At 40.1% G+C, this 143,561-nt stretch overlaps 4 protein-coding genes across 19 annotated transcripts; 2 read left to right on the top strand and 2 right to left on the bottom strand.

Annotated features, from left to right (window-relative positions):
- Positions 1–38,255: 38,255 nt before the first annotated feature.
- KIAA0319 (KIAA0319 ortholog) lies at positions 38,256–95,789 on the top strand. Of its 9 annotated transcripts, none has more exons than XM_064665921.1 (23): positions 38,423–38,578; positions 50,692–50,849; positions 56,991–57,763; positions 65,705–65,888; positions 68,070–68,174; positions 68,841–68,938; positions 69,319–69,406; positions 69,954–70,046; positions 70,640–70,772; positions 72,553–72,781; positions 75,076–75,199; positions 77,820–77,952; positions 78,815–78,963; positions 80,879–81,030; positions 82,156–82,294; positions 83,461–83,620; positions 84,916–85,058; positions 85,653–85,775; positions 87,165–87,255; positions 88,775–88,866; positions 89,712–89,900; positions 91,590–92,597; positions 92,640–95,789. In XM_064665921.1, exons 2-21 carry the CDS (start codon positions 50,765–50,767, stop codon positions 89,888–89,890), a joined length of 3,273 nt encoding a protein of 1,090 aa, XP_064521991.1. In that variant the 5' UTR covers positions 38,423–38,578; positions 50,692–50,764; the 3' UTR covers positions 89,891–89,900; positions 91,590–92,597; positions 92,640–95,789. The 9 variants fall into 9 exon arrangements, with proteins under 9 accessions (XP_064521982.1, XP_064521991.1, XP_064522003.1 ...); XM_064665904.1 differs by adding an exon at positions 43,120–43,202 and having other exon boundaries at positions 38,476–38,578; positions 89,712–92,597; XM_064665912.1 differs by lacking the exon at positions 38,423–38,578 and adding an exon at positions 38,256–38,270 and having other exon boundaries at positions 89,712–92,597.
- Positions 95,101–105,347, bottom strand: ALDH5A1 (aldehyde dehydrogenase 5 family member A1). Its single transcript, XM_064666043.1, has 10 exons — positions 105,033–105,347; positions 104,813–104,896; positions 103,695–103,865; positions 103,308–103,424; positions 102,734–102,877; positions 101,740–101,883; positions 100,320–100,478; positions 98,843–99,012; positions 98,033–98,091; positions 95,101–97,881 (listed from the first exon to the last, which is right to left on the bottom strand). Exons 1-10 carry the CDS (start codon positions 105,330–105,332, stop codon positions 97,676–97,678), a joined length of 1,554 nt encoding a protein of 517 aa, XP_064522113.1. The 5' UTR covers positions 105,333–105,347; the 3' UTR covers positions 95,101–97,675.
- A 211-nt stretch (positions 105,348–105,558) lies between these two features.
- GPLD1 (glycosylphosphatidylinositol specific phospholipase D1) lies at positions 105,559–138,003 on the top strand. 6 transcript variants are annotated; one of them, XM_064665978.1, is made up of 25 exons: positions 105,559–106,670; positions 109,500–109,555; positions 110,059–110,137; positions 111,207–111,304; positions 112,112–112,222; positions 112,488–112,536; positions 113,037–113,091; positions 114,033–114,140; positions 114,861–114,888; positions 114,976–115,115; positions 116,054–116,119; positions 116,365–116,485; positions 117,005–117,144; positions 118,164–118,350; positions 119,351–119,461; positions 120,423–120,497; positions 120,943–121,099; positions 122,778–122,919; positions 123,486–123,585; positions 123,671–123,764; positions 124,351–124,527; positions 124,841–125,001; positions 125,245–125,271; positions 125,365–125,415; positions 126,587–138,003. In XM_064665978.1, exons 1-25 carry the CDS (start codon positions 106,574–106,576, stop codon positions 126,662–126,664), a joined length of 2,508 nt encoding a protein of 835 aa, XP_064522048.1. In that variant the 5' UTR covers positions 105,559–106,573; the 3' UTR covers positions 126,665–138,003. The 6 variants fall into 6 exon arrangements, 5 of the variants coding, with proteins under 5 accessions (XP_064522048.1, XP_064522065.1, XP_064522056.1 ...); XM_064665995.1 differs by lacking the exon at positions 126,587–138,003 and adding an exon at positions 126,374–126,580 and having other exon boundaries at positions 105,560–106,670; positions 116,362–116,485; XM_064665986.1 differs by having other exon boundaries at positions 105,562–106,670; positions 116,362–116,485.
- MRS2 (magnesium transporter MRS2) lies at positions 127,967–139,999 on the bottom strand. Of its 3 annotated transcripts, XM_064666058.1 has the most exons (11): positions 139,786–139,999; positions 139,471–139,544; positions 138,620–138,656; positions 137,890–138,002; positions 137,291–137,464; positions 136,491–136,621; positions 135,679–135,795; positions 132,853–133,005; positions 131,703–131,820; positions 130,852–130,965; positions 127,967–129,822 (listed from the first exon to the last, which is right to left on the bottom strand). In XM_064666058.1, the coding sequence occupies exons 1-11, from the start codon at positions 139,982–139,984 to the stop codon at positions 129,715–129,717; spliced, it is 1,338 nt and encodes a 445-aa protein (XP_064522128.1). In that variant the 5' UTR covers positions 139,985–139,999; the 3' UTR covers positions 127,967–129,714. The 3 variants fall into 3 exon arrangements, with proteins under 3 accessions (XP_064522128.1, XP_064522138.1, XP_064522148.1); XM_064666068.1 differs by lacking the exon at positions 135,679–135,795; XM_064666078.1 differs by lacking the exons at positions 127,967–129,822; positions 130,852–130,965 and adding an exon at positions 131,502–131,613.
- Positions 140,000–143,561: the final 3,562 nt, after the last annotated feature.

The following is a 143,561-nucleotide window of genomic DNA, read 5'->3' as shown; positions in this document are numbered from 1 at the left end:
AAGAGCAAACCCTGCAAGTCACATCCCGAGCTGGGGCCGTCAGGCGCTGAGAGGACTGAGGAGGAGGAGGAGGAGGAGGGCGAGGTGCAGGGGAGGAAGGGCTCTGAATGTCCCCACCGTGCACTGCGGGGCTTTCGGGGTCAGGCTCTGTCCTCACCTTTGGTGCCGGAGCTTTGGGGGGAGCGGAAGAGCTGCACGAGCCGGGTCAGGGCTGATCTCCAGCTCACAGAGCGGCGCCACAGAGCTGACAGGGCCATCGTCAGTCACGCTCGGTGGCCGGTCGCTTCTGTTGACTGGACACAGGTCTGGATGCTCCTCTTGGAGCGTCTCCAGGGATGGAATGTCGGGCCTGCCATTGTGTCATAGAGACAGCAGTAATGCTGGGGCTTCCCTGAGGTGCTGGTCAAGGCACGAACCCCACTCTGACACCAACAAGTGCCAGAGCAGAATTACCGTTTATTCAAACTGCCTCGGTTTAAATACCACGCCTGAACATGTCACGTGACCCTCTAACCAGTGACAATCAAATATTGTCTGAGAACCCGGGAGACCACAACTCCCATGGTTCATTGCTACATTCTTCCTGCCACATCTCCCCCCTCTTTTTATTAACAAGTTGAGAAACAATACATTTTTAACATTCTCATTATAACCAATCTTATTTCAACTAATTATAAAAAACAGGGCCTATCGTCACAAGGCCTTTATTGAACTGTTGACAACTTTATTGGTTCGTGCAATATTCAAGCAATCTCAAATTACCCAGGGTTTGTAGGTGTGCATAACCTTTTATCTGAGGGTGACTTTGTGTAATGGCATCATCTTTATTTAAAAGGGAAATGTGTTGGGTTGTAGATGTTGTGTCTGAGGTGGTGTTGTCTGAAGTAGTGTTTAAGATGTCTTGCTATAAAGTGTACTTGCTTTCACACACACATACATGCGTCCACTCAACTTTCTCATTCATACTCCGGTGGCCACCGTTTCATTCTCTCCTTACACATGCACTCTTAAACCCTTTATTGTGTTTGACTCCTGGAGTTTTGGTTCTGTATTGGTTACTGTTTATGTGTTTCTTTTGGTTCTGCATTGGTTACTGTTTATACGTTTCTTTTGGTTCTGTTGTATCATTTACTGCTTCTTTGTGATTATCCCTGTTTTAAGGAAATGTTAATGTAGATTTACACACATAGGGAACAGACCCATATCTCTTTTCCCCTTTTTTTTTTTTTTTTTTTTTTTTTCTCCCCACTGTGTGATGTGTTTACTATTGTTGGTCGTGTTTCTTCTAATCCAAATCCTTCACTTATTTCTTCTGGTGGTTGTTCCTGTTGTGGTGGAGGGCTAATATAAGGCCTGACACATCTAGAAGGGACCCATTGTAATTTGGCACCCTTGGATACACAGGCATATCCCCTTCCCCACGTTATGAGATCTACTGGTCCTGACCATTGCCCAGATATTAGATCTTTGATCATAACTGGTGGTTTGGAAGATGAAAGCATTTGAGTTTTATGTTGGCGTTCATACCTGCTATGGTCTGTATCATCACAGTTTAAGAAATTTAGAACATATGACGCTTTCCGTAAGCGTTCCTGGGGGCTATATACCGACTCCCCTCTTTTTTGTCTTTGAAGCATTTCTTTTAGTGTACGGTGAGCTCTTTCTACAATCGCTTGTCCTGTGGGTGAATGCGGTATACCTATGGAATGGAGTATTCCCCAATCTGTGAGAAATGTTTTGATTTTTTCAGAACAATAAGCAGGGCCATTGTCGGTTTTTATGGCTTTTGGAATTCCTAGGATTGCGAAACAACTGAGCCAGTGTCTGATAACGTCTTTGGCTTTTTCTCCCGTGTGTGCTGTTGCATTAATGTATCTGGAATACATGTCTACTGTAACATGGACATATTTTAGTTTCCCGAATTCAGCTATATGTGTAACGTCTGTCTGCCAGATTTCATTGGCTGTTATGCCCCTGGGATTAACCCCTTCCTTAGCTGGCATTGGGGTAATTCGCTGGCAGTCAGAGCATGACATAATTATGTCTCTGGTCTGGTTTATTGTAATTTGGAATTGTCTCTTTAATGAACGTGCCTTTTGGTGGAAGAACTGGTGTGAGACTTTAGCCTGTTCCAGAATTTTGGGAACTGTAGTTACCATAGCAGTTGCATCAGCTTTTTGATTGCCCTCTGCTATGGGTCCTGGAAGTTCTGTGTGTGACCGAGTGTGCATTATGTAAAAATCAAATTTTCTGTGGTTGATAAGAAACCATATGGTACGAATTTCTGTGGGAACCCAAACCCAGCTTTCAGCAAAGGAAAACAAGGGCTGACAAAAACCTCGTAATCTGAAGGAGCTGGACCCTTCTCACAAGACCTGTTAAAGTTCTACCTCATGGATCAAGCTTGGCTCCAGCAGAAATCAGAAAGGACTTTTGAGATGATTGTATCAAACCATGTCTAAACCCCTGTAATCCCTCTGTCCCCCATGTAATCCTACTAGAAGAAAAATTAACTGTTTGGAAACTGCAGTAAAAATTTGTGTAACTCCCCAATTAACATAGGTTGTCCCCTTCATTAACATACAGCCCCAGATGCCTTTAAAATAGTGTTCTCGTGTTCAATAAACTATTCCAGTTCCCCATACTGGGATCGTGTCTAGCTTTTATTTTTCAGACCGCCACTCAAAGGGGCTAAAAGGGGGCTGCGACCTCCACTGAGCTGAGCCACCTCACTGCGGTTTGTCCAGTGAAGTCTCCCTTTTATTGCAATCAAAGTTTATTTTTTTTCGTCGGCTCCTCCATCTCCTGGCTATTTCTGTGTTTCCCACTGGCTGGAATTTCAGACGACCACAATCCCATGGTCTCTACAGCCCCGGCTGTCCCGGACCTTCCCATCTCCAACAAGGTCTTTGCGGTGTGTTAGTAAGAGGTGGAGCAGCACAGCATTCCTTTTGCTTGTCAGAGGCTCCAGCCCCCTGGGCCAGGAAGTTGTCGTCACCGCTTTCCGGGAACCTGCTGGACTGTTGGTGCTTGGCTGTGTTGCTTCTCCAGCTGCCGCCAGGGCAGTTGAAGTCTCCACGAGAAGCAGGGACTGTGACCTGGAGGCTGCTTCAAGCTGCCTGGAGAGGTCTCCTCCACATCTTGCTCCTGCTCAGGAGGCCTGGAGCAAACCCCCACAGCAGTGTGCCCATTCCCAGCCTGCCCGCCCTTTGATCCTGACCCATCAACTCCTGAGTGGCTCGCCATCCACCCCAAGACAGAGGTCGAGACCTTCCGAGTGTCACCTGCCCGAGATCTACGGATGTCGTCTCCCTGGGCTCCTGTGAGGCCCCGGATGTGGTTGCCAGCACATTCTTCCCTCTCCCTTATGGGCCCTGTCCAATGCAGCCCCAGGGCAGCCCGGAGGAGCCTTATTTATGGAAGAAAAAAACTTTTATTTCATTATCAAAAAGGTTGCAGAAGTGCAATTGGTTTTGTTAAGAAGGAAGGACTCATTAACATTCCAAAGACTGGAATTCTGTTCTTTCTTTTGGACTCCCTAGATAACAGAAAAATAAAATTTAACCCAGCAATTCCTCCACCAGCGAAATTACTTTTAACTAAAGTAGATCATCCTTTAGAAAGACTTCAATCTAAGTTAAAGTGCTTACCCAATGAAGACTTTTCTGTAGCTCTTGGAAACCTTCCCCATTACTTAGTTATTCTCAGTTTTAAAAGAACCATTTTATTTTAGATTGAGTAATATCTGCACTTTTTTTAAATAGGGTTAGATATAATTACCTTATTAAGTGTTTGTTTGTATTTTTCAAATAAGAAATGGGAAATTAATATATCATCAAAATTTCATAAGCAACATGGAAAAATGAAGCAATAAAACCCTCTGAAACTTAGTATATCAGTTCTCTATATTGGAATACAGAGCATGATTTTAGTAGCATTAACAATCCAGCTATTCCCACATTACTCCCTCCATTATGGGAATGTGGAGTGGCCACGTTTTTTTGGTGGGGTTTTTTTGTTGTTTTGTTTTTCAATTTACCAATGATTGTACTTGAAATGGCAGGAATTATTTTAATATTTTTTGCTAAGGTGACTGCGCACTGAAACAGATTACCCAGAGAGGTTGTGGAGTCTCCCTCGCTGGAGATGTCCAAGAACCACCTTGATGCAACCCTGTGCCATGAATGACCCTGCTTGAGCAGGTAGGACCAGATGACCCACTGTGGCCCCTTCCAACCTTGCCCATTTTGTGATTCTGTGATTCTCTATTAAGATACAAAATTGTACCTCAAGATATTTGGGCAATAAAGGGAATAAGCATTTCTCTCACAAAACAGTAGACACTTAAAATTGGTTTTGCCTGTGAGTAGAGTATTTCACATTTTTTCTTAAGTGATGTCAAGTGATGTAATAGTCTTTTAAGCAAAACAATTTTTGCTTTGTAACTTATTATTCCCAGCTGTTGTCCACCATTTAAAAATACTGTATTTGAAATTTTAGAACTGCGAACAAGTACTGGACTGTGTCTCTGATCTGTGGAGAAGGGAAGGATAGAAGCAAGGAGGGAAGGAAAGGTGAATGAGCAGAAGGGGGATGCCTCAGTCCTGCAGCATTCAAGCACTCTCCAGCTGTAGCGCTCCCTGCATTACTGGCCAGTGTGGGAATTGCAACCATAGCCTAGAGCTTCTAGATCCATTTTATAGACAGGTGATGTGACACCATACACACTGAAAGCAAAGATGTGTGACCAAATCCAGGGGCATAAAAGGTCAACATAATGAATTGAAATGAGAAACATGATCAGAAAGTATTTGAAATCTTAAAAATTACATGTAGTGCAGTGTTTAATTCCAAGTCTTGTGTTTAATTCCAAGTCTTGTAAGTAAGAATACTCTTCTTACTTACCTTCTTACTCTTCTTATTTACCTTCACTTTATAAATATGCTGTCATATCTAAAGATAAAACTAGTGAAATAAGTCATACAACAACACTAGCAATTGTTGTGATGCATTTTTCAGTGCTACTGTGTTGCTTATTTTCAGTACACTGGTTGTTCAGAGCTATTACATTGCAAACATATTGCATATCACATTTTGTAATACCACTTCATGATCCTGTTAAATATGAACAAGTAGAAGGCTAGAAAAGTAAGTGGTCAATTTAGAATGATTGGTTGGGATGACAAAAGCAGAGCAAAAATCAAAATGAAAACTAACTAAAGTAATTTCCAGTACTTCAACAACAGATGGAGGAAACTTCTTTTAATGTGATTCATATAAATTATAGAAATAGATTTAAGACAGCAAGTGTGGCTGATCATAAAAGTAGATATTAATGGAACTTATTCTAGACATAAGGTGGTCTGCTTTGAGAGCCAAACCCAGAAAACTAACACTGATGGAGCTGAAAAAGGTCTTTCAGGAAACAGCTTAAAATGCTCCTGTCTCTCTGGACCCACGACACTGCAGTTCCAGACAGAAGAAAAGGCAGCTTTGACAATCCCTAGTGACAGCCATGGCAAGACCAGGGTCAGATTCAGAGCCACTATCCCTTGCACCAAAAGATTGCAGCAGATGCCTCCAACTTCTGTAGTATATCTAGAAGAGGAGCCAGTTGTCACTGAAGGGACAATGTGACTCATTGTCAATTATTTTTTCCTGTGCCTTCTGAGATGCATGCCACTGATACTAAAATAATAGAGTAAGATGAAGGTAAGAGACATATTTCATCTCCAACATGGTATTATGGACAGAAAACTGAATTTTTATGTTTTTTCAACTATTTCAAATATTCTTTCACAAAATAGTTTAAGCCTGTGGTTAATGAAAACCAAACCCAAATCCTTCAAATTCTGCACAAAAATCCCCAAATAGCTTATTCTTCTCATCACTTTATGTGAGTTATTTTTCACATTGTGCTTTATGATCATTATAAAACATATGAAATGTAGTTGAAAGTCCTTTAAAGGAAACAATTTTGTTCTAGTAACAAACTTTGTTCTAAAACATAAAAAGCTATCAGAAGGAAACCTTCTCCAATTAAGGAGCACTCAGAGCACTACAGAAGCATCTAAGAACCTTGAAGTTATGGAAAAAGCAGAATTACTAGGGACCACACTAGGACTATGGCAGCTGTGTGATTAATCACTCATAAAGGCTAAAAAGACAGGAGTGGCTGAAGACTACAACTGAGACAGAAGAAGCTAAAATACTCAAACCTAGTAGGGAACCTGATAACATAATTCTCCATGAATTCTCATGCCTCACTGCACTCAGTGCTCAATTCCAGCACTGCTGGGGTTTTTTATTGTTGTAGGTTTTATTCCTCACTCTAATTATAATGAATAAGGTAATGATTAATGCTACAATTGTTCTGACACAATATCAGCATGTGGGTTCCTAAATCTGTCAGTGAGGGGCATGATAAGGTACAAGTGATTGACTAGACTGAAATAATAAGGATAAATTAAAACTTAAAACAATGGAATCGAAACCAAAACCTGTGATACTACACAGATTTATTACACTGTGCTTTTGAACAGCTAACTTGTAAGATCTTCTCATGACTCATCTCAGGTTCATAGGAGGTTCATCAAAATGGTTGGGCAGTTTTTCATGTATGCTGCAGGATCTATGTTTCATTACATGCATTTCACAGAATATTGGAAAGTAACAGTTCAGGAACTAGTACTGTATTTGCAGTAAAAAGACTCATTTTGATAGTTAACGTGAGACCAGGCTTGGTAGGCCATATCTTAATAGCCCCCAAAGATGTGTGTGCCATCACCTAAATACTAATTTCTTTTGCTAAAATTTTTGAGATTCTTCAAATTAATTTTATCTCTCATCCCCAAATTTTTACAGACTTCCTTCCATGCTTTCCTATTCCTTCCAGGGACATTTACCTGGATGCTAATGAGTAACTCTATTCTCTTCTATTCTTGGGTCACTAAAGTGATCCTTGAATAAAAGACTCCTTCAGTTTGGGTAATTCAGTAACAGTTTTATAATAAAAGCAGTGGCTACTTCTTCATGAGATTCCTGAATCACAATTTATGGGTTTTATCTTGCGATGGGTTTATATTGTTTCATTCATTTGTAGGATCTGAGCTATTCCATCTCTTCCAAACATGCCTCAACCTAAAACAAAGTGCAATATTGTTTAAGTACCTGTTGCAGACAGCTATGAGCTATGAAGATGTATGTTAGGAAAATTAATGAAACTACACATAACAGTCTAAAAATCACATCTTAGCAAACACCTGTAAAATCTTACATTTCTATTGGAGTCTCACAGAATTCAGGAACTCACTGAAATCTTAAAAAAAAGAGCCACTACAGATAATCATAAGTCTCTTCTCTAACACAATAAAACCTCTGTACTGTGTTTATTGAAATGAATTGAAATTCTTCAACTCTAAATGACACTGGATCAGGCATAAACTGGAAAAAATCATAGAGCTCACAAAGTTACACACCTTTTCATCCCTCCCTGTGAGATAAAATTCAAGAGAAGGCTCTCATTACAACACTACTTAAAGCAGAACGCAGCAGTCTTCCCTTTATCCAGCTACTGTTAATCTAAGCTGATTCACAAAAAGCCTTTTGACAGCTGACCATCCCTCCAGGCTGATAAAAAATACATATGAATTTTCAGAAAGCAGCAACAACTAGGATATAAGCTCAGCTATGAACTCAGGCCCCAGTATTTCAGACTGAGCTTTGCATATATATCTTTAGATGAAAGAGGTCTTTCTGAGACACAGAGGAAAGAGAAAAGAAATGACCCTTGAAGATCAAGAAGCACTTTGGAAATGGTTCTTCAGTTCAGAATCTTTGCTCGCTTTGTCACCTACCCAACTTACTTTAATGCCTTTAATCATACTGTGAATTGCAGTCTCTCACATGTCACATTAGCTCTTCAAGAAAATCTAACAACCCTGTCTGGCTAGTGCCCCAGAACAACAACCTAGCCCTCAACACCAAGATTACAGAAGTAGCAAAAACCCTTTAAAATATCACTCTTCCCCCCAGGTCCATGATATTCTTCAATTTCTCAAGCTGTAAGTTTCCACAACCAGCACATACTGCAGCTATTACTTTCTTTAAGGTCTTCTTTAATGTTGTCAGCATTTAAAAGCAGTTGCAAGATGCATGTGTCATTTCAATGGTTTGTAAAGAGGGAGTCAGGAACTGCTGAAAGTCCTGGGAAAAACAACACAGATATTTATCCTCCCTTCCTCTACACTGCCTTCCAACACACATCCCTCCCTTCCCTGTCCACACCCTAGCCCTTCCAGCCACCGCCACAGGCACCAAGCAGACTCCTTGGATCTCACCAGGGAAACTGTCCCAGCCACTGTGGCAACAGTAGGCCATGAAGATAGTTCTTCCCTGCTGACTATGGATACTGATCCACTTCTAGTGATAGGAATGACTGTATTTGTACAGCAAACTCTGGGAAAAATAAACCAAAAACCAAGTTTACATAGCACCAAACACCAGGGAAGGCTGCCTGCATTTCCTCAGCAACAAAAAACAGACGGCCCAGTGGCCAAACAACACACAAGCAAGAAATTGCCGTGAAAATTTATGCACCTGTGATCAGAAAGCACCGTACAGCTGGTGCATAAGGTAACCAAAATTACTTGTGAAATATCAGACTTAGATATATTTAAGCACTCTGGGTTTTTTTAATCACCAGCAAGGGGCTAGACCTGCTTCTGCAACGCTTGCTGTGACAGAAAAATCCTCTGCAGCCCCTAAAGGTCCAATATGTGGGCAATAGAACAAATTTCATAACTGCAGAGCTCTTCTGACCTCTCTTGAGGTTGTTTTTCAGGAACAAGTAGTTTGTGACTACATGAGTTTGCCCTGGAAATCTCTTAGTGCTGTACATGATTTTAGGTCTTTTTTAAAGACAGTTTTATCAGTTTGCTAAGGAGAAGAAATTTTGTGGGAGGAGGACATCTAGTGATGTGATATATATTTGCATCCTTAGCTGTTCCCATGCACAGTCGAGCTAGAGAATTAGTGAGTTACAGAGGACTGTAAGAGTTCTAAGTTTGCAGGTGTGTAGCTGTCTATGCTAGAAAACAGTAGACCTGGGGATTTGGCAGGACAGCATTCAAAACAACAAAACATCCAAAACAACGGCAGCAGAAATTCAACCACAGAATTCTGAAATCAACCTTTATGAAATTAAATGCTGCAAAGATTTAGTAATATTGTCACACTTGTCACCTACAACGATGTCACTTCCAAATGAGGATTTATATGGGCACTAATCCCAACCTACTCATACACTACCTATTTGTGACCATTAAAATAATGATACATTTGGCAGTAAAAGCTTCCCATTGAACTTGAAAGATGCTTAGTGTAGCAGCAACTCAAATATAGTGATAGTTCTCTTTTTAAACTCTTTTCTTAAATAGCTTTTTTAATTCTCCTGAAAGCAGTAATTATTACATCTCAATTTGATAAAAATCAGAGCAGTTATTCTGCACTGTAACTCACATCGACTAATTTTCATCAGTGAAGTACCAGAAATTCAAAACTATAGACAGAAAAATACAATAATGTCATAATAGTCATCTCTAGTACCTGCTCTTGAATTAAATATTGCTTGCAGAAAAAAGGAAGCATATCACCAATATAAAACAAATATCAGTATCAAACTCATGTGAAACCATTCGAATCGGCATTTATACCATTTCCAGAGCAATATCAAAATACCCTTTTCACATTTTTCAGACTAAAACAAACTCATTATAGTGAAGTAAAAAAAAAAAAAAAAAGGAAAAGAGTTAATAATTTACAATGAAAAAATACACCATCAAAGACATTAGTTAAATAAGGACCAATATCTTTTTTAAGCCACAGGAAAACTCTAAAAAGACATACATTTGCTTTTATCTATTTCTTTTTTTTCTTGTAATTTCAGGTCTAAAACTATCTGCACCACTCAATCTATAGGTGCATATTGAACATACCGGTTTTTCTACTGTACTAGCAGTATGACTAACATGTCCCATAAAATCGACTTTCATGACTGATACAGAAGGATCTTCAAAGGATATTACCAAAAATGGACTTGCATTTTGAAGGAAACCAGCATTGTTCATCAAGATTGCTCCCTTCAATGAGATGTATAACAAAGAAAACACCCACAGCTGAGACAGCTTCTTATTTCAGCTTTTGTACGTGCATGGATGGGAGAATACCTCCATAATTCATACTACTAACATTACAGAAAGAAATTATGGCCAAAAAAACCTCCCCAAAAAATCAGAAGAACACTGTATTTAAGAAACAGCTCCCGGAAAAGCCATACCACAGCAGAAATACTAGAATGTTTGGGCTATGATGCGCTGCTTGCTGCTACTGGAAAATATCCCTCTAGACTGGACATCACTACCTCATATTCTGTTTTGCAAGGGAGACACATTCTCAGGATCTTTCCCAAATTCACTCAGGAAGCTTGTGGCTGCATAGGAAATAATTATATAACCCTTGAGTCTGACCAGCCCCTTTATAGTAAGCTGGACTCTTCCTGCACACTTTCAGTTTGGAGGGGGAAAAAAAAGCCCTACTAATAACATACAGTTCTTTGTGAAAGTTCCCAGCACTAAGCTGGGAACTGTCTGGGTTGCTATTATGTATGGGTACTACAGTCAAATACCAAGATAAGCAAGTCTCATACCAACATAAGCAAGCCTCAAAGTCACAAGGCACATCCAGAAGGATTAAAATGTTTGTTCAGATCATACTAATTAATCTCACACCTGATTTTGGACTGAAACACAACCATTTGTACTAGAACTCAAAATGGATTTTTTGTAAGAATAGCTTATATTGGCAAGTCCTGTGCAGTATGAACAAGACATTACTAGAATTTATCAGAAGTAATAAAAAGTCATATCAAGGCAAGGATTTACCTGCTATTTACTTTCATAGTTAGCTGATTATTGCTACAGCTACAGACACACATGGAAAACAATTCTCAGTATTTCAATGCCAACTTACTACTGAGAACCAGGACATGTGGGTGCACTGCTTCAGTCTTCTTCATATAACGTGGTGGAATATTCTTCAGGTGTTTTCCAAAACCTCTTAGAAAATTTATGTAGTAGCCACAGTACTTAAACTACAGTGGCTTTTGTGCAAATAATCCTGTATTGCCTGATGCAGCTGTGAAAAGCTTTGTTATCTATCAAACTAGAAAAAAACACACAACCAAACAAACATTCGTTTCAATTGTTTGCTTGCTTCCTCTATTTCAATTATTTACACACTTCAGACTCCTTTCTTTGATGCTCTGAAGGTGCTGACCCAGCACTGGGAACAGAAGATTTGTGGATACGCAAGTCCTAACAGGGTTGAGCTGGTTAGGTTGCACAGGGTAGGACACAGCAGAGCACAAACCTGATGCTGTTATGACAATGTGGTAGTATTCACAACTGAATTTGTGAATCAGTTTGTGTTACATACTTTTACCATGACAAAATATCAGATTAGCTTTTCAATGAGAAGGTAAGAAAAACTGAAAACTTTTGAGCTTTTGGGCAATAGAGTGAAGAAACACTAAGTTGTTTGCTTTTCAACATGTTATTTATCAATTTTTTTACTGTTTTTAATTACTGTCTTCATATTCAGAGTGTTTTCTATTTATACCAATAGCAAAAATTTAACTGGAACAGAAATATTTCTTGTACTTTATTCCAAATAATACACTGAAAGAATAAGAAAATTTGTCTTCAGTAAAAATAAAGTCAGAAAAAAAAATCTTTTATCACATTGCAGATCCCAAATAATGTGTTTTTCTCTATCTATGCTACTGGAATTTATTAACCTGGAGACTGTCTGAAGATATCCTCTAGGAAATCAATTGAATTACCTACTATTGCTTATTGTTGCATTTTCTCAGTAATTAACACTGGAATACAAAAATGACTGTTTTATATAGAGAGAAAATTATTCCAAATTTAGTCTAAACAACTAAAATTCTTTCATTTCAGCTCATATAGTCCACTGAAATTGGCAGCAACAAGAATACTGACAACTTTTTAAGGAAAAGTAATGCTGGGTGCCTTGCAGTCTTATTACCATAAATTACTCTTAAACTCCATTGATTATTGAAACAAAAAATTCATTTCCTTTACACGTTGACAACTCCTTTCACCAAGAGGGGAATTTTCTTTGTCATGCAGAAAATTTTCATTCCAAAGTTTTCCAAACAAAATTGGCATTGACATTGCTGTGATTATTACAGTCAAGCTTCTGATTTTTTAATATTTTCAACCTGACAGATTTATTTCTTCTCAAATAAAAAAAAAAATCCTTCTCAGAGTAAAAATATATAGCTTCCTTATATTTCCTGATTCTGAAAATTACCAGGTGCCAAGCTGCGAACATAAGGAAATTGAAGACCCTTGAGGGTGACCTTAAGAACCACAAAGGTGGAGAATTGTGATATAGTGGTTTAGGCAATTTCATTGCAGCTGCTTGGCTCTAGAAAAATGAGAAATGGGTTTTCTATTACTAAATATAATGAATTCCCTTTCTGTCCTGTCACAAATTGTCAAACTCCATTAATGAGAAGAAAGATGTGGCGCATACATATATAAAAGGTAATATGAATATACATATTTAAAATGGAGAAATTATGCATACTGCTACAGGAGGATTCTTTCTTTGTAAATAAGGTATTTCAAAATTAGCTGACATTGCAATTTAATGTCACTTCTGTACTATTATTTGCAAAAAAATGCTTAGATGTTTTTCAAGTGCATAGATGCAGCTCAGTGGCTGTATTTCAGAATAATATTTAAACCACATTTACTTTCAAGGCTGTGGGTATGCAATGGAAGAAGGCAACTGCTTCTAGTTATAATTTGGTTTAAATATCTTGCTGAATCAGGGTATAAAATACATCATCATTTAATAAAGTGACTTGCACTTTTGTCTTTGCCATTACACTAAATTGTGTTTGATATTGAGTATGGCAATGGCTGTCTTTTATTCTTTTATGCAACAAATGAATGAATGTACTGTCAATAAGAAATGCTCAGATTTCACTTGATAATCACAGGAAGATACTTGTAATTTAATTTGGATTTATAGCAATAACAAAAATGAAGAAATCCACCTCACAGAAATTTCAATTTATCACCAGTGTTAAGCCTAGACTTTTTCTGGTTACATTCTTCTGCAGATGAAGGAGACGACTGGAATCATGTAGGACCATATATCTGCATATTCCATAGAGCTCAGTGAACCCAGCAGATACCCTAAAGGACAATATGAGATTACGCATATTTTACAGGCAGGATGAGTTTCCCTGTAACCCACAACCCTTTCTGGCACAAGACCCAATTTATATTTCTCAACTCTATTGAGAACAAATTATATGTAAACATTCTGGAATGTAGAAGTAGTATTTAGACAATTAGTACTATCAAGACTTCTAGAACTATAGAAATTAAGCTTGTCATACTCTTCTATGGTTCTCGTTGGCAAGTAGAACACAACAGATTTCTTCTGTACAAAACTACAAAAAAAAAAAAAGGGATGCTGGAAGTCATCGAGCAACTCAAACACATCTAATTTCATAGTATAAAAAGTTCTGCACAGTAATTCAAAATATCCTACTGATAGGAAACCTGAAACTGCAAACTCTGAACCAGAGGCAGCAGAGAAGTCTGATCATCTGGAAGAGAGTTTTTCTCTGTTTTTCAGTGGAGTAGGCCATCATAGCTTATTTGCAGTATGTGCTCAAATACCCTGCAGCCCCAGGTCTTGTATCACTGTATTCTGGTCACGTCCTTTACTTCAATAGACCCTGCTCACAAAGCACCAGCTCTTGAGGTTCATTGAAAGTATCTCAAAGTGAGGACTTGTTTCTTTCTTAGCTCTTCTGCAATCACAGGCTCCACAGGAGGTTGTGTCCCTGTATCTAACCTCTTTACTCACTACCCAAATCCTCCACAACATTAATTAGATTGATGCTGTATTAGAAAGGATCTTTTTCTTGCCTTCTCTGCAGTTGCCTCAGAAGTGTCAAATCTACATCAAACCTGATCACTGGATGTGCTCCATGGCCTCCCTCAGGGCTCCCGAGGTCCATCTGTCCTCAGACTACACACCCCACCTTCCTTCCAGTGGAAACCAAGGCAAAACAGACACAGCAGGGGGTTGTTCAAATGCACTGAGCTGTTAGTTGTGTGCAAAGTCAGCACAGCAGCCTTACAATTTAAACATAGCCAAAGGGGTTTTGCAAATTACTTATCCCTCAGAAATTTTGCTCCAGTACCTCTCCCTCTGTTATATGCTTAGAGCATTGCTCTGCCCCATTTATACAGGGCATGCTCATTTCTGCTGCTTACTTAGCAACCCTGAATTTGAGAGACAGTCTAGAAAATCTGGTAAAGTTTTCATTTCTGGAAATTAAAACAGAAACAGGATATTTGCATGTAGTAATATATAGGAAACCTAAATTTCACTTCTGAAGAGAAAGATTATTCCATCTTCCTTAAGTATGCAGCTGTTTGTACCCATACCCCATCTTATAAAGCTGTTTTAAGCAAAGTAAGCTTAATTATCTAAATGAATGTGAATTTTGTTAGTGTGTGTAATGTCAGGCATTTTTTACACACAGCTAGCCATACTGGACATCACACAAACAAATGCAATTACACAGGTCTGAGAAAGGGAAGACCCCCACCAATAAATCCAGTTCAAGTCACCAGTAACCACTAAAAGTAACAGAATTGAAAAGTAGTGAAATCAGGATCTATCAAGAGTAAAGGATCTGTTCTTAGGGTAAATATCCTTAGGAATACAGAGATCTTTCACTATTCATTATTTTTAGTGTCTGTTGTTTGGTCCTTCTGGTGTTCTTGTACTTATAAAACTGGAATAAGTCCTTTTAGCTGGAGACACCAGCTAAGAGCCTCACCTGGTACAATATCACAAAAAGCAATCAGTCAAACATTACTACCTATCAATACTGGAGGAATTGTATCTACTTACATTATGACTATAAAGGAGCAGTCTGCCTTGCACGCAGCTGTGTGCATAGAAACAGTGGCAGCAGCAGCCACTGTCAGCAGCAAAGACATTCTCAGAGGTTTCTCAGTGTTATCTATAGAAATCTCTAGTGGAAAAGAGCAGTAAGGCTTCAATTTCTTCATAGACCACAGAATTAGACTTCATTTTCCTAACTGTCCTGCTAATCCATCAGGACTCTAAACAGATCTCTGCTTTTTAGCATAACGAATCCAAAAGACCAGTGAAGGAGAAGCACCAACCAAGAGCAGAAGCTGGCAGTTTGTCCTCAGCAGGACAGAGGTCAGCTGGTGGTACACAGGTGGATCTCCCTAGCAGCTGGGCTCCCCAGATCCTAGTCTCCCCCAATGCTTGCACCTGGACACAGGAGGCCTCAAGGCTGCATTCCTGCTCCAGTTGCTGGTACAGACCATTTCATCAGCGTGTGTGTGTGTGTGTCTGTGTGTGTGTGTGCGCAGACACCCAGAGCTGGCCAGGACTGCCCTGGTCCTGCAGTAGGCACACACAGGATCTAGACCCAAGGGACCCACAGACCCTACAGTCTCTCCAGAAGCTGGCTGTGACTCTCCCAGTAGCCCACCCCACTGTAGTCTCACCTTTAGAGACACCCACAACTCCCAAGCCATTTCAGCTACTTCCTGGCTGGTCACACTTGAGCTGTGGCAGTGAAGACACATTCATTTGCACACTCATGCTCAGTCCAGCCACTGGCACCAGGGGAGCACATACCCCTGTGGCCCATGGCCCTATTCCAGGGCCTGGCATTGGGTTTCAGGCACTGTGGTCTCTCCAGTGTCTGGCACATAGGCACAAGGGCAATCTTGACCCATGATCTGACTCCAGTCAGTGCCATCCAGACCCCCCCCCCCCCATACCCACCCCTTCATACCAAATGGAGAATCCCCCATCCAGGAAAAGTATGCCATAAAGGCATTTAGTAAGAAGACAGGACAGACTGTACTGATCAGGGCACAGCTAGACAAACATACAAGGAACCAGACGTCTTATTCCCTTATCCTTCTGTTTTCCTCACACTTGTTCCTCCCCAAAACATCTAAATCTCTCCCTTTTCTCACCTTTTCTTTCTCCTCTAAGCATCCCATAATAAGTCACATGCAATCCCAAAATGCTCTTGACTTGTGTCCATAATGTGTCTCATTTTCCTAGGCAACAACCTTTCACAGTTCAAAAGGTACTGCAGATTTGACTTATCACAATGGGTGTCACCCTGGGACACTGGGGCTGAGGCTTTCTGGATCCACCCAAGGAGGGACCTGCCTTTGTGTATCCACGTGGTCTTCTGGGCTTGTGGAGATGGGCTCCTGTGAGGGACCTGGCAGCAACTCATCAGGAGTTATTTTGTATTATTTGGAGTCCCCTCCCGCCCACCTCCCTCTGCTCCTTTGTGGGTGAGCACAGGGAGCTTTTACCACAGAACCTAAAGGACAATACATTTAAACTTTGATTATATTTAGAATTACTTATAAATTGTTATGCACTATACTCCTGTGAACAGCACAAAGGTCATCTCTAAATAATCCTACAGACTCTACGTCTTCCACTTGGAAGCAGAAGCACAGAGGGAAATAACATTGCTTTACTATAAAGAGAAGAGATTATGTTGGAACAGCCTGAAGCAATAAACTCCCCTCTTCTCTGTAAATAACAATGGTGCCAACATATTTATAACTCGTAAAAATATTAACATGAGAATGTATAGAACAGTTTTGCATAAGATTCAAAGGTAATAAGTCAATAAATAAATTACACTACTACACATTTAAATTGTATTTCATGTTTCCTAGGGACACTGGGTAGCACTGATAGGTGACAGGTTGCCTCCATAGAGTTATGAAAACAACTTTCTGCAAAATACTATTTACTACAGCAAACATAGTACTTAAGCTAAAAACTGATGGACATTTCTTCTTTTTTGTCAGAGTTCTCATGTTAAATAATTCCAATCCAACACAGTTAAAAATGCAGCAAGTAGTGTAAATGCCAAATTATAAATATTAAAGAAATTTTGTATCAACTAGTGTGCTAAAAGGACAAGCACAGAAGACTGGCTTTGTTTTCTGTGGATTTTAATAGCAACAAAAAAGAAAGTTATTTTTATCAAAGTATAACATAACCCTGGGAGATCATGAATAACAGTTCTATACTATAGAAATTGCATCACATAACTAATGAACTACCTCACTCTGCTGACCCAACAGGAAGATGTTCTTGGCTGCACCAGGAGTACAAAATCATCTTTTATGAGTTAGAGACAGTGAGTGGGCAGAAGTAAAGTAGTTTCTTATAGGAACAGTCAAGTTCAGGAGCAACAAGATTGATGGCCAGTATTAACAGTAAAGATAAACCCAAGGCAGAGTGCCAAACATTATACAACTTGCATGACATGAACTTGGTAGCCCTGTCCCAAAGGCCACCCCAGTTCTCATATATCTTGCTGTGCTGTGGTTAGACGGATGCAGTTTTTCTCTTACCACACACATAGCGGGAAGAAATTTTGACTAGATAATATTTTGTGTTTGTTTGCTTGTGTTGTCCCATAAAAGAAGCCCAGGAGGCAATCAGAGTTTTTGTTTAGGAAACATCCAACCTGAAGTGTAGAAAGAATGGGAAGAAACTGGTAAAACTGATTAAAACATCCCAGGTTTACCTATCCCACAGGTTAATATGTAGGAGAGCAGGCAGAAGTGTTGTATTCCTTCAATACAAAGTACATTCATTAAACAGTCTATTCTAGTAAGTGCAAGACCTAAAGGTTGGGCAAGGTCTGTAGTTTGTTTTTAAAAGTGAGCTTTATACCCTTCAAGGAGAATTAAGAGTTCTTTTTGTATTTATTTTCTGTGGTCCCAAAATACAACCCGTCCCTGAGAACCCTGGTGCTAGGCAACTTCTTTGTACTTGCCTCCTGATAATGAACTACGCTTACCTGAGGAGACAGCACAAAATTCTTTGTTGTTGTTTGTGACAAAATCAGTCATACTTTTCATGCTGGGTATCAAATTCACATGATCTCTCTTCACAACTGATTTACAGGATAAACAAGCACATGGAACAACAGTAAGTACAAAAGAAAACAAATAAATGAATCAACCTGTCACACTACTTGGAGGCCTTTACAAAGCAGAAAAAAATTACACTTTTCCAGTGCAATTACTCTGAGATACGTCTCAGAAGGAGAACGCAACAAGTACTTACAAACGTCTTCCCTACAGCTTAAATTATAGGAGTACAATTTTGTTGCACTTATAAAATGATGTTAACCTACTTTTTAGATGTCAAATATGAAAATGGTGAGGAATTCGGTTACGGCATTGACAAGAAACCATGGGTGACTGAGCCAGCCCTCAATAATTTCTGATCATTCTATACCTAAAAAGGTAAGCCTCTTCTGCTTTTGCAGCTAGAATTATTTCATTGTGTAGTATTGACATGTCTTTGTTTCACATCCCAGAAGATGGCAGCAGTCCCATAGTATTTTATATGCAGTTGCTCTCAAGCCTGGTTGTGCTTTTTTACAGCTAACTTTCTCTATTTAACCACTAAAGAAGTAAATATTCCTTATCATCACTTTCCTGCTAATATACACTTTGTACCTTTCAATTTACCACATATTCACAGGGGGGTTTTAAATTTATTTTAAATTGAACTGAAATGAAACTAAACTCACTTTATTAACAACCTTCTAAAAGGACATGCAATACTACTTATTTAGTATTTACTGACACTGCAGAAATATTAAAAATACTAAAAGGTCTGTGTTCATCTTAAACATTACATTCTGTTTCTCCAACTCTTCCATAGAGATATAACAGAAACCTGAAAGAACTATGAATAACTAATTTTAAAAAACCCAAATGAAAAAAACCACAACCCATTTTCTCAGATTTGTAGTGAAAGTGCATCACTTCATTTAAAAAAAGCTGGTTGATTATTTTTGTTTAAAGAGGAATAGTTTAGATTAACACAATAGCTATACTAAAGTACTTTTCATTAATTCAATTACACTCATTTTATGAAGGAAGGGATAAAATATTCATACCATATATGACTGCAAAGGTCTTGCTAACAGGCCAGACTAGCAACAGAAACTGATGAAGCCCATATAGGACTACAAATGGATTTAGTGTTAGAGACCAGAACTGCAACTGCTGACTTTGTATTCTTTTCATCAGTTTTAGGACTCTAGTCTAGAATCTCTTCTGAGAATCTGTTTCTTGGTTTCATAAGGAGCCCTCAGAACATTTTGGAATTTTCTGGGCACACAAGCCCAAGACGGAGAAAGACTCCTAGCACACTCTGAAAATGATCCTTAAGAAGTGAATAAAATTTAAAAAGTGAAGAAAATGGTGGAAACAGAAAACTTAAATACCTGAAAACTCAGTCCTTACTAACTACCAACTGTGAAAAAGTCAGGTAGCAATGGTTGTCATTTTTAGTGTGTAAAAATGGTTTCTCACAATGTTTCCTTTATATATACCAAATATTTTAGAACCTAGAATTTCAGTTTACAAATATATTTCAATTATTTATGGGAAGTTCCGGCCTAAATTAGTGTAGAGAAAAGTTTGAAAAATGTGTGTCAAACATAATTTAAAAAAAAATGTTATAAGGTGACTTCTGGTCTGCTCTGGCATCACAGAATTTTTAGGCAATTTTGAAAGCTTCAATTTGGCAATGAAAAAAGCAACCTGAATTCATGTTTGGGACTGAAACCATAACTTTGAATTTTATGGTATTTATGTCATTTTTCCTTGACTTGGCTTCATTTAGAGCACTTTAAGTGACTACAAAACAACTGATCAAAATCTAACACACTTCAGTGTTTGCTTCCAGTTTCTCCCTTAATTTCATAATTTTCTATAGTACTTTCTAGCACATCTTTTAGAGCCTCAATTCCTAAAATCTTACTTTTTAAAACTTATTTCATCATTAATTTAAGAATTCTCCCTTCTCCCTCAATCACTGCTGAGTTACTAAGGAAAGTCCAAAGGACAAGTGGCAAGAAGAAAAAGGAAGTGATCGTCTCCTATTAATTGCTGAGGTGGCTCCAACTTTGTTAATAGAAGTTATTTATGTGTGAAGAAGATACATGTCAGTTATCTTCAGTTTGTCTCATGCACAAAGTATAAATATTTTGGCATTTTGTAGTCAGGAAATTTTCTATACCTCTCCGTGAAATCAGCTAGCACTAGATAAATTTTTGTATGTTATTTTGAACACAGAGAAAAATTTGGCAATTAGATCATAGCAATCTTACTTATCACTTAGAAATATTGACATCTTGATGTATTAAAGTATAACTTCACTATTTGGTATGATTAAAACATCATAGTCAGGGGGCTTAATATGAAATGTTGTTGTGAGTTATATTAACCATGTATTAACTGAAAGTCACACAGAAAGATTTATTCTGTCCTGATTAGTCTGAAATTAATTCTATATTAAAGGTACCTTGCAAGTGATTTATCTACAAGAGAGTAGGATAATTCTTCTACTTGGAATCAGTGGGATATTATAGGGATACAGATCAATTTTAATAATTAAAATGTTAGTTTTAACACACGAAAGTCATTTTACTATTACCAGTCAGAGGTGTCATGAAAGTAACAGGCAAAACATCTTTAAAATTGTTAAAGCACATAGACACTGTGCTTTTATCCTGTTTCCTTTGGTAACAAAGCCAGCTTACTAAGTTCCTTCTCAGTCCTCTCAGCCCTGTCTCTTCTGACTCCTGTAGAAACTTTTTACCTACCAAATGTGCTGGTACAACTTTTATGGAACACTTTGTCCTGCAAAGATCTCCATTAAAATACTCAGTCCTCACAAGCAAAGGTGTTACTTTAAGCTGGTATTTTCACCAGTCTTTTGTATAAAAAACAGGAAGACTGGTACAAATGGAGAGCAAGAGACAGCATACACGCAGGTGCCACAGGAAAATTAGGTGGCTATAAAAATGGCTGTGCTGCAAAACAAAGCATGCATGCCATGTGGCTCTATCTAACAGATCATATTACCTTAGCAGTGAGAAACAGAAACAGTTTTCATAGTCGGTTTTGCCAGGGAATAGCTTCAATGAAGCCAACCTAATTGAAGTGTGAAACTGGAACTATCTAAAAATCATGTAATAATAACTTCTGAAGGAGATCATAATCAAGGTGATTTAGCTTAATTTTCTCAGACTGTATGCTCAGCTGTACAAGACCCTATACAAGGGCAAAATTTGGTCCCCTGAGAGATGTTGTGTAAGCACATTCTGGCCCTGTGTGCCCATGGTTCAGCAAGACAAGTCTCTGCCATATGCTGATGCCAGCTAGGACAGCTACACAGCTGTGAATAGGGGAACAATTGTGATGATTCTGCAAGATGGAGATTTCTAGGCTCTGAAGACTCCTCTATACCTCGTTAGCATCTCATAAAAGACTGGGTTGGAGGGCACTACCACAGCGCCTAATTCCACTCACTGACTGCATGATCCTGACTTTGCTTTCAAGTGCAAGTCAGGTTAGTACTGCATGCATCTATTTCAGCTTTTACTCACACAAGTAAATAAAATAGAGTTATGAAATTATACGTTTCATATTGTGGATACGGTTTTGAGGTACATTTTGGGAGGAGATAGTTAAACAGAAGCTGCTCTGGGTTTCGGTCACCACAGTCCTGCCCTTCCCAGCACCCCTTTTCTCTGCCATGCTTTCACATTGCCTCTTTTTTCTGGCTCCAGCACTCAGCCTGTCATTAAAGATCATAAACTCAGCAGAAAAAAAAATTCATTATTCACTATAGCTAGATTTACAGTGCTTAGAAATGGAAAAAGGATTGAAATAAACTTCAAAACTTCAAGCACAATGCCCATAGTTACATCTTGTCACACCAGAAATCTAATTTTAAACCATCCTTAATAGATGGGCAGAGAACAACCCACTGTCCCATCTTATTTTAGTTGTTGATAGCCTGCATTCCACAGCATATGCAGAAATATAGAACTGTGTTGAATACATGTTCTCTTCATAACCGAAACACCTCAAAGGAAACAGTCAATATTTCAGGTTAACTGCAAAGTTCATCAAATGTATTAGACTGTCTTCCTGAACACTTCCTAATTCTTCCTGAATCATTAAGCAGCAGAAGTCAGAGAACTGATCTTTGCAGGGTATCATTAGAAGCCACAATCACTCAGTAATGATTTCTTATTTATAATTACTACTGGGACTTCTCACTTAATCAGTCCTAAATTCATTAGTGCCATGTTGATTTTGTATCACACTGGATAATCGATGAAGATGCCATGCAACTCTAAGTCAAATGCCTTACAAGAACAAGTCTGCTACATCAAAAAATATTACCTTTATCAGCCAAACTTGCAATCTCATCAAGAAGTGACTCCTCAAGCAGCCATTCTATCACTTTGTCCAGGATCAATGTCACAGCTGATGGATGAATCACTTTTTGTATTATCTTATTCACTCTCGTTGACTCTGGTGTAGTGCTAGCTTTCTGCCAGCTCAGGGAGCTTCTTGGCCAGCTGCTGAAGCCCTTCTGGACTGCTAGCTTAAAATCTCTGTGTTTATTCATCACCCTATTCTGAGTGGCAGTTTAGTTACAACATGTTTACTCACCATTCTTCAGCAGGACCCCATCATCTGTTTGTTTGTTTTTCCTAACTGCAGAACATAAACATAAACAAATGGAAAATCTAAATTTTTTAATTGTTTCTGTGAACACCACAATACCTACCTAACTGTCAGCCAATACTAATGGTACATTACATTCTTCTTAATCCTTAAACATTTCTTTGCATTGTCTTTAATGCTTCTGAAATATATTGTTTTGCTTATCAGTAGGTTTGAAGGCAAGGGGAACTGTTACTTAGCCTGCATTCCAATTTGCCATGAAGGAGGTTTGTGCCACGCAAATGCCAAAGGTTATGGCAATGAACCAGGAGTACAACACGGCTGTATCAGTGCACAGAAGCAGCTGTAATGTCTGTGTTCTGCTCACACTGGGTACCTGATGTGTGTGTAGAGCCAATACACACATGCCTTCGTGCTGAGCTGTTCTGGCTTCTGTGCATGAAATTTCGATTACTTGGTCCTGGAAACTGTACATAGTTACATAACTTAGTGCTGAAATTCTCATTCCAGAGCAGCCTTTGCCTGGGCACCTGTGCCCTGCAGCAGGGAGTGTGAATGGGAACTGTATCTGTGCTGGAGGCACAAGAGGGGCCATGGCTGTTCCATTCCAGGGGTGTGTGGCAGGCTGGGACTATGTCCCCATGTCAGGTGCATGAGCTAGGCTGTGGATGTCCCCACACCACAAATGTGAGGTGTGCCATGACTGTGCCCCTGTGCCAGCGTGTAAGGCAGGCTGGCACTGTCCCTGCACTCAGCTGTTACTAATCTCACCATTTCTGGCTCTGGATTTTATTGTTACATCAATGTTTTTAGTGTTGATTTAATCTTTACTGAATTTTTAAGCAATTGCTTCTTTTTCCCCCTCTGCTTTGTTAAATTAAAGTGCTAGAGAAAGTCATAAAATGCTAAGAAGAAAAGAAATACTTCATTACTGGTAGAACTATTTTTTATGGGATCACAATGAATCTGCTTGCAGAATGTGTTTCAGGCGAGGAAAATTCTCCTCAATGGTGCTGTTCAGAAAATTGGCAAGAGGACTGTGGCAACTGAGAAGCAGGGCTGGGACATAAAGTCTAGAGTTGCAAGGATAAATATTTACTCATGCACATGCGGTGTCCCAGCCAAATTGGGGCACCCCAAGTCTGGTTCGACACAGGTTTCTAAGAAGTCTTGGAGCATTCTGGTACAGCAAGCACACTTTGAGTCATCACCAACACCTGTATTCCAACTTACCAATGGCAGTAAAACTTTGCAAAGCAAGTGTATTTCTGCAGCATTCTTGCTACTTAGTGATCCAGATGTCCCTGGAGTCAGCCTTGTGATATTTATGTTCTTATGATGCCAGACAATGCTAGGAGGGTTTCAGAGATGTCCTAGAGGAGCTAGGATGATGGTGGTGTTTTGATCACTCAGGGAGGCCTTTTCTCCTTTCTGAACAGCTCTAGGAAACCAAGTTCCTCTTTCCAGGCCTGGGCTGTCCTTTAGCTTGTTTTAATTCAGCATAAACAATACCAAAGTCTAATATAAAGTTCCACTACCTCATTTCATTGCAGGGTATAATGTGACCTAAGAGGTATGATTAGTAGCAAACAGGTTTTAAACAAAAAAAAAAAAAAGGCATTTTTTTGTTTAAAAACAAAAAGCAGCCATTTACAATTGCACTTTTCCAAGAATAGTTTGGTTATCTGCTATACTCTTACTTACATTATCTTCAGTAAATATCTCCTCATTGACTTAGCAGCTCAGTTTCAATCTTTTATTGAATTAGTAATTCCATTAGTTATCCATCCTAGCACTATTTTCTCAGTTCCTTCTGCTGACATGAATTGTTTCTCCAGCTAGCAAATCTCATTTTCAAGAGCCATCCTTTCGTATGGCTGTGCTTTGGGAGTTTTCAAATGTCATTGTAAGTTCCTAGTAAGAAAGAGTAGCCAAAAAACAAACCCCTCACCTTTGTCCCAGGAATAATTAAACTGTTATTTCTCTGCTGTTAGACAAACTAACCAGATTTCTCTGTGATGGTACATCACCCACCACCAACCCTCAGGCTACTCTACTGTCTCAGGAATGGTTGTTAGGCCTGAGCCTTGATTAATGCCTCCTGCGAAGTTAAGCTCCCCTTGAGCTAATTGGAAACACTATCTGCTCCCAGGAACTTCTGTATTCTAATGAGCTCCTGTTCTCTAACAAATAGCCTTAAAACCTTCTTTTCGTCTGAATAGCCTGAGTAGAATAATATTATTGCTATTGGGATTTTTGAGGAAAATTCCTGTAAATACAGGCCCAGATTGTGGCCAGGATGGAAATTTACTGATAACTAAAGTCAGTCATCTTGTGGTCCTAAGTGAGGCCCTTTGAGCTCTTCTGGTCTGCAGCAGGCTACAACCAGCATCTCCCTTCATGTGGGACAGCTCTCAGAGCTTTCAAGTATCTGAGGACTGCCACCAACAGCTGGTAATGGGGCCTGGGCTAATATCCTTACTCCTCAAGGCTCAACCCTTTGCCCAATGAGAAATGCAAAGGCATCTCATGTGAGTATTCCAGTGAACTCGAGGGGAATTTTTCCCTGTTACTTTTGTACATACTTCTTTGTGTGCATGCATGTGTGAATTGATTTAAATAACCTACAGCAAATGTACTGTGAATGCTGGCATCTGATATTCATAATTAAGTTAGATTCATAATTGAGCTCCTTTTGTGCTTATAGCAAATCCTATTGAATCATTTTGTAAATGTTAGATTAGTCAATGATTAAATGATGTTAAACTCCTTAGACCCAAACCATTGATCAAGTATGAGGCAAAGTTTGGCAAGGGGATCCACTAAACAGGACTAAACAGGTCACCCTTACCCCTTTTGCACTCTTACCCCTTTTGCATCCCTGCTGTTCATGTAAATGATTCTAGATTGATTCTAATCTGATTTTGCTTTGTATGCTTTATGTATATAGTAATAGAATTAACCTTGACATCAAACTTTATTGTGCTCTTGTAAATTTATATTAAACCTGCTTTTGTTGATACCTTTGTCAGTGTTTCTTTAAGGGACCTAAACAACTCATTCACAGTACTCTCACTTTTTAGACATTTCTTTCAATTAGCTAATGACCTTCACTGCTGCTTTCCCATTGTCACCTAATTCATTAAAACTCCTTTTTAGCAGTTAATTTGACTTTAGATATCTCAGTATCTGACTTTGTGTTGTAAAAGTCCCTGTCTGTAATTACCTTTCTATCCTCTGACTTAAAGCAGCTTTGTACCCTAAATCAGGGCTGGTGACTTTTCCTGCAATAAGCTTGATGACATCACGTATAATTGTCATTTATTCCAAGACCTTCTCCTCTCCTTGCAATCACTTTCCAAGGTTCTCTCACTGAATATCTTCCATCTGCATTCTTTCTTTTTCCCTGATTTAATAAATTTTTCAGATATCCTCTCTGGGCTGCTTCGCAACACCCCGAGGTGAGCCTGGGGCAGTAAGCTGGCATGGGTACACCTCTTATTGCCCTTATACTTCCTTTTTGGATACAATAGGTGGCCACCGTGAGCCAAAAGCAGTTTCATGTATATAAAACTTCAGCTGTAAGTCTAATTATCTCTCTTCAGTACCCTTGGTGCCCTCTGCTTTGACCCTGCCATGTCTCCTACCAGGCTCAGCAGTAAGGACTCCAGATCCATACAAAAGATGCAGCATGAGAATTCAAGAGGAAGAAAGAAAGGATCAAGCCTCCTGCACCGAGCCTTAGATCTCCACTCCTCCATACCAGTTTCTTCTCAAAGAATGCTGTGTTGTTCCCAGATAAAAGTACACTGTAGAAACAAGGTAAATGGCTTACTGACTTGCTTCCCACAGCAGTTCCCCGAGAACAGCTGAAGCCAGTTGCAGTTTTCTACTGCAGCTCTAGAGGGCAGTCGAGACCAGACAGAGCAGAGGATTTTCAGAGTCCTTTCAAACTATCTTTCCCCATTTCTCAGGCAAAAGTCCTCATCTGAGCATCTTACTCTAAACAGGAACGTATACTATTTTTCATTATGCAAGTACTTCACACAATTTGGCTACTCTTAGTCCTTTAGAAACTTATTTCTTGAATGACATGGGAGAATAAATGGTTTATTTTGAAGACAAATGAAGGCTAGATCAGAATTCAGCAATTCCTTGAATGACATCTGTAGCAGAAAATGACTAAACAATATCCTCACAATGCAAGGATATTTTATTCCTTCAGATATATACTCCTGGGGAACATTTGCTATGGTATTTGTATGATGCTAATCTGTGTGGGAGCTATAGAAATGTACATGTTTGGTGCAGTGAGATGGTAATGTCAGCTATTGCACAGGAACACACTGATGCTCTGCTATTAGTGGATATGGATACAGAACAACACAACTTGGGTACTTGATCTAAGTGTGATCAGAAAGGAAAAGGCTACAGAGAGATCTCATTTCTCTTTACCGTATGTTTTGTATGTAGCTTTTTCCTTCATGTTTTATAGTCATAGAATCATAGAATGGCTTGGGTAAGAGGCACCTTAAAGATCATCTAGTTCCAACCCCCAGTGATAATGACTATGATGATAAGACATAAAATGATAATAATTATAATTCTTTTATAATGATAAGACATAACTGATTCCAAATGATTAATTTCAAGCTAGTGTCTCTAGGTATTAAATATCAATTATTTCATATTTCGTGTAGGTTGGTTAGATTAGCCAATTACCCGTAAACATTGTTTTGGTTTCCGTGGTTACTCAGGTGATTCTGGCACTTTTCTTCCTCACCATTGGTTGCCAAGGATACAAGTTGTTATAAAATACAGCAGCTACAAGTCAAGATTGCAGGGGTATAGTCCTTCTCTGTAGTGCAGTTATATGTAATGAATTTTGTTTACCACAGCATTTGAATCCTGAAGACATAATCAGTGGAGTTCTTTGAGTTAACCAATAACTAAAATGTATAACTAATACATTAGTTATAAAAGGAGAGGATGCTCACCAAAGCTATGAAATGTAAAATGGATATGGCATAACTACATTGCCTGAAATAAAGCAGTTGAGTACCTTCTGGCAAATGATAGGAATATCCTTATCTTAACCATATTGTAGAATTCCAACCCAGACCATGGGTTCCAGAGATGGAAAGAGAATAAGAGTAGAGTGCTTTCTACAGTCAAGGTCAATATTACCTTACCAACAGGGAAAATCTCCTGCACTGTACAATAACTACTTGTTAAAAAGAATCAAAAGTACTTGCAAATGTCTGCTGCGATATTTAAGCTGAGAAAATGAGACAAAACTGCCTAGAAATGTAAAAAGGGACAGAATAGGAAGTGCATTTAGCTAGGTTTAATTTTTCTGCCCAGAAAATTGTGAAGAGAGCTTTATGTCGACATTCATATGTTTAAATATCTGAACTGCATGGAAAATACACAGTTGAAAAAATTAAACTGAAACTGAACTCTTAATGATCTACATCAGATTGTATGTAAAAAATAGATGCTATTTGTAATTTTGAAGTTCATATATATTAAAAAATCCCTGTATTTTCATTACAACACAATTCTCTAAGATCTTAGCTTTTAAGTTCTTTCAAACTGAAAAAAATAAAAATACCTACACTTTTCAAACATCACAATCTGCTGCAAATTAATCACTTTTTATCTTGTAAAAACTCAAAAATTGCTACAGTGAGATAAAGCAGATTTTATCATTCTAGTCACAATAATATTTATTTTTTAAAAGACAAAGAAAACCCCTTCTGAGTATTGTTGCTGTCTGAAATGACAGATCACATTCCTCAAGCAGAATGGGACTGAAAAAACCCCACCTTTCCTCCGACAAAAGAGAAAACTTTAATTTTTTTATGGATGTTCATCTTCTGCTGTAAATTCTAGAAATCCTGAGAATTAAGTATCTAAATAAAATCTTGAATTGTTTCTGTTCTGTCTTGAAAGCTGTTCTTGTAAAGGGACAACTCTTTATTTCCTTTTCTATGACACTTTGTTTCAATCACGGATACTTTTTTCATATCCATACAGGATATTTTTAGTAATTTCTACCTATTATTAAGCACATATTCTTGATAATAACTTTTTAAATGTACAAAATGTATGCAATAAATAGAAATGGCTTTCATTTCTGAAACATACACTATCCTTCTAAAGGTGGATAAAGTTAATGGTTAGTCTTACCATCTGCTTAGGAATATAATAAATTCCAGAGACCCAGAGTTTGCTGTTCAAAATATTATACTGCAATTTTAAATGGTTGACCATTCTTATAGTAAGATATTACAAAAGCTATGAGGGGAGTCTGATTAGCTGCAGAAGAAGTAAGCTTGTTTGGGTTTTTTTAGTACAATTAGGTATTTCTTTTGTCAAATTTCCTTCTTTTTTCTTCTTTAAACAGATTTTACCAACTTACCTCAAAGTCTGAGTTTTGAGTTTGTTAGCTGATTAAAAATGCTAGTAGCAGGTGAGTAAACATATCCATGAAGAGATTTGCAAATTTATAATCATCATACATTATTTAGGACCTAATTAAATAATATTAACTGTAGTTGAGGAATGACTTCTTAAGCTACCAGTGTTATAAACCTACGGCATTAAAATTACATCTGGAATTTATTAGAATGTTGCAAGTTTTATGTGAAAGCTAGTCCCCAAAACACTCTGAATCAAGCAGAAAACATTCCAGTAACACTGTCGAAAGTGTTGATAGAAAGCATAGAGCTAAAGCTTTAGGCTTGACCTGAACACAAAAATAAATTCTGGATGTTTAGCTCTAACATTAGGGAATTTTTGAGTCCAGGATTTTCATGTGACTTTCAAGAGCTGGCTGAAATCACCTTTCTAGAAGAGTTACACTCTAGTCTGTGGAACATGCTTCTGTGCATTGGAAAACACCTGCATAGAATATATATGCAGAATTTCAGCAATACTGAAGAAAAGCAAGAATATGCTGCACAGTGCCTGCCTGTTCAGGGTATCAAATGTTTCTGATGCCTCTTCTGAGTCACTGCTTTGAAAATTCAACCTCCCTATGCTTCTACCAAGTTGTGGGGGTTTGAAGCCTTAGAGCTTTGTAACTTTTCCTCAACAGATGATATGGAAACTAAGAGCAAACACAGGTTCAAAGGGAACTTGGGTACTCATAGACTAGAAATACACAGAAATATCACAACAGCTTACAAACAGTGAGACAAAACCAGCTAGATGCTGGGCAAATGTATAAGCTACGTTGTATACTTTCCCTAGTTGCCTGCTTTTGGCAAGAAAAAGGGACAGAGTACTACACTAGATGAACCTTTGGTTTGACTGTGCTTATGTAAGAAATATTTGACATATAATTTTAACAGTCAGCTCACTCACATAAAGGAGAGTACGAGTGAGTGTTACATGAAAGATTCTGCTCAAGATAAAATTATACTGTGAGATCCAAAAATACTGGAACTTCAGTGTGACTAACTGAAAATAACTTGGATTTTCTATTCTGAGCCCCACATCACTCCCTGTAATTATAAACAGTACAGTGATAGGGTTATAAAAATGGACCGTGATGACACCATTTCTTTTTTCAAAAACCTCTATCTGCTTTAATATCTCTATTCCAGTTAGCTATTTTTTTAGGAAAAGTGGCCTTGCAGGACAATTTCTGGTTGAGTACCTTTGCCAACATGGGCCAGAGGTCATGGAGCCAGCTGACAAACCAGAAATGCAGTAGGGACAGTCATTTTATTATAATGAAATGTGCAGAAACCATGACTGTGTTTAATTCCTCTGTTTCCACAGCTGACTTGCTCAAAAGGATTGATTAACACCACCAACTGTTGCAAGCGACAGTGACAAACTTTCAAAACATGAGGGAAAGACTTCAGGGATCAGAAGGGCAAGAGCCCCTGTCCCACCTTCTGTCGGCACCACATACCCTTCCACCCCTCCTGCCACCTTGGGGCCTGAATGCCTGTCCTGGGCTTTTTGGGCAGTGCACTGTGCCCTTGGGGTACAGTCAGCTAGGGCACGGGGATTATCACAGAATCACAGAATATTCTGAGTTGGAAGGGACACATCAAGATCATTGAGTCCAACTCCTGGCCCTATGCAGGACACCCCAAGAATCACACCATGTGCCTGAGAGTGTTGTCCAAATTCTTCTTGAAGTCAGACAGGCTTGGTACTGTGACCACTTCCCCAGAGAGCCTGTTCCAGTGCCCAACCACTCTCTGGGTGAAAAACCATTTCCTCATATCTAACCTAAACCTCCCTTTAGTCAGCTTCATGACATTTCCTGGAATTCTGTCACTGGTCACAAGAGTGAAGAGATTGGTACTTGCCCCTCTGCTTCCCCTTGTGAGGATGTTGAAGACCACAACAAGGTCTCCCCTCAGTCTCCTCTTCTTCAGGCTGAAGAAACCAAGTGATCTCAAGCTGCTGCTCAAAAGGCTTCCCCTCCAGATCCTTCATCATCCTTATGGCCCTCCTTTGGATGTTCTCTAATACCTATATGTCTTTTTTTCTATTGCAGTGCCCAAAACTGCACACAATATTCAAGGTGAGGTTGCATCAGTGCAGATCAGAGTGGGACAATCCCCTCCCTCGACCGGCTGGTGATGCTTTGCCTGATGCCCCCCAAGACATGGTTGGCCCTCCTGGTAGCCAGGGCACTGCTGACTCATATTCAGCTTGCCATTGACCAGGACCCCCAGTGCTTTCCACAGCGCTTCTCTCCAGCCTCTCGTTCCCTAATCTATACACACAACCTGGATTGCCCCGTCACAGGTGCAGAATCTGGCACTTGCCCTTGTTAAACTTCATATTGTTGGTGATTGCCCATCTCTCTCATTTGTCAAAGTCTCTCTGCAGAGTCTCTCTGCCTTCAAGGGAGTCAACAACTCCTTCCAATTTAGTGTCATCAGCAAATTTACTTAGTATTCCTTTGAGTCATGTGTCCAAGTCATTAATGAAGGTGTTGAAGAGAACTGGAATGAGGACAGAGCTCTTTGGAACCCCAATAGTGACTCATGCAATAGGTTGCTCATGCCCTACAGCCATGGGCCTCTCTGCTGCAGTAGGTCATGGCATGTAAGTACAAATGTAAGATCACAGGGACATTTGGATTGAGGATAGGGTTACTCAGTCTGAAATAACCCTTCCTCTTAGATCAGGAGCCCTGGTCACCTCCTGGCCTCAATGAGCTGCCCAGGTGTAAAGAAAAGTCACATCTAGACACAGCTTTTCATAATTTTTGGCTTTTTGAAGGGCAACTATGATATGACAATTGAAATAACATTTTAAAGGAACTATTCTTAACATACACAAAAAGCTTCTCAGCACTAACACTCAGCTTAGAAACATCATTGTAAAGTCTCATGACAGCTAAGACAGAAAATTCAGTATTTGATTTATTCGCTTATGTTCCCAAAAACTAAAAGCTCATAAAATCCTAAGATATATACTGCTTTTTATGGAACAGCTCTCAAACATACCAGCAATAGAGAAGACTTGAGGTCCTCTTTTTTTTCCTTTCATTTTGAAAAGATTTTTGTTTGCTTAGACTTTCAAGGAAATTATGATAGAGAACAGCGGGATTTAACCTTGTTTGTGGTTTCCCACATTGCCAAACTGTGTCTTTTATACTTGTCTTTCCTACCCTTTTGTCCTATGTGATTTTTTTTACTAGGAATGAGTCTGATGTTAAATTAAATTACTTCCTCCAGTGTAAGTGACTGGGGACATTTCAGTGCTGAGATGTGGGACTGTGATTTTAATTATACCAGTGGCATGAAATTTGGAAATGTAATCATTAGTGCCATATGATGCAAAAAAACCAGTCTAATTAAGACTCACAATGTCAGTTCATATGTACTGGCATTTTTAAGGAGTTACTTCTGTACTAGTTACCTCTCTGTATCAGTAACTTTGCTGGAGCAAGTGTTCCCTGTTCTCCTACAGCTGGTTGTGAGTGACAATGCCAGCACAAGTGCTCACGCCTTCTGATTTGGTATATGTTCTCTTCTTCCCTGCTAAGAGGAAAGAAAAGCCCTGAGGTTTGTTTTCATTGCTTACAGCTCCCATGCCTCCCTGGTAGTTGCAAAGGATTCATGGGGAAGGTGAAAATGGGCTGGAAATTTAACACCCAAGGATCCCAGAGAAAGGGAAACCACAATAAACTCATCCTTTGTCTGAGAAACACCAGTTTACATGGACTCCTACATTATGGCTACTTTTGTTTATCTGTGTACCTTCTGGGCTATTTTGAAAGAAAGGGAAAATTATAATAATGGCTGGTGTTGTAGGACAGGTTTTTAATTTGGAGAAGAAAGAAAAGAAAAAAGAGGGTTCAGACCTGTGTGTGACTTGGCATAATGCTTAAACTTCAGATCCATTTCTAGCATTGACTAACTGATCCCTCCTTTGATTGGCAGCGTTTCTTAACCTTTGAAATAGTTAGTGGGGGTGTAATATTTTTATTAGTTACAAGCAAAGTCATAACACTTTGTAAGAGACAATTCATTTTTCTAATTACAAAGACAGGCAAGAAGAAGATTATATTTGGTGTAATTAGAGGTTAGTCACTCTTCCAGAATGAGGAAATCATGTATACAGCTTTTAGAACTCTACTTGAACTACAATAAAAGCAATTATATTTAAAAAAAAATTAGGAGGGCATAAAAGCTGAATGTTTTATTGACTATTGAATCCTAAGCAAGCATTACATCTTTAATTAAATACACTTTAAACCACTTAATAAGTACTCAAATTGCTGACAGTCAAGTGTCAGAGACCTTATATCAATTTGCCTCTTACACTGGTATATAGCTGCTGAATATGGCAACTAAAACTGGTAAAAACCCACCATAAATATTTAAAGAGATAAAACCAGAAAAGTAAAACCAAACAAAGTATTTATTAGGCTACAACTTGGAATTTGAATTCCTTTCCTGATTCAGTGATACGTTATGGAAACTATACATCCCAAAGCACTTACACAAACACAGGAATATAAGAAAATCCTCTCCTATTGATAATCAATGACAACAATGAACCTTGAAAAAAAATCCTGTACTATCAGAAGCATTATTTTATTAAGGATCCAGGCAAAGTTTTAAATACTTGTACATCAAAATAGCTTGAAATTACTGAAACAGAACAGATATAACAAAATAAGGAAATGTTAAACATCTGTGGAACTAAATAATAATGAGATTGATTTAAGAAAAAGAAGCAAACCACAGTAAAAAAAGAAAATCATGTTATCATGATTAAAAGTATACACCTAAAGAACATTTATGCTCTTAAGTATAGAAAAAATTCTGAATTTGTAAGTAATAAAAATCTGTTTTACAACGAGGAAGCACATGGACAATTTAAACTATAAATCTCACACATCTTATAAAGGCTTGAATGTCAATTGTATACAAGGACAAAGAAGACATATCCAAAATTTCTGGACCTAAATACAGACACGATTGCCTGTACAGATCTTAACTGAGCAGTTAAAACAATGTAAAGAGTGGAAATCATCAACAAGAAGAGAAAAAAGATGGGAATAATTACACAGAAACATATGAGTGGGTTTTGATCAGTAATTGGCATGATTTTCTGTATCAGCTCAATGTGATTTGAAAATCTCGATAAGGTTCCTGATATCACATTTGTGTTTTGGTGTGTTTTTACCCAGCAGGAGGTAATTCAATACAAAATCCTACTGAAGACATGGTGAATGCAAATGCTACCATAAAATGCCCAGTGCAGGTAAACCCCAAGCAGGGGTTACAGAGTGACTCTGCCTAACTTCACTAAGAGTACAAACAAAGACTAACTAATAAAGTTTCATAAATAGTAGTTTTTTATTTCTCAGAAATCTGGCTTGTTGTGGAACATCAGCCCAGTGAAAACCAAACCCCAGAGACAGAGAAGCTGTCGGTGTAATGCTGTCATTTCAGTAAGGCTGAGAAATCAGGACATTTAAACGGAAGATGCAGTGGGCAGGAATGTTGCCACATTATAGCTCAAATGAAAAAATGTTGTAGAACTACAGTTTAGATTAAGAAAAAGGGTAAAAGTACATCTGCCTCAATGAAAGATAACATACTTCAACAACAGAAAAGAAGAAAGGATTACACCATGTCACTCTAACCTTTTGCACTCTTACTAGATTTCCTGATACTGTCCCTGATGAGACAGAGAGATAATAAAAACCTACTTAGACATCATTTGTCAAGGCAGAAGCTTTACCTGGGCTGGCAGTAGAAAAAACATGTGAGGTTTTTTCTGACAAAAAACCTGACATGCTGGAGAGTTGTGGCCAAGAAGGAGAACTCACCTAATTCTAGCTTTCAAAAATTCTTAAAATTATTGAGGAATCAAAAAAAAAATCTGTCTCAGATGCCTTGAAGGTGAATACTACTCTCTTTTTCAGTGTTGGCAGACACTCCTTTGAACAGAAACAGATCAAGTTGTTTTACCTGTTTAAGATGGAAGGTGGGAAAAGGGTATTTTCAGAAAAGCACAATACAATCTAATAAGGGTTAAGTAATGTTACCAAAGTAGCATATGTCCCAGTAGCATATTCTTTTGAAATAAATGTTACATGGAGAACTTCAGAGAGCTGCTTTAGCAAACAAGGCAAGAGCGGGAAGGAGAACAGGGTGCAAGGGGACTGGGAGGGCCATGCCAGCCACCTGCTACAGGAGAAACCTCCCTGTATGCCACAGTAATGTTATGTTGTGCCTCAGGCCAGGGCTTCCCTGTCACAGCAAGAAACTGCTCATATGGTCCACTTGGCCGTGGTGGGGGATACGTGTCAGAGGCAGTCTCCAAAATGACCCTGGATATCTGGCAGTGAGTTAGTTGTCCAGGGTGATGACAGCTTCACAAGGCTTTTGTCTGATCAAATGAATGCACTTAGTGTGGGAAGGCAGCTGGAGGTAACCAGATCAACATTTACCTAGAAGGCTACATTTTGAACTTTTAATGATTTTCAGATACCATTACAGCACGCTGAGCCTATTACTTTGTGAGGGTTAAGCGTATTAATCTATCAATGATATGAAAGGCAAGAACTGGCTCAGCAAGAAAATACCATCTTATCGTCAGCCATCTGCAGCGAACCCGCCTTCACGGTCTGTTTCACCATTTCATGGCATTTCTGAAGTTTGCAGACTGTGAACAGGCACCAGGTGCTGCTGCTGGTTTATCAAATGGGAGCTGTTTGCTCTGATGCCTTTGCCCTTGTGTAGGACTAGCTGCATCCTGTGCATTTAACAGAGAAGACAATCTGGAAAGTCAAGGGACTGGATCAGCTACTCCTGTGCAGAGAAAGCAGAGGGACAGTTACTGCTTTCATCCTTTTCACCCCGTTTTCATTAAGGTAGTGGTAGATACCTCCTAAGGGGACATGCAGAGGAGTTGTCTCTATGCTGTGCTAAGAAGTCTTTTGCATACCTGCACAGATCTTTCAAAAAGCACTAACATTGAGCATACAAGTGAAAAATATTTCCTGCAGAGAAAATAATTACAAAAAAATTGTGCCACTATATCTGGTGCTTCTACAGTCAGTAAAATTAGGATCATACAACCACGTGAAGCATTGGAGGACAATCCTCTTCCCCCACTAGGTGACTAAATCAACCCCCAGTGCTCACAGGAAGGCTGCAAGACATGAGAAATGGGACTGCCACAAAGGAAAGATAGGCAGGCTTCCTCTCTCCACATACATGTCCTCTTCCAAGTCAAGTAGCAGTGGTCAACAATGGCAAAAATATAGCAGTCTTCTCATTGATACTTTTCTGTCATTATTAGAATAATTTTTAGGAATTCTCACAATCCTTTTTCACTTGAAATGAGCAGACTTCAGTCTCTATAAGCTGGCCAAAACAGCCAACACATGGAAATCACAGAAACTGAGGAATCAAAATTGGCATAACAATATAGCAAAAATATATTTAAAACAATGTCAACACACAGTTCCTTTATGCTTTTCCATATATATTTAAAAGCAATCCACTATTACAGTTCAGAGATTTCACTCGTGCTTTATAGAGCAAAAACCTGAGTTATGAGCTCCCTACACTGAGGAAGATTTAAGTAGGCTCAGGAAATGTCATATAGACCATTGTTAAAAACAGATAGTAAAGTGGGAATCAGATGAGGCGGTAAAAGCTGTTGTATGCCCAAGAGATAACATTTTTACATCTTTACATCTTTAGAACAATTTGTTTTCATCATCCTGTACTACCTGCAAAATACTATTTACCCCGAGTTAAGCATTGGCAATTCATTAAAGACTAAACAGAACTGGCAATACGGTACAAGTTGAACAGAGGATACAGGACCTTGACAGGCTGGTGCAAATCAGCATGAAACCTTTGCATGTAAAGTTTGAAATTCGCTGCTCTTTGCATCTTATTTCTCTTAGAAATGAAATTGCTTGTTCTAAAACGTTGCTGAGATGGACAAAATCCATTTCTCAAACGGCACGTGGGCTTTGGTGTTAAGTAGAAAAATGCCTCTTTCCAAATGTAAATTGGTCTATTATTTTGGAGTGGAGCTGTAAAAATCAAAGAAACAATCAACAAACCATTTCTGCATGTTCTGATCGCAACATGGCTCTCAGCAGAAAATGTGAATGAGGCAAGAACTAGGATAGAGCAAAATCAAAGACATGGAAATGCTGACTATTTTATTAAAAAGCTGTGCTGAATAAGCTATGGGTGCTCTTATAGAGGCTTCAAACTGAGATATTTGTCATTAGGATGTAGGACTTTGCCAGATGAGCAGCATTGGATCCCAGGCCCAGTGTTTTTCAGATATCTGGAAAGGTAAGGAGCAGAAGGACGGTAGAATGAGGATGCGTGGACTAGGGGCTTGCCCCAGCACAACCATACCAGACAGCTGCTAGCCTCCTGCAGCCAGTCCCCGTGCAGCCAGTCACTGTGGAAAATCCCTACCAGGGGTGACAGCGTCGCCAAAACATTGCACGTGGAAACAGAGCAGCCAAAAGCCGTGCAGGTGGCAAGGGTATGGGGACCTGCACGAAGCACAACAATACAGACGCTGTGGGATCCCACTTTCGAGGCCCCTTGGCAGACCAACCGCGACACCACGGTACCCAGAGTGGGGTGGTGCAGAGGGCTCGGCTGCCTTCCCACTACACCTTGTTGGTCCAACACCTTCAGACCCTGTGCTTAAAGTCTTCAGACCTCGGAGACGTCCTGCTTGCTCATCTCCAGCAGCAGCACCGAGGTCGCGTCTGTGGAGAGTAAAACCTCTCGGTATAGCACTGTGGACGGTAACACGGCCCCACAGCAGCCGGGTCGCGGGTGGATCGGGACACCCGTGCCGCGGCCGCCGAGGGGGCTGCGCCTCTCGCTCTCCCCCGCGCCCCCTCCTCAAGATGGAGGCGCGGCACCTCCTCGCCTTACCGCCGGCAGGAAAACACCCCCCCAGTCCCTCTTGGGATGGAGCTGGACCAACCCTTCGGTGGCAGGGGAGCCGCCTCCCCCCCCCCTCCTCTGCCATTCCCAGGGGTGCTGCTGCTGCTGCCCACAGGTGTGGCTCCCTCCCGGGGCGGGGACTCGGAGCCGGGGCAGCGGCAGCGGCGGCGGGCGGTGCGTGCCCGGGGGGTGTCTGTGGGCAGTGATCCTGCGCGGAATGCGGCGGCCGTCCCCTGGGAGCGGTGTGGAGGGACGGCGCCTGCTCCTGAGTCAGCAGCGGGAGGAGGCGGGCGGCACTTCGCCGCCCTGCCCGGTCCGCCGAGCGCCCCCGCCCCGGCCCCGCTCCCAGCTGCCGGCGCCGAGCGCCCGCGGGAGGAAGGGGGCGGCGGGGCCGTGCCGGCTCCTGCCCTCCTTCGCCTCCAGGTAGGATCGCTGCCGCGGCCTGGGCGGAGGTGGGCAAGGGGCGGAAAACGGAGCCGGTGCTCCCCGAGCTGGGCGCTTGGGCAGCCGCTCCCGGCGAGGCGCAGACTGGGCTCCGGGGGAAAGAGAGCCCTGCACGGCTGTGAGCGCCGGGCTGGAATGCTACGGGACAGCGGTAGCGATGAGCCATCCGGTCTTGCAGGGAGCTCTCCCTCCCTGCCTCCTTCACTCCACCGTCTGCGTGTGGCAAAGTGTGTGTCCTGTGCGACCTGTTAGGCCGGGAGCGTGGGGAGGTACAACAGTCGGCTGCATTGGGGGAACGTGTGTGTGTGTTTTGGTGTTTAATTTGCAGATATATTTATTTATGTATATATAGAAAAATAAGTGTTTTAGTATGAAGGATCAGTTTCGATAGGATGGTTCCTAATGCGTGTGCATTTAGCTGTGTCTGATCTGAGCTCAGAAATCATAGGTTTATGTTGTTCTCCATGTATATATCTATCTATATCTCTCTCTATATACATATCTTCAAGGAATGTAAGAATATTACTCTTGCTAAGCTGCTCTCCAGTCTTCTGTCAAAGTGTGTGTTTGTTACAGCCCAGATGTGTCTGCTGAGCATGGTGCTTACGTGTAGTATGTGAAGTGCTTTGTCAGGTTGCATTCTGAGCAGTAGAGCAGAGCTTAAGCAGAAGAAAGTACTAAGTGTGATTTTTATATATCGCTGCAGTTTTGGGTGTTACCTGCATCGATGTTGCTATACAAAACCAGGAGACAGTTCCATCCTCCTGACCTGCTTCAGGAGCCTATTGCAGAAAGCCTATGAGTAGTCAGACAGCTGAGGGAACAATATGAAGCCCAAACTCTTTTGCCCTCTGTTCCTCCCTATCTGTTTATAGAGTAGGAACACTCATGTTCCTCACACTGGCTGCATGACAAGTTAGTAGAGTTGATATATTAAACTCTTTGGGGTAGGTTCTGTATCTGTCTTTGCCTTTGCAATATCTTGTAGTAGAAGACTGGTTCTCAACCACACAACTCTAATAGATATTTGTTTTGTTTAATTATCCATTCCTTGTGTGGCAAGATTGACTGTTTTGGTTGATGTTTCCCAATTAGGCATTGTACTGAGTTAAATTTAAATCTTTAAAAACCTGGCATAATACAGAGTTAGTAAGTGATAGTGTCCATACTCACTTCGGTGGCTTAGATGATGGGAGGTAAGCTGCTCAAAATGTTGTACATCAAACTGTGTGTCTGAGTGGTGCAAGTAAGGTTAGAGTGTACATGTGCAAGCTTTGTAGGCTGATGCTTTTCCCTTAAGCACAAGGCAGTGGAGAATGCAGTATAACCTGGTTTTTACCTTATTTAAGATAATAGAGTTATGGTCGTGGTCTGTGGTTTCTTGCCCAGTTTAGTCTTTTCCCCACCATTTCCTCTGTGGAGTAATGTGATGGAGGGCTGGAGGAGCACTTCTGTAACACTTCTGAAAACTTCAAGTTCCACAGAAAACACATTCAAATGTGAATCTGTTTCATCTTCATTAGTTCCATATCAACTAGTTGCAATTCTAATGAGCTGCATGAAGTGAAAAAGTTTTGGTGACCTGGAGATGCCATAGTTTAATTCAGCTTTGTGTACAGATGATCTCTCAGCGTGTTGGTTTGGATGCTCTCTGAGCAGGCTGCCAATTTCAATAGTGTGGAGAGGGAGGAGTTACCATGGACAGGTTTCTGAACCTGTTTGTGAAGTCTCCATCAGAATTGCTTTAAAAACAGTTGATTCCTTCTGGTCCCCATGTGCACAGACACAGGATCTGTTTCAGGTGGAGCCCTTCAGACTCTTTCCAGCTCTACCTTCTGTGATGTTAAAGAAGGTTTGCTATGGACTTCTGGACATACCAGTTGTATGGACTTTGCTTAAAAATCTTTCCTTTAAGAAAGCATGTGGGAAAGGTTTATGCATGCTAGTTTTGATAGGGCTACTAAGTGTATATCCTTCAAGGGAAATTGGTGATTAAAGGTGGAGTTGTGATCAAGTGTTGTATATCCAGCAGTCTCCGATTTCAACACTGTAGAGAAAGCAGAGAACCACTGTAATGGATATTGTACCCATGGGGAGAAATCCTTCCTACTGTCAGGCAGTTAGCTTTCAATTTCTGTCACAGAGTGTCTTTCTGTACAAATTTATAATCTAATTTAATAGCAGATATAGTTACTTTTCCATTTCAGCACCTAATCTCTTCCTGAATGGTGCCACAGTATGATCTTTGAGTATTTTTCAGGATGATGTGACTTTATACTGAGCAGATTGGAATTGAGTCAGTCCGGTTGGAGATAATATGAATGTGGTGAATCTAATGCCAGTTTTCAGCTAGTTAGCCTTGGTGAAGGGGCAGTTTACAGGTTGTTTCCTGTCCTACTGCATTTTCTTTGATAAATCTGTCCTCTCTACTGTTTGTTAACTGTTCTGCATGTTGCAAGGAGTTCCCCTGGTTAAATATAGATGGGTTTTAGAGAAATAAAATGTGCTCAGTTATCTGAGATTGGGCTCCAGAAGTTTACATTTTAGGGGAGTGTGTTTACACACTTGTACTTTAGCTGTTTATAACAAGCAGGTAGGTTTCTGAACAGCAGATAAGGAAGATTTCTATGAATTTATATCTTGAGGTCAAATGAGGATTTTTCCATTGTCTTTCCATGTGCCTCTACATTTTTGCCACATAGTCCCCTCTTTCCACAGATTGCACTGATGGCATGACACATGGGCTACCATTTTCAATTACGGAAATTGGATGGCACATTTTTTGAGGGTGGGCCTGTAGACATTCAAAATACAGTTTTGTCTTCTCTGGCTTGGCTTATTTAACAGAAGTCATGAGAACTCAATTACCTGCTGGTAATCTGTTCTTCTCTGGTTGAAATCAGTCAATGAATGGATTAAAGAGTAGGTAAAAAAAAAAAGGAAAATCTCTCAAGTAAGCTTTTTCTCTATGGGAAAGCAGGCTAACAATGAAAATAAAAGTTGACATAGTCATGTGGGTGAAAGGACTTACCCCTTCATCCCCCACTTCCTTAGCTAAGAAAATGTGCTAATTTTTCTACTCTTACGTCAACACACAAGATTTAGATCTAGAAATGGATGTACAGCATCCAACTGCATTAAAAATCTTTTCCGGAAGGTGATAAAATACCAAGACACAAATGGAGATAGTGTTTATGTACTTCACTTGGAAGATTTGGGCTTTTCTGGCTATCTGCTGTTGTACCCACGCCCCTTATGCAAGCTCTTTTTCCTGCAGTGTGTGTGATTGTATCTCAGGTATTCAATACTCTAATCTCAGAAATGGATTAGCTTTGTTGGCATTAGTACTTACATTGCTTGATCCAGTCTCTGCCAGTCAATCTGTGAACAGCCCTTGAAAGCTATCATAAATTAGATGTACTTCTAAGTCCGGTTTTATAACACCATAGCGTAATACAAAAATATTATCTAAAATCCTAGAACGTCCATTTGAGTTCAAGTGTCAGACTATTGATGCTTCTACATGAGTGAACTTTGCTTTTCATGTAAGGGGAGTGAGTTCAGAGAACTTCTACAGTAAAACTTAAATTTTAATGTAGTAGTTTTTAATTGTCTTCCTCCACAATGTTTGCATCATGAGTACTATTACTGCTATAACGTCAAAGTAAAATCTACTAGTTAATTAAGTGCAAGAATTCAAATTGCACTGGATAATAACATAAAAGCTTTTGCAACCCTTTCTGTAGATGGTATTGCTTTGGCTGAAGTTATAAACTTGTTTTTTTCAAGACAACCTCATGTTTTATGTGACAGCTAGCCCCTACATTTCAGTAGCAAGTGCCTGCAATTTCCTTTGAACTGTGATCATTTCTGTGTTTGGCGCTTCTGAGATCACTGTCCAGGGTTCCTACATAGTATGTTTGCAAACTTGGATCTCCAGTCTGCAAATATTAGCTTTGATGCTTAGGTAGAGATCACTCAAGAAGAGTCAATTTTAATTTATTTTTTTTTAAGCATTAGATATTAAATAGCAGTATTAACAATTGCAACAGTTCAATTATCAATCTTTTAAATCCTAACAGTGACTTAAATGGGGTCAAGAGTTTGTCAGTATTTGAAGTCTTGACCAATCTATGAAAAACTGTGGATCTTGTGGTTTTAAATGGTGTGGCTTTCCCTGCAGTAGAGAGAGATTTATTTTTTTTCTACTGAAAATTGATACTTTTTCAATAATTACTGTAGTTCAGGGAATGGCACTTAAGGAAAAATTGTTAGAATCACAAGAACTGCAGTTCAAAATGATGGTTTGAATCAATTAATACTTCCTTTTAATTTGAGGACTTAGATTCTAAGTGGAAAAAAATGCCGTTAAGTTTCAGCCCAGCATTACGGTCAAGTGGGTTTTTTGTGTAGTTTTAGTATAGTCATTTTTGACCTTGAACAAGTGCAAAATAAATACATTTTTCTGTTCTGTGCGCTTATATGATCCAGATTAAACTATGTGATTGTCTTTCTTCCAGCTCTCCTTATAATTTACCCGAGCTTCTCCAGAAGCATCAACCTACACCTGCAAATTGTACCTCTGCTGCATAAGGATGCCTCGGTATCTTGTTGGAGCTCACAGTGAGGTGCAGCGTGCTGTGTGTAATAGCATTCTGTCATAATGGCACTTGAACTAGGCAGTCGATTGAGACCACAAGACTTTGTCACAGGCCTTCAGTCAGCTGTTGGGCAGTAGAAACTTTGAGTTCTGCAAGCTGAAAAAAATTTCAACCACCTTTTATGCATTTTCTTCTGTGATCTGTGTTCCTGTTGAAAAAAAACTAATTATATAGTGGAAGAAACTAGATAGAGAAATTCTGAAATACCCTTCATAGGAGGCTTAGGACAGGCTAAATAAAAATCCAGAGGATGATGTAAGGATGCTTTGTCTTTCCTCTGTGCTGTGGAAGGGTCAAGATACCATCTTGTTCCTTCAATCTCTTCCTTTCCAGGTCTGACTTAATTTTCATTGCGGAGTACATATTCGATATTGCTTCACTTATCAGTTCTCTCTGCTATGTCCTTGTGAAAATAGAAAACATGGGGACGAAAGTATGCTGGTTTGGAGAAATTATTCAGTAGTTTGACTGCCTTCTGAAGGGACATATTTTGATTAGTGGAGAGTGCGGGGCTCTCAAGTATCTGACAATCTCATTCTGTGCTACTGACTTTTCCTGAGAGTTAGCTTTTGGTTAGTTCCCCCTTCTTGCTGGGCTGGCTGACCTCAGGGTTATACAAATGTTTGTATTGCAAATTAATAACAATCCTGAAATATTCTGACCTTTTACAATTAATACTGTATGCCATAATAAAATGTAAATCCAGAGTCTGTTAATAGTATTTTTATTTCTCAGCAGAGTAGTTCCACCATTCATTGGTGGGTTTAAAATATTCTGTCCTTCCTTGTAAATAGCTCTTGACACCATATACCCCTGCTAACTCTCTCACCTTTAGGATTTCCACTACTGTTTGCTCTTTCCACAGCAATTGTAATAAAAGCTCCTTAAATCTTGTAGAATAAAATTGCTCTTTCTGTGAAACACTGCAGCTCTGTCTTTATTTGTCCAGTTGGTGTCACTTAGCAGTTTACAGAGCTGTGAATACCAGTGGAGCTAGTGGAGCAGGTAGCCTATCCAGCTTAACATGGCAGGGTATTTTCAGCTATTCAGTTTGGTTTTCTATCATGGTTAACTTGTTGTTTGTGCCCTGGACTTGACCAAGGAAATTGATGTAGAGTTGAGATGTAATGCCAGTCTAATGTAAGCCTTCACCAAGGGCTCCCTGTGAATCCCCTCTGAATAAAGCAGAGAGATATTTGCAATTATTGCTGTATCCTGAGGCTGCAATAACTTTCCATCAGTAGTCATGGTGGTTTTTTTCAAGTATGGGTACCTATTGTTAGAAAATAGTGTGAGGGGAAGGTGACTTTGCACAGGTCACAAGCATTGATGACTCTGCAATATCTTCCACATCTGCTGAAGGGCTTGAAAATTATCTCCTTTATTTAGATGCCTAACCTGTGGCTGTTTTGATGATGTGTGTTCATACAGTATGTGTTATTGTTAGAACTCCTAGTGTCTACACATGTCCTGAATTATTCTCTGTATTATTAGGGAAAAATGCTACTGGCCTGAAGTTTTATTTTTCTTTCTTCTGCAGTATTTATACAATGTTAATGCTCAGCTCTTGAGTAATTGTCTTGGGTGTTAGTGCAGGTACAATAACTGATGAAATAACTGATGAAATTTAAATTCTTCATGAGAGGTGGGCTTCCCAAAGGATTGTCTTGTATTATGTTTAATAGAAATGTTGGCATATATGCATGTGTGTATACATATATATATATGTATAGAGACACTTTCATTAAGTGAACATTACCATGTGTTCATTTACTCAGCCAGCCTGCTTTATATAAGAGATACTGTCAGTTCAAATATGTGGGGCTTGTTTTACCTCTGGGTTGAGTTTCAGATACTGTTTCAGTGTTTATTTTGGCATGTTGCCTGGCTGTGCTAATGACCAGAAGGACAAGAAGGCAAGAAGCCCCTGCCTGCCTTTACCCCTAGTGACAGTGTGGCTGGGCCCAGCGTTCAGGGCACTCGCTCTCCTCGAGGTTTCTGCTGCCTGGCTTTGCTCTCTGACTGCCTTCATGACACCACTTGTTCTTGTCTCTGATTTTGTAAGAGTGCAGGCATTCTGCTACACCTTTTGTAGGGCACCAGCATACTGCCTTATGCTCTATTTGCCGTTTCAGGGCTGTAGGATTCAAATGTATTCCCAGACACAGGTAATTCAGTCCATACAAATTCTTATGGTTATAGTCCTGGCCTAATTAGGTGTAGGAAGTGGCAATATAGTTCTGCTTGGCTGATTCCTTTCTGTCTCTGAGGGAGAAAGTTACTTCATTCTGCATTAAAGCTAAGATGAAGCAATATGTAGAGTGAGATTTAGGGTGGAGAAGGGGGGGAAAATATTGGCAGTTCCTTTTCCTTGGAAAGCTGTTGTTCTTCATTGTGTTATCTACGAGAAGATGTTGTGGTCCTGATCAGGAACTGCATATGTTTAAAAGATGGTGAAGTTGAAATGTTTGTATAGAGGGATCAGTTCAGAATTCCCTCTTATTCTCTTGGCTAGAGCACTACCAGAACCTGCCAGCTGGACCAGAAGAACATAGCTTTCAGAGTAAGGCAGCATATGGATAATACGTGTCTATTTTTACCATACCTGCTTCTCAAGGCTGCCATCCCTCTTCTAGCTAAGAGTTCAAGTCAGACTTGAACTCCTAAGAGCCAAGAAATGCCAAAGTAATTACCAGCAATGCTGGCTGCTTGTGTTGTTATAAAAATAACAGGCTTTGTGATATCAGTGAAGGATAGAGATTCAGCTAGCAAATTAATCTTGCGGCCTGAGTTATTTTTAACTGCTGGAATCTAATGGCTTGCTATGTTCTTTAAAATTTAATGTCTTTTGTGTTTGTGTGATGAAATTTGCAGTTGTGGGGAACAGAACAGTGTCATGAGGATGATAAGGGCAGCATTGGATGCATACACTGCAGCAGTGTTTATTGTTTTAACAGTTCAAGAAGGCATGCGGTGTCTGGTAGCTTTGTTCTCATCTATGGGTCAGAAGCTGTGCACTGAATTGTGACTTTGTGTACTTTGTGTCTGAGCCTGATCCTAATATCAGGAAACACAAGCTAGCGTTGCAGTGAATGCAAACTCTTTTATTATGTGGAAATTAAACATCAATAGATGTGGAGCCACAAAGAAGCGCGGGAGGACACAGTGCTGCTTTTGTGCATTCACTGTATCCTCATGTGGTGTGTCCCGTAAGGATTCAGTGGAGATTCTACATGCGGTCCAAAATCTGGCATTTTGTAGCTTTGGCAAGTTGTATTTTCTTAATGTAAGTTAAATTAAAAAAAAAGAAACTAAACCCACAACCATCTGCTACAAGAACTTGTGTTTCTGAACTCTGGACAAGTAATGCTGAAAAAATCTGGATCACTTGCACAACCTCTCAATGTTTTTCTTAGTGTTGCTAGAAGTAATCGTGTGGACTCCTCAGTCAACTCTTCACTAGGAAATAGAAGCTGCTATTAGTCTCATCTTAGTGAGATAGTTAAGTTGCCCTTGCAGAGGAAAAAGGCCTATAAATAAACAAATTATTTTTCTTCCTCTGATCTGGGCTAATTCTGACCTCGTGATGTTCTGATACTGAGCCTGATGCATTTTTCCTTAGGCTAAAGGACTAAAAGTCTCTCTTAGGCATCTGATCCATTTGGCCGCTTCTGGGAATGAGTGAAGGTTGAAGCAAATGCACAGTATCTCAGAAACCTTAAGCTGCAGTGATAAACTCTTCTGCAAATCACAGGTTTTGGTGGCTAGCAACTTTTCCAAGTCTAGACAGATTTCCATAGAAACAGGAAAAAATCTGTATGTGAAATTCTGATCTTACTGTAATAATAATTTTTCTACCCTTCATATGTGAGGTATTTGGAGTTTGTGGTAATAAGTTGGAAATACTTATTAGGAACATAGCTCATCTCTGCTCCTCTGTTCTCTCTCTCAAAAGCAACAGGAACATTTCAAAAACTGTTGAAAAGGTGGAGTTTATAAAAATCGTACACTCCGTACATCTCTCTAGTTTAGTTTGAATGTTCTGAAATAAAACACTAAATAAAAGCAATAACTTTGAGTAACGTGTTAGAATAAATGTACATGGGTAAGTGTAAGCTGGTGGCTTCAGCTGGAAAGGCTTAAGAAATCATCTCTTTTCAGCTGGAGATCGCTGCCTGCATAACCGAGAGCCGGGATAGATTCATCAAGGCAAAATCATGCTTGACCAACCTCTTAGTGATGTCATTGTAGAAGTCTGACTTGGTAGCTAAGGGAAAAACAGTGGATATTGCCTGTCTTGACCTCAGTAAGGCTTTTGACGTTGTCTCCTGTAATATCCTTGTAGAGAATCTGTTAACTAGGGGCTGAATAAGTAGAGCATGAGGTGGATTGAAAACTGGCTGAATGGCTCCACCCAGAGTGAGGTGGCACAAAGCCCAGTTGGAGGCCAGTAACTGGAGATGTAACCCAAGGGGCAGTACTGGGTCCAGTCCTGTTTAACATCTTCATTACTTATCTGGGTGGTAGTCCAGAGTATATCCTCAGCAAGTTTGCTGATGACACAAAACTTGGAGGAGTGCCTGATAGGCCAGATGGTCACAGTGCCATCCAGAGGGACGTGGACAGGCTGGAAAAATGGGCTGACAGGAACCTCATAAAGTTTAGCAAGTGGAAGTGCACATGAGGAAGAACAACTCCATGGGGACATCCCAGCTGTAAAATACATTTGTAGAAAGGGACACCAGGTTGACCATAAGCCAGCACTGTGCCCTTGCAGCAAAGAGGGCAATTCTTGGAGATACTGGCTCTGTCTGGACATGGTCTTTTGGGAGCCAGCTCCAGGTTGCCCCATTTGAGCTGGGGGTAGACAAGGTGACAAGGTAGATGAAGTCCCTTCCAACCTCAACCATTCTGTAGATTGATTGTCCATCGTGCATTTCAGTGCGAAATTAAACAATTTCATTTGTATCACCTTTACAGTGAAATCAAAAGGTGAGGTCCCATGTTGTGGGGCCTTCATGACTGACTCTTCCTCTCCTGTGCATAAATGCTCATTTCTGTTCAGTTGCCGATGATACTGTTCCTGGACACTGCCAAGGGCTCAGCCATTTCAATGGTCACATTCAGAATGGGATATTTAGAATGTCTTGGCTTAAAAAAAAAGAAAAAACTTGTGGTCTTTTTTTTTCTGTTACAGAAACAGATAACTTTATAGTTGGTGGAAGGACAGAATAACAATTGGGGAATATGAGAGAGCAAAATATGTCCCCACTGCTGAAGATTTTATATCATAGAAGTAGTACCTGGAAGTGTCCAGACGGCCTTTTGCTCTTTCTAAGGTGAAGCCTTACTAAATTAGTTCAAATCGCTACAGAGAAGCACAGCTATGTGTATTCTATCAGGAACTGCTTCCTGAGGGAACATCTAATTGCATATATTAAAATACTATCATACAAGGAACAGTATAGTGTTATGTGTTTCTTTTTTTTTTCTTTTGGTGACAGTTATTTTTTGTGATCAGAAATAATTTTTCTCATTGTGCAGCATAGGAATAAACTGGGAGACCAACGTACTCTGCAGTAAGGCATCTGCCTTGGGAAGGGGACTTTTGATGATGTTTGATAGAACGAAGGTCCCAGAAATCAAGTTATATTTTAAATCAAGAAAAGTTAGGCTTTTGAAGAGTTAGTAATAGTCTCTCCTGGTTTTGCAGGGAGCTTGCCCAAAGCCTTATCTTTTTGTACTTGGGATTTATTTTTAAATCTAATTTTTTTTCATGGTTTTAGTGATGTTCTGTACTTATTTTGCTTGACTTGAGCAGAGTTAGTGTTTGTACCACAAGCTTGAGAAAAATCTGTCAGAGTCCAGTATGCTCTGACCAGTTCCTTTTAGATATTCCATGTGTAGAGGGTGAAATGTTTAATATCAGATTTACTGATTTGGAGATACTTGTTGTGACACAGGATTTCTGATTTTGTGGAGCAACACAAAGCATGGAAATTACATTGCAAATGTACTTTGTGCTTGGCAAAACACAGCAATGGCAGTATACAGTTCTATCATAATACTAATGTGATTCCCATTACTAGTCTCTATATTAAGCTCACCATTGCAACACTGGGAAGGAACATTTGGGTTGAAACTAGCTCAAGCCCATTACTCTCTTCAAAATTCTTTTGCTAGTTGTTCAGTTTTTATGCTCTGTATTGGGTTGAGCCACCTATTCGCTGTGTGCATGCTGGTCTGGCTAGCTCTGGGAGACATTCACACTCTTTAATGAATAAGTGGGAGAAACATTTACACATCAGTGGATGTTGATAGAACAACACCTATCATTCTAAAACACTGCCAACCTCTGGTCCCCTTTGTATTGAGATAAATACAGGGCTTGCTTTGGAAAAGCTGCGGTCAGTCACAGAAGTTGCAAACCAAGGTCCAGATGCTCATGTGCTTTACAGACATGCCATCTAGAAAAGATCCCTTCTCAAAGAGCAGAAGTCCAAATGCTGAGCTGCTAGGGTTTCTAGTCTAGTTCAGTCAGCCTTAGCACATCTAAGTAACTTCTTTTGCAAGGGAAAAAGAACAAGATGATCTTGCATCATATAAAATTATGTGTGGTAAGGAACCTTCCAAGAGCATCCAGTTAGCAGCATTTCCATCATGTGTGGATACAGGCAGTTGAAAGATGAAAGTCACATAATGAACATCAAAGGGAGTTGACTGAGATACTCTGCCTTGAGAAGGGCTGTTCACTGAAAAAATCACTACCTGTGCTTTCATTTACAGAAATATTTTTTGGTCAAGCATCCATCTAGGATCCTTGGGGCAGTGTGGGGGGGAGTGGTGAGTTTGGCTAAACTAGCTTTTTTTCTTGTATGAATAATGTTGCTTTGAACTATTCATTCCTTACATCTATTGTTGCTTAGTCTGCCTTGTTTGTAGAATTTAGTGTCATGGCAAGGAATGTCTCCCTAGAAATTCTGGAGAAGTGTCTGTTTTCATTTACCTTGGTAGCTGGGGGAGAACAGCTTGAGGGTTGCCTCAAGAGCTACCTTAACACTGCATGGATTTTAGCACAAACAATACTGTCTGTGATTCCTCATTTAAGGGTACATGCTAGTTTCTGTTTCCAGTCAGAGGAAAACCAGGGACTGGATAGATAACTGCAAACAGAATTTGTGTGGGTTTTGAGGTAGAGTAGCCCAAGCACGCAAATCTTTCTGGGACGTTTCTGCATCTTCTGAAAAGAGAAAGAGATTTCCAGGTAGGTAATTTGTTCTGTATCTTCAGCTTGCCTGATCTACTGTGTCATCCATCAAGAAGTCAGGAAGTAATGATAAAGCCTGCATGTCAACTGTCTATTGTCTGTTACTGTGACATTCTAATTAATGCTCACATCTGACCTATTTTTTCCTGGGCTGTCTGTTGCAGTGCTTGATGGACACAGGAGGGAACTGAACAGTATAAGAGGAAACCGACGTTAAGACCTAGAATTTCGACACAAATGAAAAAGCGGTTGTCACTGCCTTCGTGGTGCAGTATGGCATTCGGACCTGGTGTTCTCTGCCTGCTCCTATGGGCAATAACAGGTAGGAGTTTACTTCTTGTGTGTCTGAGTCACCCAGAGAAGAGAAGCATATGCTCCTGGAGTGTGTATACAGCTGTGAAGGAAATACAAATAAGGCAAGAACTGAAGAATCTTGTGACTTCTCAATCCAAAAATCTTTGAGAAGGTACGGCTTCATAACTGGCAGTTGACTGCAATGGAAGAAGGCAATTGCGATTAGCTGTGTGGAGCCAGTTTCAGCAGGCTGGTTCATGGGAGATGCATGGTACAAGAAAGGGTAGTGGGAAAGTTTAAAGCGTTTTCCTTTTATTCCTCTTCGGGACAGCAATTTAAGAATGATGTATTGATTGTATTCTAAGCTACTTCTTTGTTCCAAAGTGTCATAGGATGGTTGATATATAAGAAGCATAAATGCATTTGTTCACATCTGTCACCTCATCATCCTCTCTACAAACATATATTTCCTTCCAAAGACCACAGGGTAGTCCTGTAAATTTCTGCTTCAGCCACAGGAATAGGTAAATTATTTCCACAATCAGACAGATGCAGAATGATAGTAATTCTTAATACTGCCACTGTATCATAGAGAGACTTAATATGGGGCAGGCAGTTTTGATATGGCAAGTGCAGAAAAGTATTTGCAGAAGTGGGGTTTATTTTCTTAAAAGATAGTGTTCGAATTCTGGCTTTGGAGATACTGGCAGCATCCATATTAGCAGGAATTGAGAAAATAACAGTTATCTGACTTTCGTCTCTTGAAGTAAAAACAGGATGGGCTGTTTCATGAGGGAGAGCCTTGCTTAATGTGCTAAGGCTTAAACTGACTACTGAATTTGGAAAAGTTGGGTGAAGGTGGGTAGGTATTAACCTACAGCTGAGGAGAGATAGGCATTAACTGTAGCTGTGCTCACATCTGGTTCAAAGTAGACATCAAGATCACCCTGAGGATCTTATAGTGCCAATTTCTTTGAGAAGAACATGGAGCTGAAGTGTTTGTTGCTGTAGTAAACAAGTATGCCTTTTAGAAATAAAATGCTCTCCTATGAGATACTGAGTACCTGCTGTAGGGTCCATACTAGTATCTTTGGAAAAAAACTCACAGCAACTTCAACAGAAGACAGTAATGTGCAGTAAATACTGGATTTTGCCTGTAGAGAATGTCACAGCTTCATGCTTTTAATAATACCGTTAATTGTTAGCAGACTAGAATATCTTCCAGATGCATATAGAAAGTTATCAGTCTTTAGCTCCAAATTTGCTATGCTTTCTTGGTTTATCTGAGAATAAGACCATTGCTCTCAGACTGTTGGCTGTATTTCAAGCCTCTCCTTGTATCTTAGGTACCAGCGCACAGTGTTCAGAGGATAATATAATCTAATATCTCATATTATTTTAATAAAAATGTAAGAATTTATTTCCATCTTGATAATTTGCAGTATTTTTAAATCCAATTAATATTTACTCTATTTAAACTGGAGGGTTCTTGCTGATTTCCAGGATATGTTTGCTAAAATACATCAGTAGATGCTCAGCTTTTTTAAGTCAAAAGGACTTCTTTTTAGTGCAGGCTTTAAGGTGAATTTACTCAGGCTCAGGAATTTGCTGGATGTTCATTCTGCAATTTTTTTCTGCACACGAACTTGTGCTTTTAAGCGCCACTTTTTCTTGAAAAAACCCAAGTCATCTTATGTTTTAATTTAAGATAATGAGAAGACTGACTTTATATAGGAAAGGAAGGCTTGACATTTCATTGCTGAGAGAATAGAGAAACAGACTCACTGGTGAATATTGCTGGAAGGATATTGAAGAATATGCTCTGGCCAAAAGAAATATAGATGGGCTACTCTGTCCTGTTTAGGTGACATTTATTTGGTTTTATTCTGTGCATGGTGGCTTTTGACTAATAGTGTTTGACTGCTTTTCATGAATGTGGTAGGTTGATCTTTGCTGGCTGTCAGGTGCTCAGCAAATCACTTTATCATTTCCCCTTCTCAGCAAGATGGGAGAGAAAAATATGACTAAAAACTCATGGATGGAGATCAGGACAGAGAGGTCCTGTACTAATTACAGTCAATAGAAACAAGATGACATAGGGAAGGAGTTTAATTTATTGTTGATTAATCAGAGTAGGATAATGAGAAATAAGAATGTCATAGGTTTACTTGTTCTAAAAATCCAAGCAGAAATTTTCCTTTCCCCTGTCCCACTGTAAGAGAAGGAGGTTGAATGAGGAGGGGGAAGGGGTGATTGACCGTACAAAAGAACTAGCTGGCAGACCTGCATTCCAGGTTGATTCCAGGTTGATGGCCCTTCCAAAACTGCAGGGAGGGGGGTGGAGTTTTTTTCCTCCTCTCCTTGCAAATGGGGGACACTTCATGTTTTGCCTTAACGGGGGCAAGGTGTGTGCTGGAAAAGCTCTGAGGCCGTTTTGCTCTCAACCTGGTCATCTGGCTGTTCTCCGGCCTCGGCTTGCCTGCGGTCTGCTCTGTCGCCAGCCGGACCTGCTCGGATTTTATCGGAGAGTTTGTGCTCGGCAAGGAAAGGGGGGAGTCCCAACCACAGCCAGCTGCAGACATCGTGAGTTTCGTGGGAGGGAACCCGCCCTCCTTTTCCCCTTTTTTCCCCTTCACCTCCTCAGTGCGGGGGGGGGGGGGAAGTCTCCATCGTCGGCTTCTCCCATGCACCGGGGCCTGAAGTGGCGACTGCCGGAGCCCAACAGTGCCCTCTGCTGACCAACACTGAGCACTGCAGGCTCTGCTCCTCCAGTGATCCAACAGTGCCCTCTGCCCACCGTGGTTAGAGTCACACTAGAGGACAGAGAAGTATCAAACTGTTTCCTTTTTGAAGGGGACTTTTGAGTACAGGATTATTGTTTAGTTGTTTTTGTGTTCTTTTACTGTTTTTGCCAATATACGTATATTCTTTAATAAAGGGTTGTTATGTCTTCCTTTTTCCATGCTTCCTCGATTGGAGCCTCTTAATTTCGGATTTACAATTGCTGAGAGAGAGCAATTGTTAGGTTTGGCAGTTAGTTTCCATGTCCACTTGAGGAAAGGTCTCCAGCCAGCTGTGACAGAGGAACAGCAGTGTTCCTGTTGGGCTCTTGACATCCACAGACTCATACACCAAGGTGTGAAGGAGTGGTAGCATGCAGCTCGAAGGGTGTGGACGTTCCCTCATTAAAGGAAGGAATCTCTGTAGAGTGAAACTATATTCCACCGTGTGGCTGTTTAACAGGGTTTTAGTGGGGGGTATGGGTTGGCTTTTTAAGGGTAATTGACTTGCCTGACTAGGTCTTTGGATTTGTCAGTGTTGTCCTACTGCAGACATAACGGTACAGCTAAAAGGAAGGAGAACACTTTCAGAACTTCTAGGCTTTTGGCTCATGCTCCAGAGGGTTTTCAGGGCTTGTAATAAAGGGAAGCAGTCTTCCTATTGGTAACTTGAATGAGTACTTCAGAAGCAAACAGTATTGCATGATGCTAATTTTTTTGCTCTTACTGATCAGAGTAGAACAGTGTTTTAATGTCTTGAGTTCAGTTAACAAGGAAAATAGCTGTTCTATGACCTCTCACAGCAGGTAATAGTGTAGCAGACACAAATTTTACTATGTGACCTTTCACGTGGCACACTTTCGGTAATTTTTATGTAAAAAGAGACTTCACTACCCCTATTTGAGCCCATTGCAGACTGGAGATTGGATGGGATGAAGGGGAATATGAAATTAGAGATCAGATTAAGTTCACTCTAAGTAGATGTGTTTTCCATGTGAAGACAGCTAGTGTACACACACCTAGTGTGAGGTTGAAATAGCCTGCTACCTGTTGCTACATTCCAGTTCATAAGACTAGCTGAAGCAAGAGGTGAAACTTTCATTACTTTGAGATTTGGACTGCACTGTTAGGTTTAATTTAGAGTTGTCAGGGAAATAATTTTCTCACTGTACAGAAATTCAGAAGTTTAATGTTTTTTCCATTCTTTATTGGGATGAAACCAAGGCCTTCTGACATTTGAAAAAGCAGGTAGCTAAGACCTGTGATTAGGTTGCTTGCTTGTGAGATTTAGGTTCCAAGTGTTTAATTATTTTAGGAATGTATTGGCCTTGTTTCTCACAATGGCTAATGGAGCACCATTAATTTTGAGGGAGGTCGATTCTGCAGTGTGGTAACTAATGTATCAAACTGAAAGTGGCAGACAGATTTGAACCTCATTGAGGACTTGAAGTGTGTCCTGAAGTTAGAGCTGTGGAGTATCCCACTTGATAAGCCTGTCTCTAAGACAAGAATTGTTGGTCATTCTTTTCTGAACAAATAAATAATGAACTTTCAAATTTGTTTGAACAGGTTGGTCACTTTCTCCTTCAGGGATGAAATAGAGAAGGGGAGGGGATGAAAACAGTCCTCAAAGGAGTTTTTCTGGCCCATATTAATAGTCCTGTTCCTGAAGTATTGTTACTGACTTAATATTGCACATTTGCACAGAATTACGTTCCTGTTTTACCCTTTTAAAGGCCTGTTTCTCATCCCTCCACTGACTTACAGGATTAACTAAATTGATATGGTTGCAAAAGGACAGAATGGTTGAATGGGCTGCCTGACTCCTATACTCCATTTTAATCCAGAGCTCTTCTGGCTCCCTTGTTGTGCAGACAACATAAAGGAAAGACTTGTGATGACAATTCAGATTCTCTCCCAGGGTCTTACATTCTTAGAGGTAAGAGGGAATGTAGAGAAAAAGTTTATATGCAATGTGAAAGAAAAAACTGCACAAATCTTGAGCATCACCCGAGTACACATAAAGGTACTACATATGGAGGCTGTTAGAGCAGGATAGGTTTCAAGTGCATGTTGCCCTGGATAGATTTTTTTCACTGGAAGTGTAAAGTGGAAGAGGAGACAGCATCCCAGTTCTGCGTGAAGGAGCAGCTAGAGTCAAAAAATGGTACTTGAAGCTCTTTATCCTTTTTGTCATCTTCCTATTTGACTATATCTATTTGCAAGTCATCAATCTTTTTTAAAATTTGGTTTTGTTTCATGTTTTTCCTCACTCTCCACAGCCAGCTCTGCAAACCAACATAACGTTTTGTCCACTCTATCCATCAGTATGCAATACAATTTTTTTGGTTGTTGGTTTTTTTGGTTTTGTTATTTTTTTGCACTGAACTTAACTTACTTTGCAAGCTTACATTCATCCCAGGCAACATGACTTTCGTTACTGTTAGCTCCACAATGGTGACATGTTTGTTTTAATTTGTTGAGTTAACAAGTCTAGTTGAAAACCAGAAGAAGAATGTCCTGGTTTTACTCAACTGTTTCTTGAAGCATGATCAGATTTTTCAAGTTGCATTTTAGAGACAGGAGTTCTGAAGAGCAATTATAACCAGGGTTAAAAATCCACCTAGACAAGATGTTAAAAATTGACTGAGATATGCAGGATGTCGATTCATACTTGTTTTGAACACTTCACACTCAGTCTGTGATGTGCTATGAAATTAATTCTGATGTCATTCTAAAAGATTTCAACTTCACTACGAATGAAGGAAAGATGCTCCATACTGAAGCAAGCTGTTGGGATTTCACATGAACTGTTGGGTAAAGCAGCAAAAGTTTGAGAATTTATCCAGCTTTTGTATGAAGCCCAGCAATTATGTTGGAGTGAGGAACTCTTCATGAAGTTCAGATGAGATGACAAATCTTTCTCCTGTGTAGATTTTTGCTGCCTTCTACCTCAAATGAAACAATGACATTCTACAGCATCTTATTTAAGATTTTTTTTAAATGTATTTTGCTTACTATGCTGTAGGGGTAATGAAGGTACCCCATGATTTATTTTTTTTCTGTGTGTTCCCTGCTTTGTTCTTGTTTTTAGTGTTGGCAACTCATTTTCCTCTCTATGTATTTGTATTTGTAACACAGGAGTAAAAGGTACATTTGCAAAACATATCAAGATCCTATGCTGAAAAATCCTCCGAAGTACAAATACTACTGCAAAGGGATATGATGAAAAAAAGGGAGCGGTGATGTTAGTGAAAGAAAATGAGCTTTTTTAACCAGGGTACCACCTGTCTTTATCTTGTTTTCTGTGATAAGCCATTTATAGTCACAGTAAACTATATTGTGGCTTGGTTGTAGTGCTGTGCCTTATGTTCATGGTGTTGTTTCAGGTTCCAGTTGTGAGCAGTGCAGAGAAGGAGCCACGTACTCAGGTGCAGTAATATCTCCCAACTTAGAAACCACTAAAATTATGCGAGTTCCTCATGCCATGTCAGTGTCCGACTGCATCGCAGCTTGTTGTGACCTCTCTGGTTGTGACTTGTCCTGGATGTTTGAACAACGTTGTTACATCGTGAACTGCCAACACGAAGAGAATTGTAAACCTAAAAAAATTGAAACTGTAAAGTCCTATCTTACTTTTGTGCTGAGGCCTTCTCAGAGGCGAGCCTCGCTGCTAGGATTTGGGCAAGTGATCCCAAGCATGGTCCACTCTCTGGGACACCAGAATGAGCCATCTGAGGAAGTGAGTAGCCTGAAGAAGCTGTCTCTGCTTGGCAAAGATCCCAGCCTTGAGGAGATACCTGAATACATTGATGATTATAAAGAGTTGGAGGAGGACCCATTTCAGATGGGCATCAAACATGAGCAGAAGGAGAGCACAGATTATGCTGACTGGGGCCTGATGATGGCAGGTGAAAATGGCTTTAATGCTTCCACAAGTGATGACGGAGATAACCAGGAAGACTTTGCTGAAAAGAAAGGGGAGGCTGTGAAGGTGGAAAGCCTTTCAAATAAAAACGTCTCTGAATTGAACTCTGTCGCTGAACACTCCATAGACAGGTTGTCATCCCTCCTGGAGATTACACCATTCCCTGGGAAGACATTTGAAAGGGAAGCAGCTGTTCAACTTCTTGCACAACCTGATGATGCTTTGCAAAAAGAGGTATGTTTGCCCCTCAGCAGGCAGAGTATAGTGAGGCTACTTGGCAACTGTTTTGTTTTTCAAATCTTTGAAAATCTGAGATAATTGCTTTGTAATATTACAACACTCAAATGACTTAACAGTCCTGTTACAGTGTAGAAAAGGCTGAAGGGAAGAGGATTGTCTTAATAGGCAGGTAAATCACCAAAGGATTTTTTTTTAAATCAGATGATAAGGAGCAGAGCTCCTTTTGGGGCACTGTGGGGTTTCCTTGGAAGTGTACAAATGAGTGAGCTTGGAACCTGGTGTAATAGTGTTACAGTCATCTTCACTTCTGACCCATGGTGACTTATTGGAAGTTAGCAGAGCAATACTAGTGGATCCTCTAGTATTCAAAGGCCAAGACCAGTAAACATAAGTTCAATAAGAACTTATATGTGACAATAAGAAAAGTAAATTACATACTTAAAATCTAATATATATACTTAAGTAAGATGGACCTGTTCTCTATTTATGCCAACCAGTTTGATCCGTTGAGTCTAAAGGGGCCCTGGTTTCTTAAGATCAGTTGAAAAGTTGAAACAGGCTATAAATTCAACATTCCCTGGGTTTGACACTCCTGCCAGAAAGAGGAAATTAAGCAGTATTAGCTGACTTGCTCTAAATTCCACCAGATTTTGTAACCAGCACCTACTTGTCACTTGCTGTAAAAATTGTAATTTATTGACATTACTGTGGGGAAGAAAAATACAAGTTAATAAGAAAGTTGCATGAAATCTGTGACAACTGAGATTCTTGGACGGAATGACTGAAATGGCAAAAGTATGTGAGGAGAACAGCAAGTCTATATATACTGTCTAGCTTGGATACCATTGCAGCCTAAGGGTGTGGCAGTTTCTGGGTTCTGCTTTGAGATCTTCTAGATGTTTTAAGAACTGTTTTTGGGGGTTATCTGGGAGTGTTATGAGGAAAATGGGTGGTTGTTGTAGCTGGGAGGGGAAAGCTAGCAGAGGCTGGAGCCTCTAGCAGCTTCTCACAAGCTCTGTCTGCTGTTCTTGATCAAAGGGTGCCTTGGGTTTTTGCCCTAGTCTGCTCACGATCACAGAGGGGTGATGCACCCCTCCAGCATGTGCTCGGGAGAGGACCTCTCTCCAAGACCTCTGCCTAGAGGTGGCAATGAACTAGTCAGGAGTTCGTATGGGTCAGGGCTGGCAGGCCAACTGCTGTGGGCAACATGAGGGTGCGTGTCTGCCCCAGACCGCCTGGTCAGGAAGAAGAAGATAAAGACTTAAGGCAACTGGGAGGAACCTCATATTAACAGCCCTGGTCCTCAGGGAGGATTTAAGCCATCCAAATACCTACTGGGAGGGCAAGAGAGCAGGGCACAAGCAATGAAGGAGGTTTCTGGAGGACGTTGATGATAACTTCAAGTTATCAGAGGTCATTGAGGAACTGAGGAGAGAGACTCTGCTGGACCTCACCCTTGCGGGCAAGGAGGGATTTGTTAGGGATATGGCTGTGAGATGGAGGCTCTTAAGAGGAGCAGGAATAAGTTAGAAAGCAGGGTCACAACCATGGGCTTTAGTAGAGCAGTCTTTGGCCTGTTGTGGGATCTGCTTGGAAGACTCCCAAGGGAGATTGTCCATGAGAGCAGGTTGCTTTTTGAGGATCACTTCCTCTAGGCTCAAGATAGCCTGTGACTTTTATGATTGTTCAAGTTGGTCTGAAGTGTATTGGCATGAGTGAAAAGAGATTAGAACTCATCTTCATGTGTATGGAAGAACTTTTGATAGAGATCAAGTGCTATTGCAGGTTGAAAAGTGGGTACTCATTCTACAAGCAGAGTTGATGGTGGGAGATTTGTTTTAAAAAGTTTCTACCACGCATGCCTTGAAATGAGCATAATTAACATGGGGGTTTAGAAGAGAGGGGTAGATCCTAATAGTTTTTTTCTTAGCATGCATATGTGTATATGTGAAGAGTGTAATACCAAAGTATGTTGTCCCTACTGATAAAGTTTGGAGTGACATTCTGTCATGCACTAGTGTTGCAGTTAGTTCTAACAAAGGGCTGAGCTGCTTTTACAAAGTTAAAATTTAGGACATCCCACCGCTGCTGTACTATAGTTTACAAGCATTTTTCAGTTATTGCCTGTGCTATGTGCGGGAAATTAAACCACAGCAAGAACCTGTGGTAGCTCCGTGCACCACCATGTTTGTGCACTTTGGGCATGCAGTAACACTTGAAACTTGCCTCCATTGCATTTTGCTGTCAAATGGAAGACCATTAGCACTGTGCTAAACTTTAGACACTTGTCAGGATCTATACTGACTGTGCCTTCTGCCTTACGGAAGCCATGAAACTTTGAGTTCACCTAAACTATGTGGCAGAGCTGAGCAAGTTTGTTCCCTGTCTCTAAGGGATCATGTGATTACCGTTTTATGAAAGTTGAGATTTCACATCCTGCAGCGGTAATAATATATATGGTCAAGCCTACTTTGTAAATCTCTACTTTGATTTTGCTACCCCAGCCAGAATAGAAAGATTTTTCTTTCTCTTTGTGCACTGACTATGTAGATGGATGTTTATTGTAAAGTGAAATGGAAAAAACCCTATTTCTTATTGGGACACAAAGAAGTCATTCTTGTGTGATCTTTATATTAAGCTAACATTATGCTAGCACAGCCACTGAAATTCCAGTAGAAAGGCTGAGGAATGAGCTTACTTCTTTCAGTGCAGAAGGGATAAAACTCCAAACCTAGGTCAGTCTTTATCCCCAACTGGTAGTGATGCTGAGGAGCCGGTAAGACAACTGTAGTTAGATGATCAGGAAGTGCTCTGTGAGCAGAGCTGCAGAAGATGGTTGATGGGATAGCATTGAAAACTGGTCATAACATGTATGGAGAAATTACTCTAAAGACGCTCTATTAATGTAAAGAAAGAATCTGGAGAAGCAGAAGGTGCAAATTCCCAAGTGGGAATCGCTTGAATTTAGACATTTGTAGAGAAAAGATGATGAGTAGGCCTTTCCCTGGCCTTCCCCAGAATCAACTTCGGGCATGTTTTCTTCCCTTCCTAGTCTCCACTCCCCTTCTTTTCACTGCAGTTTATATTCAGTCCCTTTGATGAGATGACAGGTGGCATGGGAGAGTGGAGTCAGCGCATGGCAGTTTCCTTTTTGCCACTTGTTGCCTATTTCTCTTTTCTGTTGCTGTTCCTTCCTTCTTACTTGTTTCATCTGTCTGGTATGGGCTTCTCTGTGTGCCTCAGTTCTCTGGGAGGTGCCATGAAGTGCCTGTTTCCAAGAGGGTGTCTCAAGCCCTGTGCTCAATAGTGTTCATTTCCAGATGTTCCCTCTCATGTCTCCTGTTGTGCATCTCCCCACCTTCTCCTCTATCCCCTGCCCCCAGTGGCCCTTTTTTAACTATGTTTGAGTGGCTGCAGTGTTGATGCATGGTGGTTTGCTTCCATCCATTTCCAAACTGTCTGGAACCACAGGGGTGACCTGTGCAGCCAGTCCTCTGCCACCCAAACCCCACCAGTATGGCTAACACAAATTTCCAGGTTTTGGCTTCAGGTTTTTCTGGTTTGGGAACTTTACTTGTGACCCTGGTGAAAAAGGCCTGTGACAAATTCTGGTGATAGGATTTCCCTCTTATGTGTTTCTTTCTCCAGCAAGCAGACATTTTTATCAAATCTCATATGGATTGTTCAGCACATTTTTGTGTTTCCTTCTGACGAACTTTTTTTGGAAACCAAATTTTGTTATTAAGGAAATCTTAAATTTTTACACTGGATTAAAAATGCTGAGATGTCCCCAAATAGTTTTATCATTGGCATATAATCCAAACAACCTCTCAAGATGTGGTCTTTTTGTATGTGCTATGAAAATGTGAAGGTCTTAAAATCATATTTGCTAATAACTTTAATGAATTACCCTGTTTATTACATGTTATATAATGTATTCCTATGATCCTCTTAATTCTGCCACTGCAATTCTATATCTCCTAGATCTGTGCTGACACAGTCCCTTCTGCAACTTCCAGACAAAGCTGTTTTGACAAGCCAGGCAGAGCAGGGTGGCAAAAATGCAATTCCCTCCCTCCACAGTAGTCAGCAGGATGCAGTGTCCTCAGGTGCTGTGTTCTTTGAGCGAGGACCTGGAGACAGATTTTAAACTGAGAGACCAACAAGCACAGACCTCCAGAGTCTGTGCCCTTGGAGCATCCTTGCCATAAATGCAGTCAGGTGCAAAGGATTTCTGTATGTGACTTGGATAGAGAATTTTTGTCATTTAACTGAATAACCTGACTGTTGGGTTTACATCGGACTTCAGAGTGATCTTATGGACTGTTACCGTCTAGCAGCTCAATAACATGAATACATTTAGAAATCTGTAGAGAGTATATGCTGCCAAGCTGCCCAGAACAGAAATCTGCAGTGCTGCCCATCCCTGAAGTGTAAAGTATTAATTGTCTTTTTAAAATTTCCAGTTAGCTGCTGATCTGCTAAGGTCTGTAAGGTTTTTCAGGTCTTAATTTCTAGCAGCTGCTGTGTTGATGCTGCAGTGTTTCAAATGTTCAGTAGGTTAGGCCTGACTTGCTTCTTGAGCTTATTGTATTTGCAGGAATAATGGTGCAGTCACAATGCATAAAGCTCTACCTAAGAAACCTTAAGATGGCTGACAGACTTTATATGATGGTGAGCCTTTTGATGTCTAATTGGCTTGCCTTCAGAATTGATATTTAAGACCTAGAATGAAGTTGAATATCAGAGATGTTCATATATTATTTTGGTTCTGTTTGGTTAAAAATGCATTGATTTGATCTCTAGGATATGTATAAAACCTCTGAAAGATGTTTAAATATTTAGATTTACCTGCCAGAAAGGTAAATTTCTTTCTCGAAATCTGCACCTCCTGTCATACTTTATGGTGGTTTGCTCTTTTTGCAGCGCCCCAACTACACAATTAGTAGGGATCTTACTTGCTTGAAATCATTAGACAGGTGACTGAACGCAGAGAAGCAGGGACAAGCAGACCAGCAAAGTTTCACTGCTGACAGAGCTACTTTCCACAAAGTTTTGGAGATAAATGAGGAAGAGGAAATGGTACTGCAGTTAAGTGGTAGTCTTATGTGCAGAGGGACATGGAGGAATTGCTACTGGGGAAGCCCTTGACTCTCCAGAGTCCTGATCACTTGTCTTTAGGAGTACTTGAGGAAGATGCTTCCTTGAGGGGGAATGTTGGGTTGCCTCCAGGATCAGGATGGAGTAAGGAAACATGGTAGGGTTTATCCTTCACATTCATGGGGTGGGGGAGGGGAGGGGGAAGGAGTACCCAATCTATGGGGTCAGCCAGGGACCGGAAGTGGGAAAGGATCCCTCTTGGCATGATACTGTTGCCTGCAGTGTAACTTTGAGCTTCCCCAGGAAACTGCATGGCGCTTGTTGTTGTCGTTGTTTTTCCCATTTTGGATTATGGGGATGTTCTCAACTTCTGTTGGAATTCTCAAGAGATGTGCACTCAAGTCAAACCTGAGAACTGAAGGATGTGGGCCCTCACCATTGGTGTGTTTGTTGCAAGCAATAGTGGCTGTACAAATGGGTAAAAGCAAACAACCCACAAAGCCCATATCAACAGAACTATCTACCCTGCTCACTCCCAGAAAGAATCCTTCTTTTCTTTCTTTCACTTCCCAAGCTGGAATTTAGGTTAATCTTGCCTTCTGCATCTGCTCCAGCAAATTTCTCAGTAATAGGTTCTGCCTGAGAACTCAATTTCTGATATTGTCCCTGCCCCAGTTGTCTGCTGCCTGCTAATGTTTTTAGTTTAAGCCGTCTTTTTGGCTGTGATGCCGCTTCAGATGTGACGGTGCCACAGGGCACCTTTTCTGACTGCAGCATCTTGCCTAGGTTTGCTGACTGAAGTGATGTTTGGTGCCACTGCAGAATAGAGTGTCCCTGGAAAAGTATATTTGACTTTGTCTCTATCTGTCCTGTAAAGCCAAGATGGCTGCTTTTCAGCTGATGGATTGCCAAAGGTTCAGGAGAGGAAAAAAGCCAGAGGAAGCTCAGAAAAGTAGATTTCCCTCAAATTTGAAAGGCGGGGAAACACTTTGGTTTGCTCAGGTGGGGTAAAGATCTTTCTGGAAGATGTGGAATGGAGTGATTGATTATGTAAAGGAGAGCTGTCTGGAGGGAAGACCTTTTGTCAAGATAGGAGGCAGGATGTGCTTGAGGCTCTCGCTGTGCATGATAATGTTGTCAAGGGTGAGATTCCTGCTGAGGGTCTGGGGTTGGTCTGCTGAAGGCACTACTTCAGGGGAGCTACAGTCCCTGATGCTGCAGTCAGTGTCCCACCTGCTCAGAGAGATCTTACTGTCTGCATATCGAGCAGGGCTGAAGGTGTGACCAGAGAGGTGCTTCCATTGTCTGCATTATGGATTCACCTGAAGGTGCAACTCTTGATGTGGTCCTCAGCATCCTCACATGGTAGTCAGCCACAGTTGCTGACACTGCTTTCACTCTCCCAACTGCACAGGGATCTTTTCTCTGTCCATTGTTCAAGGCAGAGATGGAGTTGCAGATGACTTCCATGTTCTCTGTTTCCTCACAGGTTGGGAAACAACAGTCCCTGGCATTGTTTTCACATTCCTAGCTGAAGAGGGAGCTTTTCCTCCTGTCCACAAGGCTGAGCTGCTCTTATTTCCTGGGGAGGCAAACTGCAGAGTGAAAGCAGAGCACCTGAAATACAAAGAGAAATGGAGTCCTGGGACTGTTCAGCCTTGAACTGAAAGGGTTCAGGGGCACCTTACAAATGTGTATAAATAACTGTGACAGGTGTGAAGCAGATGGAGCTAGGCTCTTCTCAGCGCTGTCCAGTGGAGACAATGGACACAAATTGAAATACAAAGGAATTACGTTTAAACATTAAAACTCATCTTTTTTCCTGTGAGGATGGTCAAACACAGGAACAGATTCTTCAAAGAGGTTGTGTATTCTCTGTGCTTGGAGATACTCATAACCTAACTGGACTTGGTCCTGAGCAGCCTGCTGTAGCTAACCCTGCTTTAAGGAAGGGGGTTAAACTAGGCTATCTAGAGGTCCCTTTCCTCCTCAGCTATTTGTGATGCAAGTGTACATTTTACCAACCTTCACAATCCTATTCTTCAGTAAACAGATTATGTACAAATAATAGCACTATGTTATGTCTTCATGTGCCCCACACAGCCATAATTGGAAAAATGCTTTTCCCTAGTTGTGAGATCAGAAATAAGTCTCGAGTATATTAAGGAAAAACTGTTGCCCCATTGAGGCTTATGTGTCATTGGGAGGCAAGGCTCACACAGTGCTGAGTTATTTGTGCTAAACTTGCTGTGTAATTTGCTGCAGTTCTGATTTCCTAACAAGGTGGAGCAGTGAGAACAGCACAACTGCTTGGTGACTGAAGGAGAGAGATGTAGGGTGTTTTATTACTGGTGAGGAGATAAAAAGGCTGAGCAAGTTTGTTCTGAGCAGATGTAGTAAGAGGCAAGGATTCTGTTATGTTTGTGTGTGTACAGCATGAAGACAATAATACTACTTGGACTTTCTGTCATTGACTTTTAAAGGTTTATGACTGTATTTAGACCTGTCCTACTATTTTGTTTTATTTTATTTTGAGAACTGATAGCCTTAGTTGTATTTCAGTTTTGTATTACCTCATTACTATAGCCTACACTGTTCAGCATTTGAAAGTTGGAAAATTATTAGCATTTCTTAAAAGATTGAGTGGGAAAAAAAAAAAACAAACAAAAAACCAGTCCTCATTCCATAAATATTTTGTACATGAATAAAATCTCCTAGTAACATAAGTCACTAGGGTCATCCTATATGCTATTGAAAAACAGCATACTTCTAAATCTAGAAATGTGAAAAATGTCTCACTTATGACAACTCTTTCCTTATAATTCATTTTTTCAGGCTGCTACACCTTCCTCTTCTTCAGATAAATTGGATTTCTTCCCAGGTGTGTCAGAGAAAACCCAGACTCCCACAGTGTCCCCAGAGAACATCACTGAAGGTGGGATCATGTTACTTCCCACTAATACTGTGCCATCTGAGCCCATGCAGCAGTTCACGCCACCTGCTACTGCTGCTAACGCAGGTAATGTTTTGACATAGCCGGAGATCTGAGGGGTACCTGCAGGTTGGACTGCGAGTGGGAGTGGCTTTACTGCTGTTAGGTTTCCACCCCGTTGTTAGTATGAGCTTGTTCTTTATCCAAATGGTATATGATCCCAATTTAAGACTGTAGACCTATGGTAACACTGCAAACCCCAGATCTTTAGCCAGTTAATTCTGTGGCAAAACTCTGACCAAGTCCATCATTAAAGGGAAATTACAACTCAAGCAAATAAAGCAAAGTAAAAAGCAGAGATTAAGACCCTCTTTTAAAATGGGTTAATTTTTATAGTTGGTGAGCAATACCTGAGACTTTCTGAAGTTTCAGAATAGTCTCTTCTAACCATACAGTTATTTTTGTGTGACTTCAGAACATTGATCCCTCTCAGAAACTCTCCAGTAGGCTTCCCACTATCTATAGTTGTCAGATAACATGCAGCAGCATAGGTGGGACCTGAGGAAGCTCAGCCCTTAGTAGAGGAGAAGCCTAGCCCTTAGCAGGGGAGAATATGGCCTCCTCATCCTGGGAAAAGAAAGTTTTGCTGCAGTTTCAGAACTGCAAGGAGGCTTATCACACTTCCAGCTGCAGAGCAAAAGTTTTTATTTTGAAAAGGATGTTTAAGCACTATGTCCCCTGTAGCTGTGTTAAATTCTGTGTGTATGTTAGTGTCTCCTCTCTCCTGCTGAGTTTTCCCTGGGCACCCTGACAAAGGGTTAGAAGGGCCACAAGAAGCAGAAAAGCACGGACGTGTGTTTTTCTGCACTCTTGATGCACCGAGGGATATGGAGAGCTAAGCCCTTTGCTTCCTGGTAGAGCAAGTCTGGTTTGGGACATTCTTGGCACTCTCTGCCAAATTGCAACCTGCCAGGCAGGATAGCAGTAGAAGGTAACAGGAAAAGATGAGCTACAAGAGATCCCTCTCCAAGACAGTGGATCATCATTACCATTGACTGTTGACTAGGCAGCTCCTCCTCCTCCTTCACAAGAGGAGATTGAAAAGGACTCAAAAAGGAGCTTGGAAAAAGAAGCTGAAGGGAAGATTGTGATGAATCTCACCATAGCTACTGCTTTATACAGGGATTGCCTCAAGTTTGTGTGTTCTCAGCCAATGACAGTTCCTCCTTCTCTCCTTTGGTCATCACCCTCTTCTAGCCATTTTATTCTCCTCTCATATGGAGTTCCAAGTGCAAACTTCCACTCCACAGGTGTCTAGGGCAACTCCCGTGATCAGTTGTGGAGCCTTGGGTGCATTTAACTAGCAGTGACAGAAAGTGTGCTGCCAGGGTGGCCTCTTCACCTCATCCATTTTTAAGCTCATCAGCTGCCACTGCTGAGTAGCCTCTTGCTCCTCTATTCCAAGTTTGTAAGTTGGATGTTTATACACTCGTGAATGTTGCCTTTTGGAGAACCTCTGTTCTGTGGTTTCCCAATATTAAAAGGAAGACATTTAAAACCTTTGAAATTCAGGTCTGTGGGAACTTTACTGAAGTTGTGCTTTAGTATGTTTCTGCTGGGAACTGTATTTGTGTACTTAGGCATTTTTTGGAAGAGGAAAGAATTTTCACAGACGAGAACTGGATAGCAAAGGGATTGAGTGTGCAGTTCATTTACCCTGCTATACAAGTGGAGTTTTTAAAAGGGACACTGAGATGGACATTGGAGCATGACATACAAGTGCCACACAAACATAGAAGCAGTGCTTCTTGGTGAAAGAAAGTGTGATATTTAGTTCTAGTATGAGCTATGTTACTTTATTTAATGATATTTGTTCTATTGCAAATAGCCTTTTTGTCTTCTCTGTGTATTTTTTAAATTCCTGCATTTCTATCCAGTTACTGACAAAAATATGACATTGTTTATGTAGAGCAATGTTACCTGTGATGTACTGGAATAATCAGAATACTTTTCTCTAAAACAGAAGTAGGGAAAATGATACTTCATAGATGGGAAAGAAGAAAAACTTTGGTTTGGTGGAAGATGAGGGAACCACAGTTATGAGTATAATAGATTATTTTACTATGTATGAGGAATTTTTTTAATTATTCTTGCTTGTTCCCTATAGTGTTTGTCAAATTTTAATTAATCCATTGGAAATAATATTTGAAGATACTAAATTTATATCAATTCCATCTGTTATAACATAGTGTACTTGTTCTGTCTTAGATACAGTAAAAGAACTTATTGTATCTGCTGGAGATAACATACAAGTGATGCTACCCAAAAATGAGGTTGAACTGAATGCCTTTGCCATCCCACCACCATCTACAGGTGAGTTGAATAGTCTTGGTATACAAGATGATGCACACACTACCAACCTGTAAATGCAGACAAGTTCTGAGTTATGTGAACATCTGCACCTTAGGGTAAAACAATTTTCCTCATTTCCTACTACTACCTCTTTTATGGCTCCAACTGTAGAGAGGATTTTCTTCTTTGAATTTTAAGAATGAATTTTTTTAAGTGACTTTTATTTTCAGAACCTAAACTCATTAGCAAGAGGGTTCAATAAAAAGCCTGTAGTTTCTGCTAAAAGATGATGTGGCCTAGTTTATAGCATCTTGCTGTAAAATGGGAGGGAAGTGGGAAAAGTAAGTTTTGAATGCAACATTTACCTTAAAACTGCCAGCTTTTGAATTACAGCAGCAATTAATACATATTTCATAGGCAGCTGTGTAAAACACGTTTACTTCATGTGAAGCTCGTTTTTGTGAAGAAGATTATTTGTGAAGTCCATTACATCCTTGCTGCTTTACCAAGTTGCAAGACACTGGATATTCAACATGGATTCATACTGCTTCATTTTGAAGGCTTAAAGAGCAGCAGTCATGATTTCCTACTTTAGCATTTCATCTGATGGATGGTGAACTTGATTTCTTTTGTTTTCTTATCTTGAAGGCAGAACTGATTACTCTTACACTGTGTTGTTGCTCTTAGAAACAGCTTACACCTATGAGTGGAGCCTTATCAGCCACCCTGCTGACTACGGTGGTGAAATGGAGCACAGGCACAGCCAGACTTTGAAGCTCTCTCATGTAAGTGAGCTGTAAGCTTAGGCTCGTTGTATCTGTGTGGTCCTTTCACAGAATTGTAACCTGTGGGGAAAGGCACCTTGATTCAAGGAGTTCAAATGACCTCAAGTCATCTGGAATGTCTTCACCCGTGTGCGTCACCAAATCTATGCAAGATTAGAAGTGTCTTTTTTAGCGTGCTCTAATAATTTTCTAAATAGAGAAAAAACTCCTAAGTGTTTGCTTCATATTCCCCACTTCCAGGCAGGGACTAGTGGTCTTTTGTGTATGTGTTTGTAAAAGTAGCTTGAAGATTCAGATATCCAGATTTTTCTCTGTTTACAGTTACATACTGCTTTTGGATAATTCAATATGTAACCCAATTTGTTTTGTGTTTGTCTCAGTTATCAGTGGGACTTTACGCCTTCAAAGTGACAGTTTCTGGTGTAAATGCCTTTGGTGAAGGTTTTGTAAATGTCACAGTCAAACCAGGTAAGTCAGTTGGCTGAAATAATTAGTTTTTTCAACACAAGTAGTTGTACAGCATGCTTATCTCCTCATACATATCTGTTACTGTTTGTCAAGGACATCTGGCAGTTCAGTCATGCTGACATGTTTCGTGTCTTGATGTCTATAAAGGGTTCTAAGGAAGTAGAGCTAAGGAGCTTGGTCACTGTGTTTAAGTGCTTTCTGGTCTTTCACCCTCCTCAGGCAAAGCCCGAGATAGCATCATGTCACCTTTTATGATTCCTTCTCCAGTACAGCAATTAGGCACTGATCTGGCTCTGTCTACAAATTACAGTGCATGGGTCTGATCTGAATTATACCAGTTAGAAGCAGCTGCAGTGGAAGACTGCTGTGTCAGCACACTGCTATTCAGTAACCTTTTCTCTCCCTTGTCCAAAAAGGACAGCAGATGCTGCTGCAAAGCTGTCTGATCTGGATTTAATCACTGGGGACTATTGATCTGTAGACTTAACATTAGTTTTGCCTGGGCTCTCACTCATATTTTTTTTCTTCCCCCCTGTCTGTCTCACAGCCCTCAGAGTTAACCAGCCGCCTGTCGCTGTTGCTTCCCCCAAAGTGCAAGAAATTTCTTTGCCTACAACTTCCACCTTCATCGATGGCAGTCGTACGTACTGGACCCTCCTGTGTTTATATCCTGTATTTTTAATATACGGTTACGACATTATTGTTTGTCAGGTATAAGTGGAATTGCTTCTTCACACTCTTCTCAGAAGTTCCCTGATAAATCATGATTTTTTTTGGAGATTTGAGTCCAGTTATAAATTATTTTAATAAATTAATAAAATTATGAAATGCAGCCTTCCACTTGGAGATTGAGATAACACTGTGTCAGGGGCTGCTGCATCCAAACAGCACCTGCTCTTACAGCTTCTTCTGTGCCAGTACAGCTGGGGCCTTGGTAGAGAGCTGTCACATAGGGTGTGATGAGATGTTGTAATTATAGTCATAGTTACTGAGAGTAGACAAGTTGGAATGTGCAGTCTGAGACTGAATTTTTTTTTTTATCCATGTGTATGAAAAATTGTTTCAAAAAATTATACCAAAGGTAACTTGGAATCTGTGGTTTATGAAGCCTTTTCAAATGTACTTGAAGAGACAGGTGTAGAAAACCAGTAAGAGATGAGTGCATGAAAGACTTTAGCATTCATTTCAGCAATTGCTACAAGAAACTGATATGTTTTTCTTTAATGAATGTAGAAAGTATAGATGATATGAAGATAGTGAGTTACCACTGGGAAGAAATTAAAGGTCCCTTGCGAGAGCAGAAGGCATCTGCTGACACACCTGTCTTGCACTTGTCTAACCTTGTTCCTGGAAACTACACTTTCAGGTACCTGCACAGATGCTTTCCTTTGGGACTTTAATTATTTCTGTGATGTCAGCTAAATGTTTGTTTCCCTTTGTGCTTACATCTACCTCCTCAAACAGAAAACTTCATTTTTCTTCTGCATGCTGTTACCCTTCATTTTGCACAGAGGAGAGACTTAGGGAGCAGTTTTATTAAAAAGTGCTTGGCGGTGGTTTTTTGTGATACCAGCACAGTGATACTTTTTAGCACAAAGTTATGTAAATTAAATACCTCCCACTTTCAGCAACTGTGACAAAACTCTTTTTATTACTTTTTTCCCCAGCTTAGAAGATAGCTAGTGCCCTGAGATGAAATTATGCAGTCAGGGTGTCAAAGTCATCCCCTGAAGGGTGGTGGCAGACAGAATAATATTGGCAGACTGATCCTCACAAGACATTGTTATGTGCTGATTTTACTGAGACTCATTCTGTTCTTCATAAAAGCCTTTGCTCTGCTACTTGTTTCCTCTATTTATGCACTGCTGAAGCTGGGTTTTGTCCAGACAATGGAAGCAATGTTTGTGGTTTGGGGTGCTTAATGAAAATCAAAGTCCCTTTTCTGAACTTTTAACTGAAAGCCTAGTCTTCACAGAGGCAGACTTCCCACTTACCCAGCTTGTGTTCTTTGGCTACCAGTCAGTACATTGTATATCAGTGAAGCATCAGCAGAATGTCGAAGCCATCATACGTATATGTTAAATGTGGTGGTTTGCATAAGCTTCACCAAAAGTTCTATAGCTTCTACTTTCATTCTGTGTTCTTTACTGGAATTATTCCATATTGTACAGTAGCAGAAATTAGTGTGAATTTTTTTCCATATTAAAAAAGAGCTTTCTTGCAAGTAATACTTTTAAGTGTGTTCCAAACCTAAGGAATTAAGAAATTAATTGTTATATCTCTGCACCCTGGAGGGAGGCTGACTAGAGCAGTATGTTCTAGTTCACAAGAAATTAGCTGGTCAATAAAATCCAGTTCTCTTGATATGCATGGATGTGCACCCATTGCAAAAAGTATGTGTTCCCTAATGACAGAACTAATGAGCACTAGTTTTGTTCCCACCCAGGTTCCCTTCCATGTGGTCAGCTGTCTGCAGTTTTCACAACAGAGGAGGATTAGAGATTAGTCAGTTACCGCACTGTGGAGGGCAGGTTTCATCCCCTTCAAGTGTCTGCAACAGTCTCATTTTAAGATGATTTGGTTTTGTGTTTCTGAGAGGCAGTAATGTCTGGATTTTTTTAAACCCTGTACTTTTTAGTTTTGTGACTTGACATTGATATTAAGCTCTATTAAAGTTAGTAATAGTGTGCCACGAAGAAATAATAAGTTAGGATCTACTGCTGTGCTATAAGTAGAGCTTTTGAAAATCCAAAGCAGTTCTAGTTATAGATGTTGACAGGGACTCTTTCACTATGGCTGATGAATGAAATCCCTGGTTTTTACTGAGTACATTTTTAAAAGAGTTTGCAGTGAAATCTGTTTGAAATTGGTGAAGCTGCCATTGACTGCAGGCAGAGGGTTTCATCTGGGATCCAGAATAGCTAGGCTTTTTTTTTTCCCCCAAATGTTGAAAGCTCTGTTTGTAAACAGTTTTCTGAATCTTTCCTATCTTAGTTGAGGAGTGAGTGTGTCTGAAGGAGAAGTTTGTATCATCTAATCAATGTCTCTGGTTTATGTAGTGTTTGAAAAACTACCAGAAAAAATAAGTCTTTGAATTTAGATCTTGGCAGAAGTCCATCTTAACAGATACTGGTTTTCTATTATAGACTCACAGTGATTGATTCAGATGGAGCAGCCAACTCCACCATTGCTTTTCTGACTGTCAACAGACCAGTGGATTACCCACCTATTGCTAATGCAGGACCTAATCAGGCAGTCACCTTGCCCCAGAACTTCATCACGCTAAATGGAAACCAAAGCAGTGACGACCATGAAATTGTCAGCTATGAGTGGTCCCTCAGTCCCAAAAGCAAAGGCAAGGTTGTAGCAATGCAGGTATGTCAATTTCTCTTTGCATAGGATTAGAAAGCTCTTTTATCTTTGCCTCTAACATGAGCAAACACATACCTGAGTAACTGCTCAGAAGCACTGAAATATCTAGAATGATGTTACTCTTTTTGTTGTTGTTGTTGTCCTCTTAGATGTATTCAGCTCTTATTTTAGATACTACTTTTAATTCCTGATCATAATTGTTTTCATTCCTTAGGTCCAACCAAGGTGTTATTTGTTCCCTGGTGGTTTGAAAATACATGAAGTTCACACTGTTTGTTCTTGAACCTGCTTCACAGGTTCCCATCTTCTGATGTGCTGGGCATACTGAAAACTGGTTAGGAGAGAATGTGGGGGTAGTCAGAGTTTTCTTGCAATGCTTCCTCCTGGAGAGAGTAGAACTCAAATGGAAACCTGATCTTCTGAATTGACATGAAAGATGACAAGACCTTTTGGCAGTGTTATGTAGCCATGCTCTGTGATGGGTTTTTATGCTCACTAAAACATGGATTTCTATTGAGGGTTTATGGAATTTATTCCCTTATTTTCATGGCTGGGGTTTTTCTGGTTGTTTTTTTTTTTTTTGGTTTGGTTTGTTGTGGGTTTTTTTAATCTGAGAAAAGCTAATAAATTTTTTAGTGGACTTGCACTCAGTAAGTTGGAGATTCTTACAGCTCTGTAGGCAGTTGAGGTAATTAATGTAATGTAATGAAGCCAACTGAAACTGAGAAGCCATTTTTTATGGGAGACATGATTTCTGCTATGTTGGCAAATGCTTTAGGCCTTCAGAACTGGGAAGAGATTACTTTGTAGATCTGTTTAGAAAAGGAATAATATCGATGCAAGCCTATACTGTAGAGACAATTACAGAATTAAGGAAGGACTTGCAGCATTATGGCTTATTTCTGTTCATTCACCAAGAAAAATCTTTCCTAAAGCATCCATGGAAGCTGAACTTACAGTTTTTGAGAGCTGTTCAACCTTAAAACGACCTTCCTGAAAGAAGGGAATGACTGCTTCAGATATCCAGTGGATTCATTGGGTATTTAATGTGGAAATGCAAGTGCATGTTACAGTTTCTTTTCAACAGACTAGTAATCTTTTTCATGTGCCTAAAGCTGAGGATCATAGAGTCGTAGAATGGTTTGGGTTGTAAGGGACCTTGAAGATCATCTAGTTCCAAACTTGCTGCCATGGACAGGGATACCTTCCACTAGATCAGGTTGCTCAAAGCCCCATCCAACCTGGCCTTGAACACTTCCCAGGGATGGGACATCCACAGCTTCTCTGGGCACCAGTGCTTCACCACACTGAGTAAATAATTTCTTCAAATATCTAAGCTAAGCCTGCCTTCTTTCAGTTTGAAGCCATTCCCTCTTGTCCTGTCACTATCTGCCTATATAAAAAGTCCCTCTCACTCCTTTTTTTAAGCCCCCTTTAAGTACTGGAAGGTGCTATAAGGTCTCTTCTCCAGGCTGAACAACCCCAACTCTTCCAGCCTGTTTTCATAGGAGAGGTGCTCCAGCCCCCTGATCTATCTTCATGGCCCTTCTCTGGACCTGTTCCAGAGGATGCTGGTCTCTGATGTGGTATCCATTGTTAAAATGCTGATTAGTTAATAGTTTATCAAGTCCCTTAGTTCTCATTATCATCTTTGTCCAAAAAACCCCCCAAACGTAATTGCATTGTGATTTGTTATTCCCCATGTGAGAGATGCCACGAATGTTCATTTTATTAGAAAAAAAGACCTATAGCTGGGCCCAGTCATTTTATGAGCTTATATAGATATCAGCTAATACTTCTCAAAGAGTAAACTCAGGACAGATTTATCTTGTTTGATATGTTTTTTTCCTCATAAGCCTGTCTTTCTGGGTTCAATTCTGATTTTGTGTTTAACAATCTTTATAAATATTAACAAATGTCATGATGTTTGTTTTCAAAATATCCCTAAGGAAATGTAATGAGCTATAGGAATTTTCATTAGTGTTTAATTTCCTGATTGAGAATTATTGTTGTTCAGAAATAATGCAATAATTGTACCAGCAGGAGAAAGTAGGATTTATTGTCTGTAGTTATTTCTCTGGATTTGGTAGGGACAGTTGCAATCATGAGCACATTACATCCATCTGTGCACCAAATTTTAAGCCTCCTCTTTGTCTGCAAGGTGCTCAAAGTGTTGCTCAAACACCGTATTTATGAATTAAAACATTTTTTTCCCTCACATTTGCTCTGTAAGACCTTTCATTATCCATGAACACTCCTGTTTTATCTCATGCTCTGTCTTCACAAATGCTGTGAAGGGAGTGCGGACGCCGTACCTCCAGTTATCTGCAATGCAGGAAGGAGATTACACGTTTCAGCTGACTGTCACAGACTCTGCGAGGCAGCGGTCCACGGCTGAGGTCACACTCATCGTGCAGCCTGGTAAGTCACCTGCAGGCACCTCTGGGGTGAGCCAGCCCAATGCCTTAGCACTATTTTCCAGTGCCTTATGTCCTCACACTGCAGGGATGCCTGCTATCCCTGCATCAAGGACTCTTCCACCTCTGTTTTCTGTCAAAGCAGACAGTTAAAACAAGTGTAGAATTATAAAAGTCCAGGTGGTGATCCTGAGGGCTCACACCAGCCTGATCGTGTAAGGCTACCTGCACAGAGATCTGTTTAAATGCTTCTAAAAGCTAAATTGTAGGTCTTCGGTTTAATGTCCTACAAAATCTGTTTTGAAAGCTGTTGTGGAGGTTTGACCTCAAAAATATCCAATTTCCAAGCTCCCCCACAATTTGCCTCAATGCAAGAGAGAGAAGGTTTCAGAGAGGCACAACTCAGCACGGGGAAATTATATAAAAGTTTATTACTAACACAATAAATATTATAGAAACTAAAAAGCAAATAAATACACAGTACTAATACAATCTCTACCGCCCCTGGGGGTCCTCCCACATCATTTCAGAAGAAAAACCTTCAGGGCGATAGCTAAAGTCTCTCTCATTGGGGTATTGGGGAAGGGGTCTTTTGCACCCCCACCAGCTCCTCGGCTTCTGCTGAGGTCTCTTCCTGGACTGCAAAGGAACATTTGCTTTACCAGGTCTTCATCACGAGGTCCAGGGAATCAGCTTTGAGTCCTTTCTCCCTGGTTCATGAAAGTTTCTCCCAGAGAGTAAGATGTTCACTCTTTCCTCTCCAGGTTGCAGGGTTTCTGGGTCTTGCTCAGTTTTTTATACCCCAAATAGTTTTCACCAAAAGTCCTTACCCAGAAAAAGCCTGCTTGGTTTGGCTTCTCTCCGTTCCAGCTGCTGCATCAGCTCAGCTTCCACATGTCACAGGGAGGCATTCCTCCCTCCCGCATTCCTCCTTTGGTTTTCGGCTGCCCCCACCCAAACTTCGTGTAGAGCCTCCTCCGAGCCCCTCGGCCCGTCTCTCATTGCTTCAGTCTCAGCTCAAGGTCGCTACCTCCCCCGTCATTATAGGGGGGGAGAAGGTAGCAGTGAGACTGCGTCAGTCTCTCTCCTCTGCCTGGAATTTTTCCATCTCTGTATGATCGCAGCTGCTTCTCTGGCTCCAAACCACCCCTCGGCCCATCTCTGGCTCAGCTCTAATGCCTCACCTGCCTGCTGGGGTGGGGAGGGCTAGCTCCAACCCCCTGGCTGGCCTCTCAAGTCCACGCCACTGCCTCTCCTGGGCAGTTGGGGGAAAAGCCCCCTAGCCTTTGGCCCCACAGCCTTTGGCCGGTTCAGTTTCAGTACTGTCCTGGGCTCCCTGCAGCCTGGCCGGGGGGGAGAGCGGGCCTGGCCCCCTGCAAGGGGCCCGAAGGCCTCTCTCCTCTCACCTCATGGCTCCGAATCTCTCTCACACTGCCAACAACTTCCTTCTGGCTGTTGTAATATCCTAATTTCACAGGGGCGAAAAAGAGCTCCGATTGGTCCCACATCGGAAACTCACCTGGGACCAACCACTTCCAGCCCCCCTCCAGGAGGGGGGGGGGCTCAAACCACCACAACTGTTCAGAGTATCAATCAGTGCTTTGCTCAGTTTTCTTATTGTTGTGCAGTTCTTGTGCAAGAGTCCTTGTGTGATTTGAATTCTCACCAGAATTACATTGTGTTTTCTAAGGAAAAGTGTCAAGCAAGGACTTTTCAAAAGCTGTATCTTTCAAATGCTTGTTTAGTTTTGGGAGCCAAGAGATGAATGAGCCCAAATGGTCCAGGCCTCATGAGATTTTTTTTTTTTTAATACCTTTTCTTTTTGTAACATGTTTGCCTACTACATCCAAAGTGTTCTTTTCTGCCAATGTGAAGGTTTCACATTGCACCACGGGGCAATGTTTTATCTTCCTGTTGTTGCTTAATAAATATCTTTTTTGTAGATGACCCCTTCCGGCACAGCTTTACAGTGGGCATTTACTGCAGAAATCAAGAACGTAAATTGGAAGTACAGTGTGTGGTGGTGCCTTTAAGACCTGCTATAGTGTGGAGCTAGAAAGATGCTATTGCTGAAGTCAGGCCTAAGGGCAAATAAATACCCAGGAAAGTGGCAGCAGTGCCAGTTTTACCATGCCACAAAAGCAGAGGCTGAAAACAGAATAACAGGTTACATGTTTTTGCACTAAATCCTCAAAGGGTCTGAACTGGCATTACGTTGGTGGTGTTGTGCTGACCTTGAGCAGCAGAAAACACAGGTCAGTATCTTCTTTGAGGGCAAAGAACCAAGTGAGAGGTTTTGAAAGAGATGGAGCAGTAGGACCATGAGAATACCCCACCAGTCCTGTTATATAGCATTTCATATAATGCATTGATCATGCAGCAAAATTTTTGGGAGTGTGACTGTGCCTGCAGTGCAAAGGGGAAGTATTTGCTGTGGTATTTGGCTTGTTGCAGAGCTGATCTCTCCTACCTGCTGGCTCGTGCATGTTATACTTGTGATTTGTGCCTTTAGAGCCAATATATCAATTCTTTAATAAAATATTCTGTGTAAAATCTTCCCTCTGATTGGAAAGGCTTGCCAGTGACTACATAGTAAATGTCATACACTAAATATTATTTTGCAGAAAATAACAGTCCTCCAGTAGCAGTGGCTGGCCCTGACAAAGAATTGACCTTCCCAGTAGAAAGTGCTACACTGGATGGAAGCAAAAGCCAAGATGACCAAGGCATTGTCTTCTATCATTGGGAAAATATCAGGTATCTAGAGATTTTACTAATCTCCAATAAAATAGAGAACAAAGTGAAAGTGTTTAGAGTCTCTTATGCAATTGTGTTGGGTGATGCACTGTTTGGGAATTGCTTTCAGGACCTTCCCACTTGGGTGGTAATAGGGTAAGAAATAGTAATTTTAAGTTCAACTTGAAAAGCTTAGGCAACCTCTGTGTATGTTTTGCAATGTGTCATTTTGAGGCCTACTTTTATAAAATTAAGAAAAAATGACAGGAATTTCTGTGTCTCCTGTTTAAAAAGAAAGTAGCAGGCTTGGGTACCCCCCTGTAATATACGAAGTTTTCCCATTAGTGCTTAGATGAACAAGAGTTTCTCAGTTACTTGTTTATTGGATAATAAAGTAAATTGACAGTCACTTTATCCTGAACTTTCAATAATGACTGACTAAAGCAGTCTTGAGTGATGATTGAAAATGTTCTACAAAAGTTTGTATATTTATGTGCAAATCTAACTGATCCTTAATAAAAGGACAAGCTATTAGCTCATGCAAGCATCATACCTCATACAGGAAGAGGTCTGCTGGCAGCCAGTACATATTGTGAGTGGCTCTTAGAGCAATATCATCTGCATGCTCCCATGGAATAGTGTAGTGGTGAGATTGAACTTTTGGGGTGCATTTTCTGCTCTTTTTATAACTGGGTATGTGGTGCTTGCGTGCTTTGAATGCCTCGAAAAAATGCATTTAAGCATTCTCTAAACTAAACTAGTGTCTCATATAGTTCTTTAGCCATCAGTGCTATAAAATAAAAGCAAATGGCATGAGCAGTGCTGCTGAACAAATGGTTTGGCTGGCTATGCAGGATTATTTTTCTGACATGTTTTGTTTCAGTGGACCAAGCTCTGTACAGATGGAAAATGATGACAAAGCAATAGCAACTGTGACTGGTCTTCAAGTTGGTACCTATCGCTTCAGGCTGACTGTGAAAGACCAACAGGGCTTAAGCAGTGCATCTGTGGTGTCAATAACTGTGACGGAAGGTAAGCCTCGAAGGCAGGGAAGCCTTGTTGCTGTGTCTTAGGATATGGTGGGCAGCTTGCCAGTTAATGCAATTGCTGACAGAATGTAAAGGAAATCAGAACAGAAAGTTATAATGTATTTGTTGTCGTATTTCGAGGGTGTTCAGTAAGACTTGTCTGCTGTTTTGTAATAAAGTAGTATTGTAAGTGACTGGCAGAATTAATTTTGTTTGCTGCAAGATATTTTAAAGTTCAATATATGCAAAATTAGTTGTAATAAAAATGTTCCAAATTAATATTGTTGACAGTGATATGTTTACATCACTAAGAAGATACATTTTTATTTTATTTTTGAAGTTAAGCTTTGAGCAGAAAAGCAGTTTTACTGTGGATTTTCAGTAACCTCCAAGAAGCGACATCTCAGTGAACCTATCTCCACTTAAAAATTTAGTATTAAGAGACCTGTTTTTTGCTTTGTTGTTTTATTTTTTTTTTTTTTTTTATAGAGAGGAAAACAGCTGCTATGGTGTGGGGTTTCGGTGATTTGGGGTCTTTGTGTGTTTGTTTTGTGTTTTTTTCCCCAACATGCATGCGGTGGAAGAGGCTTTAGGATAATGATAGAATCATAGACTATTTTGCGTTGGAAGGGACCATAAAGATCATCTAGTCCCAACCACCTTGCTGTGGGCTGGGATGCCTTCCATGAGACCAGGTTGCTCAAAGCCCTGTTCAGCCTGGCCTTGAACACTTCCAGGGTTGTGCTCACTTCAGCAATAGCCCAGGATATGATTGACTTTCTTGGCTGCAAGTGGACACTGCTGGATCATTTTGAACTTCTTGTCAGCCAACACCCCCAAGTCTTTCTCCTCAGAGCTGCTCTCAGTCCATTCTCCGCCCAACTTGCACTTGAGCTTGGGATTGCCCTGACCTTTGTGCCTCTTCAAGAAGAAGCTGGACTTTGTTTTACCCATATGCATCATTGCTTGAACCATTTCAGAGTTTCATTTAGGTGTTTAATTAGAAATACGTGGCAACAGCTCTGCCCAAATGTGTTTTATGGTCTCACTTGTGGTGTGAAGTGTAGCCACAGTATGTTTTGTCTACAGTCACAGGTTCAGTATTAAAAAGACTTAGTTTTCCAATAACCAAGTTTAGTCAACTGCTTTTATTTGAAAGAGACAAATCCCTTGTATCACAGAAAACTCTCTGCTGTTCTAAAGAATAGAGTTATAGCCAAGGCCCTTGAGATGTGCCCAATATTGAATTATTTATCTCCAACTAATTATGTCCAGTGAGGTATTTCACTCAGCCCCACAGGTTGCTGGATCTCTCTCTTATCAGTTGTGTTCTAAAGAAAAGTCAGTGATGTCTGGTTTCTGGAAAGAGAGCATGTTTCCGTTTCTCTGGCTTTTTTTTTTGCCATGCGCTCAATGTGTGCCTTAATCTCACTGCTAGTGGTAAGCAGTGAGAACTAGATTTACCCTTAAATTTCCTGATTGCCTAAATACAGGCATTATGAAGATATAAGTTCTTGCACAAGCTTCTACTAGGTAATAAGTGATTCTCCAGATGGAAATATCCCAGCATGGTGACCTCATGCTGGGCCTTGTTTCTAAGTAGGTAGAAAATTTTTTTGCTTGACTGAGAAGATCTGATGCTTAAGTTATTGTGAGACTCTAAATAGAATATCCCACAATTCTTTTTGAAAAAGATATTTCTCCTCATGGTGCAGCTCTGCTTTTGTTAGACTGTAATAATTCTGAAGCCAAATTTTGTATACCCACTCATCCTTTCCCTGTAGCTTTAACATGAGGTCGTGTTGTTATTGTCTGTAATTATCAGGTAAAGAATTGGAGTGTGGGTATATTGGCAATGACAGGTCACATTTCTCATGTCTTGAAAGCAAATCCTTATCCTCCACTATTTTTGTGGCTAGAAAACAACAGTCCACCTCGGGCGCACGCTGGTGGGAAACATGTTCTCGTGCTTCCAAATAACTCTGTTACCTTGGATGGCTCAAGATCTGCTGATGACCAGGGGATTGTGTCATATTTGTGGATTCGGGACGGTCAAAGCCCAGCAGCTGGGGTGAGTTTCTTGAGGGTTGTAATGAGTCAAATTCTGCTTTTGTTATTCATGTAATGTCATTGCAGCCAGGAGAGCAGGTGTGACTCATAAGATGCTGTGATGTATGGTGTTCTGGTTTGTCTCCCCTGCTCTCTGTAATGCTGTAGTTCAAGGGGGTTGTGATATTTTCAGTACAGCTAGAGAATATGATAGCTAAGGAAGAGCACTGCAGCAATGTGGACTTAGTTGGGAAAGACTTGAGACAGAAGAATAAAGCTGTGTCTCAGAGTAATTGCTGATAGTATCAAGCTAATGTGTTAGAGAGAAAAATCATCTGAAATCCAGCTGTTCCAGAGGAGTAAGGATCTGAGAGAACAAGAACTACTGATAAAGACTAAGGGATCATGTCTGATACCAGATGAGGTAAAACTTGCAGTTTAAGATAAAAATGGTATTTGATGCTAGATGTGTAGATACCTTGCTTGGCAGACTATGGTGAATAGCCTGGGTCATTGGGGCAGAGGAGTCTGCTCTCTGAGTGAGGCAGAAAGCAGAAATACCTCATGATAAACTGAAATTTATATGTCCTACTAAACCTCGGATAATTTGTTTTCCCTATCTCACAAAGTGTTGTGGACAGATCTTTGCACTCAGGAAGATACTGAAAAACCAGCAAGTGCTGAGAGAGGAGAAACAGCAAAATCCAAACAAAGCTTCTAGAGGCAATTCACATGAGTATGTAATAATTGAAGAGGGTTAGCTTAAATACAGCTGGCAGAGTTGATAGTTGAAAATACATGAACTCGGAGGAAAGGAAATTAAGAGTTAAGAAAGCAGAACTAAGGATAGTGGTATAAAATAGAGAAATAAAAATGTAACTTTCTCGAATTTTCAAGCAAATGAGTTCTTCAGATTGTCAGCTATTCTTTCTGGGGTATTTTTAATGAAAATATCCATACTGTGCAGACATCCTCATTAACTTTCACTTCCAAACTGTCCTTACTCTGCTATAAACTATGGGTAGGTCACATTTGTCCCGAAAGTCAAAGCAAGAACTCACACTGTCGTACCAGATAGCCGACTTGATAGTCAAACCTGCAGCTTTCCCTGAGGGTGTAATTATTCCAGTACCTTTTTTTTTTGCAGGATGTGATCCATGGCTCAGACCACGAGGCAGTACTGCAGCTAACTAATCTGGTGGAAGGAACCTATACTTTCCACTTGAAAGTGACGGATGCTAAAGGAGACTCAGATGTTGATTCAGCAACTGTTGAAGTGCGGCCTGGTATGAGAATTAAAAGGTCATCGATACGTTGTGAATACCACATCTTTGTTCTCCTTTTCACTTATTTATTTAGATGTTGACAAGATTCTCTCAAAGCAAACAGGTCTTTCTCTTCCTACCTTATTGTTCTCTGAATAGGCCTGAGTGTGTTAGAAGTTGACATGTCAGGATTCTTAACTGCTACAATCACCTTAGTGGGAGCATCCATGAATGAAAATTATACTTTCTAGTAATATTTTCATTAGGCTTTTATTCCTCTTCATTCATTGTAGGTTTTTGTTTCTTTTTTTCTGACTGTAATCTGTTTGGTCAGTAGAAAGAGATGGGAGCTAAACATTAAGTCTAGGTACAAATGCTGCAGATGTGTGTTTGATGATTGAAAGTGTGGCTTTATGTCTGTTTTTCTTCTTTCCTCCTGAAGGAAAAAAGCAGTCCTCAGAGAATGTTAGGGAGACGTAAACTGTCTTTTCATGGTTTGATATTGCTTGTTTTATAGACTTGTTTTCAAATGCAGGATGAATAGCTATATGATGAAAGTTGAAGCTTCAGTTTTCTTGCTTGTCTGACTCCTGGGCAGTGATTTTCTGTTCCTCACTTTATTGTTGAATGTAGTCATAATAATTGGGTCATGATTCTCACTGGATAACTGTGAAGTTTCTTTTCTTTGCAAGGCACTCTAGAAGTCCAAGTACTATTTAACAGAACCCTCAGTTTGCAAGGGTAAACATATCTGATATTTCTCAGATTTGCCATTCTCAGACATACAAGTTCACCTTTGGCTCTCTTTCCCTGAGTGATAACCAGTAGTAAATAAGTAGCAGGGAACTCAGTAATTAGACTCACCTAATGCTTACCTCTGACTTTAAGATGGCAGCATTTAGGGGAGCAGAAGTTGCTATTCTGCACAGAAATATGTAAATGCTGAACTGAAGTGCGCCCTGAAGCATTCTTATTTCGATTGATGAGACTGGTTTGTTTCAGAGGGAATGTGACAATATAGGCTAAGTACTTTTTTAAGAACATGAAAGAGTTGGCTTTTCAGTGATAAAGGTCTTATACAGGAAAATATAGTATTAATAAATACTTTCAAGTCCTGCATGTTGTCTTCAGTTGGTACTGAAATATTTGCCAGGCTCTGAAAGAATAATATGTTCTTCTTCTGTCAGATCCCAAAAGGAATGGTCTGGTGGAGCTGATTCTGCAGGTTGGAGTGGGACAGCTGAGTGAACAGCAGAAGGACACTCTGGTGAGACAGCTGGCTGTATTGCTGAATGTTTTGGATTCAGATATCAAAGTTCAGAAGATACAAGCCTACTCAGATATAAGGTACAAAGATATCCTCCTGTACCCGAAAGATTTGTGATTTTCTTTACCTCTTTCACAGCTCATAATTAGTTGCAAAATAATCTTTTGTAAGAAGACAAAAAATGCTGTACTTCTCAACAGAATGTACTTTAAGAGGTGAATGTCTTCTGCGGTAGAAAATCGATGAAATAAGCTCTGTGGAGGTCTAGAACTGAAGTATTTTGTTTAAAAAAAAAAATCAAACTTTTTCTGTATAGATTTTTTTATTTTTTCCTTTAGAGAAAGTGCATGGATATATATTTCAGTGTCTTTGTTCCATACAGTGCTATTTTTTCCAAATGCTGGACAGAGCAAAACAGAAAGAGTTTCTCACAGTGAAGCAAGTATTGTATTTCAAAATAAGGTTCCAGCTCTATTTGATCAAACCATTTTGTTTCTACTTCTTCTCTAAGGTTTTGATATTGTTAATATTTTATAAACATTTTCCCAGGTAACTGGTAATGAAAACCCATTTTTTGTAGAGGAAACTCCCCAGTGGGTACTCCTGCCTGTGGCATTTTACTTTGAAGTAGAAATACCCTCTCTACCTGCTGTAGAGAGCTAGAGATGGCTGTGCATGCCCACAGAACCCAGCTCATGTTGACATGAGTTACCTTTAAATTCCTTCCTGTTAACTACTTGGCAATTTAAAGCCCATTTTGGTGTTTATTTAGCTCTAGGGGAGCCTCTTAAAATTTAAAAACACAGTTTGGAAAATCTACCATTTATAGCTATGACATTTTTAATAACAACATTTTAAATTAAAATGTTCCCTGAAGTGTCTGATACAGGATGAGATCAACGCCACCCAACTTGTAAATTGTGGATGATGGGGGAAGAGGGCTTCCATATGAAATCTCTGTATCCCTTGCTTCTGAGCTTTTTCTCCTATTTAATTCGGTTTCCTAAAGTTAGTGAAATTGCTTCAGAGCACTTTATGACAGGTTCTGCATGAGGGTGGAGAAAGCAAATGTATATGTACTTCTTAAAGCAGAAGTCAGGAGGACCAAGAAGGGAATTACATTTGCTGTTGTCCTCACATTTCTTCTGTGAAACTGAGAAGCCAGAGAACTGCTGGTGCTCCAAGCTCAGAATGAAGTCTGTGTCATTTGAATGGAGTTGACTGATCCATGGACAGAATTCCCAAATCTTTATCAGTGGTGACATTTGCTTTCCAGAAACAAACAAAACTAAAGGCTATATATGCCTTTATACTTTTATTACTGAATGCCTGACAAAAGTGATCTTTGACAGCAGTCATGACCTTCTTTCTGCAGCACCGCAGTTGTGTTCTACGTGCAGAACGGGCATCCTTCCACGGTGATCAAGGCATCAGATGTCTCAAGAACTCTGCACGTGCAGCTCTTGAAACAGAAGGCTGACTTCCTGCTCTTTAAAGTCCTGCGAGTTGACACGGCTGGTGTGTTTTGTACCGTGCTTGCTCATCTTGGAACTCTGCATGCATTTGGCTAACACAGTGCCTGGAAACAGTGCATGAAGGCCTTCTGTCTGCCATCTGGTGTCTGGGCTTGGGTGTAGCTTTCCAAAAGATAATGTTGAAGACAATACTTAAAATGTTTCATGATTTGTGGAAAACTGGTGCCAGTTACTTGTGTTCTTTTAAAAGACATCATCTGTGACAGCAGGCAAAAGTACATCTTAATCTGGTCTGCATCAGGAAGGCCTGGAGAATGAGGATAAGGATACCTTACATAACATCTTTTCTTGGAAGATGGGCAAAATTCTATATAGCCATAATATAGATATGTTTCATGTCTCTGGTTCCTTCGGAGCTTATAGTGTTCAGTAAATAGGCTGGTAACCTAACTTGTTCTTGTCTGCAAGCATCAGGCAGAATGATCGGGTGACTGCTGTGTTATAACCTAGTCTCCTAATATTTTCAATATAGATAGGCCACTAGGGTTTCTTATAATGAATTGCTGCTTTTGCCCGAAAAGGATGCATGACAAGTTGTCCGTTTACACAAGTGACCCACGTTTGGTTTTGTTTGTAGCCTGTCTTTTGAAATGCTCTGGACATGGGCACTGTGACCCCATAACAAAGCGCTGCATTTGCTACCAGCTGTGGATGGAAAACTTGATACATCGTTATCTAAATGATGGAGAGAGTAATTGTGGTGAGTTTGGTGTTGTGGAATGTATTTTAAGAGTAACCTGTAGTCTTGCGACTGTTGATTATTTGCTCTCAGAATGGGGAATACTTAGGAGGTAGATGTTGAGGGAGGACTAAAATGATGTCTGTTTTCCAGCCCAGCAGTACATTTCTGTAGAAAGAAATTTGAATAATTTCCTGAAATTACAATGTCTTGGCAGTAGTAGCCTGTATTTAAAATATTTTAAAAGTTTAAATTTTAAAAAGATGAAAAATATGTGAAAATTTTCTCACGGGAGAGAAATTTTGCAACAATTTGGGGCCAGTTGGAGGGATTGTTGAATAACATGGGCACTGGAAAGCTTTTGAGTAGGAGTGTTGCAAAGCTGTAAAAGAGACAGCAACTTAGATTCTCTGAGTGGGTGGTTGATGCTTCTGTGCCAGAAGTGTGATCTGATCTAAGCAAAGAAGACATCAGTGTTCTGGACTGACCAATATTGTCACCTTTAGAACCTCAGTTTCTTAGCATGATTAATTCCACTGTTTCTTTCAGTTTGCCTGTTGCATCTAGGAGATGTAATTTAGGTTTACCAGCATCATCCTGTCTATATTCTATGGCACATCTAATTTATCAGCTTAAATTCTCTATTTCAAAAAACTAATAATTAAATTAAAATTTAATTTGTCTTCTACTTAAGTTGAAATAAAGCTCAACTCTCTAAGTACTGTGCAGGCTTGGAGACATTTGCTGAGCAATGCACTAGTCTTCGAGTAAATCTATAAACGCTTATAAGGAGCTTAGTACAAGCCATTAAGTAACCATGGGCTATGTAGTAAACAAAGACTTAATGACAACCCAAAGAGGGTGGTAGGTTTTAAGCCTGAGGCTAGGACCTACTGCAGCCCTGCTGTGCTATTCCATAGTATAATAGTAACACTGAAAATAGTGAGCATACACATGTTGGAGTTCACATTATTGCACATCTCTGTATCCTTCTCTTTTCCTGGATTTATAAATGTAAGTATGCAGGTAGAAAGATCTATCTCTATTCAACTGCTTTTTTAAAGCACTACTGCTCTTTTAAAGCCAGACCTAGAGTACACCTATGTTTATTTCAGTTAGAGAATGATAACTGAGGTGGTAACCTTGCCCCTTTGCAGGACTTTCAGTTCTCACATAGACTTCAGAAATCTTGGGACAGTAAAAGGTATTAGAGTGGAAGAAAATTTTCTAACATGCACTTTCAGTCTTAAAGCTTAAGAGTTTTTAGGAATTCTTCTGAGAATATGAATGTGCTGAGTTCTCCTAACTTCCTGTTGGCACTCCCCATTTCTCAGAATTGGTTATTTTAATAGGGTTTGTATTAGAAATTATAAATGACTTTACAAAGCACTGTTGTGTTTCTTTTTTCAGAGTGGAGTATACTCTATGTGACTGTATCTGTTTTTATTTTGATTGTGGTCATGGTAGGGCTTGCCTGGTTCTGCATCTGCTGCTGCAAGAGGTACATGATTTGTGTTTCTTTTTGATGGGGTATATGCAAAAACTGCCATATTTTAGTCCAGTCCTTAGCACTAAACCACTGAATTCTTTTCAGACATGTGAGGGGCTTCCTGTAGCTGTTTCTGTAGAGACACACTTTTGTTGAAAAAAAGAGTATCCATTTGTGTCTCTGTGCTTCTCTACATTAAAAAAACCCAAAAAGCTAATGTTGCAGTATCATTCGTATGAAGTGATAATTAATGTCAAAATGCTGAGAGCATACTACAAATCTTCACAGTTTCCAAGTCCTCCAGGTACTCTATGCTAACAAAAAAGAGGCACACCCTGAAGGTCACTCAGTGATAATGGAATGTTCTAGGCCATGGGAAAGGATCTGCTCCCAGTCTTGTGTTTCCCCTGGACAGGAAGGGTGGGTAGGTGGGCTGCATGTGGCTAACAGGCAAGGAGTACTCCAGTGATCTCAGTTATGCAGACATCTTGCTTCCTCTTTTCCTTAAACAGTTCTATCTACTACTGTATGTTGTTTCCCTTTCTGCCCTCCCTCCAGTCTTTCCTGGTGAGCTGATAAGAAATTCTCTTTCAAGTGACAGGCCCCTGCAAGTTCTGTCACTAGAACAAGTGTTTCTGCTGCAGCCCAAATGGCTCAGCAAATAGATAGCTTGTTCAGGTGTTAGTAAAAATAAAACGCTGTCAAACTCTTTCCATATTTTCAACTTTTTGCAGTATATAAAGGATGTGTGGGATTTGATGCCGATTTCTTTTTGTGGTTGAAGGAACAGTGCTGTTAGTAGAAAACTTTAGATAGTAAAGTGTGTCCCACTCCACCCCCACAGTGTGGAGCCTCACAGGCTTGTGTAGATTTGATGATAAAGGGATTCTTTATTAGTTCAGCTGCTTCTGTCCTTTGTCCTCATGTGGCTTGTGCCAGAGAGTGAGGGCTGGTTGATACAGATCCATGTGAAAAAGGGGAAGGAAATGCTGCACAGGACAGAATGGCAAGAGATTCCCTTTGCTTTGGGGAAACTACAGGGAAAAGTACACTGTAGTCCTAAGATTTGACTGGAGTTTTGGAGGTTTTAAAGACTTTGAGTTGCCAAATGAATTCTTTTTTTTTTTTTAGAAGACCATAGAGGGGAGGCCAAGTGGCTGGCTGTTGCTGTAATGTTGGCTGAGCAGTAAAGTGGCTTCACTGTGAACTGTAGGGCAAATGAATATATGTCTGCCTTGTCTGTCGTAACTATGTTGAAATTGAACAAACTGAACCCCTGTGGCCTAGGAAAGCAAATGAATTTGTCTTACTTTCTTCATCTTTGTATATCAGAGAGAAAATAAACTATGCTGTCTTGTCCAGATTGTACAGTTGCTTTATGCAGGTATAAACTGGAACAACTATTTTAAAGTGGAGGTGAGAAAGTACAATGACACTGTGTATATCAGGGTATATAGCTATGTGTATGAAAAGGACCAGATTTATGTGTGTACATGAGAATTACATGTCTTTGTGGTAACTTCCTTTCTAGCAGAAAGAGGACAAAGATAAGAAGGAAAACAAAATATACCATCCTAGATAACATAGATGAGCAGGAGAGAATGGAACTACGACCCAAATACGGTAAGTGCTATATGGTAAGCTGTGAACTCATCCACCGAGCGTACAGTCAATGTGTCTGAATTGACAGCTGTAGTCAGAAGCTGGCCTGAAAGTTTGGAAATGGCAGAGTCAGACAATGGAGTGGCTAGAGGGGAATTGCTTCATTTCTTGTATGAAGCCTTGGGCTCAGCCACTGCTCTGAGCTTCTTAGTTAATCTTAATTTAGAACATTTTATTGTCCCACAGACATTCTCTATGTAACCTTTTCTCCTCTGCACATGCTTTAATTTGGAGCTGTTTTTATTGCTACCCAGCAGTTCCTTCCCGACTTATAAGTGCCCTGTTAAACCTCAGTAGACTTCAGCTGCTATTCACATATATTTTGATTTCCTTAAATTCCAGTTTTTAGCAGGGGAAGTGTTGGAATCCAAGGAATTAAAATCATCCTGAGAAATTGCTTTCCTAGAAAGACAGAGATAACATTTCTGTAGAAACCATGACCTTTCATTCCCACTTGTGTTAATAAGACACTTGAGTAGACAGACTAATTTCCAGATTTAAGCTATTAAAAGTACATTAGGTATGTACTAAGATAATCTAATTGTTTCAAATTTAAATGCATATATTCAGATTTCAGAGCCATAAACTGATAGGCCTGTAGTGAAGTCGGAAGAGTATCTGCCCGACAGTATGTGATAGTTCTTAGGCCAGTTTTTATATTGGTAGTGGCAGTGGTGCATGCTGTTACATTACACTGCAGAGAAGGTTTTCACTTACTTTTCATATCACAGCAGGGACAGTGGTGGTTAGTTATTACTGAAAAGTCAAATCTTTCTAATGAGTTTGTTTTGCTTTTTTATTGTCAGGTATAAAACACAGAAGTACAGAGCACAACTCCAGTCTGATGGTCTCTGAGTCAGAGTTTGACAGTGATCAGGACACTATCTTCAGCAGAGAAAAGATTGAAAGAGAGAATCCTAGAACACTTATGAATGGATCCATCAGAAATGGAGTTTCCTTCAACTACAGCTCCAAAGACAGATAACTGAATGAGGGTAAAAGCACAGAACATGCTGGTGCGACACATCTGAAACATGTTGGCTCACCTCTGTTTTTTCTAGAACCAGAAGCTTCCTAAATTATCAATTAATTGCAGATGAAAGGGTAAATTTTTAACACAGGTAGAGGAAGGAAGAATGAAGGAAGAAAGATTAGATGGTCCACTAACTCCTCTTGTCACCATTATAGGAACAAGGAAAAGCACATCTTATTTCTTCCATGTTCCATGCTGAATGTTTGTCTGAACTTCTGAAGGCCCTTTTTTCTATGTCACTGCTACAAAATTAGCCAGGGCTGTTGTGCTACAGACTGTGATAACTAACAATGGCATATAGATTCATGTCCTGTGCTCCTAGCACTCTCTTGGAGAAGCAGTGTGGTTTATAACAGCAAAAGCCAATATAGATAAATTCCATTACAACTATAGAGAGTAATATGTGGCCACAGACTCCATCTTAATTTTCAGTTCAGGATGGAAACACAAAGAGAATTTTTAGTGCATTGTGTTTATCTGACTGTGCTTTGTGAATTCTTTTTCTAGGGTGGAAATTCTTTTCTAGGGAATTCTTTTTCATGAGGTGGAAATGTCTTTGTTTTGTTTTCAGAGAAAGTTTTCCCCTGTATTTTCATAGGAGGTATGATGGCTACAGGAAGGTCCAGCCTTAGGCTGATTCTGTAATGATGAAAGTGCTTTATCTATGCCGTGTCCATCCAGGAAACTGTAGCGCCTTCAGAAGCATTTTAAGCATCTCAAGCAACCTTTTGCTTAGACATCACTTTTGAGGACCTCTGAACCTTCTAAGACTAAACACTCAGCCGAGACGAGTTTTCATCTGTCAGCCTTAGTGCTCAGTTAAAGAACGTGCCAGGCACTTGTGTAGTGAAATGCTTGTGGCAAATACCGTGTGTGAAGCCGGAGGTTCAACACTTACCTTCATTGTCATGGGAATTGGTACTGAACAAGGTTTTAGCTTGAACATTGAACTGTTTTACTTCTTCCTCTGTGACTGTTCAGTGACTGGATGTGTTGACCTAAAGAGATCCTTTCAGGTTTTTGGCAAGGGTAGGTGTATTGAAGTTCTTAAAATCCTGTTCACAGTCTGGATAATTTCTTCACAGCCTGCTTGTTAGGCTTTAAAATCATGCCCCCACAATACTGACCTTGAAATCCCAAACTGAAGACCTGGCTTTTATACGTAAGCCTCACTTGGTGGGGACATCTGTGTCAGTGGTACTATTTAGCCATGACGTCAGCTTTTCCTGGGGGTACTCTACTGATGTGCTGGAGTCTTGAGCTGAGATGGAGGAATGATGTGTTTCGATGGAGAAAACATTCCTCTGGGAGCATTTTGGAGAGAGTTTTTTTGGTTTTAGTCCAGAAGTAGAGAACCCAATATTGAAGAAGGATGGAGCAAGTATAGAGATCAAGGGGAGCAGCATAGAAGGCTCAGGGAGGGTATATAGCCCATCTCCATCATGAAGAATAATTTAGTGGAGAATTTTAGGGCTTTCTCCATCTCTTCTTAGAAATCTGAGAGACCAGAGCAGCTGAGTTGAACACTGGGGCTCCTGTGCTTCTCTTGTTAATGGAGTTGGGCAACTAGGTTGGAAGGAATCAGTAGTCAAAAGTTGCAGCAACATGGCATGCTCATAACTTGTTTCATACCTTTGATTCTCAAATGCAGCCAGCAAGAGTCCCTAAGGCTACTAATACAGCACTGAGGAATATTTATCCTGTGCCCAGCCCTGCATTTCTCTGAAGAGCTTTGTGTGGCTGCAGGAGTCATCGTGGAGGGAGAGGCTGTGAAGAGCTAAAAAGGGCTAGTGCAGGTGTTGTCTATGTTTTTCCCATACCCACCAGCAAGGTGCAGTATAAATGGTATGATTTGCTTTCTTCAGAAACCAAGTTTCAACTCTGTGTATGGGGGGTTTAGCATATTTATTGAAACAAATCTACTTTATCACACTCTCCCCCTTCTTTAGAGTGTGTGTGTATATGTATATATATTTTTAAATAACTTGGTCAATAAAAGCAAGGTCAGCTTCTGATGTCTTTCAGTTTCTGCTCCAGATGTGTTAACGTAATAATGCAGTGTTTACTTTAAAGTATTCCTGAATAAAGTTAAGGCCCACTCAAAATACTGATTTTTTTTTTTCATTTGAAATTCAAATGTTGGGCTTAATCCATTCTGCACAACTTCCCAGAATGTTCCAGCAGGAATCATGCTCATGGACACATGCATTTTTAAACAAACAAACAAGTTGCTTAAGCAATTTCAACTTTGTATTTGCCATGCTGCCATTAATGCTTCTGCTAAATACTCTCTCCAGTGTGCCTTTATGTATAAACTTACCTTTTAGGACATGGCGGTGCAGTCAGCAGCATCCATCAGTTTTGTAAGATCAGTCACTTTATATGTTTTGGGTTTATTTTATGTTTAAAGCCAGTGCAAAAGGCTAGGAGGTTGTTCTTTCAAGGAATTAAAATTCAGACATCTTTTTATGAAAAATAAAAAAAAAACAACCAAAAAAACCAAAAAAAAAACCAAAAAAAACCACAACCAAACAAAAAAACTGAAACCCAACCAACCAAACAAAAAAACCCAACCAACCAAAAACCCAAACCAAACCCCAAAACTAAAGGTTGATTCTCTAATAAAACAAGTACAGGAATTAGGTTTTTCTTGTTCTGTGTGTAAGCATACATTGTCAACTCTGTCCTTTTAGGTAAACAGTCTTCTCTCCCTCTGTCAGATGCATCAAATATAAGTAGTGTTCAGGCATCTGTTTTGTGCTGACAGCTGTTTGCTTATAGGGTATCAATTTTGCTTTTCTTGGTCTCTGTGGGCAAACAGAAGTGTGCACACATACAAGGAACTTAACAGTGTGTGAATTTAACAGAGAGAGAGAGTGAGTGGGTGCATGTGTTCTCTGTGCTGGATGTACACTTTCCTTAAATATTCTGATGTTCTTGAAATAATTGAGTTTAGGCAAATATCCTGTTTCTGCTTTTAGCCTTAAGTGAAACTAGTTTTCCCCCCCAGTATACTGATAATGGGAAGTAGTCAGATGGAGGTTTGGGATGGTGGTAATAAAATGACATTTAGTGTAGTCTTCTGCCATTTATTTGAGGTTTGAGAGAGGTAAACATTCCTCTAGAAGAAGGAAAATGGGATAGAGAGGTGAATTCGTTTCTTAATATCAGTTATTGCTTATCATTGATCCTATCTAGAATATTAATCCCATATTTCTGCAGCAAAGAAAAACCCATTTCACGTTCCTTTTATATCCTGAACTCCCCAAGGCAAAGGACAGAAATAAAAAGTTTAGAATTAAATTTTAAAAAGAAGGTAGCAAAGGCAAATAATTCTTGCACAGGCTATGAATCAAGTGCAGATGAGCTGCAAATCTGTAGTTTGTCTCTGTATGGAAGCACTTCTCCCTGTGGGTGGATGGGTGAGTTATTACAGAACTTATATTAGGAACCTGTTTCTAGAAAATGTTATTTATTGCAATTGCTATTGTATTGTAACTGGAACTGTTTCCGAGCTGAAATTGCTACATTTATGTAACTAATAAATTTTTGTTTTTCCTTTTAGGAACTTGTCAGGTACTCTTTTAGGCATGGTGTACTGTATTGGACTCAACACTCAGGTCAGGCTAATAGACATACGTTGTATACCATAGCTTATGTCTGTACTCAAACATAAAAGCAGTGCAATAGCTGATCCCTTCCTTTCCTACTGACAGAAGCATCTTCTTCGACAGAGGTGACATAATTCAGTACATCAGAGAGCAGGAAAAAAAATAATTTACTGCAGTTCACAGTAGGTTTTCTTGTGGTGCTTGTCCTTACTTGGTTTAATTGGCTGTGTGTAAATAATCACCAGCTGTCATACCGAGTGTGGTAATTTCACAAGTTTTGTGGCTTACTCTATAACAAATCCAGTATCTGAGAGCATATGTCAGTACAATGGCTGCTTTGCAGTAATCAGTGTGCAATATAAACCAAAATACTGTGTCAGATAGAGGCAGGTTTTGCTGCCTGTTTCTGAACTTCAAAAGAAAAAGTCCTTGCATCAGTGTGTGTGAAGTTTGTGCTAATTTGTGATAATAAAAGGTACTATGAGATACAAGTGTCTTTCTATAAGGAAAAATCATACCCCATAAAAGCTACACTTTTATTTGGATACATAGTGCCGCAGTCTACATGGCACCTCATACATTTATACTGGACTCCTGCAAGGGCATACTGGCTGCTGAATGAGCTGATGAGATACATAAATGTCCTGTACTGAGGAATGCAATCTGCCCCTTTGTTATTGCACTGTGTATTTGGTAACAGCAGTAGCCTGCCCCCATCCCTTTGAGTAGCCTGGTGCAACAGAATATCAGCAGCAGTGATGCCTAAACAACTTCAGCCAGTTGTGCAAAGTAGCTTGAGCACTCACTGATAAAAGTGAATATGCCACCAACTTCTTGTGGTTGTTCCTGGAAGGTCCTAAGCAGGGAGTCTTGACACAGAAAAACTTTAAACAAGTGCTAAAATGTAACATAGAGCTTCTGAACACACTACCTAAATCATCTTCTTTAAGTTAGCTAAGTTGTTAATATCTAGCAGAACAGGTAAGCACAGCTTCTGGAGAGTTTATAACACAGAGAAGACAGGCAGCAGGGGTGGGGGTGTCAAACAACAGCTCTTTAAAGAATAACGTAAGAAAATAAAATGGAAATTGGCCATGACTAAATCAGGTTGGAAATTAAGACAGTTTCTGAGGCTTCAAAACTGTATTAACTAAATGAAAATAAAAGAGCTTCTAAAACTCTATTTTAAGTCTTAATAAATGAGGTAAAGAATTATGCAATTAATCACATCATGAAAGCAGGGAAGACACTGATATACAAAACCTCTGTGTTGTGATAAAATGTTTGATTCAGCATAAAAGACTTGCATACAAAATGACTGACAGCATATTACTATGTCAAAGTAGTCTCACCTATTTGATTTAGATTCAAGAGACTCTAATTGGGGGTACACGTTATGGATGTGGATGCAAAGAAGTGTCATCTTTTCCAGTGATAAAGCTGGCAGAACAAAATATTCTGTGGAAATCTGAGAGACTAACCTTTATGTAGCTGCTGTCAGATTGTCAATTCAACATTGAATGAAGTGAAGTAAGTCACAAAATCCAGTGCTTTCACAGAAGTTATTTATTAACTAAAAACATTTTTAATCACAGTTTTAATATCCAGAAATTGCTAAACTATCACAAGTGCAATCGACATAACTGAGGTGTGAGAATTCAAGTAAGTCTTTTGTTGAAGAATCACAGTTTTTGTTATGAAGACAACTTTGATTATTCTGTGCTTAACTGATGTAGACCTTACTGACACAAGGATACTATGCTGGAATCCAACCACAATCCAATCTAGACAAAGGTATTTTTAAAGTTTATTACATACCTTATCTTTATTTATGGTTTGTGCTTGCTATCAGGCATAGTAAAAGGTATTATTTGCTAGAAAAAAAGGTAAACATTTACTCATTAAAAGTGCTATTCTCAGAAAAGACATTAAGATTTCAAATGTATCAACGCATCAGATCAGTAATTTTGCAGTGAAGAGAGCAGGGGGTTAAAGAATTTATCCTCCAACTGCACTGTCCCAGGAAGTACACTCACAGTCAAGACTTCACTGTCATACAGCTGTAAATGAGATGATTAATTTTGACCTTATACTGCAATCCACAGGCAGACATAATTTAAGTCAGCAGTTCAGTGGCAGATATTCTACCTGTGTACAACAGCTGTACCTGTGCCTGCATCACTGTGTTGTGGTACCCAGGCACCAAGTTATGACCTTCTTCTACCTAGTTACCCTCTCAGTTAGAAATAAACACACATTGGCAGCCAAGGCTGGCAAACAGTTTCCTCTTCCACAACATTGTATTCCCCAAATTCAGGCAGGATATGTGCTCAATAGTGTAAGGTTAGAAGCTGGATATAAGAAAGTTTCTTGCAACTAGTGTAGAAATAGGCCATCCTTTTTTTGTACTTGTCAACAAGCACAGGTAACAGTACTAAGTCCTCACTACCATAAATGTGTTGGGAATTACTGGAAGGGCAGTAAGTGTCCTTTAACTGCCCTTTGCTTGGCACGATGCACACACACTACTGACAGGTCACGTGCTCCAGACCCATCTGGTCTCAAGTGTTACACAAATATAACCATAAAAAATATTTAAAAATAAGAAGTAGCAGTCAATGCTACTTTATGTGCGCTTTAAAAAAAAACCAAACCAAAACCGTGAAACTCTTTTGGCTTCCTTCCCCAGGGCTTGTGTTACCTTTGCTTGATGGGATAAAATATCTTAAAATATCCCATTTCATGGGGTACATTCATTAGTTTACAGGAAGAAGACCTCCATTGCAGTCTTTTATTTATTTTTAATAATGAACACAAGAAACAAAATTTATTCCACTTAGCCTCTGCAGTGCTGATTTATTTGCCAAATTAACATTGCACATTTTTAAAAGTGCTTTGTTTGACTGCCATTAAAATAATGTTTAAACAACATTGTTTATTTCATCTTAAGGAAGCTTTGCATCATCTTTCGAAGATGACAGAATAGTGAGGTGATGTGTCAAAGTCTCATCTCTAATCACTACTATTTAAATCTTTATTAGGTCATACAGTTAGCCATGTTCAAAGGTTTTTAAGTCTTCCTCCCTAATGGACATTCACCTGCATAACCAAAAACCCAGTTCAAGGCACAAAGCCCAGAGGGATGGAACCATTTATCTGCTCGTATTCTTTGGAGGTGGAGTAATGTTCCTTTAGACACTGCGTAACTTCTACCCAAGGAGAGTCATGGTCTTTTCATGGAAGGGAGGGAGTTTTATCTATATCATCATGTCACCATTTGTGCTTTCTTCACATAGCCCTTATATTGTCCCCTTACAATTCTGCAAGTTATTCCTGTAAGTATCCCATCTTCCTCCTGCTACTCACTAAGCCAGCAATTCTTTGTCCTGGACTGTCCCGTTCCTAGGACTGGAACTAAGAGCTGGGGCTAAGACACATCAAACAAGAGCCATATTTGATCCTAGGCGTGCAAGCTGTTAGGCATAAATCACAGCTCTTTGCTCAGAGACCAAAAGCTGAATAGGGCTTCTGCAGTCAGCATTTACAGCACCAAAAAAGCTGTCTGTTTGCCTACGTGGATGCCTAGCTGTAGCTAAAAGCAATTCTTCACGTTTTGTAACCATCAGATTCACCCATAATTAAAAAAAAAAAAAAGACACACTTGCTTCTAAAGGATCTCATATAAGCACATTAGAAAATGTGAGTATTTACACAAAATTTTAAAGGGAGACCGCCATCCCAAAGCCTCCCACATCCACACTGAAACACGAAAGGTACTAGAAAATGGTGGTCTAGTTTCCCCTTGACATAGGTTATAGTCTATTTTCATTATGCACCAGCCTCCAAGTTCTCCCAGTTACACAGGGATAATCCAAGAATAATAAATGTGCATCCCTACTCTTTTCTAAAAAGGATGGACATTCCTGAAAAACTGAAGGTATAAACAAAGACCATGTAAAAACATATGGCAGCACAGAATACTGTAAATATCTTTACACACACAGAACGGGGTTACTTAGTTTTAAAGAAGGTAGAAGTTGCATTCATACTTATTTCTGCTTCAAGAAGCTTATTAAAACTAGAGCACTCTTTTCCAAGCTGTTAGGATTGTGCTTTTTGAAGATTTTTATAAGCCTCCCAAGCAGACGTATTTTATTTCTAAGTATTCATCGATGCCATACTTTGAACCTTCTCGCCCTAAGCCAGACTCTTTTACCCCACCAAAAGGACATTCCACGGATGAGATTATGCCTTCATTAACACCAACCATTCCAACCTCCAGCTGTTCTGCGACTCTCCAGATTTGAGCTGGATCTTGGGAGTAGAAATATCCTGCCGTGCAGACACAGATACAGGAATGAAAATCAGTAAGAACAGTTGCAGAATACTGTGAAAAAGAGACTTTACTGACATTCAAAATCATCACCCCATCACACTACAGCTCTTAAAACCACAGAAATACACTTATCTGACAGAGGCATACCTGCTAAACCCACATTAGCTGCATTTGCTATAGCAACAGCTTCTGCTTCAGTCTCAAATCTGTCAATAGAAAGAAAAAATAAAAATGAGGCTTGCAGTTCACCTACTGTATTGCTGACTTACTGACAAGAAGCAGTTTTATCAGAAATAAAAATTATTTTTTCCCAAAAGTGTACTTTAAATAGGTAATTTAACTTTCCCTTTGAAACAATGGAGGAGTGTCTACCTCTTCTCTTAAATCATACTAGCAGTTTAAATTAAGATTGCCTTTATCCCCCCCTAGATACTGGTAGCTAAAACATTTACTTCACATTGGTTAGCCCACCTATTTCCCCAACTACACAAGCACTCTCAACTCTGAGAGGTAACTGGATGTTCTTCCATCACATCCAATTGCTCTGCAGAGAGGCAGGGAAGGTTTTAAGAACAGACAGCTCTAAGTCATCCTCTGTCAGAAAAATTTAGGACTAGTAAATCACATGACAAACTCAAAAGTCGTGTCTCCTATTTCATACCACAGATATGAAGCTGATGAAGGTTTTTCTGTTATCTACCCTTGCTTAACTATTAATACACTTTAAAACAAAGTGATTTGCAAAAAGTTGCAGAGATGCTAAAATCGTGCCAAGAGAGAAACAAACAAACCACATAACCAAAGTATGTTTTCACATGTGCACCCCAGTCTTATTACAAGACTTGTGTGATCAGAGAAATGTTTTTTAAAAACTGCCTTTCAAATCTTGTTTATTCAAAATAATCTTTCATTGGTTTTGTAATTGTTATTTTTGATCTGGAAAATTAATAATCTTACTTGATAACTGGTGCTAAAGGGCCAAACGTCTCCTCTTGGGTGCAAAGCATTTTTGTTGTAACGTTACTAAGTAATGTTGGCTCAAAGAAATTCTTCCCCAAGCTGTGTCGTTTCCCTCCAGTCACAATAGATGCTCCTTGAGAAACTGCATCCTTGATGTGTTTCTCTACCTGAGGTATGCATAACAAAAATCTCAAAGTCGGCATTTAAGAATGAAAAAGAGTACATTTCTCACTGAAGAAATAATAGTCTCCAATATTAAAAATGAAAATCTCGAAGAGAGGTTTATAGTTTTCAGAGGATCACTTGCAATATAATCTAATTTCTCTTGAATTTTTATTTCTCTCAGTCTGATATAATTTCAGAGGGATAAATTTTGAGTATGGCCCCAGTCTCGTCAATATTAAAGAGTCAACTTTTCTGCTGAAATTAAAAGACTACATTTAATATGAGAGAAAGTCTTTGCAGGACTAGAAGTTATATCTTATACCAGTGATAAGGCACTATGAAAACAGAAATACATGACGGCCATTTGAAAAGAAACAGCTTTCAAGATGGTACTGGCAAGAACATTTTCCACCCCCTTCATCTACATTCATCTAAAGACAACAAATTAATAAGAAAACTAAAGCAGCATTCTGCACCTAGAATACTGTCCTTTGAAATTACAGAAAGGCTCTTAAGTGACTATATACAGTGTTTGCTTATTTGTATATATAGTTGTATGTGATATGCACACTACACTTTTGTGATGCACAAAGGGAAGGCATGAAGGAGAGAAAACAAGTCCTTTGTCTCCCAAATAACTAATTTTTTTCATATTCTATTGTTTTATAGACAGAGAGAATCTGGCAGCATTCAAGTAGAATGGATTCAAACCAAGCCTGCATATAACTGAGCCATAATATCTTACAAGTATGAGCCACATAATTTAGCAATCTTTAATCTTAGGAAGAAAATGTGTCTTATTAGGATTTAAAAAAAAAAAAATCCTGGAGTCACGAGTCATCCAAAACAGAAAACCTGAACCACGCATGTAAAGTTTCAAGTGATTGCAACATCCTGAGTTCTGGTATTTTTAACCCTGATGAATTATTCTGCTGAGGTTTTGCCAAACAGAGGCACTGTTCTTCAAAATAAGTTTTCAATCATAGCATTTCAGAATTGCAGGATCACCACACAGCTCTCACAGTGTATCAAATTTCAGTAAATGGTCTTGAGAACAGCTAGGAAGTAATCAGGAGGAATCAGCTTCCACTAAAGGAGGCCTCTCCTCCCCTTAATGGAAATAGGGGAATGATACATGACCTGTCCACATCTGTTTGTCTATGTGTACATGAGGACTTGGAGGACAAAACACACTTCCAGCCACATTGCAAATACATTCTAATAAAACCAGTGAAATATAAATTTAAAGTTACTTTATGGATCATAAAAAGAAAACTAAAATGTCAAAAATAAAATATTTTATTTATACCTTCTCCACTGCCTTTTCATTTATCAGTGGTCCTTGGGTAGTTTTTGCATCAAATCCATTTCCAACATGTAGTTCTTTCTCTATAGCTTTAGCAAACTTTTCCACAAATTCGTCATGAATTCCCTTTTGCACCAGGAAACGGTTTGTGCAGACACAAGTCTAAAAACAAACATGAAAAGGAAAAAAACTTAACAGTAGTTTATATTGTATTTAATCTATCCATTAATTCTTTCTGGCCTTCATGCCACAGAATCAGTTTACAACACTGATGTCCTCTGCCTCTTGTTCCTCACCTTAAGCTGTTACCTTGCTATGCCATTTCTTTTGACACCCATTTCACTCTAGAAATACAACAAGCTGTCAGTATGTGTGTGAAATACGTCACATTGCTGAAGTTGCTTACACTGGGTAAAGGTTTTCTGAGTTTTGTAGGCTCAAATATATGGATCAAACAAGGTCCAGAAGCTGCACAAAATACCTTCTAATTAGACTGCAGAATGCTGCAGTGAGCAGCAGAAACTCAAATCCCATTTGGTGGTGTAGGGTCTCTTGCTTTCTTCCTGGAATTTGTTTCTAAATGCTTTCAATGGCCTATGTATTTGTGCTTCCCCTTTGCTCTGATGGCTATGGTATCTCAGAAGGAACAGCTAATTTATCCTTCTGTACAGCAAGAACAGTGTACTGGTGCCTTTTATGTTAGATCTTGTCCACTGTGGGTCAGATCCCTCAGTGGTCCTTGTCTACTTTTGTTTCCTTTCTTTCTTCCCAAGATTAGTGTCATGTCTTCTTCTGTTATTCAAGCAACATGTTCCACACAAAACAACCTCCCAATCCCACTGAAAACTTGCTGCTTATCTAAAGCTGGAGTTCATCAACTTCATGTTCACATGTACAGGTAATACCCAAAAGGCTGGAACAGCCCATCTCAGCTGACTGTTCTGGAAAGTAATGCTCTTACAATTTTTTTGACTCTAATTAAAATACATTTGAAGTAACGTACACTCAAATCCTGTTTTCCACTTTTTTTAAGCTACTCACTGTGGAAAAAACTATCTGTCAGTGTCTTTTAATAGACTGAAGCAGGACGGTGTCTTTCACAGTTCTAGTTCTCCAAGGAATGTAATGTTAACAAAGAATATGACAAAATGCCTTATCGCTTCTCAAGCTCTTGTGAGGGGTCCTAGTGAACATCTTTCTTCTCAGTGACTGCCACATATGTTGTGAAAATATTTGGGATTTTAGTGTTGCTATTCAGACTTGCTGATGACTGGCTTGAGTGCCCACAGCCATGTGTGAATCCAGCATCTTCACAATGAAGTGCTCTATGCTTTCCTTTTACATAAAATATCTTATTTATAGCTTTAACTACATGTACAACTCTTCACTTTCTAGAAACAAGGACAAAAAAGTTAATTCTCACCTGCCCCGAGTTTCTATACTTAGAAGCAAGGGCTCCTGCAACAGCACGGTCCACATTGGCGCTGTCAAACACTATAAAAGGAGCATGTCCTCCAAGCTCCATGGAAACTCGCTTCACAGTGCCAGCTGCATGTTTCAGCAATATCTGTAGGCAACAAAAAAGACAGAGAAATCTGTACCTCTGCCAGATGTGAACTGTGGAATCATGGACATGAGGCAGTGAAAAATTAACTCTGGCAAGGAAATAATCTGCATTTCTCTATAATGTTAGATTATTTCCTACAACAAAAACAAAAATAAATTTCCTTCACTGAAATCTTTAAATTCTGACCAAGAACTAATGAAGAGAAGGATTTTGATCAACTTAAGGTCAGGTCAAGCTTTTACACAGTAATATTGTTACTTCTGTTTGCTTGTTTGATCCTTTCTCAATAATAAAATCTTGACTACTCTTAGAAAAGTTTTCCAAGATCTGACAGAATTTGGGATCAAGATTTCTCTTGATACTAGACCTTTTTTTAATTCTGCATACAGCCATCCCATAGAATTCTATCACTTTCTAGCCACACTCTGCAGTTTGTGATTTCATTAGATGGCAACAAGATTGCTTATTGACTACAGCTGACAGCAGAGATTCCTGAGCCTTACTTCTCTAACACTTTCTCTCAACTGCAGGAGCCATTCCTGAATAGTACCTTTGAAACTCAGTTTCAGTGTTCTTATTAGTATGTTGTCACCTTATCGATATAGAACAAAAACATCTTATGTAAAACTGTTCACATTATAATTTAATAAAGGGCAGTTATCAAGAAGTTGCAGACAGGCATCCTTCTGTGAAGTACTTATACTAAACAAACAAGAAGTACACAATTATTTGGGCAGTCTGTGTACAGCAGCCAAAAAAGAAGGCTCCGTATAAAGGCACACTCTTTCCCCCTACCTTTCCAGTATAACCACAGTAATAATCTTCATGGATATTCTGTCCACTTATGTACCTTTCCTGTTGCTGTAGAGCCAGTAAAAGATATTTTGGATACCAGTGGATCAGTGCACAGCACTTCCCCTACAGCTGCTGTCTGTTGTCTGGAACAAGGAACAACGTTATACACTCCTGCTGGAATTCCAGCCTGGCTTGCAAGCTGCAACAAAAGAAAAACAGAATTTCCATTATCAGTGCGTTCTGCATTAGGAATAGTCACATGTTTGTTAATTGTTCTGAAGAAACTAGTCTGTAAGTCAAGAGAAGCCAGAAGGGCTCAGCACAACTAGTAATAGATGCCACAGTATCAAGAGAGCAGCTTGCTCTGGTTTAAGCTGTCTGTTCAAAGTAACCAAATGAAAGATATAAGAATGTTTTGTGTGGCTAAACAGCCCAATCCTCTTTGAGGATCTAGACCATATTAGAGGCAACTTCCAAAGATTCTCAGTAAAATAAAACCCCTGGATCAAGTCAGCCAGTTTGCCCTTTCTTCAAGTATGAAGGGGGCCAGAGTTACCTTCAAAGCACATCTGACTCCCCATTTACAGCTTCAGTCAACTGCTAAGATAAAGCTTAAAATGAACACTCACCTCCCCAAGAGCTAATGCTGATAAAGGTGTGTCCTCTGCAGGTTTCACTACCACTGTACAGCCAGCTGCCAGAGCTGCACCAACCTTCCGGGTAATCATAGCGCTGGGAAAATTCCACTAGGGTGAGAGAAAAAAGTACAATCCAAGTTGGGAAAATTCTGCCACCTGTTTTTGCGGAAATAACTGACGTTTTCTGTAATTAGTTGTGCATGATGTACTTTGTCCTAAGTGAATATTAAAAAGAAGCACTGCCAATCAAGGAAGAAGGTAGAAATTAAAATTTTCAGGGGTGTTTTCCAGGGCTGGGGGAGCCATAAGGCCACGGCCCCATGCTGTGGGCTGAGCTGAAAACATCCAGGTGATTCGAAAAAGTTCAGCAATGCTTACTGGGGTTATAATGGCTGCCACTCCTACTGGCTGCTTCAGCACCAGCACTCTTCTGTCTTTTGCAGACGCTGGAATAACATCACCATAAATCCGGCGAGCCTCCTCCGCAAACCACTCCAGAAATGAGGCAGAATACACGATTTCACCCTGTGCTTCTTTCAGAGGCTTTCCCTTTGATTAAATCAGATTGAAGATACATTGTAAGCAGCAAACTAAAGCACTAAAACCAAATTCAAGTAATTTTGCAGTTTCTGTTTTTTTCAGAGTACTCTACGGTCCCCTCCCTATCAGGTACACTCCAAGATCTCCAAAAATGATTGCATGATTGCAGCAGCAATAGTTGTGCAGCTTCAATATACTATCATTGACTGTATGGTCAACATTTTGTATGTTGTGCCTGGATTCATATCGGCTCAAGACAACGAGCAATAGCAAATGTATGTATTTATTTACAAACTCTGCAGTTAGCTGCTATTGCCTTTCTGAAGAAAGAACCAAAACATGGCAAAACAGTTACAAGTTCACGCCAGAGACATTTGTTTTGGGAGTATTACTCTGAACTGTCTCCAGGGCTGACCCCGTGGACTAAATGACCATTAGCAGCTATGACACTACAGAGGAGCTGCTTGAAGCATCTTCCAACAAGGTTTTATCTGAAAGGACACACGTTTGTGAGCTCCCAGACTACACTGTGGTACAAACTAAAGCAGACTATGTGAATCCAACCTGGCGACTTGCTTTAATAGCACTGCAGTTTTTTTCCCGGTCAATGACACTGATAAAACACAAACATTCCTGCCATGAGGACCACAGTTTAGGTGGACAACAAGGCTCACCATCAAGAACAACGTGGGTTCTGGCTTTTGTGGGTTACGTACTACTGCCATCAAACCAATGCCCTAGTAGAGCAATGGGAACGCACAATGCGCCTCAACTTTTTTAAGTTCTCAAAAAAGCTAGGGTGGCTAACTGGTGAGATAACACAGGGTGTTTTGTTAGCGGTCAGTTTTACTTTATTTCGCTGCTCGCATCTCTGTGTCGGGTTTCCCAGTCCGAGTGCTGGCACAGGGCAGTGCCCGTGCCCACGGCGGCAGAGGCGGCCCCGTCCCCCTACTCACGTTTTCGGCCGTGATGATCCGCGCCAGCTCCTCCTTGTTCTCCATCATCAGCTCGTACCATCTGCGGAGCCGCAAGCTCCTCTCCTGGCAGGAAGAGACAAGGCTGCCGCGGCCGCCTCATGCAGGGACGGGGCAGCGGAGCCCCGGGAGCCCCGGTCGGTGCCGCCCGGAGCTCCCCGCCCGCGGGGCCCCCTCGCCGCCCCCTCCCGCGGCCGCTCACCTTGGCGGGCAGGCGGCCCCAGGCGGCGCCGGCTTCGTGTGCGGCCCGCACGGCCGCCCGCGCCTCGGCCGCGCCACAGTCCGACACCCGGCCCAGCTCCTCGCCGCTGGCCGGGTCCTGCACGGCGAAAGCGGCGGCCGTCTCCACCCAGCGGCCGCCCACCAGGCCGCCCCGGCGCACCAGGGCGGCGGGCAGCGCCCGGCTGGCGCTCCGCGCCGGCCCCGCGCAGAGCGGCAGCGGGAGCCGCAGGAGGAGGCGGCGGCGGGCGGCGGCGGCGCCCCGCGGAAGGACGGTCGCCATGGCCGCGCTCGGCGACAGGCGGCGGGGCCCGGCACGGCCCGCCCGCGCCGCCCCGGAGGAGGAGCCGCGCAGGGGCCGGGCACGAAGCAGCGTCTCGGCGGGGAACGGCGGCGGTCCAGGCTGGGGAGCTTCGTCTTCCGTGGCAGGGATTGGAGCGTACGGGGCTGGGAGGGGGGTTGGCTTCTGCTTCCCGAAGTCCCGTTACTCCTGCACCATCGAGACGCCCCTCCCCGGAGGGAGAGGGGAGGGTTATAATTATAGGATTATGGAATGTCCTGAGTTGGAAGGGACCCACGAGATCATCAAAGTCCTACTCTTGGCTTTGAGGACACCCCACGAGTCACACCATGTGCCTGAGAGTGTTGTCCAAACTCTTCTTGAACTCAGTCAGGCTTAGTGCTGTGACCACTTCCCTGGGGAGCCTGTTCCACTGCCCGACCACCCTCTGGGTGAAGAACCTCTTTCTAATACCCAGCCTAAACCTCCCCTGAGCCGGCTTCATGCCGTTCCCTCAGGTCACTAGAGAGATCAGTGCCTGTCCCCACGCTTCCCCTTGTGAGGAGGTTGTAGGCTGCTATGAGGTCTCCTCTCAGTCTCCTCTCCTCCAGGCTGACTTGAGCTTGATGGCTTGGCTGTGGGAGCACCAGCCCCTGGGGGCCTGTGGGCACACTGGCCAGTGACTCTCGTTTCTGACCGCCGGGTCCCATGACAGCTGTGGTCAGTCTCTGGCACAAGGGCCATGTGAAGCCCCTGCCTGGTGCCACCATCTCACTGGGAACCAATGTAGCTGTGCCCGCAGGCTGAGCGGTGTCAGGAGCTACTGTCTTTTTATTAATACTGCTTTGACAATTGGCTTTAATTTTGTTTTTTGTGAAATGTGATATAGCTGTTGTAAGGTAAGTGCAGCATGAGCTGGGCAAACAGTAGGTAGCTCTTTGCTTTGCTATTGTATAGAGAAATCTCACTGCTGCTGTGCAGTGATGGCATTTACACTGCTCAAACCCCAGAGATATGACAGAATTCAAGAGGGGAGAACACCCATAGATCATTTCTTTTTTTATAAATTACTTTATTTGAGGTAAAAAAAAGCATTGGTATAAAATAGCCTTTCAAATATGGCAATTGTTTACTTGCTGTGTCAGCAGTATGTATGAAAGAAAAGACATGCTCCGTAACCTACATTGCAAAGGTCACAGCGCTACTGCTCCAGGCTTCTGAAAACCACAGTTAGAGCCAGCATCATGGCTGGTCTGAAGATTTGGTCTGTTTTCCTGATTATACTGTACCATTTCTGTCAAAGATGTATCCCATGTGGAATTTCAACACATATTGAAATAGGTAAGACATGTTCAGAATGAATTTTCTTGTGTTTTGAGTTGCTTGTAAAGATAAGTAAATTCAAGTTCAGCTAGAAAGCAAAGAGAGGAAATAATATTAGAGCAGCGAGCAGTCTACATCATTAAAAAAATGTGAATAACACACAGGAAAGATGAGTAGTTTGATTTTGGAGTTTGAAACTTTACTGTTTTTATAAGCAAAATGCTTGAATTGATGTATTTTTCCATCTTCTAAAGCACCGGCATTATGTAACTGGAATGTTTTCGTCTGTGAGTCTTACGCAGACAGAGTTTGGTTTGGAGAAAGAAGAGGAATACTTTAGACAGTTCATGGGATTGTTATATTTAAACTAGAGGATAGCACAGGTCATTCGTGGTAGATCTGTTTTCAAATCACTATGTATAAAAATAAAATGCATAAAATAGTAAAATGCTGTAATGTGTTTGTATCATAATGAAAATTTTTTCTCTGTCTCTTCCTGGTAGGTTGCTCTCTGTAGCCTGAACAGCCTAGATTTGTAGAGAATGAAGGAGAGAACTGAGTGAACATGAAAATGGAGAATATTTCTGGTTTTAATTTCTTGTTTGCCTATGTTATTTTTAAAATCTGGCTTCTGTTGTAGTTATTGCAAGTACAGACACGAGTACTCTGAGGTTATTTTGAAACATTTACTCATAATAATTGACAGTTTTAATTGTTTGTTCTTCTGGTTTAGTTTCTAAATCTATTGCTCAAACAGATGGTAAAACGTAGGATGTTGCCTCTATTCAGGTGATCTTCTCAGACTTTAATACTGAATGCATGCAACTTTGAACAAGTTAAAGGCTGGGTTCGAGACTGAGAGTATGTTCCCTTACTGAGTGTTGTTCCCTCAGTCAGCATCCTGGAACCATTTGCTTTGCCTGAGGGTGTGTCAAGAAACCCATAGTAATCAATAGGAGAAGTCATATGCCTGAGGTTAGGCAAGTGCATACGTCTTTGCCAGCTCGAGGCTCTAATTACCGAGTATGAGCTTCTGAAGACTTGAAATAACAGATTTGCTAGAATGGAGTGTATTTGCAAAAAGATCTACTAAGAGAAATGAGCTTACAGATCTGTCCCCAAGCAGTCATTTTTTTCTAAACAAGGAAACATATAGCAGAAAACCTGTGTTTATATAATTTAAAGATCTTGGTTGTCTGAGGAGTATTGTGTACACTGAACTGTTGGGGTCTAATTTTTAATTTAAACCATTTGTTTACAACAAATTTTGTCCATTCGTTTGAAAATGACATTGAACTATGATCAGCTCTTCTGCTGCTAAAGTGAGTGCTTTTATTGTGCACATAAAAGTCTATGATGATTAGATGAAAGTATTCCTGAAACGCAAACACTGAGTATTCCAGGAAAAAAAAGGCCCAACAAAACAAAAAACAAACAAACAAAACACCAAACAACAAATTGCAGAAAGAAACTCCTCTGACTCAAAACCAGCACCAAAGTCTACCCTGGACAGTTTTCTGAAAGTGCTTTTAAAATGGTGAAAAACTCTGCCTGTTCAGAATGTTAATCGTGTTCAGTGTGCTCCGCAGAGCTGTGCTGTGTCCTACTTGCCACAGCCTTTTTGCTGAAGGCAGGTCTGAGTGGGGAGGCTTTTTCACTCAGGGACTTCTGTCAGACTTGTGGGGCTCTGTGGAACTGTGGGGACATGTCATAAAATTCCGTGTAAAAGTGGAGTTGTGGGACCTGGGCCCACTTGAGTAATGAGAAAAGTGAAAGGAAGATGGAAGGCACAAAAAGCAAACTGGCAAACTGAGACTCTCCCACACTGGAAACAGAGATGTGTGTTGAAATGTCTGAGCCATAACATTATAAATGATTCATTATTATTATTATTAGTGGTAGTAGTAGGAGTAGTATGTTGCTGTTGTTCCTATTTTGGTGCAAGACTGGTCCTTAAGGTATCTCAACATATTTGAATAAAGGGTTGTTTAGATCAGTGGGTGATCTAAATTCAAAGTGAAAGATCACTCAAACCCACACAGTTTGTCTATATTTTATTCCAGAACACTAGTGGTGGGATATTTTTGTTGTGTTTTGTTTTGGTTTTTGTGATGTGATTTATTTGATAAGGAACAAATTAAATTTAGTCTTACTTTATAAATATCTTTAATGGCAATGTTGGGTATTTTTAGAATAGTATTAATGGATCATTCCTAACACTAATTAATAGGAGACTTTATTAAAGGAAAGTAGTGTCAATTTTTTTCATTCTCTCGTTACACTTAATAAAGATTTTGACAGTAAGAATGCCTGCCTATTCAGTGAATAAACAGTGTTATTTACCTTGCTGACTTTGGATTTTTGTTGCTTTTCACACATGTTAAAAATTAATCAAACTGTTAAACATCCACCTTGATTCCCAAGGTACCTTTTTCAAAGTTAAGGGCAACAGTGAAACATAAGTACAGCTACAGCTTTATGGTCCATGCTCTGTATGTGCTGGCTGTGATCCTTTCAGTTCACTGCTGTAGCTCAGTTCTGGACATGGGGAATTCACTTCCCTGTGATTTTAACTTAGGTGGTCAGCTTGGGACCTGGGGATTAGACAGACTGATGAGACCTCAGTGCCTAAGTCTGCCACAGAAGCAGCACTTCCTCATTAGCTCCCTAGGTGAGAAAACACACCCTCTCACAGGTACATAATTCTGTGAGAAATCATGTTTCATGCATGTGCCACTTGGTTTAGGTATGAAAATGTGGTGTTTTCTGGTTTTGCTAATGCTTCTAACAAAACATGGACGTGGACACAATACCTATCAATCAATACTTCAATATGTTGTTTTTCAGCACATAGAGCTCTGGAATTTTTCATTAAGAATGAAGGGAGTGTTAATTATAGACAGGTACGAAGCACATTATTGCTTAACTATGTACAGCTTTCTTCTCGATGTTTTTCTGTCCATCTTCTTGCCTTTTGTTATTATTCTCAGTAATATGTGTGTCAACATTGTGCCAAGACTGTATTTTTTTCTCTTGAAAATCATTTGACTCCGTCTGAATACTTTTACAAATACGTAACAATTATACCAATGTGTATATATATACTTTGTGTAGTTTCTTACGTGTTTTTCCATCTTTTTTAGTCATACTCTACATGAGTATTTGTATTAGAAGAATTATTGTATTAGGAGTTGTATTAGAAGTAGAAGACTTTTGGAAAGGAGATTTAATAAACATAAGGACAGCAAAATGACAGCAAGGTTTTTTGCACCACATGGTGTATTTTACCAAGATAATAGTTGTATCTTGCTGGATATTTAAATTTTATCTTTGATATAGGCAGTAAAATGTGTTTTCATGCTGTGCAATAGCATTCTGATTCCTTTTTCCCACATTCTTTCCCCAGTTATTACTAAACCACCAAGATGCATTTCAAGCTGGGAGCATTTATCCTGATGCCTTTTATTCACCAGTCTGCAAAGCGGGTAAGAAAAGCTATATGAGTCTAAGGTATTAACAACTGTATTTTTATGTGGAAATCCTAGAGAATTTAGGAGGGCTGAAAATAGTTATGTTGTAAGAAATGAAGTATGGCCAAAAACGCCTTCCTGCAAAAAATATCTGCCATTTTTGTTAGTATTTTAAGCCTTTTTGTAAAACTTAGCAGGAAAACAACACATTTGAAAATGGTTTTAGAGTGTAACTTTGGGATAAATGTAATTTAATGGGTATTTAATGGGTCAGATTACTAAATACTGTCTTGGGGAAAAACTGAGAGGACAAAATGATCTTTTTTCTAAGTCCTATGGAAAGCCTAGTGCTAATTTCTATATTATGGCTGTATTGAATTTTGCCCATCTTCCAAGAAAAGATATTATGTAAGGTATCCTTATGCTCATTCCCCAGGCCTTCCTGATGCAGACCAGATTAATTACTAAATACTGTCTTGGGGAAAAACTGAGAGGACAAAATTATCTTTTTTTTTAAGTCTTATGGAAAGCCTAGTGCTAATTTCTGTATTAATAGTGTAAGACTAGCTTTCCTTTGCCCTTTTTCTACTCCTACACTAACTGTATCTTGGCAAGTTTGCCTTTCTGTTGAAAAAGATGATGATGACATAGCCCTTCTCTGCCCTGTGGAAACCGATACCTGTCCCAAAACATGATATTTTGAGTTGGCTGCCATGCCCATCAGCTTTTCTGCCATACAATGGCAGAAATTGATACATTTCTGAATGTATCAATTTAGCCGACAACTTCTCTGTCAACTCTCTTTATCTTCTCTACTTGTGAGGCAGCTTTTCATCGTACTGTACCTACTCATAGGCACAGAAAAAGAGAGCAGGCACAAAATTTTCAGGTGCTTCAAACCAAAGTCATTGAAGGTAAATGTAGTATTTGTTTTGATAGTATAAATCATATCAAATAAGTCTCTTCTCATTAAATGGATTCCAGTTGTATCATCTGTGTGATATGAAATTGAACAAAAGTCTGTGGCTTTTTTCATTTTTCCTCAAAGAACAAATGAAATACTGATATAGTTTTATTGCAATAGGAATATTCCATGATGTGTCTGAAGACACTCACTGGTCACCATTTCTTAAAGCAAGTATTCAGTACATCAGAAGGAATTATCCTCAGCCTTGGGAAGAGGTAAGAAAATTTCATCAGCTTTTGACTTTGCTTTCAACTGCTTTCTTCACCTTCACTTGTTGCATTGTCATCCTTTGTGAAGTGTAGAAAAAACCCCACATTTTTACATTAAAGTCTCTCCTGACATAGGAACATTTGAAATCCTGTTTTCATCTTTACCAGACCAAAAGTTACAGTTTCCATGTAAAGTCTGTCAGTTATCTCCACTGTGGTCTGGTGCTTATGATACATTTCATAGATCCAAACTTTCAAATGCGATTGGTGATCTTGCATTCCTGTCAGATCTGGTTGAGGGTTTGCCATTTGAAAATGAGACATCTTTTAGAATTCTCACTTGCGTATTCTTTGACTTAGTCCTGATTTGCTCTTGTTTATGGTCTATGAACTATGTAGGAGGAGAGGAAAAACAATTTGTCAAAAGTGAGAGTGCACAGGAATGTCCTTCTCTCCTCTGTGTGCCTGCACAACACCCATGGTGGCAGAGGGGGCTCACTCCTTGAATGTGGAAATGTTTATCCTCAGTCCAGAAAAACACTTCAGTACACATTTAACTTTAAGTACACAAATTATCCTGACATCAGCCACATAATTCTATGGCCTTGGACCTATGAAGTGCTTAAAGCTAGTCCCAAAAAGTGACTCCAGCATCAAGGAATGAGTGATCAACACTTTGTTATGCTATGTTCTTGGACTGTAAGAGTTTCTCACCTATATCCTCATATAATGCACTTACATAAAATGCTCACCTCTTCTTAAAGACAGGAGTAAAATTACTGATACTGCGTCAAACGGATTGTTGTTGTGTAGGCTACAGAGAAACTGGTGGCTTTCCTGTTTGGAATTGCCTCACATATGGTGGCAGATGTTAGCTGGCATAGCCTGGGCATCGACCAAGGATTTCTAAAGGCCATGGGAGAAGTAAGCCTGTATTATTTTATTTATTAATACAACTGGATTTATTGGAATGGATAGCCTAGCTTTTGACTGTGGGGGCCAGGGTGGTGGAGAAGAGAAAAGCTGGAGACCTGTTTCAGGAAGATTTTTGGAAAGACGCAATGTCACGAATTTCATAGGAATGAAGTTGATCAGGTTTGGAACCTGTAAACATTAGGGCTGCTTGGATAGTTTGTTTCTGCTCATCTTGAAAGAAACAGGCAGTTGTCTTGTGTTTCTCTTTCTCCAGATTGATTTTCATGGTTCATACTCAGAAGCTCACAGTGCTGGCGATTTTGGTAATGTTTCTGTTTGCCAATCATAGATCCTTCTGTTGGAATAACTAGTCCTCTTCAAAACCACAGTGGGTGATTCTGGCTCTTAGCCTATGCAAGGCAGGAGCCAAGAATGGGTCATATGGACACTGTATTCCTGCCCTACCCCATAGCTTGCAAAGTCCTGCTATACCTGTCCTCATGCTCCATGTTTCAGGAGATGTAATAATGCATATGAACACTTGCATTAAAGCCAAAATGCAGATGAAAAGATGCTAGTGTTTAAATGGAATCACTACTGTGATTTTAAGTCGTAAATAATTTTTATTCTCTGGAGGTATAAAATGTGCAGCATACTTTCAGGTGAACCATTTATGTATTCTAAATGTATAACCGGAAGATCTGCCGTATAAATACAGACAGCATAGCCATACATGGCTTCATGGGTGATGTTATCCATGACAGATACTTAACAGGTTTAGTTTGTTGGACTATGTAGGTTTTTTGCATTCTTCCATCCTCAGGAGGAGATGTAGTGAGTCATTTTGAGCTGGACTTCAGTTATCTGGCATCAAATTGGTAAGATAATGAGGTTACCTTCTTTAATATTTATTTCTACTTATTCTGTATAATCACTGTGTTTTAACAAAATGCTGTCCTTCTTTATTTTTCTTTCAAAAGGAACCCTTGCAGCTATTTAAATTTTTCTGGGTTTGGTGTTCCTTATATGCATATGTACTGTTCCCTGACATGAAAAACTGGAAGGATACAAAAAAGTGTTTTATGTATAGGAACAAAACAAGAAAGATTAAATTATTTATCTCTGAAAGGAATTATAAGGTTTTATATATAAAATAACCAGTGAAAACATTTTGCTGGAATGTCCTAGAAATTTGTTAAATAACGTAGTTAAGTGGAAATATGAGATTTATTTAAAGTTTTGGAAGTTGAGGATGTTGAATCCAGACAGGTTTCAAAAGCATAAAAATGAGCAGAAGATTTAGATATACACATTTTTTTTCTCACAGTTTTTAACTGAAATAAAAAAACTCATAAAAAACTTTTTTTCTGCTAATAAAGTAGGTAATTTGAGCCGATTTTATTAAGTAGAATGTAGTTTACGTAGGTGTAGAAGACATGGTTCACTAATAAATCTCTGACACAGCTGTGAAATGTCTGTTTGTCTAGGAGTAGATTTGGCACAGCAGAGAGTTGGAGGACATCCGCCAAGAGGATGTGATCAAGCCAGGAAACCAGTGTGGGCAGTGTGGAAACACTATTAGCAGTAGCCATAGGGGAAAGGTTCTACAGACTTTGAATCTAAACAAACAGAGAGTGTTGTGCACGGAGTAACTGCATGTGCAGTCCTGGTCTTTCTGCTATTTTTAAATCTTCATACCTTATGTAGCCTTTTGAAATTTAGAATATTTTATAGCAGGCTATTTTTATTACAGAAACTGTAATCTTTTATCAGGTGATGTGGAAAATCTGGTATAATAATACCTTCTTCTCTTTTTTAGGTATGTGCCTGTCAAAGACCTAGCAGCTATCTATAAGGAATTTTATGGAAAGGAGATCATAACTGAAAGCACAATTACTGACTGTGCTTTCCTGCTGTATCTTGAACTGTAAGTTGAATAGCTTTTTCTGGGTTTTCGTAAGTGAAACATATGTAGGAAAATTATGATAGCTGTTTTGAAATGCCTTATGCATGCAGGTCAGAAATATAGACCCCCTACTAGATCCCAAAATCATAAAACACCTGAGTTTTTTTTAATGACTAGAATTCAAATTTGAACTGCTTAATGACTGGTAAATTAATTATTATACCACAGATGCTGAATCTTGGCTATTTAATGCATTTATACCTTTAGCACATTTATGCCTATTTATTTGAGAGCAGCTGTGTCTTCAAGTACTACTGTATTGCGGCAAGTTAGCAATATAATTTTCACATATGAAGGAGTAGTGCACATTGCTAAATAGATGGGTTATCTACATTTTATGTAGATCCTTTCAAGTCTAGGAATAATTCAAAAGAGACTTTGGATATCTGGCAGTGTATGCTTTTGAATACCCTAAACAGCCCAGCTGTATTCTCTGTTTCAGTTAATTACCAATAGTTACACAGCATTTACAAAAACTGTGAATCCCTCCAAATTAAAGGCAAAAACAGAGCTTGTATCATTACTTTTTACATTACAACTTTAAAAAATATTTTAACAACCAACAGGGAAATATAATGACTTGCATAGTTTTTACTATACAGGAACCTTGAAAAGAACTGTTTACATATTTAAATACTAAGTGAAGCAAGTTTTATTTCTGAAGATTTTTTTTGTTTTTAGGCATGGAGAAAGGCTTGCTGTTGCCAAGGTTGGTCTTCTGTTTCCTTTACAAAAATGAACAGATAGCATGGAGACGATGTAGTCCATCTTACTAAATGTGTGGCCTGTCTCTCAGCTTTTTCCAAGATATGCTAGTAAATCTCCATTTCTGGTGGAGAAGTTCCATGAATATTTCCTTGGAGGAGTGGATGACATGGCGTTCTGGACAAACAATATTTTTGAGATGACCAGCCACATGCTAGAGAATGGAACCAGGTATAGTGTGTGTCCTGGAATATGAAACGCAGTAGTCAAGTTTTAACACTCATTTAATTGCCCTTCTAAAGGCGGGTTCTTTCCTAGAAGAGGTGCTAAGCTTTAAATCCTCTCTTGGACAAAGGGATTTCTATGTATGTCTTTTATCTGGTTGTACAGGATTACCTTGAGTTCGCATTTCTTATGCGTTCACACTCCTTTGCCCGGGCAAGCCTCTGGCATCCCCAGCTGATACTCAGCAGGGAAAATTTGGAGCACTCCTTAAGACATACTCAAGGGCCTGCTTAAAAGTTGCATAGCCATGCCCTAAAGTTCTGCCTGGCCTGGCTATCTGAGACTGCACCTTCTGGCTGCTGTCACCAGTCAGCAAAGATGTCCCTTCTGAGAGGATGTCAGATACTACCTTCAGACACTTTAAGCAAATAGGATTACGAAGAGTAGTAGTATATATTCTAGTGTTGAAGCTCAGGCCTCTACTCACAAATTCATATTTTTATACAACTAGCTTTGTACGGCTCTCTTACAAATGTAGCTTTACTGTAAATAACTTTATAAGACCAACAGTGGCAATTAATCCATCCATTTATATGGAAAATATCACTGTGGCTATTTTGAGAAATTATGTTTGAAATACATTCTGTTCTGTTCTTTGCTCCAGAATGGCACTTTCATTAAAAGTGCTTTAGATTCATAGAAATAACAGGGCATGTTACATTAAGTTTCCTTCAAGAAACATGAGATTCATATAGAACCTAATCAAGGTCATTAAAATAAATATCAGCGGGGTTTCCAGGGATTATGATGATGCTCTGATTTTGAGTTTCTTGAGAAAACTGATGACTTCTAGCAGAGGAATCAATAAGGATAAAACTTGTATTTTTAGTTTCACTTCCATTGTAGGAAAATCTTTAAAGTGGATTCTGCATATTTTTCTTTAGTGGCTGTTACCTGCCTGAGAACCCTCTGTTTATAAATTGCACAAAGGAGCACAGGGACAACCACATGTAAGTACAGCTCTGGAGGTTCAAAGGTTTAGTGGTGAAAGGAGAGTCTTCTGCTAATGTGGACAGTGAGCTATTGAAAATTAGAGATGTTTTTATTTATCTTTTTGTGTGTGAATTTGAGATTCTTGTAGCATGAATAAGTAAACTTTGTATATGGGAACTGTGTAGAACCTAAGAGAGCCTTTTACCTCAAGTCATTAATTCAGTTATATTAATTCTTATTACTGCCCTCTTTATTCTAGCAGAAACAAACAATCAAAACATGAACGTCACAAGAATACAACTTCTTTGCTTACAGAATCACTTGAGAAGAATATAAACTATACAGAAAGAGGAGTTCACTTCAACATGCAGTCTTGGGCAACAGTAAGTGAGAAGTGACAGACATGTCAGGTAAAATTCAGCTCTATATAAAATTGTTTTCATTTCTGTCTGAAATGCTGCACGATGGAGCAGGGTCTCAGGACATTAACAGTAGCCTCTGACTGTACTTCAAGGAGATTACAGTATCATTGTTAATCTATATATGTACATCATAAATACTCAACTTTTACAGTATGTTCATTGTATAGTGAAGTTAGAACACATCTTGCAGTGGCAAAAAGGACAAAATATATCTCTAGTATTTCCATTTTACAGAATTAGTTGATCACTTTTTTGGGGGGGGTTAAGAACTCCCAGCAAAGCATCGCAGTGAACAATTAACACTGCTCCATTTAGTGCATACAGATTTTTGTCTGTATGGTGCTTATGACCTGATTCAGTCTTCTTAGATCCATGTGGTGATTTCCACTGTTGGTGACTTGGTTTTTGAGGTGTCGCAAAATGTTCTAGAGTTTCAGCCTGTGTTCTAACCATTCTTGTGTCTCCTTATTTTTATTTCAGAATTCCCTCCGCTTGATGAACCGTGCTTTTACAACCAATATCTGGAGAGCATTAGCAGCTACACATCAGAAATCTTCTAAGCACATCTCCAAGCCAGTAGCTTCATATTTTCTGACCTCACCCTATGCTAGACTTGGATGGTTTGTAATTTTTTTCCTCCCACCTCCCACTTAATTTCTGAAAATTTTGAGTATCCACCAAAATCTTATTGTTTATTCTTCGGATACTCTTAAATGTGAAAGTCCAAATCAATTAGTTGTACAAATCTGGCAGAATGGCTTATGTTGTCTGTTCAGAACAGCAAGCTAGCCCATAAGACTTTTCTTTCAGATGTTGATCAAGCTCAGAATGGAAGGAGCCAAAATTAGAACCAACATTGGCTCTAGTTATGAACAGTATGAGAACTATGTTACGCTTTTTTTAGTCGTTGGTTGATGTTTGTGCAAAATTAATTTGGTTGCCGTGAGTTGATTACTGATGATGCGAGCGTTCTTGGAAATGCTCAAGACTAGTGGGGAGTTCAAAGATTGATTCAGGACAGAGAGAAGCATGTTCTCTCTTCTTTCCAGAGAGGTTCTAGCTTGACCTGCAACAAGGGAGAGTACTAAAATAAATTTGCATTGCTGCTCATCTTGCTTCACTTATTATGACTCAAAATTTGGATTTAATGTTTGCATTTCCTTCACACCAGCTAAATTAGCAGTAGTTAGTTCTTTTCTCTCCACATTCCCTCACTAAACTCCAACATGTTACTGAAACCTCTAATCCCTTTGCTTATCTCCTTTTAAATCCATCAATTAAATCAGAGGCTCAGTTTAAAAGATACTTAATTTCATCTTTTGTATTCTGTGTCATATGCAAGCAGCCCTTTTTCATGCTCCTTGCTATGAAGGCTCTCAGGTGCCTTGTGTCAGTAAAAAGCAGTTCCTACAGATCTCAGATGTGCATTAATGGAAGATGAATCTTGAAGGATCTAGTTTTATTTAATCCAAGAAAACACAAATCAAATATATAATATGAAAAATGCTGTATAGATTTTTACAAAACTATATCGGGAAACACAGGTCTTGGTTTACCTGAATTAAAATTATTTATTTTCCACTAATGTTGTGGTAGTCTGGAAGCTAATGCTGATTTTGTTGACTCCTTTGCTGTACAGGGCAATGATCTCAGCTGACCTAAACCAGGATGGATATGAAGATTTGGTGGTTGGAGCACCAGGGTACAGCACCATGGGCCATGTTCAGATAGGACGGGTGTATGTAGTCTACTGTAACCAGTCAGGTTTGCCACGAGAGGACATGGATTTGGATGGGAAAGCTGACCAAGTACTACAAGGTCATCAGGTGAGGGGTCAAGTCAGGTATTTGTCACTTAAATTTTTTGGACTGAAAATGTGGTAAATTTTGGCTGAGAAACGGTATCGTTAATGTGTATGAATATTATTCCTGAAATTCTCCTCCTGATTAAAGGATGTCATATGCTTTTCAAGAAAAATAACCATTACTAAAGTCACAGGAACAATTGAAGCAATAGTGATCTGTAGGTTCACTTTCATTACTGTGCCAGATAAGTAGGTATTAAAACATAATTTGCCCTTGAATAAAAGTGAGGTGATATCTCTGTATGTCCCAATATATCTCATTCAGGTCCCTGCATTTAAAAAATATTGTGATTTTCCCTTCTTTTTTAATATAATAATATTAATTCAATATGTTTCAATTCCTTTAAAGCTACTTTTTTAATTAATTTGTTAATTCTCACAAAATAATTGTTTGTCTTTAGTAAGAGTGCAATGTGTTTAAAAAAAATAAAAGAGGAAACTGGGATTTGACATGCTGGTGGCTGGCTTGTAACTAAGCAGGATCAAATGACCTTTTTGAGTAATAAATATGATCCTCTGTAGAAAATATCTTTACTCACAAAGAATAGAATAGAGAGAGATGAGATACATTTCCTTTTAATCTGTTTCTGTGGTTATAAACTGTGGATTAACAGCTGCTGTCTTCTTATATAATGTTTTAGCGGTTTACAGCTATTGCATCAACAGGAAAGATCATAAGCTTAATATCCATGGTGCACTGGGCTCAGAAGAGGAAATAGCAAAGTGGCACCATGTTGTGTTAAGTTATCTTGTATTTTAACACCTCCACATCCACAAATAGAACAGTTGATTCTGAGTTAGTGTATTGGTATGATGGTTATTACTTGGGAGAACAAAAATTCTTTGGATAGATTTTTGTCATCTTGTTTCCAGTTCTTCCTTGTGCAAATGTGCATTAGGTTTTTATGGTTTTGTCTTGAAAACATTTGTTATTTTCCTGAGATCAATCCCTTTTCTTTTAGCCTTCAGGAAGATTTGGTTCTGCCTTGGCAGTCCTGGACTTTAATGAGGATGGAGTGCCAGATCTGGCAATTGGAGCACCTTCTGTGGGATCCCAGTTTCTTACTTACAAAGTAAGTTTGTTGTTTGGTTTTATTTGAACAGTGAAATGAGAGTGAGAATTTCTGTTGTTGCTCAAGGTGACATTGTAATTTAAACACAAAAGTTTATAATCTTTGTGCATACTTTGACTAGAGCAATGAGAGCTATCCATATTTCCCTTTCAGTGGCCTTTTTTGCACATTAAAAATCCAAGTCAGATTGTGACTTTGCAGCACTGATGTGCTGGAAATTTAAGGGGCCATTCATGAAATACAAGTGTACTCTTTTTGATTAGGAACTGACGGTCTGGAATGGACCTCATGGATCAGTGAGCTTTGTCATATGCTGTCACAGGCCAACAGATGATAGCTAAAATGTGATATGAACACAGACACACTTGCTAGAATAATCAATTTACGGAGGCTTAATGACTTGCAGTTTACCATTTAAGCCCATGTAATGGTCCCTGAGTATTTTCAGCTCAAGCAAACTGAAAGGTAAAATGTTTTGATTTAAACCACATCCATTAAGCTTAAAACTCTTCAGAATTTCAGCTACTAACTTATCTGTCTAAAAAAGAAATTAGATAATTTAAATTTTATGTTGACCCACTACCTTTAAAAATTGTGTGCATCTGTTGTGCCTGGCACTGTTTGCCATTGCATTAAATAATAGTTATCAAAATTTGAGCCATCTGAGTGGATGTGTAACAAATACAAATATGCACTACACTGTCCTTGCATCTTACCCACAGTATGATGAAAATGTACTTCTCTAGTTTGTTGCTTGGTTACAGCCTTACCCATTACAACATGAATATTCTTAGGTTTGGGGTAGAAAAGACAGAATTGTGAGAAGGCTGTGATAAGAAAAATGCAGTTGTATTAATAGTCCCTGCAGAACTGTTCCACTTCTTGTGATTTGCCTTGGATTTTGTACCTGGTACTGACATGCAGATGCTCTCATGCTGTATTTGATTTTCCTGCTGTTTAGGGTGCTGTGTATGTCTACTTCGGCTCTGAGGGAAGAGGCTTGGCATCTCAGCCAAATGTTACCATAACTTGTCAGGTATATTGATAGCATATAATATCCTGTACATGTTATGCTGTTAGCCAGGCCAACACAAGTCTACACAAGTGGGAGCTGAGAGAAAGGGGAAAGGGGCTTCTGGGCTTGAAAAAAGAAAATTAAAATCAAATTGCAAGGGAATTTAGACTGATGGGGATGGAGCAAGCAGGTGCTTGCCTAGGTTAGTTTTATGTGGAAAGACATTTGTACCTCAGTGCAGGGGAGGCAGCAGGGTGAACAGAAAGATGCATAGCCAAAAAAAAAAAAAAAAAAAGGCAAAAAGGCAAAACTCCCCAACTAACCAATCCAAAAACCCTCTAAGAAAACAAAACTGAAGCCAAGGAGTGGGAGGGTAATTTAGTTAGCTCTTTAGATGTGAGTTGCTCTATTTTATTACAAAATTGGTGGTTTCAGTTCTATTTCAGGCCTTAACTGTTTATTGCAGGATTCCTACTGTAATCTTGGTTGGTCCCTCCTGGCAGCTGATGTTGATGGGGATGGAAATGCTGATCTGGTTGTGGGCTCTCCATATGCACCTGGTGGTGGGCAGCAGAGAGGATTTGTGGTTGCATTTTACTCTTATTTCAACAGGAGTGACCAAGGTAATATTTATTGAATAAATTAGCCCTCCCATATTTTATGTGACTGTTCATTTGTTCCTAATTAATCATGGGATAATCCAGGTTCAGAGGGATTTCAGGGAGTATCTAGTCCAGCCTCCTGCTCAATAAGAGAGATCTGTGAAGCCAGACCAAATTGCTCAGGGCTTTGTCCATTTGGGTCTTAAAAATCTCTAATGACAGAGATTGCACAGCCACTCTGGGCAGCTGTTCCACTTCTTGGCAGTCCTCATAGGGAAAAAATGTCTTGTTACAGCCAGTATGAACCTTTTTTGTTTCAGTTTATGCTCATTGTCTGTTGTCCTCCCACCATGCACAGTGAGCTCATAGGCACAGAAGGCATGGAATACCCCTACTAAATTTGCTCCAGTTAACCGACGTCTTTCTTGCTACTGAACCATGTATTATAGGCGTGGTCTAGGGAAGAATAAAGTGGGAACAATCATCTCTTTGCCATGCTCCTGGTTATATAGCCTGGTACACTGTCAGCTGTTTGCTGTCAGAGCCTCACATGCCCACCATTATCTCTAGGGCCTTTTCCACACAGCTTCTCAGAGCCTAATATCACTGCAAGGGCATCTCCTTTCCTACGGTCAGGCTTTGCATTTGTCCTCACTGGATTTTGTGAGGTTCCTGCCAGTCTGTTCCTCTAGCCTGCCTGGGTCCCTCTGAATGGTGGCTCCCCACAATCTCCTTTCATCTGCCAACTGCATGAAAGGCCATGTTGTTGTCTTCTCCAAATCAATTATTATAAAGTGTTTAACAGGATGAGTCCATAGATAGATCCCTGAAGGCATTCCACTTGTCGCAGGCATTCACAGTACAACCCACTGTCTGCTGGCCTGTGATGGTGATTGTCTCAACCAGTATTTTCCCATCTGGTTCTCCACCCATCCAGATGCAGTGTCCCAGCTTGGATAAAAGAACATTGTGGGACACTGTGTTGAAAGCCTTGCTAAAGGAATGGATTCAGCTGTGTGTTGGGCAGGCTCACTTGCTCTTCCTTGGAAAATTGTAAATGTACCTTAGAAGATGAATCTTTATCATTCTGTACACTCCTTCATATGGCTAAAGAGGAACACTTCAAGTGAACACAGTTAATGAGTACAGGTGATAAGGAGTGTTGTGAATGAGGGAGAAAATGTCACACTTGGAGCTAAATAAAGTTAGGAAAGGTTGGGCAGCTTTGTCGCAACCATGTAAGTGAGATTTCCAATAATGCTTATTTTTTGTAGCTTATTAGAACCCACAAGGGTTCTAGAACCCACTGCTGACTGACATTTTTGTAAAACCAAGGCACAGAATGAGTTAATTAAATTATAGACAATTACTTGAAGCTCCCACACCCACCACCTTTGAAGAATTACAAGTTCTGATAAATGGTGACTAGTTTAGGGAAGGCTTGACTGGTAGCTTCCATGTGCTTTGTGTAAGCTATTGAAAGGACTGAGAAACAGGCTGTGTCAAATAAAGGCTTTCACCAGCCAACACAGCTACAGGGGGAGCAAGTGAAGTCAGCAATTACTGGTGCCATATCATGGACAGTGTAATTTTGCTTACAGAAACTTGTTGTCATAGGATGAATCAGTAGAGGATTGCTAATGGGTTTTTCTATGCCAGGGTACACCAAGATTTAATTAATATTTTTCTGGTCTCTCAGAATTTCTGTCAGTACAGGATGCCAACTGGATGGTGCAGGGGGAAGAAAATTATGCTTGGTTTGGATTTTCACTTGACAGATGCCAGCTGGAGAATACAACATTACTACTGATTGGTAGCCCTACATGGAAGAGTTGTGCTAGGTGTGTTGCTCTCCTCCATTCTGCTCTATTTCCAAAAGGTTTAATATTTGTAATTGATTAGAGTTCCAGCTTTTCAGGAAGTTTCCTCTGTCCTGCTTAGATTATATTTATTAAATCAATATTTCTATTAATTTCATATTTTATACCATCACACTTCCTTATGAAGATGGAGGGTTTAGACCCCTTGTAGAGCAGGTCTTTGTTATTTAGAGACACTGAAGAATTTCTTGAGTTTCCTTGGGGAGAGGGGCCACAAAAATGCTGACAGGTAAGCATGCCTTAAGTAATTGTATAGATAACTCTTACTTTGAGAGAGCATTTTTAAAAGCAAACCAAAGACAAAAATGTAGTGGATAATAAAGGATTGGATAGACAGGCCAAGTCTGTGCTCTAAATGTTGTGTAACTAGTTAGGACACGTACGGGAATTACTAAAATAGATTTCTAGAATTTGGCAGGCACTATTATTCCAAAGTAAAAGGGGACAATCTTTTAAGAGTAGCATTCCTAGGTGAGTGTACAAAAATATGTTGTTACAAACCACTATATTTTGCATTGTAATTCAAGATGCAATCCCTTCTCATCGGATGCCAGACAGAGTGTTGGGAAGGTGTACGGGTACAACCCACCGAGCACAGAGCGCTGGTTTGCGGTAACTGGAGACAAGGTAGGGCTCCTTCTTCACTATGGGACCTTATGAATAATTTGAAGTGACAATCTGTAGAAATTACATAGGTGTTTTAATCTAACAGGAGATGAGCCGAATGGGTTTGTCTCTGGCCAGTGGTGTGATGTCTGTGGCTGGGAACACAAGGAGAGTTTTGGTGGTGGGTGCACCTACTGCAGGTATGTCCTGAAAACTGGAAGCCATTTCTACCTTAGCATGTTTGTTTCTGTATGACCAGAGGACTAATACGACTTTTAATTTAGAAAAAGGACCTTTAAATTGCCATGTAATTAAAAAAAAATTAATTAGAAATAATCACTGTAATTACCTGTAAGTGCCTTACATGTAGAGTCTCTCTACTATGCCTCTGTTTCAATGTGTTTTTTTCCATCCTTAAAATTGGTTTAACAGTATTACTACCTTACATTGTTTATGTAGCAGTGATTTGCTAGTAGACTGCATATTTCTTGGAATTAAAATAACACAGTATTTTGTCCTCATTCTGGCAGCAGACAGTAAGGAATTGGGAAAAGTCAAAATGCAGAAATCTATCTTTAACTTGAATGCATTTCTCCCCATGTCCTATGGCTAAGAGATTTTCCCCTGAGCTAATTAGTGTTAATCCCATATAACATTTGATATTATTTGATAAATTATAGTTTGTCCATTTTATGTAATACCAGTATTACCTGCTCTTAATGTATTGTAGGTATTAAACCTGAGTTCCTATGTCAGATGCTCAACTTCTGTTACTTTTTTTTCCAGATAGCCTGTATAGGATTTCATTTATGTCCTCAGTGCTGCATCAAGCTGGAGTGGCTCTGGTATATGACCTGACAGACAGCACCAAGCCTTCTTTGCTTAGCACATTGAGTGGGGACAGGAGGTTTTCTCGTTTCGGAGGAGACATATACTTAAGTGATCTGGATAACGATGGACTAGGTAATGCTTGATGAATCTAGATCAGAGCTGAAGTGTTTAACTTTTAGCAAAAGGAGAACCGCTCACCTACATGTTCATACAAGTGCTAAACACAGTCTGCTTCCCCAGCTGACTTGTACTAGTATTCCATCATGCCTTACGGAGAGGCCTCTCTAAAATCCCAAGCAACTCAGTCAGAAATTGAAACATTTTACTTGCCATCATTAATAGGAATTGTGACATCTGGAGGTACGTAAATGCCAGCTCTCTCTCATGTTTTGGTTTAGCATTCATTTCCTTCTGATGTGTTATGTCATCTTTGTAATACCTGCAGATGAAATGATTGTGACATCTCCACTGAGAACTAATAGCATCTCCTCAATACTGTTTGGTGGGGCAGCTGGCCGTGTTTATATTTACAATGGAAAGCAGGCATCCTCAGGGAATGTGACAGGTCACTGCAGATCATGGATATCTCCCTGTCCTGAGGATTGGGTAAGAATACACGAAAGGTAAAATCAGGACATGAGTACATCCAGTACAAACATGCAGTGCATTCTGACTTGGGTCCACAAAACAAAAGGTTTACTCATGTTTCTGAATCTCTGCAAATTGGCTCCTCCTGTTCATTCTTAACTGACTTTGTTGTTTAGGAGCCAGGATTATTGTACTGTTCTTCTATTCCCCTAGCATGGTTCTCTCAATTGAATTTTTATTTTGTCGTTTTTTCTTCTTCAGGCACAGTATGTCCTTATTTCTCCTGAGGTAAGTAAACAGAAAACAAACTACTGAAACTAAAATGTCCTATTTAAAAAAAAAACAAACTAGCAGCATTATAACAAGCAATGTTATTTACAGGAACTATCAAGATTTGGGAGTTCTGTTATTTCTGTGAAATCTGAAAGCAAGGTGAGAAAAATTACTGTTGTCAGTTGCTTTGTAACATCTTCCTACTCACTTGCAAGTACTAGCTAACACCTCACATGCATCTTAGTTGTAGAAACCTTAAGTGCTTCTTAAGCATATAACATAGTTAATTAAGTAATTCTCTGAACCAATAATTAAAACCATTTTATAGGTGGATGAGCTATGGAGTTGCCAAAATTTTGGAACATGAATTGAAAGAAATCACTTTAAAACAGCCTGAAATCTAAACTGCTTAGGAGTTTGCTGAAGGGTTGCATGGTAAATGGAGTGTAGGTGCCAGCTGGCTTTACTGTTCATGCCAGCCTGTATGCAAAGTGGATACTCAGCTATGAATGGCACCCTACCATCCCTCTCATTTAGTCTTTACAGGCTTGCTGTACTGGCTATCTCTTGCAGTAAACACCATTCATGTCAAGTGTTTCCAAGCACAAGGAGGTCCAGTTACCGGAATGATTTTGGATATGTCTGTGTACCTGCTTCTCTTTGTTTCCCTCAGATGCCCATTATTTTTACCAAACATCAATCCCTAGGTTTGTATGATGCACTGAGGAACCTTTTTTTCAGCTTGAAGGTTACTTAGTGTTTGTTCAGCTGTTCTCTGACATCACCTCTGTGAGCACTAGGGTTCTCTGTGTGAGTACTGAGGAAGCCTCAGAAGTAGGCAGAGGAGGTACACAACAGGTCTTCAATAAATGGTGTTTAACTAACTTCTTGCTGTTAAAACATGCAATGGAGAAACACCTGGAAATGTAAATTCGGCTAGGGTGGATAATCCAACACCTGAAACACAGGCATTGCTCAGTGCAAATGAGACCGTTTTTCAAGCTGTTGTGTTCCATTGCTATGGCACCAATCCAGTACCCACTCCAGCTTCATCTGTATTGAGCTTAGCCCTGAGAAACAGTTTATATTTCCAACAGACTTATTTCATTGGTTCCAGCTTGCTCCAGTTCCCCAAATGAAATAAAACCTGTTTGCCAAATTGCTTTGTTAACTGCTATTCTGAGGAGGTGGGTTGCTCTTTTATTTCTCCTCATCACATTTCTGTATGACACTGATGAGATGGACTAAATCTGCTTTCCATTATGGAAGCTTAAGGCAGCCACACCCCTGCAGCTGCATTTTGATAACCCCTTGCTCTGTATCTCTGCAGAAAGAAGTTGTAGTGGCAGCAGAGAGAAGTTCTGCGAAAGCTCGACTTGGTGGAAGGCTTTTTGTCTACTCGCTCTGAAAGTCCATGGTAGCCTTTAAGACCAGGGCATAGCTGGTCTTTTAGTGAAGAATCTCTGTAGTATCTATGACACTTTCCTGAACCCACACAAACCAACAGACCCCATGTCAGCAAGCTTTTCAACATCACTTAACCTAGAACAAGCCAGCTGGTCTGAAAACCTTTTAGAGGCTGAAATGAGCAGGCAGCTAGATTTTTTGGTAGTAGTATTTGGTTGTATAAGGAATGTTCAGTGGTCACCTTCTTTCCTGGTCAGATATGAGTATTTTCTTGGCAAAACCAGGAAATAGCAGCATAATTTACAACTCCTTGTATACTGTGATAAAGACAGGTGTTCTAAGTTATGGAAAGTTACCGTCAAAATAACAAGCATGGAGGAGGGGCAGCTTTAATCCTGACAGAAAAGTGTGTGCCAATGAACAGGACTGTCTCTGTCTCTAGCAAGTCTTGATTGAGGGTGTAGAGCAGCTGGGATCTCATAGGAAGAAAAGAACAAGCAAGTTTTAGGAAATACTTTCTCTTTTGCAATTGTGGCTGACTACTCTGATACGCTTTGTGTTTTCATGTAAAATTCCATGACCATGGTAACTCAGAATTGTTAACTGCTTTTATTGTTAACAGTATTGTCTTCAACTATTAACACTAGTTTTGTATGTTGCAGGTTTAACAAGAGCATGCATTATCTATTAAACAACTTGAACAGCAAAATGTGATGATACTATTATTACCAACCCTAGTCCATAGTCACATGTACTTTCTCTCTCTTGCCTCCTTCACAAATGCAAAGCATTATTTTTATTATAAATAACACAAGTTGGTGGAATAGCACAGAATTCTAAAGGTCGTACTCCAAAATGAAACAACCTACCTTTCTTAGGAATTCTTTCTCAGAGATGTTGCTTTAAGCAAATCAAAAAAAGGCAAGGTGAACATCAGCTTGATGTATAATGCATTCTGACATCTATTTTGTGGATTTGCCCAAACAGCAAAACACTTTAAAAAAATTAAACTTTGAACTTCATGAAAGAAGTTAATGGATAGGACTGGGAGCACAGTACTTACCTTATAAATCTGTGAAATGTGGTGTGAGGCAAAACAAGCAGTGCACTTGTAAGGGTGGCAGAATAGAGTTTTCCTTTTTAAATGAAAACTGATGAAACCAGTATGTTCTGTAGCAATTCCATTCTGAACATACACCTTCCACTGGCTTTTGTTTTTCCTATGTATGATCTGAAAGTAATTTTACTGCATCTGACTGCATTTTGATTACTTGAATTATAAGAAAAACATTAAACATTTGCATATGTCTGTAGAGAGAAAAGGCAGTCTTGTAAAAGACCTGTCTTTCTCTCTGTGCTTTTATTGTGCTTTAAGTCAGTTATGTACCGGAAAAGGAGTCAAAAGGAGTTCACAGAAACCTCTCTGCACAAAAGCTTATGTGAAAGCTTCTCAAACAGCTGCACCCACATATTTCAGTTCTGGCCTCATGCAACTACAACTCGGTTGAAAACATCAGCATCCATGCCTTTTCACACACTGAGCTGTCAGCCAAGGTATATGAGCCCTTGGTTCTTCTACTGGATTGTTCAGTTTAGAGCGTTTTTACAGCTTCACCCGCTAAGCCAAAAGACTGCAAAAAAATTCAGCTAAAAAACTCAAAAACATTACAAACCCCATTAACTTTCTCACCTTCTTGTGCCTTTTGTATCTGTCGTTGAAAGTCACATACAGAGAAAGAACTGTTTGAAAATAATTACATACAACTGATTTTAATCAAACTAGCATCACAGGCTTGCACAACTTTATGTACCTTTTTATTTTCATCTTTGACTCAATAGTCCCAAGTAAAAATGTTCACAGCTACAGTTATTGTTTTTCCAACTCCTGCCAGTACAGTGACTTATCTGGTGGCACCTAAGGAGCTGCTCACTGTTACAGCAAGGTTAAAAAGACCTAAACAAGAAATGGGCAGTTTATTACTTCCTTTAAAAGGATTTCATGCTCCCTCTATGGACTGAGAGAAACCAGTGGAGAAATATGCCCTCAGAGAGAAGTGCTAAGAAAAAACACAAACAGTGGGCATAAGGCTTCTATTCCTTCCTTCAGTCCATCACAGGATACCAGGCTTCCACACCCTTTACTAACCTGCCTACTTACTGTGGTGCAGGCTAGTCCATCATTTGTCTTGGAGAGAAGAGAGAGAGCATAGCCCAGTTAGCAGAAACTAACAACCCAGCTGATGATTTTTAGCAGAATTTGAATCAGTCCTTGTGACAACAGGAGGAGTTGTTAAACTGCAGCTGTATCAATGCATGGTTGAAATATTATCAGATGGCAAACACAAGTGGGCATTATCCATAAGTCTGCTTTCCCTGTTCCTAAAACTGCATGTTTTGGGCCTAAATTAATTGTTAGGGAATAACCAAGATATGTAGCTACATTTCAAAGCCTGTTATTGCTCATGTAAAATAAGGGAAACTGTTATTTCTGGTTGCTGCCAATTCAGTAGTCATGCTTCACAAAAGATGCAGGTATGCTTTTTGCTTTGGAAAATCTGTTCTCTGCAATTAAATAGGGCCTTAAAAATCCATTTAAAAATCCACTCTTGGGGTGGATTTTTCTTTGACATTTGAAGTCTGATTCCTTAATCTGCAGCTCAGAACCCAGAATACTTGATGAATGCTGACTGCTGTCATCCTTTAAGGAAAAAAATTCTGTTCTCTGTAAGAAGGGCCATTAAGCAAAGAAGTATTTGACAGAAACACATAAAATGAGAATGCCCAAAAAATATGTATGTGATACAGAAAACTAGTGGCACACACATGGAGTGGAGATTAGACTACTGTGTAAAGCATGTTGCTGTTTTCCCTGGTGTTCCTCTCCTTTCGCGTGTAAGAATTAAAAATCTCACTGTACTTTTTTTGGCACAAAATATATTTTAAATTAGTAAGTTTAGAAATTCTTGTAGTTTTCAGTAAGGAAGAACGAGTGCAAGGAAAGTGTCCAAAGTCCACCCTGTAACAACAGAAGTCTCTTAATTCCTTATGTTCCTATTGGTTTGGTAATGTTCTGCTCAGCCCAAATGTTTCTGCTTTAAGGCTGTTCTTTATCTCCACTCTTCCAGCTGATGGTTGGGATTTTTTCAAAACTGCAGAAACCTAAACAAGAACAAAACAGCCTGTGACTACATGAGAAGCTGCTCTATATGCAGCAAAGGAAATAAAGCTTCACAGAGGCCCAAACTCTGATTTTTTCCCCCCCTTATTTTCGGAACAGTGTCTCTGGCTTCTCCCTTCCTAACCCCTTCCAGCACATTTCTCCAACCCAAAGTCAGAATGTGCTGGACTTGGTTTTGAACAACACATATGGATAATTCAGTTAATTGCAGCCATAGTCAACAATCCACAACAAACTATTTCCATTTGCGTCTTAGTGGCAAAGGAGGGGGGGTAAGAAGGGAAGTTTATCCAAGTCTTCCTTCTTTTGTCAGTTTTAGCAACTTAACTTCTGAATCCATTAATACTTCCACTATAAATATTAGAGTGCACTCCAGAGGCAGACAATACAATTCCAGGAGTCCATGAAAGGACTGTCAACAGGGAAATCGACTCATACATGCTAATCTAAAGACAGATCTCCTTGGAAGTCTTCGTACAGCTTGCTACCATCAGCATCAATGACAAAGACAGCTGGCATGCATGTGAGAGCTATTACAAACCTCAGACTGAGTCTGGCGTTGCTCTTGAGAGAGATGTTACAGCTAGCACTTGTCCTCATCCTCCTTTAGTTTTTTTCATGGCAGGGACTATAGATCCATAATTAGCATGTGGGTGGGAGGACAAGGGCAGCATTTGTTATGTGCCTTCCTGTGAACAGACAGACTGGTGTGGCAGCTGAGAAGGCAAATGAGGGCTGCTTCTACCATAAGCCTCAGCTTTCCTTGGGCTGCCAGGTGAAAGTAAATATAGCATGTCTCAAGGAACAGCCTGCAGCTTCACTTCTGGCCACTGCTGGGGCTTCCCACCTCATTCAATCCAGCTAGGAGCACTTTCTCTGTCAAAGACCAAGCCCTGAGTTGAATTCCTCCATGCTTTGTGGCCTACTCCTCTAGAACAGCTTATTTCCTCCTTTAGAAAGGGACTGTACATGCAGAGTGTGAGACAGAAACCCTGGCCAGCCATACATACGTGAGGAGGTAGTGGAGGTTCTAGGTGCCGCCCAAGGAAGGAAAGTAAGCGTCGCCATATCAGACCACTTCCCAGAAACATAATCCCCGTCACCAGCCAAAATATCCTGGGGTCCTACTGACAGAATGGTCCCATTAGTCATGCAACCATCTCTTCACAAAAGGGATGACCCAATGATAATCTCTACTCCCCACCAGTGTTCTCCTCCTTTATAGGAGGAAGCGGTAAACTCCCTACCACCAACAGCCAAGCCCCACCTTGGGAAAAAAGCTGTTTAGGAATCACTGTACTGTATTCTGTTGCTGTCCCATGCAGTTTTCCTTCCTTCATCAGAAAGTTTGAAAATTCAACTCTTATATTTAATTGATTTGAAAAGGAAGAAGTCTTTGCTTCATTTGTTTTGTTTTAAAGCTGGCACATGCAGTTTTGGAATTGTACCCCGCAGTTTGTACCCCCTCCTCCCTAGTTTAGGTATAAACATGTATTGAGAGTAGAGTATTTCCTCTGGTCTGCTGAAAATGCCCTGGCTGCTTGCCAGATACCCTCGGATCTGGAAGACAAAGCCGGTCTTTTCAGAATAGCTGATCATTAAAGAAACCTTAATACTACTTTATAGTCAATCCTCATACAATCAAAAATTTACCTTCCCATTACTTTTCCATGGATGTGGAAAAAAGGCTACAATACTGTGCAGTTAGCCATGCAGTCATTTGCTTACAAAAAAAAGTGACTTCATGAACACATGAATCACTGGAGCTTTGTCTGTGGAAAGAACGAAGGTGTACCAAATTTAAAATGCACTATAAGAGCAGGGCCCACATTTCATGCTCAAAACAGCACTCGTTCCTTACCTCTTCAAGAGACGACTCCAGGTTCATACCAAATGCAACTCCTATGAGGCCAAAGAGAGAGACGGAGAAAGTTCCCATAGTCAGCTGCAAGTTCAGCCTCATCATCACATTACGGTGGCTAAAGAAGGGAGAAACATCTGTAAGGGGAACCCATAAATTGATCTGCTGCCTAAATTCTCAAATTCCATACAGCATGCACTAAAATAAAATAGTGAAAGAGAAGTCACGCTGGAATTAGGCAACCCAATGACAAAGACCATGAAACAACAGTACAAAGAGGCTACTGTTTTGACATTGCTACATCAGGATACCTCTAAGGCAGCAGGTTCTACCTAATCATCATTAGACTTGCCAGCATCTCTCACTTCTCAGAGGTGTATATACACAGAGCAACAGTAAATTTCTGCTGAAGTTTGTGTCCTCTCACCACTAAATTTATATGCCCATATTCACAAGAAACAAAAATTTATTGTTAACTTGCAAATTAATACACTTTACAAAAAAGTAGTTGGTAAATGCTGCAGGCTATAAACCTGAGCCTCTTCGGGAGAATTCCATATTCAAATCTCCACAAAAAAGATTTTTGTTGTTTCCTGATACAGCATCCACTAATTGCTTCTACAGATAACTGCTCAGTAAAGAGGAGAAAGAATATTAAACACCAACCTCAAAGACAGAGTCCTCGCAAATGCAAGCTACAATTATTTTTCAATAAGAAATCTGACTAGTAGTGAAAAATGTAGCATAGAGAAAGAAAATACTTGCTCACAAGTTATTAATTCTTGTATCACTCCACAGAGTAATAATGCAGCTTTCAATGAACACCTGAGTGGCCTAGCCAGACTCTAGCTAGTAATCTTTTCTGAACAGAATTTTAATATGCCTCTAAATCTGCAGACATTTCCAGTATTGAACAGCTCCCCAGAAGGATCTAAGAGAAGCTGAGTTTCTACTGCTAGGGAAAACTGATGCTTAGTTTGCTTTATCCAGTTTGTTGGTAAGAGACATGCAGCACAGCTGTGACTGCAAGTCCATTCAAATCCTCATGAAGGCAAATTTCTCCAAGTTCCCTTGTAAGCAGATTTGAGAAAGTCTAGGTAGCATTAAATTCTGCTCAGCTTTTGGCAATCCAACAGGTCAGGCACCTAACCTGTCCAGGTTGATAAAGATGATGCTTTCTGAGTCATCAATCAGTACTCTGAGTTCACGAGCTTCATTTGCAAGATCTTCTGCTTGTCTGTAGTAATTCTCCAACAGTAGCTCCATCTCCTCTGCATGGTCAATCCCAGATATACTCTCCTCACTGTGAGGAACAATTTATATTTTTCCGGTTAGTTACATATTGTATACAAGTGTGTTACGGATGCGTTAAGGCACATAAGACCCATGGGGAACAAGAGTGCTTTTAGACACTAGACCTCAAAATCCAATCTTTTTGTGAGAAAATTCCATCAATTCCAACAGCATAAAATAAAAGGGATATTTTTTTATTTATCAGCAGCTCAGCATAGGCAGTCAACTATTCTGAGTAGAGCAGTTAGCATCTGATATCCATCAAGGCATGCACACCGCCACAAATCTTAGTTTTTCAGATATTACAAAGTTAGAAAGTTATGTAAATTTTATATTATTTATAAAGTTTATACTACTATAAATGTTTATGTTATTAAGTTACAAAGTTACAACAATTTTGACAGGAGATGCTTAAATTCTTGGTGCCCTCAAGTGGTGGGAGCTTGTAACAGTGCAGTCAAAAACTCCAAGAATAGAACATAACCAAGAGTCAATACACAAACAATTACACAGTGATGGAGATGGTTTAGGTGTGTATTAAAATAGTTTAGTTGTAAGGCATTTGAGCTATACACAGCAATTACTGCAAAGCATTTTGGGAGCATGAAGCAGCCAAAGAGTGACCATCAAATGAAAGATCCTCCTCTCCTGAGAGAAATCTGTCCAAGGGACTTTCATCTTACTTCATAGTGCTACTGCTGCTGCAGTGGCCTTCCTCTGAAACAAGAATGTATGTTTCTGGCATTGTGTAGATGAAACCTGAGGCACCTGAGATCCACAGGAGCTTGGAAATCAGCAGCAAAGCCAGGAAGATTCTTCATAATTTTCTCTTCTGTGGTATGATCTAATTTCTCTAGAGACTGAAGTTTTTTAAGAATATCCTCAAGGCATTACTGACTGTTAAAGGAACCCCTCTGAAATGGTTTTACAAGAAAATAAGCAGTATAGCTTACGAATCAACCCACCTAAGCTCCCTGAGGACCTTTAGCAGAGCCCATAGTTTCTCTCTAATGGGGCTAAGCTGATTTGAAAGCCCTCCAGATCTTGAGGTTTTCATTGCATGGAAATGAGAGGAGCTGCAGACTTGAAAGCCTTAGAGCACTATCTGCTGTATTACAGATTCAGCTCAAGGTCTTATTTGATGAGTATCTTTACATTTATATCAGCTCCTCTGATACACAAAGGGGGCAAAAAGCCATAAAGATGCAAAAGTAACTGCCACTGGATGTGCTTTCATTAACTAGCCTCCATCTGCCTCATGAGTTTTCCACAGTCTGCTGTTCCTTCCCAAAAAGATATGAGGTCTGCCTCATTCTATCTTTCTGGGCTCAGCTCACCATTTCTCCTGCAAAAGATCTCTGATGACACCTATATGGCTAACTGGGCATATGTGCCAACTAACTTCTGCTTGGGCTTCCCAAGTCCATCAAATACCACATATCCTTTGCATCAATCCTGGAGCAAAAAGAGCTGTCCACATACTGCCAGCCTGCCTGCAAACATGCTGTCAGGGCTGGTGCTTCCTAGTGTGCCTTGTGTACAGACTGCCTCACTGCATCCTGCAGCACAGGATGCAACACATCCTCCTCACACAACCTCACACCACCTCTCCTACCCTTGTGCAACAGCGTCTGAAAGAAGGGATGACTGCAGGTTTCTCCTGACATGAGAGTATAAGGTGACAGTGGGATCTTTCCTAGATATCCCCTATACACTGTCTATCATGAGGCAACAAGAGACTTGCCAGCAGACTGCATTAAGTCCAAAGAAAGGCTGTGAGCAAAACCAGGACAAAGACCAGCTGCTGGCTCAGGAGCAGCTGGAATTCAGAACGCCCACAACACTGCTCCAGCAGATGCACTAGAAATGCAAACCATGTCCCACTTCTGGAATTCTCAGTTTCTGCTGCACATTTAGACTAAGCTCTGCAGGGCAAGAAACTATCTCCTGATTTCAAAGCCATGGTAATGTGTGAACAGTATTAACACCCACATGCAATGAAGTTAGGCAAAAATATTATTCAGCAATTTCACAAAGGACCTGAAAGGTAGTTTGTTACCTGCTTAAACATAAAACATGTCTGTATGCCCCAGATTTAAATCCAATTAAGCCCCAAATATATTTGGATCTGATGTATATCTTTCTGCTTTTTAGTTTTTATTAAGTGACTAGTGCTGCTGCTGCTGGTGTATGCCATCTTTCACCAAAACCTGAGAGTGTAGGGCCTCTTTCCTTCAGGTTCTGCTGGTGAGCAAAAAGCTACAAGCAAGGTGCTCAGAACACTTTTAGTAAAGGAAGTGTGATGTCTGATGCATTCAAGACAAGCTTTCAGAGCCCCTTTCATTTTTCTTTTGGTGAAACTGAGGAAATGCTCCCAGAAAGTGTTGATTCATATTGAAAAATAACAACATTTGCTTTTTCTGCCATCCTGCTCCCATCCCAGTACATACCTGATGAGCTGGCCTGTTATGCCAAGAACTATTTGTAACTGCATAATACGACAAGTAATAATGAAGTTCCTCTCCAAAATGTCAAATACAATGATTTCTGAAGTAGCGAATATTGAGGCTTTAAAAAACTAGAGTGTCTTTTTCTTCTTTTTAGCAGGGAACACGCAGTTTAGTGTTCAAGTTACCCTTAAACAAAATTCACCATTAAAAAAGTGGTTTCGAAATATACATACAATACTTGTGGATCAGTCCATTTAGATAGACAGAGCTCTTCTATTAATTCTTCTTCATCTAAGATCTCCAGAATTGTTTCTTTGAAAACTTTAAGATCTGTTTCCAGTTCTGACAAGCTGAAGAAAGAACAGGCAAAAGGTCAAGTAATCCCCACCTGCACCAGTGCATGAAGGTAATCTCTAAGTGAGTTTGCCAGCCAGCACCCTCACCAGATGCAGTGGCCAGGGAAGACTTAACTGCAGGGTTCTAAAAGCTCCTTCAAAAGATTCTCTACAGACCATACACTTAGCAGTGCAAGTGATCTGTCTGGGGATCAGTGAGGTGCAGACATATACTAAAAGGGATCCAGATGTGTTTTCTGGGTATATTTGTAAGTCAGAAAAAACAAGCACTCTGTGAGCATGTAGCAAGTGCGTATTTGCACTGTCTTTTTAGAGAGGCTAATACATGAAGGACCAGCGTACTAGTAATCTGAAAGCATACTATACATACAATAGTTAAAAAGCATAGTTCCAAAGGTTTACGTTATGGGGAATGTTTTCACGTTATTTTGTTCTCTTAGGTATTACTTTGTTCTGTCAGATGCTATTTGAGAAGCACAGCTGTACTTCTGACAACTCAGAATATATTTCCCGTTTCCCTTATATCAATAGGTATTTCATATACAAATTCTTACACTTACAAACAAGATGCACAACCCAGCATTACAGTAACCTGGGAAATTAATATGAGATACCATTTTTCTAACATTTCAATGCATGTCATTTTCTATTGTCATCTTCTAGACTCTTCACAGCTTAATCTTATTTACCTCTTGCCATTCTGCAGGAGAATGTGTAGTTTACTCCTATCCACAGATAAAAGCTTGGGGTCCACTAGAGCTTCCAGTGTCTCAAGGATCTGAGGCTGCAAAGTGTTAAGTCTCCCCTGCAGTTTGCTGATCTAGATAACAACATGATCCTTCATAAGAATTAAAACAATTCATTTAGAATGACTTGGGCAACTGACTCCTGTCTCTCAACACAGAATTTACAGTAACAGGTAGTTAATACAACCTGCTTTCCAATACCTGGGAAATACTTGCTATATGGATACCACTTTATAAGACAAAGCCAGTGTAAAATACAGTATTTAATAAAAAGTGAACTGAAACCCAGTGACAACCACACCAATAAAGCTGATAAAGCTAATACACTATTGTCTAGAAATGTCATATTAGCATTAGCAAGCACAGATTTTTCATGATAGCTAGGAATCATCATCTGACTCGTGCTCAAGAGGCCAAAAACCTCAGCACTTTTGTGTGACTTCCATTTCAGCTACAGCACATCTCTAGAATGGAACTCTGACTTGTTTTTTAATTGTCCAAATCATGGTGAAGCCATCATATCCAATTAGCACTTTATTGTGAAGGGAATGAAAACACACATACACACAAGACCGTAAGAACTAAAGGAACAAAAGTCAAAATCAAAAAAGAGCTCATACAGGAAGTGCAGAATACATATACAAATGTGTATGTGTAAATATTAACACAAGAATAAAATCATACTGTCCCTTCTATGAAACAATAACTTCCGAAACAATTTAAATAAAAATGAGATAGCTCACCCAGTACTGCAGGATTGCTTCTATGGCTCGGAATTCAAAGGGCAGAGAATATGTAACTAGTTGACCTTCCCCAGCCAGCTGAGATGCTAGTTGACTGAGGAGCCAGTGTTCCAGACTCAAATTACGATAATCTAGTATCAGCAGAAACTCTGGTGTTATGACAGCCTTCAAGAACTGAAAAAGAAAGTACATGTAAGGAATTTGAAAAAAACTCTCTGAAAATTTCTCATAACTCTGTAGCACATTTTATATTTGGGCTTTGATAAAACCATTCTTCTGATGTCTTTTCAGGCACAAAAATAACAGAATCTCATGCTAACAGCAAATGGGCTCAGACAGAGCACTGTGCCAGTGATTAAGAAGGGCTCCTCATAAGCCTTTACTTCTGTGACAATGTTAGTGATGATTCTCCTGTGCTCAACCAGGGAAGTGGTCTTTAATATGTACTGTGGGTAAACTCGTACTCTTGACCGCAACACAGAGCTCCAAAGACACATTTACTGCTGGACTGCATGTCACAGGAAGCTGGTATTAAAAGAACTGCGCAAGAAAATAAAAATGCAAGACAGGGTTTACACTCAGCTAGAGGAAACCATTACCTCCATTCTCATGATGATTCTATTGTTCCTAGTTGCAATGCTCATTACGTGCTGAAATCTTAGATCTCGTGCTTGAAGACCCAATTCCTGGTACAACTCTGTCTTCTTCTTTTCTATCATAAAAGTATTTTTAGAAGAAGACATTTAGAGGACAAGCATATATGTTCTGAAATTATATTTTAGTGTGTTACTAAGTCCCACCAAAAACAAACAAACAAAAAAAGCTGTGCTATCTCTAAAACATTCCTTCCATTGACTCCTCAACGTAAGTTATTTTATACAAAGTTTAGAAGACTGTATCTTGAGTGGAAAAAGAAAAATTCTAGATATAAGTGAAAAAGTTGGCCGCAACAATTAATTTCATGTCAGAAATGAGTGACTCTTTTGAGAAAGCACGTGTAATTCCACAGGAAGGGAAAGATAAGGCCAAGAAAGTAGCATGCTGGTCAAAAAGGGAAAAGACAAAGCAAAAATTACCTTCCTGTGAGAGATGGTAATACGTTACTTTTAAAATATTATTTAAAAGTACACAAAAATTTTAACAGTAAAGATGCTATGAAGACCCAAAGGAGGCAGCAAAACAGAGGAAATGTTGCGACATCCCAAATGAACACAGTGAAGTATCCAAAACATAATTTTTTACTCCATGTAGATTCCCAATTGGGCTTTTCTGTATTGGACAAGGAAAAAAGGCAAACAAAACTCAAGCAAAACTACAATGAAAACTTACCAAAATAGGTAGTATTTCCCTCTTTGTCAAACTTCATCTGAAGGAATGGAAAAAAAAAATATTTTTTTCACAGAACCACTATAAACAAGAAATTGATTTCTAAAGTTATTTGCACTTCCCTAGAAGGCCAATGGATAACACATTATTAAGCGAAAGCAACTTTTTATGCCCTCTATTCACAGTTCATCCCAATTAAGCAAAATATTGCACCAAATGGCCATATATTTCACTGTGTTTGTCACCAGTGTCACCTGCATTACCATGTTCCTACATAAACCTTGTTAAGGAGGTGATTTACAGAGGATCAGTCTTAGAATAGCATAGACTTTCTGCTGGAAGAGACCTACAGCAATCACAGAGTCCAACTACCTGACCACTTCAGGGCTGACCAAAAGTAAAAGCATAGTATAAAGGGGCAAACAACTTTCAGTTTCATTAAAAAAAAAAACATAGAGAGCTTATTTTTCATCAAATCCTATGTTTAGTTAGAATTGCAGCTATCAAGACACAGGACTAATATTTCTAAAAGGCATTAGCAAGCCTTAACAATCTTTAACAAGACAACTTCTGACTGCAGCAGTTCCAAGAGCTGACCTGCCTTCACAATTAAGAACTGGATGCTGGATCTTAGAAAAGCATCTTGATTGATACTGTGAGTACCTCAAACCAGCAATTTAGAACTCGGGGTGTTCTCCGAGACACAACTTCATCTGCTTTTATGACGCTTTAAGAGTTAAAAAAAAAAAAAGGAAAAAAAAGAAGAAAAAAAGAAGGAAGGGAAAGAGCACCATCATCTTGCAATCTTGCACAAAGTGCCCTCGCAGGTGGAAATGCCTGCAGGAAGTACTTACCACTGCAAAAACAGGAGATACGCTGGCCAGGGTGGCCTGGGAGGTCTCTGTGGGGGCATGTTGGCATAGTTTACCTGGAGGAAGACAAGACAGCTCTACCCCCAGCACACCGCACTTCCCCCTTCGCGGCGCGGTGCCCTGCCCTCAGCCGCCGGCACCACCCACGGGCACACGAGTCGAGCAGCGCCAGCCACGACAAGGCCCCGACGAACCCGACATCCCCCAGCAGCGGGCGGGCACGGCCCGGCACCGCACCCAGCGCGGCCCCTCCCGCTCTCCTTCCCCAGTGCCCGGCCCGACCCACTGCCCGCTCACCGGCCCAGCGCAGCCCGCGGGCGCCCGGCGGCACCGCCGCCACCGCCGCGGGCCGGTCCCTGTCCCAGGCGCGGCCCGGCGGCAGCCCCGGGGCGGCCCTCGGGAGGGACCCGCCGCCCGCCGCGCCCGCCCAGCCGCGGGTCCCGCAGCAGCAGCCGCCGCCCAGGGCGCGGGGCAGCAGCGCGGCCCCCCGCAGCATCGGCCCCGCACCGCTCCGCTCCCAGCGCGCAGCCGCGGCGAGGGCGGAGCCCGCGGGGTGACGGGTCACCGCTGCGCAGCCGGGGAGCAGCGGGGCCGGCTCCGGGATCGCCGGCTGGGGGCGGAGCCGGTGACGGGCGCCGAGTACCACAGACCCGGTGCTGCATTTACCTAAAGTGTCCTGTTCCGCCTGTTGGCGCGCTGGAAGTTCGTAGCCGTTGTTTAATATATGCACAAAACCATGATCTGTGAAATCTGTGAAACCACCTCCTCACTCAGCCTGTGCTCAACCCCACTGAAATTAACTGGATTTTGTACATCATGATTTGTGAAAAAAGGGGGGGGGAAGTCCAAGTACCCCGTGAAGCCTGAGCTCCTCTAATAAGGTAGGTCCAAACTGAAGATTCAGTTAAATGGATAACTCCTTTCCAAAACATAAGTGTTCTTAAAATCCCACCTCCAGCAGCCCTCGATAACGCGAGCACACCTCCCTGTAGCCGGGATTTTCCTTCCCGCGGCTGGGATTTTCCCTGCCGCATTCAGCCACTTCCTGAAGATTTTACTCGTAAAATGCGGTTGGTTTTTTTTCAAAATGCAGAAAATTTTTTTTTTTCAAGTGCAGAACAATTCTATCCCCAGCAACGGTCTTGCAATTAAATTTCCTTGCCCTGCTTCTGTATCTAAAATAGAGACAAGTTGTTGGTTGAGATCTAAAAGTTTAATTAGTAGCATACTAATAGCTTCCGCTGTTATATGTTCCTTTTAAACTGCAGCAAAAGGGTAATGCAGGTAGCAGGACTATCCTTCCTTTGGCTGGTTCTGCTGAACCGTGTAAATTGACATGGAGGCAAAGCCTGTATCCAAAGCCCTGCAGCGGGACACGTTATCAGAATGTACTTACAGCACTCATTAATCCTTAGCAGGGAAATAAAAAAGGAAGTGATTATGCTGCTAATGAAATGATCCGTACAGTGTGGCTGCTCCAAGAGGAGGGTGCAAGTCTAAACACTGCCTGGAACACAGGTCAGAGTTTTGAAGACAAGGGTGTCAGGGCCAAATACTGTTCTCAACTGGGCTGTAAGTTAAAGTTAAGTCAACCAAGGGCCAGCACTGTCCTCTCTGTTCCTGTACCACATCACCTGTGCATTTGTCTTATTGTTTGCACATACATACCTTAACATACATAGATGAGCCTTTGTCCAAAGTGGACTGACATGTACAGAATCAGAAGGGTGGTTTACGCACACCTTGCACAAAGATGAATGACCTCACAAGGAATTAATTAAATAAAGTTCCTCAGTAGTTATACATACCCTGTATGTGTTGACTGAAGCCATCAGAGGTTTTCAGTTTCAGGGTAACCATGCCTGTCCGCAAATGTTGGCTGAAGAGGCTGAAATCCACTTAGAGTATTCGAGCTCTAGTTTTGGTTAATCTCAGCAGGTGGCAGTATGTGCAACACTAATGTAAGACTCTTGGATGTCAGAGATACTTAAAATTTGGAAATACCAGACAGCACAGAAAATACCTCAGGAGGGCAGGAAACCAATGCATACCATTGCTGGCAACTCATTGCAGCCTATGTTGGTTCTTCATGTTAGAATGCAAAAGCTAGAGAAGCATCTGAAGGATATCTGCCAGAAATTTACATTTAATGAATGTGCAGGAATGTGCTCACACAGCTGACGTCATACCCCTCAATAAAAAAGGGAGAAGCTACTGGATCTATTTGTTTTCCTTTGCTCATCTGTTGTTCTGGCTTGCTAAGTGTTGGAAATAAGATGATGTAACTTCACACCGAATATATATTGATACAAACTCTGGTATGTATGATACAACAGGCCAGTGTACCAGGAGACATTGGTGTTGTATCTCATTATAGCTGCATTATCAGTCACTATTGCAACTATCTGGAAGGGCAGACAATAACCAAGTATCACCTCTGTCTTTAGAGGCGAAGGCAGCACATGGTGTGAACTGGCAGCCAGGGACAAGTTATGAAGCACAGACAGAATGTCTGATTTTATACTACTGCTGACAAAAGATAACTGGAGATCTAGAACTGCCATCTAGTTATTGCAGCTCTAAATACCAACAAGCAGCTTGTTGCTTCTGCTGTACGCACATGTCAGGTATCCAGTCTGTCCTGCAGTGCCAACCTTTGGGAGTGGTTTGCTGTATTTCATAAAAAAAAAAAAAAAAACAACCCCAAAAAACCCAAAAAACCAAACCAACAAACCAAAAAAACCTGGGTCAAGCTCATGTACTGTTTGTTGAAGAAGCTCACTGACACAAACTGGCATGGTGGCTGTTCTTTATTTAGCCAAAATGCAAGGACAGCTCCAGCACAGATGGGCTTAGTCATGGAACTGCCATCCAAAACAGATCCCCCAACATGTGCTTGTTATGTGACCTCAGGGGATCCTGACACACGACCTGACAGACCTCATGTAAGATGAGAGGCCTGACATCACTCCATCATAAAGAGATTATGTGTCTCTGCATTCAGCAGCTCTCCTTACTGTTGAGAATGTGATAGGAGATTGCTTAGAAACTGAAACAATATAGCAGGAATAAAAGGCCAGACCCTGGAAAGGCTAGGACAAGCAGATTGTCATGGATCAAGGCACTGCTATCATGGGCTGAAGTATCTGACCTTTTCTTAGCTTTCGGGCAGTGGGTGTACTTAGGCGAGATGGAAAACATGCTGACTTTGTACTGTATTGGAAACACTCCGTTTTGATTTGGTTTGTTCCTATTACTGAAGAAAATAATATGTTTCATTCTGAAAAGACTGGTGTGAAATAGTGGGCACTGTCCAGCGGTGGGCTGGAGAGTCACATTGCCTTTCAGGAGCTGGATTTGAAGGTGTTGCCTTAAGGGTAAGAAAATGATGAAATTCCACTGCAGCACGAGTAAAGGGGTAGAGAGCAGAAATGCAAGCAGCTGGATTTGAAAGATGAGGTCTTTAGAGGTACAGCTCTTAACTGTGTAAAAGTTAAACTATGGGCAAAATTCTGCATTGCAGTTTTTCAAGGGATTCATAATACTCCCCCAGTTTTGGACGATGATTTTGTCCACCAGTTCTAGGCTGTTTTAAGGCTAGCAGTGCTCTGGTACCATTTCGGGGATATTTTATTGCAATCCATAAAGTGACTGTAACTAGTGTGGCCATAGGTAAAGACCAACAGTATTTTGGAGTAGCACAAGTGTGGGTGCACGAGTAAAATATTCAGTGTCTTACACTTATGTCAAAAATGTTGAGTGATTGCAAATTAGGCCTAAGATCACCAAATGTGGTAGAATCCGGCACAAAATAGCAGATAGTTGACATATCACTGCTTCAATGCAATATGAAGGTCATGAGCATTTTTCTTTTTTACACGGAAGCATATATTTAATAACAAAAATTTAATTTCAGGTAGCAATAGATCAATGTTAAACAGTATTAATTCGAGGATAGTAAATGTTTGGTTCTTCCCTTTATCAGTTAGAAGGAAATCAGCAGCAAGCAGAGAAATTTCGCTGTTAACCAATAATAGTAGCATGTTTGACTTCCCTCACCCTGAAATTGCTCT

Source organism: Pseudopipra pipra, chromosome 1, assembly GCF_036250125.1.
Source record: "Pseudopipra pipra isolate bDixPip1 chromosome 1, bDixPip1.hap1, whole genome shotgun sequence".
NCBI classification, from domain to species: Eukaryota; Metazoa; Chordata; class Aves; order Passeriformes; family Pipridae; genus Pseudopipra; species Pseudopipra pipra.
The sequence above is the reverse complement of the archived record's forward strand: the minus strand, read 5'-3'. Positions and strand labels throughout refer to the sequence as shown.

What these genes read in the sequence shown, in the direction of transcription:
- MRS2 (XM_064666058.1), bottom strand. Translation starts at nt 139,984, where the DNA reads ATGCTGCGGGGGGCCGCGCTGCTGCCCCGCGCCCTGGGCGGCGGCTGC. An exon ending in AAGCAATCCTGCAGTACTGG is followed by an intron (nt 136,622 to 137,290) that starts GTGAGCTATCTC and finishes GTTGTTATCTAG; the next exon opens with ATCAGCAAACTGCAGGGGAG. An exon ending in TGGACTGATCCACAAGTATT is followed by an intron (nt 133,006 to 135,678) that starts GTATGTATATTT and finishes TGTTCCTCACAG; the next exon opens with TGAGGAGAGTATATCTGGGA.
- ALDH5A1 (XM_064666043.1), bottom strand. Translation starts at nt 105,332, where the DNA reads ATGGCGACCGTCCTTCCGCGGGGCGCCGCCGCCGCCCGCCGCCGCCTC. An exon ending in GGATCATCACGGCCGAAAAC is followed by an intron (nt 103,866 to 104,812) that starts GTGAGTAGGGGG and finishes ATTTAATCAAAG; the next exon opens with GGAAAGCCTCTGAAAGAAGC. An exon ending in GCTCTACAGCAACAGGAAAG is followed by an intron (nt 101,884 to 102,733) that starts GTACATAAGTGG and finishes TGTTGCCTACAG; the next exon opens with ATATTGCTGAAACATGCAGC.
- KIAA0319 (XM_064665912.1), top strand. Translation starts at nt 50,765, where the DNA reads ATGAAAAAGCGGTTGTCACTGCCTTCGTGGTGCAGTATGGCATTCGGA. An exon ending in TGCTACTGCTGCTAACGCAG is followed by an intron (nt 65,889 to 68,069) that starts GTAATGTTTTGA and finishes GTTCTGTCTTAG; the next exon opens with ATACAGTAAAAGAACTTATT. An exon ending in CATCCCACCACCATCTACAG is followed by an intron (nt 68,175 to 68,840) that starts GTGAGTTGAATA and finishes TGTTGCTCTTAG; the next exon opens with AAACAGCTTACACCTATGAG.
- GPLD1 (XM_064665986.1), top strand. Translation starts at nt 106,574, where the DNA reads ATGGCTGGTCTGAAGATTTGGTCTGTTTTCCTGATTATACTGTACCAT. An exon ending in AAGTACTACAAGGTCATCAG is followed by an intron (nt 118,351 to 119,350) that starts GTGAGGGGTCAA and finishes CTTTTCTTTTAG; the next exon opens with CCTTCAGGAAGATTTGGTTC. An exon ending in TCTGGATAACGATGGACTAG is followed by an intron (nt 124,528 to 124,840) that starts GTAATGCTTGAT and finishes TAATACCTGCAG; the next exon opens with ATGAAATGATTGTGACATCT.